Below are 144,179 nucleotides of genomic sequence, written 5' to 3'. Positions count from 1 at the left end.
CTACTACACTGCATGCTGCTTAGAGGAAAGGTGGTGGAGTTGTTTTTTTTTCTGATTTACTTTGGTCAGCTCCACAGGCTTATACTGACATTTCTATGAAACTTCTATGAAATTTCCAGAAATTTCCTCACAGCAGGGACTTGATGCAATGGTCTTGCCATGATTGGGACTGGAGATTCTTACAGCTCCCCAGAAAACATTTGACCCAATTGAAGAGTAAAGCAGAAGCTTTTGTGACCAATGATAACAAACTGATAAGCATACGGATTAACTATTAAAGCCAGAAATGGTAAAGGAAATGAAACAAAAATTAACATCAAGGCAAACGGAACGTGAGCTGAAACTAGAGGGAAAGTCAGATGCTGTCCCCGCTTCCCTTTGCTGGTCTGGAGTTCAGGGCTCTGTCTTTTCTCAGCAGTGACATCCCAGACACCTCCACAGAGCTTTCTCCTCCAGCCTGTGCTGCTCGAGGTGCCTGCCATACACTCCAACCTCGCAGGGAAAAGCTCTCAATTTGACAGGAAACTCGGCAAGTAAATCAGGGTAAACAGATTCCCAGCAGCTGAGCTTCAAAACCAAAACGCATGTTTGTAATTTGCACTTATAAACAATCCTAAAAATTAGCTCTTTTCGAACTTGAGGAAAGGAAGCAATTTCCAAGGTGGATCACGTGCATCATCTGGCCTCACATCCTGCCTCCGACAGCGACCTGCATCAAATGCCTCAGCAGAAGAACTCAAGCAGCTTCACAGCAGGACGTTGAGGAAACAAAAGGAACTCCACAAACACCATCACACAACCCACATGGCCTTCTCCTCCTCACCACTCCGCTCATAAACAAACGCAAGCCCTCAAACACATGTTTTACTACTCTTTCAATACCTGTTTGATTACTGTTTACTATTATACCGCTATGTATTAACATTATTTAGATAAACATACGGTCTCCCTTTGATGCCTGTGCAGAAAAATAAACAAACAAACTTCCTGGCTAAGGGTTGAGGACGGAAATAATTGGTCTCCTCCAAAATCCTTGTCCAGGAGGTGAATTTCATTGACACTGAAGCCGATGCCAATATTTGTGCTAAGGGCTATCAGAAAGAAAGTCTGATTATTTCCAGGTTGGGATTCTGTGTTGGAGCTGATCGCAGGAGGAAATGATGGAGATGGTTTCCCCTCCGTGCAGGAGCCTTTTGCTCCCTCTGTACCAAAAGGTATTTCCCAAGAGTGTTATGATATTCCACGGTCGCTTCCCAAGAAAATCTCCTGGTAACTTTTCCCTACTTGATGTACAATATGAGACTTTCAAACGAGCCAGAACAGGACCTGGTAACACTAACAGCACAATACATTTGAAATTGCCAATATGGTAGAAATTAATGCTTTTCTCTTGCCTCAACTTTGGGTTCTACCTGAGTGTGTAACAGTCTCCAGCCCTCTGTACCAAAAGGTATTTCCCAAGAGTGTTATGATATTCCACGGTCGCTTCCCAAGAAAATCTCCTGGTAACTTTTCCCTACTTGATGTACAATATGAGACTTTCAAACGAGCCAGAACAGGACCTGGTAACACTAACAGCACAATACATTTGAAATTGCCAATATGGTAGAAATTAATGCTTTTCTCTTGCCTCAACTTTGGGTTCTACTTCAGTGTGTAACAGTCTCCAGCAGGATTTCACTGCAGGAGAAGCATCCAGGTTATTTTCCTGATATATAATCACCTCCAAATATTTCAACAGGGAGAGGTGACAGTTCTCTGTCCCCTTCAGCCCTGATCCTTGTTGAAGCTGACAGAGAGCTCCTCAGACCGGGTGTGCTGTACTCACCACGTGGCTTTCCCAACTGCACGTCCTCACGCAGGGAGGAAGCACCACGGCTCCCATTAGCCCTAAATACACACAGAAAGGGGGAACAGCTATTTGCAGCGGGGAAGAGACGGGGAAAGGTGGCAGATGTACTGGGCTGTGCCAGGCTTTTTCAACACGTCTCATTGTCTGCAAGGCAGAGCTCAGGAAGGGGAAACGGCAAGTGAAACCTGTTCGTGCTTAAACACATCGAAGCCTCCTCAGAACCAGGGCTGTGCTCAGAAATGGGGGCCAGCTCCCGCGTCTCTAGTGGAGGTCTGGTAGCCAAAAAACATTCCCTTCTTTATTTTAATTTATAGGCCTGTCAGAGGGTTCCAATTGATTGGGAAGAGGTCTTGTTTTTACCTATGGTGGGAGGAAATCAAGTGATGTTAGCAGCAACGCTGGGCACATTATCATCTGCTGGTTCCATTTAACAACTTCTCACAACATATGCAGTTTACATTACGGTATCCTGCACATGTAGTCTTTGGCTGAAAATATCCTCCAGAGCTCTGAATTTATGGTCATGCAAATACTCAGAGAGGCAAGAAACAGGCATGCCAAAGAATGAAAAAGGAAAGCCTTCTTTGTTTCAGCTTCTAGGTCGTGTTAACTCCAACTCTGCCACGCTGCAGCGCAACAGGGGATGCTGGTGTTTCAGCCACATCTTTTCTACAGCAATTCCTCAAATACCATCATCTTGCACAGACGCACTTGGCTTCCAGGGGCAGCTGGAGCCTCCGAGGAGAGCTCAGCTCCCAGCCAAGCTCTCCTTCCCTCTCCCCACAGGCCTCGCTCTGCCGTTATTCCCACCAGTTCTGCATCCTTGGGGAATCTCCGAGCCCCAGCACAGACTATTTTTTTTTCCTGCTATTTTTTTTTCCTGACATAAAAGTTCAGTGTGACATAAAAAGAGGATTGAACAGCCCCTTTGTCCATCCTTTGAGCATCACTACCTCTGCTCTCCAGCACAGACCCAATAACCTGCCCTGGTGTCATGCAATACCATCAGAGACACCAGGCTCCATCCCAACTACACACATGGTGAGGATCCTGAGCTTATTAGCCCTTCTTGCCCAGTTAATTAGCTTGGGCACAATTACGCTGATTCTGGAGCTGTGGCCTCAATAGTACTTTGGTGTCTTTGCACAGCGCTGGCCAGTGGCTGTAATTTTTGTCATAGTGGATTTGCAGGTTTAATGAAAGAAAAGAAAAACAAAAAGACGTTGTTCAAAGACCTCCATTTCACTTTAGGGCACAAACAATATACACACAACCAGTGCAGCAATCTGTCACCTGTCAGCTGTTGGCAAAAGCTTTGTGGGAAATTAATTTTCAAGTGCAATTTCAGTAGCCCGTTGATCTAACGCCGTGGAACAGTGGGAACGGATCAAACGGGAAGGGGACCTCTACGTTTCCTTACTGGGTGCTTTTCACAGCAAAGACGCAGCCCACTACAAAGTAAAAACATATCTAAGAAGTTTTCCCTTCTTTGGACCTTTCTCCTGTGCCGGGCTGGACTGCCAGCTCGTGTAAATGAATACAGTGCCACGGACACAGGAGTGAGCTCACTTTATACCCAAAGGTAACGTGACCCTCTGTTCCGAGGAGCGGCCACTCGGACCAGCAGGGTCACAGCAGCAAAAAGCCACCAGGATTAAGTTACTGGGATTACCATAAAAATGACAGCATGTGTCACCCATGGCCAGAGAGCATTTTTCTCTCCAAGTCCAGGGAACCATCCCCAGCGAGTGGTGGCAGCGAAGCCCTGAGCTCAGCCGTGCTCCTCGTGGTACTACAGAATAACAGTAAATACAGCTATTTCCAGCCCTGACCTCTGCCGAACCCACACCATAAATTAGACCATCCCTTTTGGCCACACGTACGTTAACTACAGCCCAGTTTGGTCACAACCACTGTACAGTTCTATTTTTTGATAGATTTAATTACTCCTAATTTATATCAGGCAGGGCCGCACTTCCTATGCGCAGTACTTACCACTGGCACTTTAATGTCATGCTTAATACACATTTTTAGAGCTCCGGTCATTAACTACACAATAGATTCAAGCTCTGGATTTACTGTAGGGGTTTGGGAGGATGCTGCAGCCGCCCCCCCAGCGCTGCCACACACACAACGTCAGCTCTGTCCGTGGGACAAACAGCCCATTGCTCAGTTCTGGCATCTCGGGGCACCTCCAGGTGTGACACGGGGTTTATTTTTAAAGAGAGATTCTCAGGCTCAGAGGCCTGCAAGCTTTCAGCCAGTATAAATCAGCGTGCTAACAAACAAAAGCAAGTTTATGCTTCTTGGGACTGTTTATTATTGCGGCAGTTCAGAAATGAAATCTTGGATTTGTGAGAAAAATATGGTTGGAGTTGCTCCTGCATGAATAGAAATGACCCACATTCCTACTTTCCTCTTAATTTTTTAATAAGCTGATTCATTCACTGCATGATATCACTATGTGTTCGTATCCTTATCAAAAACATTAATAAAATATTCACTTGTATTTGTTTACTGAAAATGCCTTTTATGAAGATGAAATATTTCTAAAATCTGCTCATTTATGTTTTTTACTGAGCAATATATTAAAAAAAACCAAAACATAATTTGTGTTGGTGAAGCCTAAAGAATTTTGACAGCAGCAACAACTTGTTTTGCTGAAGCTGTTTTTGAGTGGAGAAAAGCAATTCTTTCAAATTCCACAGTTTATTTTTAAAAAAAACAAACCCAACCTGCTTCTGCGTTTGCTCATAGCTGAGCACTGTGTGTCCTTGATGCCACCCGAGGCATCTGAGCACCACAGAAACCTAAATACAGACCAACACACTAAACGGTGACTGCCGGGTTTCTGGCCCGTCATCCTAAAACGGCCATTTAGGACAAATTCCTTGAAACTCATGAATACAATTCTTTTCCTTTCAAAGGTCTTGTCTACAGGGTACACTGAGGAAAGTGGAGACAAATGAAGCTAAGGCATGACGTTAATGTCCCTACACCACAGCTCTGGGTTTAGATGAAGCTGCAGCAGATGACAGACATCATTTTGAAGCGGAGCAGCCACCCGGGGTTTAACAGCCCCAAACCTCTCTATCTGGTACAATTAGTTACTCCTCGTGCTCCCCGAACAGCCAGCCCCCCCAAGCACACTCAGGAGCTGGGGGGTTCCATGGGTTGTTTCTTTACATCCCACTTCACCCGAGATGCCCCGGATGGTGCCTGTGGGACCCCAATGTCCCATTCCTGCTGGGGCAGGACCTGGGTGGGTTCCTCTGTTCCAGTGACACAGGGACCATGAGGGATGGTGCTACAGGTGGGACTGGAATGAGGTACAACTGCTCCTTTTCTGGGCTTTCTACAAAGCACAGCTGTTCCATCAGGCTCCTCTCTGATAGCAGTAAGTAGGACAGGGAAAGTTTTGCTACAGAAACTACAATTACTCACGGTGTGTGTTATTCATCTTTTGATTATTTATGAGAACATAATAACAACAGAACAACTGAGCAAACAAAGCCCCCCTTCCCCTACTCCTTCTCCTCCAAACAAACCAGCGTAAGCATCGGGCTGTGCTTATGAGCTGGCTTTTACAAACATACAACCACCACCTAAAAACCTGGGGAAAAAATCACACCTTTTCTGATTGGCAGGTGCCACAGAGATCAATAAGGGCAAAGAAAACAATTTGAAATCACTGTTCAAGTTGCTGTTACACAATTTTGGCAAACAAAGGGAAGTCTCCACCATCAGTGGTGAGTGACAGGGCATTGTCCCCCGTTAATCAATACCAGCCACACGTGCCCTGTCCCTCCAGGGAACCTGCGTGAGACCAGAGGGGGCTGCAGCTGGGAAGAGACCAGGGAGGGATCAGGCACAGGGGACTCGAATTCATCTCCAGGCAGGTGTTAAGTGAATTCCTCCAAAAGGACAAGATTCATTCTTTTGCCGGCTTTGGGATGAATTAGCATGAATTCATAATCCATAAATCCTGGTGGCAGCAGAACAGCATCCCTCCTGTTGTTATTTATTTTGAGATTTTCACTGGGGCAATAGCTTTACGTTTGACATTTATATAGGTCACAGTGAGCTAATAGCCATCTGCCATCTGGGGACTTTTATAATGAACATTGCAGAAGACTATGAAACAATCTCTGGCATTTCCGATTTGAACATAAGCTGAAATAGGGTTGATCTTTACAATATGCTCTGCTGTCTCTCCTCAGGTTTGCATTAGTCATTTGCCTGGCCTTGCTACACACACACACACGCTTGCACATATGGGACGTGGTGGGCTTCAGCATTTAATACTAGCAGTTAATCACCACACACATGGAGAAAACCCAATACCTCGCACAGCTATAAAAGGACACCCCTCACCTGAAAATTCTTAACATATTTCAGAAATATTAATGACTCCCCAGCTCTCCCTCCCCGCAGCACGGGCACAGGAGACTCAGCTACAGCGCTGGCTTCGCTGTGGTACAGAGATGTGAAATCACTCCTGCAAGGTCACAGAGTTCCCTACCACAACCCCATTAGCTTCGCCCATCCAAAAATACATACCAGGCTGAACAGTGAAGAGTAGGAACGTGCAGAGTCCCCAGGAAACCCACCACAGGAGCTGAGGTATAGCAGACAACTCCACTCCATCTTGTCCCTGTGTCAGAGGGGCTGCCCCTCCCAACCCTGGCTATTTCCCAGGCACCTGAGGCAATTAGCCAAGGGCTCCCAGGATTGAAATCACCTGAGCCACCTCGGCAGGGGCAGGTGGGTCACGACCTCCCCTCAACAAGCAGCAGAGACCTGCAGTGAAAACCCCCTGCGAGGGACTTTTAGTGCCATGAAATATCCATAGTGTCACCTCTTGACCACCTCTATCTCCAGGATGGCCCATTGCCCACAGCAGGGAGCTGGTCCTACCCCACTCCTGTCCCCAGCTGACCACAGAGTGTCCATGGCATGACCTGAGCTCCCTGAAGGGCAGGAGCCACTGCCACCTCCCTCCTACTCACTGGGACCACATCTATTTCCCAGCACCTGGGCGCACTGTGCTACTATCATTAGCTCTTGCAGATAGGGAATTGGTAGAGGAAAAGATTAAATGACTTGCTGAATTGTAGAAGTCACCTACAAGAGTTGTGAGTGAACCCAGGTGTCCTGAATTTCAGGTCAGCACTTTGACTGCAACAGCCCCTTCTCCCAGTACCTACATGCTGTTTATTTTACGACACAAATGTGTGAAAGGACTGAATGTGCTCAGACGGATGAGAATATCCCATCTCAATTAGTCACTCTCCAAAAAGCCTCCTAGGGGGCCAGGCCTCCTTAATGCTGCATGTTCCTCCTGAGTTCCCCAAGCCTCAGCAGGCCTCGGGGTAATAAATTACATTTGTCTCTGCCTTAGCAGCAGCAGCAGCCTGGCCGAATCCTCCTTTCCATGACTCAACTCATGATGAAATGCCTATTTCCTGGTGCTGAGATCTGTGAAAATTGGTCTTTTCAGCCTTCCTCCTGAGGGACGTGCCTCAGCGAAGCGGCTGGGGGCATCTTTGATCAGATGTGCTTTTCCCCCTTCCCTTTGCCCCCCGATACAGACGCCTGGTCCTGGGGTGTCACTTATTTGTATTATGTCTTTCAAGGACGACACACAGAGCGCGTTTGAAATCCAATCCCCTCTCGTGGGGCCGTGGGGCCGGGAAGCCGGGGAGATGCCTGAATGCTGGCCAGGTTTTGACCTGGTCCTACACAGACTCAGGTTACACAAAACGCTGGGCTGGCTCTGATAAGCATAAATCTTCTGGGCTGTACTTTTGCAAAGTTCAGCAGGTGACAGCTTAAATAACTCAATGCTCAGCTGCTGCCTGCTAATGCTGACACCCGGGAGGGCACAACAGTCTGGAGGGTGGCCTGGGAAGTCCACCTTCCCCAGTCCCACCATCACTGTCCCAGTTGTCCATTCCCAACGGCGAGCTCTGGCTCTCTATCCGGGCACCGTGGGCAGCCTTGGAGTGGCACAACACCCTGTTGTGGGCTGTGAGACCACCGTGACTGCCCAAAGCCCTGCAGCCCCTCCTCATCAGCTTCAGCATCAGCTGAGTCATCATTTGGCTCAGACTGATGAGTTACCTGCACTTCTGCTGCTGCACACAGGAATTCTGATGGGGTTACTTGCACTGCTGCTGCTGCAAACAGGCGTAGCTTTGCCTGTGCCACCAGCTCCCCTGCACAGACAGAGCTTGGGGCAGGCTCTGGTCCACGAGAGCAGTTTCATTACAATGGGAGGCATAAAAAGATTAATTCTGTAACAGCCTTATCTCTACCTCTTCCACCACACGCGTGCTCCCTTCCCCGCGACACGGGATGTGCAGCGATACACGGCTGAGGCCGTGCTGTTAAACAGAGCTCATTCTCCTCAGCCCCACTGGCACCACACAGCCCAGCTCAGCCCAAGGACTGCTCCTGGTATTGTTATTAATGTCCGTGTCATAACCACTTCCATAGGATTTTCATTACAGCCAGGGATCACAGTGCAGAAGGTGCCAGGAGCTCAGCCCAGGCTGGTTCTCCCCCAGTGGGATGTAAGACCCAGCTCTCTCTTTGAAGAATTACAAAGAGCAGGAGAGAGAGAGTGAAGTTTCGCATTATTTCAGTTAAGGGGGGGATCCTCAAAGCGTACAGAAGAGAAATGAAAGCGAAGGAGTCATTCCTATTGCTGGGAACACACCTTTGCACCAGCTACATCAGGTAAATTCACTTTTGCTTTGCTGCTCAGCGTTTTCCCACATTCCTGTCCTGCTCCGTGTCCCTCCATTCAGCGCCTGCGCCCCGTCCCGCGGGCTCTGGGGACCTGCCCTGTCCCCTCTCCGTGCTCTGCTCCAGCACCGACTCCTGCCACCTGATGTCAATCACAGCCAGTTTAATGTGCTAACTTTCTAAATCCACACTGGTGCTTACTTAACAATACGCTGCTTTGATCAGTGTAATACAAGCAAAACTAACAAAACTGAGCCCCTTCCCTCCCCTCTCCCCCAGCAAACCTCACCAGGCCTCAGGCTTGTAAAACCAAAGCAATTGCAAACTTTAATTTTATTTCCTTTATTTTCGGGCTGTTAGCTGCTGGTTCTGATTAGGGACATTCTGAGCAGGAATAAAGCTATTTTAAATAAAAACCATCTTGAGCTTTGGGGGGAAAATAGCACAACCTTATCAATTGAGAAGAAATGTCTTTTCAGCCATTGTAGTGGACAAGGCTGCATTAAACGAGGTATCTTGGGAAGGAACCTTTCTTGTTAGTCACTCTGCTTTCATGGTTTAGAGATCAGAGGACATCATTTGTGGGTAAAGCGAATGGATTCGAGAGGACAAGGGCTCCCAGCATTTTCAGGAAATGTAGTTTCAAGAGCACATTCAGAATAACTTCTTACCTACCTCTGAGCCCCACAACGCCAAAATCAGATTTCACTTGGACTTTATTTGGGTAAATATGAAGTCTCTCGCTTGATTCCAACAGAGTGCAACAGCTCCCCGACCAACGTGAACAGACCTCACTAGAACAGTGTCACTGGCACACAAGGTGCCCAGACGCTGGGCAGAGGAAATGCGTGCGGCAAACACACGGCTTCGTGGCACCACACAGGATTCACTCACACCAACCATTTAATCTTATTCAATTTGGGCATGAAAACTGCCAACCCCAGCATCCTGACTGCACTCTCCCCTTCAAAGCAGGTCCTGCCTACTCTGGTGACTCTGGGTAGCACAACCTTATCTTTATTTTCATCTGCCTGTCATTCCTGATTTTTACCTCTTTGGATATGTGCGCTCTCCTCCTCCCCCCCCAGATCCTATGACCTCGAGGTCCTTCACCATTCAGTGCCAAAATCATGTCAGAGCTGAGCTGCTGCTGCTCCTCAGGAAGGAGTTACTGGGACCTTTCACAGGTCAGGGTTCAGATTAAGTTAGAGGCCGGGAGATAAAAGCAGGAGCAGGCTCTCGCAGAAGAGTTCACGGACGGCTGCCGTACCGCAGTACAAGTGGCTTGACTTAAAGTGTGCTGAAGCCAGCAGAAAGTGGTTTGAATGCACCAAAATGCCTGACGTGGTTTTATTTTTATTCATTATTTTTACCCTGGTTGAAGACAGAGAATGAAATGGCTGTATTAGGGCTAAGACTAAATGCTCAGTGATGAGACTTTATATATACCTTCAGGCGTGATTTTTAAGACCGAAAAGACTGATTGCAGTAAGAAGTTCTTGAAACAGATTTAGGGTGAAGAGTACGCTTACCCCAGAATGGGAATTGATCCCTTTTAACTGACAAGCTCTGTCCTCATAATAGCTATTATTGTATTATTACTCAAGTGGGAAGAAGCTCTTCCCCAGACCAGGGCTCTGCAGCACGAACACCTCATCGTGGCAGAAGAAAAGGCTGTTTCCCCAAAGGGCTGGGAATCCACCCGTGGTTCCGAGACCCGCTGCTCGCCACGGCCTTACCCACCAAAGTCTTTTTCTCATTCGAAGTTTTGCGGTATAACATGGTTTCATTAAGCAGATGAGAGACAGATAATGGGACATCTTCAAGACAGGGGTGTTTCCCAAGTGCTTAGGAGTTTGCTGCACAACCCTGATGTCACCACGAGAACTCTGGCAGACAGCAGAGGACTCTGAACCAAACCCTTCCCTTTCCCTACGCCACGCTCCTCTTGTCATTAATATTTCCACCAGTCACTCTGTGGTAGGTACAGGCGGCCTGGCAACACCTTCAGGGAAGCTTTGTGGGACGGAAAGACACCACCCCACTGAGTGTTAGTCCTCCTGGACCAGACCCTCATTACACCAAGTGCTGACCAAGCGCTGGGACACCCCGGTGCGCTGAGCAGAAGGTGCAGCAGAGCAGTGCACTCGCACGCACTTCAAAATGCTGATTTATTTTCCCAATATGTGAGTTCATTTTATGATATCAGCATTTTGTAGCTGAAAAGCTCTGGGTTTCTTTCCAGTCTAGGGAAGGTCAGCACGCTCTGCAGCGCCTGTGGGTTCCTCCCGTTGGCACGCCACGCCAGGGCCCCAGATCGCCACAGGCAGGGGCCTTCAGCGAAGACCTGGCCCCTTTCCAGCGCTTCCAGGTGGCCAACCCCAAAAGTGAAGGCATCTCGAGACAGATCGTGTTGAAATTCTTTCAGTAGGACTGGCAAATCCCCTCTAAACCTGCCTTTGGGTTGGCCGTGGTGCAGACGTGGGGAGGCTGTGAGAGGGGCCGAGGGCCCCGCGTTGCCACGAGGGCCATTGTACCTCCGCTGGCAGTTGCCGCATTACTATGACAGCTGCAGCCCCCGATGAGTGAATAACCTAATCGAGCCATTAAAAGAAACAGAAGCCCTCTGCCCTGTTTGATTTCTCTCTATAATGATGTAAAGTGCACTTTAATGGAGTCAAAGTGGTCCTGGGCCATTCTTGTTAAGGCCGTTTGATGCAGTGCTATTGAGTCCCGCTGCTGGCGTTCATTACCTCCCCTCAGCTCCCTCCCCTGCCGCATTGTACTTCCCACTTCCCAGCACAGTTTCTCTGCTGCTACAGCCCCTTGCCTGCATTTTGTCTACATAAATTAGACCTTGTGCAGCATATTGGCCTGTCAGGGGACTAGGAAGAAACTGTATATTGTTTCTGGCATTCCCGGGCCCTTCTGCCCCTGACATCTGCTGTGTTTGTGACAGGGAATACATTCCTGACTCATTATCCGGGCAAGCGGAATCCCTCCCTGACAGCACCATTAATCAGAATCAAGCAGTCCGGCAAATAAAAAAAAAAAAAAAAAAAAGGGAGAGAGAAGAAGAAGAAAAAGAAAGCAAGCAAAGAAAAGAGACAGTTTCTAACTTTCACTTTTGTGTCATTCCAGTGTCTGGACAAGTAGCAATCTATCTTTCTGAGCGACAGCTCTGATGGATGGCATTATTTATGCTTTTGTGTATTAAAAGACAGTTCTGGCACTGGCTTGTCACTCTACCAGAGATTTGAAAAAACTTGAAATTTAATTTGAAGGAAAAGAGGGCAAAGATCACAGGATTCTGGCTAGGGAGTGTTGCCTGGGAGGGACAGAGATTGCAGTGGGAGGGAGCAACTGGGAGAGGTGCAGAAATGATGCATAAATAAGTAATTGCCCCTACAGGTATAGAGATTTCTATTTTTCACTGTCTATCTGTATTAGTATCTTCCTGGGCTGGAGAGGTCTGTTTGTTGACACAAATAGGTTTGATGTTCCTTGGAGGGATGCATCATTTTAGGGCGAGACAGGCATATGCTTAATTTTCTGTACATAATTTGTGTGCATTTGTGTACACAAACATTATTATATATGCACATATATATGTGACTAAATGTGTGGATATAACAGGGTGTCTTTACATGCACAGGTGTATTTACACAAATTAATTTCAAATACAGGCTTTTTGTTCTAGCATACACATCTTCAAGATACAAAACACATATCTAAATATCTACACACACATGAAGACAGTCACATGGACACATCCCAAGATGAACAATATATCCATATTTTTAACTTCTTCCTTTTAAAAAATGTTTACTTACTACACCATTTGTAAGCAAATGTAAGTACAAAGGACAATATTCTTCAAAGTATCTTAATTTGTTTAAAGTTTGGGAGGAAAATTGCATTTCACTTCATCTGGACAGTGAGGTTTGACGGTTAGTCTAGTTTTATGTCTCTTTCTATTTATCCACACACACTATTTGAGTGTTGAATGCAGAAGATTTAGATGCCCACACTTCTATTTGTACCACCTCCTGCCTGCAGAGAAGGCTGGAAATTGCCTGTGAAGTGCCAGGCTGAGGAGCTGTCTCATCCTGACCCCTTTATAAAGTCAGAATTGCCAGGAGTGTAAATCCGTACCTTTGTTTAACTGCCCTGATTTATGTGCTGGCAATCGAACCCATCGGTATTTATACAGCATATACCACACCATCTATAAATACACGGACAAAGTACGTTTGTGGGGGGCATTATACCTAGTGGCACAAGAGGAAACAAGCAGCCCACGTTCACTTCAAGAGCAAACAGGTACATCTTTCTGAAAACTGTTGATTATTTGTATTTATGGCAGCAGTGAATGTGGCTCTACACGTGTCTGTTCCTGCAGCCCTGATGACACGACAAACAGTGAAGACTTACCAGATCTGTAGACCATAGTTAAATTATTAAAGGACATTATATGATTAAGGCATCCCAAATTTAGGTGTCAACATAAATAAAATGCAGGAATCTTACCTGGAAAAACTCAGAAAGTCTGGATCCCCGATGGATGCACATCTCCTTGACACGACAAACAGTGAAGACTTACCAGATCCGAAGACCGTAGTTAAATTATTAAAGGACATCATATGATTAAGGCATCTCAAATTTAGGTGTCAACATAAATAAAATGAAGGAATCTTACCTGGAAAAAATCAGAAAGTCTGGATCACTGATGGATGCACATCTCCTATCCCCTTCTGATGTATCCTGGGACTGAAGGGAGGGAACTGTGGTGCTGGTCCCGGTGACGGATGGGGATTCCCAGGGTTTCTAGTGCCACTCACACACAGGCACCTGCGTGGGTATAAAATTGCAGAGTGAGTCTCCTATCCCCTTCTGATGTATCCTGGGACTGAAGGGAGGGAACTGTGGTGCTGGTCCCGGTGACGGATGGGGATTCCCAGGGTTTCTAGTGCCACTCACACACAGGCACCTGCGTGGGTATAAAATTGCAGAGTGAGTTGGTCAGCAGTGGATCCAGGCCACCAACCCCTGCCTGCAGAGATGTTCCCTGCTGTACAGGTCTGGTCCTGTGGCTCTGCCTGCCCCTCCAACACCACGCACAGGTTTCTCACTGCACAGTGCACTGGGTTTATGGGTCAGATACACAGAAGTGATGGCACATAGTTCCCTAGAGCATAACACAAGGAGCTTCGCTCTATGATATTCCCAACACTGAATGACACATGGTTTTGACCTGAGAAAACGTGAAATAACAAGAAACATAGTTCCTATTATTTATAACTTTTGCTTTCAGATGACCCATCTCTTGGCTATTTTGACAAACAGCTGCTTTGGAACCCATTAGCCAAGACACCACATTTGCTTCTAATTAATACAAATCCATTTCATTCCCAAGTCTCAGCAGGTTTCCCTTCCCCTCTCCCACACTATTGGCATCAGGAGCAGCCCCCCCACACCTACCACATCCCCACAGCAGCCCCTCCCCAGACCAGAGATCCAGGGGAATCCCAAGCGCCTCAAAAGCTGCCTGAGCTCTTGGCTGACCCCAGGAGCGGGGCTGACTTGCAGGCCCAGCTGGACTGTCATCCTCTTGGACCCTCTTTTCCTTCCTGAGGATACTCCATCTCCTCTTCCTACCCACAGGGATTCTTCAGCTTGGCCCGTTACAACACTCACAAGTAATGCTGTATTTCCAAAATATTGACTGATCCCTACGGAGGGACACACAGGGAACTGCTGTTACTCAGGAGCCTCTGCAGACCCCCCAGTCCATGGTGCTCCGATGGAGACAGGGGTCACGACCAGACCTAGGACTGTGCACTGTCTAAATCTGAAAAACTTCCCAAAAGGGATGACATCACAGCAATCCCAGGGAATGAGCTGTCCCTTCAGGGTGTGAAGTTGTGGAATAAACCTATTCTTCCAAGATCCAGAGTTTAAATTTCAAAGTGAGGCGTGTGCGTAATTCCTTCGGGCTCTTTTGAAACCCCAGCCGGTGTTTTGAGATGGAACTGGTCATTTTTCTACTCCCAGTCTCAGTATGGCAGAGACTGTGGACTGGCTTTTTTAAAATGTTGATGCCATTAAATTGAAATTGGCTGGGATGTAGGGCAGGCTGCAGTTCCTGGAGAAATATGTGGAGGGGTTTCTTTTTACTGGCTTTCAGAGGCGTGAGTTGGGCTGGTCAGTAACTGCTCCAGAAGGAAACACAATAATAATCACTCATAATAGCCAGGCACAGAAGAAAAGGAGAGTCTGTCTTCTTTGTCAGTCCTACTGTATCTATCTTCTTGGAATTGTGCCGTGAAATAAAGACATCCAAGACCGTACCTCAGCTGGGGTAAATGGTGTAAATTTTCATAGCTCCAGCAAAGACAATTTATACCCACTAAAGATCTGCCCCTTGATCTCCAAAGCCAAAGGAACATAAGCTCTTGCGTTTTAAGTGTGGTAGTTGGAATGCTTAATTCTATTCTGTCGTCTGTCAGAACAGCAGGCAGAGGGAAGGAATGTATTGGTGTCATATGGAAACCACGGTTTGATGACGGACAAAATTAAATCCTTGCATTTGGACATAAACCATGGTAACACAAAATATGCAGCAAGTCAGGCTTGGTTTTCAATACTGAAAACACAAGGCCCCACTTGGCAGGCTGAGGAGGGGATATTAGTCAGATTTAGACATGGTTTTCTTTGTTTTATTGAAGGATAAATAATTATGTGCTGAGATATTCCAGACTCATGTTAGCACAGTTGTGTGTGAACCACAGCAGAGGATGCTGTGAGAATAGGAAGGACTGAAGGTCATTTAACCTACAAAGGATCTGGGAATCCTGGAAAAGTTTTGGGATTTACTTCTGGAAAACAACCCCAGTTTCCTCAAAATATATCTGACATGCTAATCTCCATAAATTAAACCTTCCAAGCATTTGCTTTCTTGACACTCGTAGGTTAACAGATTGATTTAGTACATCCCATGTCTCCCTGTGGCATCTGCTCAGCGCTCCTGCTCCTGCTCCAGCTGGGGATGTGCCCTGTGAAGCCGGATGAGATCCCTCTCCCATCTTGCTTCCATCTCCAGCTGGGGATGTGCCCTGTGAAGCCGGACGAGATCCTGCTCCCATATTGCTTCCATCCCATTCTGCTCCCATCCCACCCTGCTCCCATCCCGCTTCCATCCCATCCCGCTCCTGTCCTGCTTCCATCCCATTCCATCCTGCTCCCATCCCATCCTGCTCCTGTCCCACTCAGTGACGCTGCCACACACAGCACAAAGGCAGCTCTTCTTCCCTTTCAATGCTTTTTACTACCTGAAGTCATGGACACCTAAGAGAAAAATGAGCAAAGCGAGGGTGTACTCCCCTCAGGCAAGTAGCAGTGGCTGGTTCTGGGTCACACAAAGAGATTTTTGGGGAAGTTTCGTTATGACTTGGTGCATTTCTTATTCAATTGAAACAAATGTCTGTGCAGAACAACAGATAAAAATATTTTAACTTACTACAACACTTTTCTAAGTGCAAGAACTCTGCCATGGATTTATTGAATATACCCAAATCTGCTGAATAACTCAAAGTGATATTCAGCCAATGAATGTTCTGCCTCGTGCTCTTTGTTTGTTCCCTGACCTCCCAAGGGGCCCTGCTACGTTTTCTTTTAAAAGAAACCCCAACCCCAAATTGCCAACCCCAACCCTGTCCCATCGCCACGCTCCTGTTTCCATTTACATTGTGATACCCTGAAGGCAGAGACCTTATTTCTGTTGAGGTTTTGCATCGTGCCTCGCTGAGTGAGTCCTGGCCTCACTTGCCACCGGCGCTCCCTAAGCTTCTGCCAAGACTAGTCAGCAGAGCAGCTGAAACCAGGCTCTGTGATTCCTCCCAGAGGCGCTGGGCACTCACAGTAATTTGCTGCCCCAGGAGATAGGAGTTGTCTGACATCCATCCCACAGGCACCACAGTGGGGTAGATGGTCTTCGCTGAGACACCAGGAAACAAACCGGCTTCAAAAAGCTGTGGGGCCACGCCGGTGTGGTGGCACAGGGCTCGTGCTGGTCCCTCTGAACAGCTCTGTCTTCCCCGAGCCGGGTTTTAGTGTATGAACCATCCCTCTCTTCCCTTCCCAGTATCCCCACCCCAGCTTCCATTTCCAAAAGCGATTTATGATCGTTTGCGCAGTGAAATCTGCATTTTTCTTGCCTGAAAACTCTAATGAGGCGTGCAGAGACCTGACAATATTGACTGGTCTTAGATATTCATGTTTCTCTTTCCTGGTCAGCCTCCTCTGCTGCCAAAAACACTTCAAAAGAGAAAGGTGGGAGGTGAAAGCCACAATTCACTGATGAAGTTCTGGAACTGTCTTTTTCTAGGAAAAAAGCTGCTCCAGCGCCGGCCCTCTAGAACTGAGCTCTGATTTGCACCACCCGCAGATTGCTGTGGCTGCTGCTTTACATCTTGCACTGTCCTGTTGCACTCAGGAGTGTAAAATGGAACTTGTAAATCACTGTTTGGAAAAGGCAAGGGCCATAAATGTCAGCACAGAGTGAGTTTACGTAGAGACGAAACCAAGGCGAGTAGCGCAGATACGGCACGGGGCTGGATTTCACATTTCACCGACGCTCTCGGTCCAGAGGTTTGCTCATTAACAAGGCTATGACTCTGTTATTGAAACTCATGGTAAGTGGTTCCTTAGGCAAAGATCCAGCAAAGCACTTAGGCAAATTCATAAATTTATGTCCCATTGACTTCTGTGCAACTATTTATATGCTCAAAGTCATGCATGTCTCAAATGCATTTCCAGATCAGGCCTTGTACTCAACAAATACTCTTTCTGCAGCATCGTAAACCCCCGGCTTTCAAAATTCATGAGTTCAAGCACTCACTTCCCCCAAGCTACCACAACTGCAATGCAGAATGCAAATTTGGAAAATGCATTTTTTTAAAAAAAAACTCTTAGTTTTGAACATCTGATTCTACTAACTCTGGATAGCAGCCTACCTTTAATAAGGTAAAAAGAAACAAGCAGGAATGAAAGCTACAGCTGCCATCTAAGCTCATGGCTTTGGGAGATGAGGCTTTTAGGAAAAATACTCAATACTGTAAAACTTGCAATAAAATCCCTAAAGTTAGAAGATTCTTTTTCACATTTGAAAGGACTGAGATATTTGTAGCAGTCCCAGGCGTGGTATAACCAGGGAGGTGCAACTTGGGCTGTGTTTGGGGGGGAAAGATGTGACTCTCAGTTCTCGTGCCTCAGGGGCTGCTTTGCTTTTAAGTCACTAAGGTTTGTGGGTTACTTGGTAGAGTTGTACTGCTTCTTGTTTTCCTTTGCTTTATAGAATCAGAGAATGGTTTGGGTTGGAAGGGACCTTAAAGACCATCAAGTTCCAACCCCCTGTCCTGGGCAGGGACACCTCCCACCAGAGCAGGTTGCTCAAAGCCCCGTCCAGCCTGGTCTGGTCTTACATACATTCTCTAAGCCACTGGTTAAAGGCCATCTCTTGAATGAGTATTTAAATGTCCCCATCAATAACAAACAGGGAATGAAATTGCCTTTTAGTGAGGAATCCCAACTTGAGTTTTGCAGCATGTATTTTTCTTATCATGCTTTTGGCCAATAAGCCAAAACACACTCCCACATCCAATTAAGGCAGATGAATTGAGTAGTTGGGAGCATCTCTGGATTAATCAACCCTTTTTCAGAAGGGCTAATTTCATTTCCTCTAGGCTCCAGGCACCCGAGAGTTTAAGAACGTCTTGCCTTCACCCATGTGTGATTCATGTTTCACTCTTTTCTTTCCCAAATGCAGCACAACATATTCTTTAACCCATCAAATATTTTAAATCGCAAAGTGACATTCTGCAGAAAATGATTTACAGTCAGCTCAAGCTGCCCTTAATATAAGTGGTAATTTCATCAAACTAAAAGCAATGGTGATTTATTTTTAATTATAATCACTACTTCAGTGGAGGAAACTGAGCTGGAACCAGGGTTTGCATTTCCTGCTGGGTTCGTCCTGGTCACATGCAAGAGCTGCTCACAAGGTGTGAGCTCTGCACAACAGTCATTTATTCTGGCTGTGTTTTGGGGCAATCCCGAGTTAAATACATGCTCCACTCTCTGCATGTCACTGTTAGAAACAAGCTCTGCTCTGTTTTGGTGCTTTTGCTCTTCCCTCTTGACATCCCATCTACGTACCTGTACTCTCAGCTCTCTGTCCTGTCTCTCTGCTCCTGGCTGAGGGAGGACCCCTCGGGGGACGAGCCGGCACCGACGGGGAGGAACCAGCAGCAGAATTGAGAATGCTCCAAACTTTTCTCCTGCTTCTTCCCATGCGGCTTTTCGGAGCTTGAACTGCCAGGGGCTGCAAGAGACAAACATGCAATTAAACTCTTAAGGAAAAGTGTCTTGATTAAAATCTCTGAACAGAAAAATCCTAGGGCTTTTGATATTTTCTGGGATTTGGGCTTCTTGCTACTTTCCTCCAAATAAAGACTTTGAGGAACAGATTAACTTTGTTCTCTGGAGAACTTCATCTGCAGGAAACTCCAGCCTGTTGCAACCGCTCAGTTCCCCTTGACAAGCTCTTCACCCCCCAAGGCCCACAACCCACATTTTGCTCCCCTGCTCTCAGAGGGGTGGCTTTACATTGCGTCATCGTGGAAACGAAACCACCCCGTGTCGAGAGGTGAGGTATGAGCTCACCAGGCCACTGGTTCCTGACTGCACTCCTGGAGAAATGGCTCATTTCTGAATTAGGAGGAAAGGATTGCAAAGCTTAATATCCTGTATTTGCCTTTTGCCTATGGAGTTGCAGGGGCGTGGGTGGATATGCTGGCAGGAGCTGCCAAAAGGTACCAGTCCAGACCCTGCTGTAATTTTCATGTTCTGTCTGTTCCCAGTTCAACTCTTCCCATCTTCCATGCCCACATTTTTCATTTTACTGGCCTGATTGTAAAATATCTGGTGCAAACCTCAGCAAGGAAATTAGGCCCATAAGGTTGAGAGTTAAGCACTGAAATGCTGGATTTCACAAAGCAGACAAAGAGATTAAATGCTCATTGACGTATGAAACTGAACATACCCAAAGGCCATTGAATACGTTCCCCAAATCTGAAAGGATGCACAAGGAAACCTTCTATTCATCCTCCCTGTCTATTAGCACCCAGCCAATACACGCTACAGAGTCCATAGAGACAAGGTATTACAAAGATCATGCAGCCCAGGGAAGTACAAAAGTGATTTAAAATGTTCTAATCTCATTAATCTGTTTCTTCTCCCTAAAGATGTTCAAAGCCCAGGCCAGATCCTTAGCTGGCAAGTGAAGTAGAAAAGCACTTAAATAAGACCTTAAATTTAAGCCTATGCTTGAATTCTATTTACCACAAAGTTTCATTTCAAGATAAATTCATGCTAAAACAATATTTCTAAGCAAAAAAAAACCCTCACTTGAGCCAGAGCCTTTGCAATATAAACAGAGCTAATCTGCAGTAGATGAGGCTTTTCTGCTTCAGGACTTTTTTCCCACTCTTCTGAGCCTCTTTCTTCCAGGAAAGGGAACAGAAATTGGGGCTTTGGTGACAGTCTTAGCAAACCAATTCTGCTTGGATTTTGCACGTCCAACTAAAGAGCTGGAAAAACCACAGTTTGTCACCAAACTGTAATGCAAACAGAAAAAAGATAACATTGCTATAATAATTAATGGAAATCTGGGGCACTTGTTCACAGTCCAGAAAGTCGGAGCCATTTTCCTGATCCCTTTTTTCCCCGCAGTTACTCAGGAATTGCAAGCACTGCCCGGGTTTAGGGGCTGTGAGGATGAATACACTCAGGTTTGCTGACTTCTCTGAAATCACGCAGTGTCAATCTGTACCATGCTATCACATACAAACATTCTAACTGCATTTGTACCATTATCTAAGTTATTATCACAGGCTGCTAAGTCTGAGAGCCAGTATCTACATCTTCCCCACAAGGAGGAGAAGCTGACTGCCAGCTGTCCCTCTCCAATGGAACGGGCAGCTTTCCTCATACTGGGATTCTTTTTCCCAGCTCCACTGCTAGTGATTATTTCCGAAGCCGATAACCTCTGTGTATGAGCCAGGGCACCAGATACCACTTCTGTGGAAGGTGGACAACCTCTTACCGTGCCCTTGGCCACTCCTGACGTAGTCACAGCACCATCCTCCTTAATGTCCCCAAACCTCACACACGTGAAGAAACCAGTACAAATGTTTGTGTCGGTGAGTAACACACTCAGCTGCAGTTGTAACTGGAGGAACTCTGTGCGCCAAACCTCGCAGCGTTATTATTATTGCTATTGACAGTGTAAATGGCAGCACCATAATGGGACAACAGCATCGGGGCTCGGGGAGGCAGAGGGTAAGGAGACATTAATATGTGCAGTCAACTTACATCTTGCACTCGGAGAGTGTGCTGGTATGAGTGGTTCTGACACCTAGAACATAAACCAGATGGCCCCCTTCTTACGCCATATCATGCAAAAAAGAGATTTGAATTAATTCATGTAGAAATCATGACAATTCTGTTACTGTTGGAACTCAGTATAGCGGACAGGGTGGCAGGAGATTATGCTGAATTTTTAACTTATAAAATACGAATGACAGATGTCACTGCCTGTACTCCTTTGTTGCTTCCCATTCTTCCTCCATCCCCTACTGCCCTTGTGTCCCTTCTCCAGAGCAGTAACTCTGGACTACTCTGCTTAAAAAATTATTTAAATAAAATTTTGTGCAGAACTTTCTCCAAGTCTGTGTGTAAAGAGAAATCCATCAAACCCAAAGGTGTGCGCCTGAAACATAAGGACGCTGGGGCAAAGGAGATTTCACTTCTTGGTGAACTCCACCTACATCCAAATTTGAATTCCATCCAAAATTAATAAAGTCTGACTGGTCATGGGGACTGATGAACTAGGGGAGCAGCAGTGCCTTCCACAGGGAGTCTGCACCCCGAGGAGATGAGATGGGTGGGAGATGGGAGACCTGTGGCCTCACTAAGGACTCGCTGTGTCCCCACGTCCTGCTGCCGTGCTCTGCCCACGAGATATTCCTTGCTCCTGCTCCAGGGATGCACCCAGCAAGGTGTCGGGCTGTCCCCAAGGGCAGGAACAGGTCAGGGCATTGCTGGAGCATCCTCTTGGGCTCTGGGCACACTTGTCCTGGGGCCACCTCGGTTGCATGCTGCCGAGAGATGCCGTGCTGCTCCCGGCACTTCACACACGCCTCCTCACTCCCATTTTTCAGCGCCTTCTCCAGGCAGCGTGTCTCCTGCCGACACTCCCCTGTCAGCTCCTCCATTGTGTGGCCAGCAGCGTCTTTCAGCACACCAGCCTCTGCCAATATGGCTTAAACACATCGATCCGGGGCGGGGGGAAGCCTCCACCACCAGTGTGTGTGTGTGTGTGCGTGTGTGTGTGTTTGCGGGGGGGTCCTTTCCACCCTACAAAAGCACAAGTGGTTTTGTTCCCGCTGGCAGAGGCCGGCTGTGTTGAAGCTCCCTTTCATCAGTGGGTATTAGGCCCAAATCGTTGCCTCTTTGGATCCCAGCACAGCTCGTTCCATCTCCTGTCACCGGGATGACAGATCTGCCGGGCTCCTCCGGGGGCTGGCACCTGGGGCGCGCAGCAAAGCCGGCTTTGCAGCTAAGAGCACACACAGCTTTTTTTTTTTCTTCTTTTTTTTTTTCTTTTTTTTCCCATTGGGGAACTTTCTCCTCCGCCTTCCCCTCCATTTCCCCCCCCCCTCCCCTTTCCCCGAACCTGAATGAACACTTCTTTCAGTAATGGGTTTTTTCCACCTGGTTGACTTGATGAAAGGTTTATGAGTTGACATTATGTGTGAGAAGAACAAAGCAAGCGCGGGGATGTGTGCGTGCGCGGGGGCGGGGAGCAGGCTCCACAGAGCTGCTGAAAACTTTATTACAAACTAAGAGATGTTGGGAGCAATAAATCAGTTGGATGCTCTCTACAAACCAGCAGAAAACGGCCATTGCAGAACAGAACGGGGGAGTATATGCGACCCTGCTGGGCACCAGTGGACTCCAGTGAGCTGCACTGGGCTGCTGGGAGGAGGGAGGGCAGAGAGAGGGGGTGACTGCACCCATCTCTGGCAGGTCCCCTTCCCTGGGCCAGACAGAGACCTCTCAAGGCCCTACCTTGGCTCCAAAGGGGGGTTCCAGAGGCACAAAGCGATGCCGTGCTCCCCACCCAGGGGGAGACTCAGGGGGGTTGAGGAAACCAGCTGCCTTTGGGAGAGATGCCCCAAATCTGCTCCCCCACGCTCTGGAATTCTCTGCCTGCTCCACCCTGGCAGTTTTTGCTGTTTGCTCAAATTCTGCCTCTCCCAAGGTGAAAGTCAGCAGCTCCTATTTACCAACATACAGCTGAACAACAACAGCTTGCTGCCAGTGTTTAAAAAATACCATACCTAAAACAAACAAACAAAGGAATTTCAGCTGTTGTTTGTTAGGAAACCAGAGTTAACAGCCTTACAGTTATGAAAAGCACCTTTAGAAACACAAGTTAAATGATTTTTTCACTTTGCATTACAGAGAAGGGTGGAAAGGCCCTGAGCTGAGCCCGTGGAACAACCAGGAGGTGCATTGTCTCAGCAGCTACACACAGCACCCCACTAAACCTGACCCCCACCAACCCCACACGCTGCTCCCCAAAAACAGCAGGTCCCCCACTGCTGGGCAGGGACACGCTCAGGGGGTCACAGCGAGGGACAGGACAGCACCTTCCCCACAAGGGGCTGCTCGGTGACAACCACGCACACTCTCCTGATTTTATGTTCTATTGGAAATACCTTCATTCAGCCAGTTATTTTAAAGCATTAAACTTAGTTCTGCTCAAATTTAGACTGTGCTAATTACCCCTGTCTCTATGGAGGTGAGCAGTTTCTCAGGAGGAGCAGGGAACAGCCTCCCCTGACCGAGCTGAGGAAGTTGCTGGGGGTACGGCCGTGATGTGGGACACAGCCCAGGTCCCAGGGCAGGGACGTTTCGGGGCATCACAACTTCTGGGGGTCCCACACCCCACCGCACGCTCCCTCCACGACTTCTCCTTAGCCATCCCATGCTGTACACAAAGGCAAACACACTGCTATTTTAGACTCTAATCCAAGGCTACTGCGTGCCTTTTGGAGTGCGGATGTCCTGGAAATGTCACTGCAGAGCAGTGTGCTCAAGAGATTAGAGCCGTTCCAGTTTGCAAATGACAGAGTACAGTCACAGATGTTGCTCTAGCCATGGGGTCAGACACAGTTGCTCAGGCTTAACTTGTTGAATTGCATGAATAAAAGGGAGAAGGGGCACATGCTGAAAGATCCTGAGCAGCTGTAGCTTTGCTCAGGTTAGTATTTCTAAGGCTTTTATCTCAGATAAACAAATTTCCTTTCCCCTATAACAACCATTACAAGCTTTAGAGAGATGACTTTAATGACTGAATTCTCAGGAAAAATGTACTCCTAGTATTTCCAATCTTGTCCTGCATGGACCAGCTGAAGAGTTAAGAGCCTCTCTGCAAAAACCTCAACAATGGAAGGGACTGTCACAAGGCTCAGAGAAGACCCAAGAAACTAAAACCAGCTGGAGGATTGACCAGCACCGACCTTCGCTGAGCCATCAAAAAGCTTCTGAGCTGAGCTGGGATAAGGGAACTGGTCAAGACCAGAGAGAGGACAACGCGGGGCTGGTCGGGGGGATGTGAGGGCTTCAGCAGGACTGCCCAGGGGTGGGTGTACGGGGAGGACAGAAGGAACACAGGCACTCACACAGCAGGGCTGAGACCGGGTCAATGTGCAAGAGCAGCCCTGGAAGAGAGGAGCGGGTCCAGTCGGGGCTGGGACCCCACTGCCTCCAAACGGGGACACGGCCCAGGCTGTGACTCGAGTTCCCGGGCAAAGAATAAGGTGAACACAACCCACCCGAATGGAGGGCCTGGCTCTGCCATCAGTGGTCAGTCCCACAGTGAGCACAAACTGCCGGCTAGAAGGAAATCAGGCTGTGGAAACAGTATTTCCAGAAGAGACTAATACTACGGGATGCTTCTATTTTTATGCACCGAATTTGAGAGCTTCTGATTTGCAGATAGCAAGAACAGAGTCGCTTCTACATTTTTAGAAAACCAGGTGCTTTTAAGATGTGCCTTTAAAATCAAAATCCATTTTAAATCACCGCTGAGAATCTTGGCTGGAGTATAATAACGCTCCCAGGCACTTGCTCTGAGAAGCAGCCTGAGCTCTGTCCTAGATCAGCATGCAGTGACACGCATCCCTCACACTAATGGGCTACTCCAAGCTGTGCTGGGGGAGAGAGAAAGGGAAGGGCTGGGGAAAAAGTGCCGAGATGTACTGAAAAAAACCACCCCAAAATAAAAATCAGGTGCGATTGCAGCTCCAACCTGTGTGCCTGCTGTTAATCATTTGCTCCATTTCTGCAGCTCGTATCTGCTCTGCACTCGTGCACTCGGAGCAATTCTGGTGCTCTGTAAAAGGCAAAGTGCAGGCAAGTTGTAGCTACAGGTAGCACCGTGACAGTGGGGTTTCTGGCACTAATTTTTCTGGGTTTTCACCCTCACAGCCCAGGCCCGTAGCTGTTTACTGGGATCACCTTTCCAGGGAGCTGCCAGCAAGAACACGGCAGCTCTTCGCTGGCCCTGGGGGCTGCGGGAGCGTCTGTCATCGGAAAAGCTCCTCGTCTTGTCAAAAGAGGTTTTGGGCTCTGGCTGATTCTCAGAACAGGGAAGAGAGACATGTACAGACCCATAGCTGGACCGGGGTATGCGCTGGTGGCGCTTTCATCCTCCCCTTTCTTTGCTTCCACAGATGACTTTCTTCCATCAGATGTGGCTTTTAATTATGAGACTTCTATGTGCTATTAGTGGTTTCACTGAAGGGAAATTGAACCGTATAAATAGCACCATTTTGCTATTCTCTGTTTATATTAAGCTGGATTTCCCTTTTGATATTTATTGAGGGAGATGAGGACTTGTTTGAAGGTTGGGTTCAACTAGTTAAGGTTTTACTGGAGGAAGGGATTTGGCCACTGAAATCGCCACAGGCGGCATCCCAACTAGTTGGGTAGGAAAGGAGCAAGCAGCAACCACCACTTAGGCAAGACAGATGACATCAAAGAGCCATTCCACCAGGGGTTTTTTAGCAGTCAGTAAATTATGCGTGTACAAAGTCATAAAGGAAGTGTAATAATGCCTTATTGTTATATGGGCACCTTTCATCCTGAAGGATAGGAGTTTACAAGCCGGAGTCTCAACACCGGCATTAGTATTAGGTTTTCTCTTGCAGAGCTGAAATATTATTTACCATTTCAGCCCCAAGCTGATTAAGAAATTACGATTTGGAGAATATTGTCAAAGAAAAAGATTACTGAAAAACTGCATGAAAAATTAACATTTGAAAAAGTCACTTTTTATATCTTTTTAGAAGGAAAGCATTATTTTTGCAGAGACAAAACTATATTTTCATTTGTAACAAAAAGCAACTAGTTATAGTAAAAGGTGAGGGACACCTTTTAATTAAAACTTGAGAAACACTAATTCCTGACATTGAGGGAACAGTTTATGGTCAGATGCAGCAATACTGGGTGTACTGTGAGAACTCAGACAAGTTGAATTTATAAGCAGCAGCTTCAGGGATAAAAAGGGGGAGGCCAGTGGCGTAAGACACGGCACAAAATGCAGAGACAAGGAGAATATTGGTTAAGCCCCCAGCAGAAAACTGCTCAGACTGATTCAACGTGGCATCAATCCTCTGCAGACACACAATGCCAGGTCTTAACGGCTTATTCTAATGGAACCTACAGAGCAAAGTGCTTGATCCCCAACTCACCTCACTGGGAAACACAAAGTGCTGAGTTGGCACTACTGGGAGCTGAAAGTGCAATTGTAGGGAACCTGAATGACTTCACACCAGGGTTTGGATCAAGAAGGTAAGATGCTATAGAACCTGTTGGCTCCCAGAGCTACTCCCAGCCTACGTGTCAAGTCCAAGAAGGCAAGAAGTGCTGAGCAAGGAATTACAAATGCTTCTCAACACTCTTAAGAGCACTTTCACACAGCACTTGTAAGGGTGTGAAAGCAAGAACTGGTGGGAGGCTGTTGTCCTCAGCCTTACCTCTTGTCAAGGCATTGTTTTCTGCCACAGTGATACAGAATTTGGAAATACTTGTGCATCCATGGAATTGCACGTGCTCAGTTGCATCTCAGGTGATGGGGATGCACTGAGAGGTACCTGCCCCTAATGCAGAAGGGGATTTTCAGGCTGTCTCATCCGTCTCCTGGAACAGACCTCCTGACAGGAAAGCAACTGAGTGTTTTAAGTTCATTCCTGTCTCCTGCTGGGCAGAGGCTTATAAGTGCACCCTGAACTGACTAAAATTCCTGGTGTATAAACTACAATTGTGGTTAAATTATAAATTGTGAGACATGGTCTCTCAGTTGTGGACAGGGGAAGGGGCTGGCTGCTTTTATTTCAGTTAAGGTTGGGCAACAACCACTAGAAAATACTTTATCTATAGGGAGTGTTGCTTGTCTGCACGGCAGCACACCCTCCCAGACAACGCTGCGCGCAGGAGCACAAAACAAGTGGGTAAAATTAGTCTCTACCGTTCATTGTCCAGTTTCACTGGTAATTACCTTGGCAATATAGATCAAGACCTGACTATTTCTGCCAGTAAAACTCTCAAACAGACTTAGGTTACAACATGAGATGAGAAAGTCAAAAGCAAAGTTTAATAGAAAGCAAGAGCCACAGATGAGCAGACATCACCATCTAATGATGTTTGAAGAGCTTCTCCCTTGCAGGTGAGTGTCTGTTTGGCCTGTAGGCATTACGAGCTCTATCAGTCAAATGTTCTGTGCCACCCCTTGTTTGTGAAGAAAGCTACAATTACTCATATTTGACAACTCAGTCCCACAAAGCCTTGTGAAGTTCAAAGCGTTACCCACCTGGTATTTCTTTTTTACAAGCATGCAACTAACAAAGTATAACTTTGGGAATTTTTTAACCTTCCTTTCCCGCATGCCCAAGTACTCTTGTTCTTCCCTCCCTCTCTCTCCAGCTTTCATTTCACTGGGTATCACGCTGGGAAGACTGAAATAATTCAGGTAAGTGGGGGATGAGACAGGCTTCTTTTAAAACTCCAAAAAGCACCAATCCTAAACTGATCTTTCCCGTCACGTTGAATAAATTAGATCCCTGGGAGAATTTAAGTGTCAAAAATGGCTGTTACCCACCTGGTATTTCTTTTTTACAAGCATGCAACTAACAAAGTATAACTTTGGGAATTTTTTAACCTTCCTTTCCCGCATGCCCAAGTACTCTTGTTCTTCCCTCCCTCTCTCTCCAGCTTTCATTTCACTGGGTATCACGCTGGGAAGACTGAGATAATTCAGGTGAGTGGGGGATGAGACAGGCTTCTTTTAAAACTCCAAAAAGCACCAATCCTAAACTGATCTTTCCCGTCACGTTGAATAAATTAGATCCCTGGGAGAATTTAAGTGTCAAAAATGGCTTGAGATGACTGAGTGCAATGGAGCCCACAGCAGAGAAGGCTCTGGTTCAGCAGAGTCCTGCTGAAGGCACCCAGGCTGCTGCTTGAGATGACTGAGTGCAATGGAGCCCACACCAGAGAAGGCTCTGGTTCAGCAGAGCCCCCCTGAACGCACCCAGGCTGCTCAGAGCTTTACGGGAGCTCCTTTCCCACCCTGCATTATTATAGAGATGTGTGTCTGAAGATGCCATGGTTATAATGGAGAATGTTTATTTTGTCTGTAACCCAGCTGGCTGGCTTGCTGTATTTCAAATCTCTTCAAGTAAATAAATGAGGGGACTCTACTTTCCCGTCTACACTGCGGTGTGTATACATGAGTGTTATTTCCTGTATCAGATTCCTGTACAAAAACTCCTGTCAGGCTATTAATAATCTGGAAAAACACCTTGAAACTTGACTCAATGAGGGCACATTGCAAATGGGCTCTAATGGCTTGTATTTCTCATCTCTGTCACCTCAGATCTAATCTGCCATTTTCTCATTTTTTATCCTCTCTGGTCCCCTCAAAATCATTCAGCAGCTCCTCCCTCAGTGCCAGGGGGAGCGGAGGGGCCACGGGACGGGGTCCATGGGCATTTATTTATTACCAGGGACAGGTGGGCTGCACCATGTCTTGGGGACACTCCTGGAGGGAGCAGAGGTGGGTACCTGGCAGGTTCCTGCCACTGCAAGGCCCAGGATCAAAACACACAAAGCAAAGTGAGATGTTAAGTCCTGAAGGGAAAATATTCCCACCACCACTAACAAACTTTACCAAAAAAACCCCCACTCCAACTCAATCCCCCCAACCCCATTACTTTTCATTTTATGGCTCATTAAGGAAGTTTCCTGGATTCTAAGACTTGCTTTCAGCCACAAGGAGAGAATGAGCCAAGACTTTGCCAAAAAGCCCATAGGAAACCCCTGGACAGTGACATGCTTGGGTTTTAGGTTGATTTTTTTTTCAAATTAAAAAAAAAAAAAAAAGCAGCCCAGACCTGGAACTAGAGCCTAATTTTTTTCTCTACTTTGAGGCCACAGATGTTTTTTCTGTGGAAACAATCTAGGCACCATCAAAATTTTGTGGCATGGGTGCCCGTGTTCAGACTCACACCCCTCACACTGAGCTTGGGGCAGTACATTTGTTTGAAGAGAAAAAGCAAATCAAAGGCTACTTGGGTCCTGCTCTGAAAACAAGTGAGAGAAAGAATGTGAGAGGACACGGAAAAGCAGGTGGGCTGCACCATGTCTTGGGGACACTCCTGGAGGGAGCAGAGGTGGGTACCTGGCAGGTTCCTGCCACTGCAAGGCCCAGGATCAAAACGCAGAAAGCAAAGTGAAATGTAAGTCCTGAAGGGAAAATATTCCTACTACCACTAACAAACTTTACCAAAAAAACCCCCACTCCAACTCAATCCCCCCAACCCCATTACTTTTCATTTTATGGCTCATTAAGGAAGTTTCCTGGATTCTAAGACTTGCTTTCAGCCACAAGGAGAGAATGAGCCAAGACTTTGCCAAAAAGCCCATAGGAAACCCCTGGACAGTGACATGCTTGGGTTTTAGGTTGATTTTTTTTTCAAATTAAAAAAAAAAAAAAAAGCAGCCCAGACCTAGAACTAGAGCCTAATTTTTTTCTCTACTTTGAGGCCACAGATGTTTTTTCTGTGGAAACAATCTAGGCACCATCAAAATTTTGTGGCATGGGTGCCCGTGTTCAGACTCACACCCCTCACACTGAGCTTGGGGCGGTACATTTGTTTGAAGAGAAAAAGCAAATCAAAGGCTACTTAGGTCTTTCTCTGAAAAAAAGTTAGAGAAAGAATGTGAGAGGACATGGAAAAGTATTATACAGGACTTGTGACCTATTACCAACTTATGGTCAGACTTTTAAAAGTTGTTCAGATGCTCTGAAGTTCTTAATTAGATATCACTACATTTTTTAATTAGATGGCATTCCTAGGTATCTAATTACCTTCAAAAAAAATGGACCTCAGGTACCTGAGGGGAAAAGGCATGAGGCAGTTTCTGACAAAAGTTGTACAGTGTGTGAGTCACACAGAGAAGCCACAGGTCCTCTTCTCCCTCAACCATCTTGACATCACAATCTGTTTAGGAGTTCCTTCTTTTCTGCTTTATTTGGTTATGCAAACATTAATTTAAGGAATATTTCTCAAGTCTCCTGTGGGAATCCAACCCAATTCAGAGACAATGCGTGTGCAAAAATGACTAACATTTCTCTTTGAGGAAGGGAGGAGATTTAAGGCTTTTGACTCAAGGTTGATTTCCCCCCCTCTTTTTTCTTCTCCCTCCTTCTTCTAAGTATCTCTTTATTCATCACTTTAATTACCTAATCGTAAATTTCTTTAGGGGGTTACTTAGAAGGAAAATTAGCATCAAAGCTTGGCAGTAAATTCAGGGGCTTTTGGAGCAGGTCCAAGCTGTTTCACCTGTGATTAATTAGATGATTTTTTTCTTTAAGTGCCAGAGGGCTGTTGAGGTCTTTAAGCAGTTACATGACTGCTGGCAGCTCAGGAATTATGATTGATGCATTAGTCTGGCATTTCGGACTTCTGCTTCTTTTGGTAGTTGCCTGGATAAGCAAGTACATAAGAGCAGCCACAGCAGTGGAAACAAAAGGCTCATTGCTGGTGAGCACCAGTCCTTGCTCTCAGAGGGAAGGAACTGGGAACATTTGTTTCTCCACTGCAGAGTATTTTCAACAGGACCAAGATGAGAGAGAGAAAGGGAGGAAGAACTGCCTACTAACCAGATTACATTTTGCACTCACAATATCAACTCATACCAGTACTGCTTTTCTTTAAGGTTTGGGCTTATTCAAGAATGAAAATGAGAGGAAAACAGAACTAAACCTCTAACCTCAACCCTGGATACCTTCTGAAAAAAAAAGATGAGACTTAAAAAAATGTATTTCTCTTTTGCAAAAACTAATATTCCTTTTTCCTTGCCTCAAAGGGGAAAGAATGAATCTCAGTGGAGTTGCTTTTCTTTTTGTTTTCTGTTTTGATTCTTTTAGCAAAAAACTTCACAAGACAACTCAATTCTAAGTCACAGTGACTGATCTGGCTCCTCCTTCTGGCTGGAAACAGAAATCCTGTTCTGCCACCACCCAAATAAAAAAAAGCCAAACCCAGAAAACCAGAGTTCTCCATTAAAGTTTAAAAGCATCAGCCAACTCCAACAGTTACCCCAATGCAACTCCCACCCGTACACAGGACAGAGGAGTCTGGAAAAGCATCGAAACTTGTGGAGAGACAGAGCCCCGTGGGCTGAGGATGTACTTGCACTGCTCTAGCTGCATCCCTTTTCTGGGAAATGGGGAAACTTCAGTCACTAATGCTTATTAGTTGGCACACGTGTACTACAGAAAAAAGTGTCAGAAGCATTAATGATGCACTTCCAGATTGCTTAATACAGTTAGCTCACCTAATTCACTCTGCACAGCCTCCTGCTGCAAGCAGAGAAGCAATCAGCAGTTAAACGGCTCCAGTCCCTCTGTAACTGGCCACTGAAGAGATGGGGAGAGACTGGAGAGACATAGGGCTGTGGCTTTATGGTGCACTGGTGGCAGGTCAAGAGGGTAAGCTGGAGGAGATGGATGAGGAAGCAGCAAAGAGCCCTTCCTTCAGTAAGAAGAGGCTAGAGAAGCCACTGCCAATTAATGACTAAGAGACACACCTCCTCCTGCTCTGGCCCTAATTTAAACCATTAGGTGGTTGGAGTTTATCTCAGCAGAGTAAAATCATCTTTCAGACAAGATACGTGCTTTGCAGGAAACCGTGTGTATGCTCTCAAAAGCTACTCCTGCTGTCACACATCCTTCCTTCCAAGTGTTCTCAGGACAACAGGATGTCCCTTTACATCAGGAGACGGCTCCTCACCCTGCTGTGAAGTAGTTAATCTCCACGGGAAGTTCCTAGGCCTCTCACCACCCCTGCTCAGAGAATAATGACACTTGGTGTTTGCAGCCACCTCTCGTTTCTGTCAGTGCCCAGCCTGCCTCATCTAACATTTATAGAGTCTGGATTCTCCTCAGATCTCATTGACGATGTGTCAGTCACCACCCGAGCTCGCTGCACTGCAAAACCCAGCCCAGCTCCCAGCAGTGACATCCCTCACCGCTCGTTCTGCTGGATTTATCTGACTAGAGGAGGAGGAGGAGGAGGAGGAGGGAGAAACCAACCCTGCCCTGGATATATACATTCATGTACTCACGGGCAAGCGCTCTTTGCAGAGGCCTGTGTTTGTCTCTGGGTGCGTGCCCTCACCAGTGCTCAGATGCAGGTGGATACTGGTGTGAGGGTAAGTGCTTTAGGGTGTTTGAGTCTCTGCAGAGTCTGTGTATCCCTGTGTGCATCTTCGCAGAGGTTTCTGGCTCCAGTCACCATGTAGCAGCCTGAAAGGACAGCGTGGCCCAGCCGACAGACAGACAAGACACTGCGAGACACCAGACCTACTGGGTAACCCTCAAGTCACTTCCTTTCCTGTTGGAAAGTGTGATGATACTTGTCTGTTCCTAAAGAGGCTGAACATCTCATAACAAATGGAAAAAGTAATTAATCAGGTAGTGCTCCATGAAGACTATTTGAGCCACCTCTGGCAGAGACAGACCGGCACGGAATGCTCATGTCAGCAGGAGCTGAGAGTTTAAATGCAAAATGGCCTGGTGGGAAAGCTGCTAGCCTAGAAACCAGAAGAGGTGGGTTCTGTTTTTATCTTTTCCACCAATTTATATATGCTTTTGAGCAAACTACAACTCCTCTGCTTTCCTTATAACTCTTTTTTGTATATAGCCCCTAAGCCCACCAGAGTCAGGGACTCTCTCTGATTGGATCTGACTCAGAAAGTTTCAGAGCTCAACTGGAGACCCTGGTACCACTGCTAAAACATAAAACCTACTAATACTAATCACCACCCACACACTAAGGTGCCCTTTACAGCTCAGAACGGGTGCAGATTAGCAAACTACAGCACAGAGATCCTGTAACAGCTTTATGTACCACACTGGGGTTTTCACTGCGGGAGCTGAATTTATTTATACAGGAGGTTTATAAACATATGACCCAAACAATACAGGAGAAGATAGTGCTGCTGGAGATTCAAAGGAGGGAGCTTCAGAAAGCATGTTTGCATGCACCCACACACAGATTCTCTCCTACACCTTTGCTTTTCACAGTTTGTGACAACAGAGATTATTCCTCGCTGGAAGAATGTGGCATTGTTGACATTAAAAAAAAAAGCAAAACAGGCCTTTGCTTTGCTTGAACAGCACAGGCGTTCTTGATCAGCTGTCTGAGGTGCCTCATCTGTACAAAGCATTTAAACCTGTCTAACATCAAAAAGTAAGGTAAGACAAGTCACTTTGATGCTCCAGAGCACATGCCTAACATGATTATTGCAGAATCTTCCTGGTGATAATAGAATTATGCAAAGGAGGCCTTGACCCATTAATGCTTTTACCTTTCTTAGGATTTCTCTCCCCCTTCCTTCTTTCATGAGAAGCAGAACTGCTTGCTCAGATATAGCAACGGAACAAAAAGGTGGAATAAGCAACATGAAAGAGGTCCCTTCTCCACCTTGTCACCTCTCCTCCCTCCACCTTACCCCAGTAACAGCAGCTGTGGGTTGAGCAACTGGAAATATATTGTGCTGGAAAAGCTGTGTGCCTGGAGACGTGCCTGTGCCCCACCACAGACACACCTGAGTGCAGGGCAGGAACTCATGGCACGTGCCATCACTGGTTGTCCTGCACCTCAGACACCATGGAGAGGAGTGTTTTAGAAAATGCACTTGCTGCAAGGCTCTCTTTTAATGGGAAGAAGAAAGATCCTCACAGCAGAGGTCCAACAGTTCTACCCCAGGGAGCAGAGCTCTGCAGTAACCCAGTAACAGCCAAAGTTTGCTGCCTTAGTGCTGGAACTGGTATGTTCTGGATCTCAATCACGAAGCAGGGCTTTCAACATTTGCCTCCATTTTCTAGGAAAAGCAGATGATTTCAGATAGAGGACTTTGCTGGCAAGATGGTCTGAGTTTCTCACCCACTCAGGGAAGTTATGAGTGAACAGGTTTTGCTGTTTCCTTAATAAAAATGCCTTAACATCGCACAAAACTCGCGCATTACCAGAACACAGAAGTCCAGGCACATGTAGTTATTTAAAAGCAGTAGGACAATAAGAAAAGGGATGTTACTGCCTCTGTGCCCTGCTTCGACTGGATTACACCGAAAATAAAGGTTCAGATGATGACAACAGAGAAAGCTTGCAGAATCTCAGTACGAGGTACCGCTTGTAGTCAAAGGATGCAAAGACTGCCCAGGCTCTTCCCTCCACCTTTTAACTGCTTTGCCTGTTTAAAACAATGCATGCTAGGGAACGGACTGAGACATTATTATCGAAGCCTTGTTCTGCCAGAGGGTAAACAGAATCCAGTGCACAAATTTTTATCTAAGTTTGTATATACAGTGGGTGATTTTAGGCCAAAAACCTCCTACCAAGAGATCAGCTGACTGTCTTGGCTCAGGCTCTGGTCTGCAAAGGGCTGGCAAAGGGAAAGCATTGCTTCCTATGTATTTTGTTTGCTCTAAGCACGGTTCACCGATTCCTACTTACAATCTGTCCTGAGTTGAAAATGTATGATTAGTTTATTCCAGCAAAGATGAGTCCAACACATTAAGGCTCAGACCTGAATCCAAATTCCAAACTTCCCCAAGTGCAGATATGTTTCCATCTGGAGTTTTGGTCCAAGCTATTCTCTTACTTCTTACTCATGTTGTGTGAGGGGAGTTCCAAAATGTCCCATCCTAAATCAGTACCTATTTATGTTAGGCCAAACAAATCACAAAAGACAGTCCTTTCCACAAAGCTCTCATTATCTAAATGAAAAAGTATGTTGTTACAGTTCCTGTGTGCAGCAAGCAGCATTAGGATACGGTTAAATAACTCGCCCAAGGTTACACTGCCAGCTTGTTGCAGAGCTGGGCACTAAAGCCAGTGGTTTGGCTCTGTGAGCTCAGAGTTTCATCGTACTCCTCAAGAGGAAAAGTGCAAGCCCAGATCTGACCATTCCCCTGGGCGGGAAAGCTTCTGGAGTACCTATTTGAGACAAAGACTTGCTTTCCCCCTTTTCCTGTCTAAAATAGAAAAAGGACCAAGACCTTATTCTTGAGCTTCAGGGATCTGTTAATTGGCTCCCTAGTAATATTACAGAGACTCAGCTGCCTGATAATGATTGTAAATGACAGAGACTATCAGGTTTACCTTGTGATGTCCCTGGGGAGCTTGCAGTTAGTTTAGTCTGAACTCTGCGTCAGCTGTTTGGGTTCCTTTCTTCTCGGCATGTGGTATCTGGACTCAAGCTGCAGTCTTTCAAACCTAATATGTGTTAGGGGAAAGAGAGAGAGAGAGAGAGAAAAAAAACTAAACAACAACATTCTCCTCCTTCCCTCAACTGACTTTGTAACATACAGGCAAGACCTGATTTATGGTACAAATTCGGAGAGGTTTTTTTGCTTGTTTTTTTTGTTTCTTTTCATGCGTATCAATCCAGCATCTTCAGTTCTTGCTGCAAGAAAACTGAATTTTAGTGTGCTGGAGTCTTTGAACTTTGAGAAGCTCGACAGAGAATCTCTAAACTCAACAGACCCATCGTGTTTGTATATAGTTGGGTCTGTCTGTGCAGTGGACAGCAGAAAATCAAGTTTTTGCCCCTTTCCTCGCAGAGAGAGCATTTTACTCTCCAGTATGCTTGTTGTTAAAGCTGAACAATACTGTTTTCAGTGATAACCTCGTGTTAATGTTTAGCCAAATTCAAACTGCCACCCCTAAGAAATAAGAACATAGACAATTTATAGTGGGGGTCTCAATAACTTGTATAATTTTTTATTTGCAGGGTGTTCCACCATCTCTGTAATTCTGGCACGAGGGTGTCTATTACCTGTTTTCTGGCTTGGTGACTGACTTCCATCCCACACCACAGGGCATCAGCTCTTGCAATGGTGAAGGGAAGGACACAGACAGTATCTTCACGTCACTGACAGGCTGAGCAACCACAAACCTGGAAAAGCAGTAGCACGTGAGGTTCTGAATGCTTTGTGAGGCCTTCAAACTGGTGTCTGGTACAGCAAGGAAGCTGTAGGCGTTTTTTGCAATGACTGATTGCATGTGCAGAATTCTTTGGAATGATGAGACAATATACATTTTACCTAGGAATGGGATACATACACTTTAAAGGAAGCTAATTAGCCTGTGAACAGCTGCTGAAAGATGTGATAGTTTTCTGATTGCTCAAAATCTTTAAATCAAGACTAAATGTCTCTCCAGGAAATCTGAAGCTCAAGCAATCACTGAAATCTTGAAATAGAAAGAATCAGCGAGTAGAACAGGTTAGATGAGAAAGTTCTCTCTGGCTGCAAACTCTGAAATCCCTGCCCTCAGCAGCATTGCTAACTTCATGCTCCAGCAGCTCTCTAATGAAGAAGGCTCACTTGTAGAGATAAATCACGTCTTAAGTGAACATAAGGGAATCTCATACAAGTGCCAGTCAGCACCATGTCCAGACCACACACCAGTTTGCCTCAAATGGCATCAGCTGCCCAGAAGAATGTCTAAATCCAAGATAAAAATAAGTAATTCAGGCTGCTGATAACAGATGCCTACCTTCAAAGTCATAACTATTATCTTTTGATTTATGGTATATTTGAGATAAAGTATACTTGCCTATTCTTGCACAGATTGGGCTCTTCCATCAGGCACTAGAGCCCAAAGCAGCGTAGCCCAAACAAGTCTAAAGCTCTGCAGTAAATGTCTCCAAAGGAGTCCTCCTGCTATAAAAGAAACAAACTCACTTTTATCTCAAAGGAACCAAAGCAGACAATTCAGCCCAATACCAACTCCCGTATTTAGCCAACTATTCACTACTTTTAGGATCATAATATTTGGCAAGAAGGAAAGGAAATCTAGAAGCATTTCTGCTGCCTGCAGTACATCAAATAACTTACTCTCCACCTTTTCTCAAAAAGCTTTCCTACACTGAGCCACTTTGTGGAATCTGTCACCTGCATTTGCCTGAGTAAAGAAACTAAACAAGCTGCAGAGAAGGAATGGTGTTACTAAATCCACGCTGAACTCAAATCCGCTTAAGAACATCTGACCATATTGTCGGGCAAAGGGGTATAATGCTGTTAGAGTAATTCTCAGTCTTTTAAAGTAAGGAGCTATAGTCCAGGGTTATCCAGGAGTGATACAGCTTCGGGGGAATCTGCACTTTACATATTTAACAGAAGCGTGCTGAGCTCTTTAACATATCATTGCTGTACTTTTTGACATCAAAAGGATTGCGTTTCCATACTTGGATGAATTAATAGGATTTGCATGTCACCCTCATTCTGTACTTTCTTTGCTGAGTTACACTGCAGGAATTTGAAAGGCGGGGAAACTATAGAGGTGTGCATGTGTGTGTGTGAGTACTCAGGAAACAACACACTGCATTTAGAATGGGTCTTGAAGCTGACTTTAAAGGAGCAACATTTCTATAATGTGCCCACAAGACATTACCTTCTTCCCCAGCTGACGGCTGGTTACAGCTTCAGACAAGGAGATTTCCTGGGAACACCTCTGCACAAAAAGGCAAGGCTGGAAACCTTCTCCCATCACCAACCATTGCCTGGTCCCACTGACCCCCTGTTGCTACTAAGCTTTTCAAGCTGGCCCAGTAGAGCTTAGGAACCCACAGCTGGATAAGGAAGGGAATTCAGGGCTCAGAGTACCTGAGCCATAAAGGTCATGCTCATTGAATTGTTTTCTGCCTACTGAGACCCCAAGAGCCGGTTCTGCTTCAGACTTCCAAGTGGTAACACTTCACTCTACAGACCACCTTCTGCCATTCAGACTCTTCTGCCAGGCTCCTTGCAAGCCAAAAGAGCACTCCTTATCTGAGTGTCTTGAGAAATTTCAACAGATATTCACGATAGCAAAAGGAGGTGACACCGGATTGCTGAAGGCTCCCCTCCCTCTTTCTTCTCCAGGTCCCACTCCAGGTCTCGTGTTTCTCTGCCTTCACTGGATTTAGGGAATGCCTGAATCCAGCCCAAGGTGCCCCTCTCCCTTAACGCATTGCTGAGTGCTGATCATTCCTGGACAGACTTGGAATCTTACGCTTGAGTGAAATTTTATCCTTTAAGACAGGTCATGCTATGTCTTGAGTTACTTTTACACTTGACACTAGCAGTCATTAATTACCATCTGGCTGATTGACATATCAGTGAGTAGCAGCAATATAATACTTTCCCTAACACTGAAGCCTTCTCAGAAAAGCATAACTGGACTTGACACACTTATTTTGGACTGCTTATCCCTCAGAGAGATTTGTTTTGTATTTATTCAGTTTCTGTAAAACTGCCACCCAAGCACTATCCCCTTGGCCGAGAGCTGAGCGCGAGGCATGTGGAACGGGGCTGCAGGATGGGGAAGAGGGGTGAAGAGGAAGAAAGGGGCTCCCAGAAAAAAAGAGAAGGAACATATCATGTTTGCAAAAAGCAAATAAATCAGGCTGGCTTTAAACACCTTTTGTAGCCTGTTAATATTTTGGAGCTGGGAACAGGAGGAACTTAGGAAAATGTTCTAAAAGTTTCTCCAAATAATTCTGTGTGTATTTCAACCCCAGGGAGAGTTGCTGCTGATAGCACACACTGAGAGACCTGCCTTCTAGTGTACAGAACCCACTACCCCAAGAAATCAGAGAGGCTCACTGATTAGCAAATGGCTGAAATAGGAATAGACACGTATAATTCTCAGGGCACCATGTAACTAATCACATCACCGATGTCTGCGACATTTCTTGTGCCCTTCTCTGACACACATGGCCTTGACCATTGTTCAGGTGAGATTAAGTGGGTTTACCCTGGCTGGTCATCACTTTGTTACATACAGATGCCACTAAATGTGACAGGACGTGATACATCTACTTACCAGAGACCAAAGAGAATTCAAGAAGCTCTCTGAGAAGTCAGCTCCTGTGGGGCCACCAGTGGTGGAAACGTGATCTTGCTCTGGAATCTCAGAGTTGCCACTGGGAGCCAGATTAGTGAACTGGGCATTGAAGGCTATATTGGAAAAGCAAGGAAGAAATAGAAAACATCTTAGCAACAGAGATGAGCAATCTAGAATCAGAAACAAAAGTTAATAAATTCAATTTGCCACTCTGTGCCCAGCACTAGCCACAGCGAGCAGCGTTAGTACAGAAAAGAGGAACAAAATATTCAGTGCTGCTGATTGTGCAATGGCAGACAAAAGACACAGAATCCTAGAACTAAGTTTTAAGATATCAGATCATAATTTATTTACCTGCTTTGAAAAGGAAAGGAATAATCTAACTTCTTCCCCTCATTTTCCTGACTTAACAGAAATATAATTACTATTTCTGTTGGCTTAAATTGGGGTTACAAAGTCCCTTTTACAGCTGTCCTACTTTACAGGGGTCTTCACTAGTTTCTCAACTTATTCTCGCTGGCTGAGATAGTCTTGAATTCTAAAGTGATTTCCCCTTAACTTTCTTTTCTGTTTTCAGGGAACTGAGTACACCCAGGCAGGAGGCCCCTGCTGTGCTACTGAACACGCCAGGTATGTCCTGGCACTCCAGCACTCCCAGTAAGAATGCTGATGAATGACAGCAGCACAGCAGGAGACTGAAAGGAATTGAGATCAAGAACCCATATCTTCCCATTAAAAAACAGAGAGCGAGCACAACTAACTCTATGTGAGTAATGACTGATTTCTATTATGTCCCCTTGGGTCAGGAAGCATTTGAGTGCATCATTTTTAAAGATGACTAAAACCAGCCAGAATCACAATACTATTAATGCCTCCTGTTGTCTTGCAGAGTTGGTGTCATCCTTCAGCCATGAATTCTCAAGCACAGATATTTCACCCACCCTGGACTGTGGAGTTGGCCCTGCATCTGGCATTAATCAGTATCCACTGACTGCCTCGTACAGGCTGGGTATGAGAAGCATCGGCTCGCAGCCACAAGAAGGGATCCGCTTTATTTCCTCACCATTCTGTTTCTCCTTTCTATAATTACAGCAGGTTTTAAGCAGCAACAGTCTTAGTGATGTGTACCCTGCTGCTGGATTATACAGATGGCCCTTGGTCAACAATCAGTGTGCTGTGAAATAAGAAATTGCCTGGAATAAGCAAAGCCCTTAAAACTTAAGCCACATTAGTATTACCCCTCTCAGCTCGTTTCTAGAGATAGGCACAAAGGCAAGCATTTGTCTAGAGCAAGGTCTAGCAGGGGGACTTACAGGAAGCTTATTCAATCACAAGAAAGCTCCAGCTGGTTTTGTTTAGCTGTTTTGTGCTTCCAGGTTTTAAATTCTTGGGGTTATTTTGCTTCCTAACCCATCCCTGTAACTCTGAACATATTTCTCTGCTGTTCAGGACTACAGCAGGGGCAGACATCCATGTGCTAAGGGACTGGGCTTGATTCATTATTTTGTCAAAGATCTGACATGACTAAAATCCAAGTCATGTCAACAGATTGCAGATGTTTTCCCCTCCACTGACACACCACATCCTGGAGGGAAATCACAGGGGTGCAATGCCTGTCTGAAGACGTTAGCTTGACTGCACAGTGTCTTCTCTGAGGAGCTGGGTCTCAGTAGCCAGCTCAAAACATTTCTGAGACTTTTGGACACAGCAGAAATAAAAGCCTAAACCACAGCAGTAGATATCCAAGTATCAGTCTGGGAAATTCAAGAGTTCTGGAACAACTCAGGAGGAGGCATCATTATCTTATCATTATTTTGTTTTTGTTTGTTTGGTTGGTTTGGTTTTTTTGCAGTAGCTTCTCAGTGTTTCAGTCTAAGGAGCACACAGGACTGAACAGCCCATTGAGGTGCTTAAGTGTTTCTGGGACACAGCTCATCAGGTGCAAGCTCTGACTAAGCAGCACACCAGAGCTCCATATAAATAGGATACCACCAGTGCCTGCGACAGGCAGAGGCTGCTCACCAGCCCTGTTCCAGCTGCAAGGCTGGTGAGGGGACTGGAAAGCAAGGACCCCACGTGTGCTGAGTCCACACAGCATTTACAAGCCTTGCATCAAGAAGAAAAAAAGGGAAAAAAGAAGCCTGAGTGAGTGAGGGGCCAGTGGTGATGCCTAGCAACATGCTATGTTAATTCCGTGGGTGCATTCTTGTGTCAGCACTTTAAATGCAGCTACACATTCATGTCCCTTGGGACTGGCAGCCCAGCCACACCACTGTTGTGACACCGACTGCTATGTCACTAATAATCAGTTAATTGGTACGCATATTTTAATTAAGAGATCCAGTTTGTAACTATCAGGAAATAAAGACAAAGATAGCCAAGAGTTATATGCAAGAACTCCATGGGTTACTTCAGACATGAATGCAGGCTGGAGAGGCTGAGCCTTCGCAGTGGGATGAGGAGTTGGTGGGCTCTGGAGCAGAATGTCTGTGCTCCATGTGCTCCTGGGCATGTGCAGGGACCCATCCCAACACCAATGCACAGCACCCGGTACCTTGGGAGGGTTGGAACAGGCTCTGTCCTTTCACAGCCACTTGTACAAATGCTTTACCTACCTTGGGGAAGTACCTTAGGAAGGTGGCATGAATGCAGGCCATGTGGCTAGAACTCAGCTCTCCTGAGATCCAGTCCAGGAGGAAAAAACCCAAGGACATTATCTGTCTCCTAAATGGATGCTTTAGAGTTTTGCTACACACAGAGACCTTTGTAACACTTTGTTATATTTATTCTCCTGATAAACCATCCTGACTCCTTCAAAGCCAGTGAATTAACATCTAAGTCAAACCTTTTAATGTTCCTTGGACATGTAGTGCTTGTCGCTTTCTGCCTGTGAATTCTAAAAAGGGCCTGGGGTAAATAAATAATGCAGCATGCATATTGCTTCTGTGGAACTTGTTCCTAAAGAATAACTTACTCAGCTCTGTAGTGATGGGGATCCTTTTATAACATGGCTGTGATTGATTCCCCAGTGCTCTCGCTCTGAAAACAGCATCTGTAGAAACAGTCAATAACAACATGAGGAGAGAGGGAAGTTAGTAGAAACGGAAAGGGGGGAGAAAGAAAAGGAAAGAAACCAATGGTTCAGACAGACAAATGCAGGAAATCTCATACCTATGTCTAAAAATAATGTCATTGTCATGCAAAAATCCCAAAGCGATTCCTATATTTAGAAAGGTTCTTGCCTTGGTTTGCTTTTCCAAGGCTCACTTTATTCACTCAGAGCTTCAAAGGATTAAAAAAGAAAAGCTCTCCTGGGAGCTGCTTATTGACATCATAACTAAAATATAATTACCCTCTGTGGAGCAGCAGTGCTGGTTACAGTGCTGTTTGGCGCAAAGCCCCCGCTAAGCCAATTTGCGCTGAGGGCTTTTGAGGGAGGGGGGGTGTTTTTTCCTTCCCCTTCAAGAAGGCTGTACATAAATAGATGGGACATGTGCTGTAGGAATGAAAGCAAAAGCATATACCATAATTTTTTTCAAAACCTGGCAACCAAAAAGACGTAAAAGAGAAATCCAGAAGTTCCTAGAAGCATGTGTCCTTATTTCCTCCCAGTTCTCACCAGTTAGCTGATTTAGTAGAATCAGTACTCATTTGAAGTCTGCTTTCTGTGTTTTGATCACATCCAATCTTGTCTCCCTTAGCATTGTGTATACTTTTCCTTTGCTACCTGGCACAGCATCTGGGTAACTGAGTATTAATAATACTATATATTGCACAAGGTAGTATCAAAGCCTGAACTCAGCTAAAGATTTTGCTAGAAATGGAACTTTCAGTTCCACTCCATTCCAGTTCAGATACTGTGTAAGGATCCTCTCTGCTCAGAGGAGCAGGGGAACGCTGGAGATCAGAGACCCTAGCAGGGTCCTAAAGAGACCGTGGCTCTAATTAACCACCTCTGAGGTTAGGCGATGGGCTGCCAGAAACCTCATTAGAGATGTCACCAGGCATCATGATCCCTCAAAACAGCAGCAAATGTCCTTCCCAAGTACAGCAAGGCAGCCCTGAACGCAGGCCAGTGGCACCAACTGAACGTCTGAATTGAATCATTGCCTCCATTGTACCCTTCCACATACCGTGCTGGCTGATTTGAATGTACGTTTGATCATTGCCTGGGTAACTTTTTCTTATGTCAATATTTTTGCTGTGAAACAGTACACAGCGCTCTACCTGAAATCTTACAAACTGGCAGGGTGCTATTACAAAAGATTACTTAATTGTAGATTACTACCGTACATTTGAATTTCAGTATCTTATTAAGTTGTCAGATTTAATTACCATTATATGTTTAGATTATGCCACAGATTATTTAGTTCGGTACCTAGGTTTGCCAACCTGTTTGCTTTGTGACATGACAGGGTGATAATTACAGCATTACTGGAAAACCTAAATTTTTCCATGGGAAAGACTAGAAGTCCTTGGCATCTGCATTGACCCTCGTAAATGCTCATTCTTGCAAACTAAGTAATGTTTACCTCTGTGTGGGTCTGGTTCTCAAAGACCTGTTTAAATTCTCTACTCTGTGATGAGAGGTGATGGGCACAACAGCCCTGGTTTGTTGGGTGGGAAACGCCAACAGCAAAATTGAAACCCCTGAGAAATGCCATCGATGTGTGCTTTGTTACAGCCTCCACAAGGAGACCGTGCTCATCAACTCACCCCAACTGCTGAGGGAACTGGGGGCCTTTCAGCCAAATCACTATTTTGGTTAGGATACAAAATGCTGTAGCTTTGTCTTCTAATGCAAAGACCTTAAAAAGTGTAAGATACAGCCTTAATCTTACAGTTGAAGCTGAAGGAACTTCTCGTATGAGAATCCAAACCTAAGATTCTGTGCCTGTCATTCTAAGTAACTACGGAACAAAGAAGAAAATGGTCTGGCTTTTGTAGCAACTCATCTACTGAGCCTGTGAGGAGACAGAGCTTGTTTTCATGCTGGCAGATTTAATGGCTGACTTGAGGAAGAAGTGGAACCTGTGTCTTAGCCTTATTTTGCAAATATATCTTTATTCGTTGATGGTGATACCCCGTAACCGAACGATGCTTTTCATGCTGCAGAAACCACTGTGGTGATGGCTGTGACGAGGCTACACCTGCCAAATCCCCAACCAGCCCTGCCTCAGCCAACCCAACTAATCACAGCTACCTCAGCATTGGGTCACCAAGCTCTTCTGCTGGAAGGAGACAGAGCGAGCCAGAAGCCACCACCTCAGAGAGAAAGAAGTAGGTATGAACTCTGCAGGCAGCTGGGGAAGGTTTTGATGAACAGATGCTCACATCTCTGTTTTCCATACGCACATTGTAGTTCAGAGTTCTGCACTCCATGTACTACAATTTTAAGTGATAAAACAAAGAACACTGGAGGGGAGCAGGACAGTGATTGATAGGATGAAATATCCTTTTTACTCTGAGTCTCTCTCTTTTCCATATATAGGTACAAAAATGCAGTAGGTACAGAATCTGTATGTGTCACTATAGATGGAGATACATAAATTACATATAAAAGTACCTAGTATTTACTTTCTATGTACAATCAATAGAGCTCCATACATCTTTATATTTATGTACCAATAAATACATTAGATAAAAGTAATCTAAAGACACAATTACCTCTTACTCAAATATACCTTATAAATAATTTGTTTTCTGTTCTGATTGTATACACTGTATATTGATATCTTTTTCTCTAGTTATTAGTAAAAAAACCTGTCTCTGCCTCACTCTAATCTTTTCTTTGGCACAGTCATTGTTTTAAAAGCCTAGAATGATAATAAAGTATACAGAAAACACTTAGGAGAGCCATCCATTTCTCAGCCCGTCTTCAGTTAATTAATACTCCCCATTCTCAAGAGGAGGACAAATCTCAGCTCCTTCGCCAAATTAAGGGAGGAAGAGACGCAATAAATATTCTATTCTACCGGGTGAAGTCATTTTTGCTTCCATTGCAGTTCTGAGGCAGAAGCTCCGTGTGTCGGGATCAGAGCATCCACCCCGTGGGGCCTCAAGGGAAAGGAACTGCTCTTCTCTTTTTGAAGGATGGAAAGGGCCTCCACTCACAGGTGGTTTTGCAAATCATACAGCAGGTACCAGCACAAACCCAAAGCACTCACAATCTGTATCTCCAGGAGCAGCACTGGTTTATCAGTTCTTCCTTCCCTTACCTGTAGCTACTGAAACTGGGCCAGGCTGTGCAGCCAGTTATGCTGAAATGGACTTTGGGTCCTTTTACATATTTATATTCGGGGAACACAGGCTATGGCTCAGACTAGTGACAAGTGGTGACACTTTCATTACTCCCTCCTTCAGTTTCCATTTTTGTCACATCAGCACACTCACAGGCAAAAGGAAGCTCAATCTCATGGGGCTGAGCTGGACTTACCCCGGGTGGATCGGACGGTCAGAGTGGCTGGGATGCTCTCCGTGCCCCCGGGGAAGGGCTGCTCAAAGCACTGCTGTTGGAAGACACAACGGCACACGCAGCACAATCCTGAACATCAGCTCCTCCCAGACCAGGGCAGGAGAGAGCACTACCCTGATAAAACCAAAGAAATAGCCATGAAGAGAAATCTGAGAAAGCTGAACATTAAGGGTCTTTAATGGTGGAAGGGGAACATTACATTTGTTTCAATCTCAGCTGGCACAAATGCATTTTGGAAACAGCTCCAAAGTTTGAGCAACTCTGGAAATGTGGAAGTGTCCGATAAACTGCAAGTCTAGACCTCTGAATTTTATTCTCTGACCAACCAGGATTAGTTTCTTGGTGCTTCTGTGGGCACCAAGGGACTCCCAGAAGAAAAATAAATATTTAAGAAGGGAAAGTTTTTCCAACAACAGCTTGGATTCAAGCTCAAGTCTAGAGCCTGAGATAATTTTTGTCCTTTTTGAGTTTGAATTTTGCTATCACCAAGAAGTTTTAAAATGTATTTAGAAATGAGAGCTAGAGAAAGAAAGGAAGAAGGAAAGAGAATACACAAAAAATTCTTACTGAGAATAACCACAGCTTTGGGAAGTTCTGAATAAATTTCCATTCTCTTTGCAGATAATCCAGAGACCCAAGGAAAGCAATGTCTTTCAAGCCACGGTAAATGAAGTTAGTAGCTCTTAAGGGCATCATGAAATCCTGCAGCCCAGTCATCACCAAAGCAGTAGCCCAAACATCACCCTGAAGGTTCAGTGCTGCTTGGTTCTTCCAACTCTAAATTTAGAACAGAATTTTGCTAAACCAGCTACTAGGTTTATTTTAGATTTTTCTGTTCAGTTAGAAAGACTTAAACCATTTCTTAGCTGTGTAACAACTATGGGCAGAATGAGAATATATATAAAACAAATTATCTCCCCTTAAATATTTGTATTTCAAGTTTATCCTACAGCAGCGAAAAATTCATATATGTTGGCATCAGCCATCAAAAAATGTAGAACAAGACAACAATACTAGTTCAATGCCAGGAGCTTAATAACGACTTTGGCATGGTGGTCTTTTCCTGGTTAATTGATCACGTTTCTCAAATGACCTAATTATTCTGGGAAGAGTTCAGGGAGTGTGTGTTGCCTGGTGTGGTGTCTCACGGGTGGTAGGTGGGATGGCCAAGGTGGCCAACCAGGCTTGTCAGGGCCATTCCTTAGTGTCCAACTCACCAACCAGGAGCTGTGGGATCCGTAGATCCTGCAATCTTCACTCCTTGGCAGCTTTTTTCCAAACAGAAACAAGGGACTTTGTCAGCCAGAAGTTTCCTGATGAGAGATTAGAATCATAACCAAATTAAATGATTGTCTCTAACTAATTAGATTAGTTTAAATTGAATAATGAAACCTTTAGCTGTACTTAATGTAACATGCCTGAAGTCCAACGATTAGTCTGCTGAATGAAGCTAAACAATTAAAAACACAATCTATTTTATAGCTTATTTTATAGGAACAATTGGAAAAACTATTACTGCTGAAATCTGCAGAGGAAATGCACAATTACAGGACCAACAGGAGCAGTCAGTTTAGCAAAGGAGCAGCAGGGACAGGTGAGCCGTTCTGAAGACAGTAAGGAAGTGGGGCCAAGACACTGGCCATACCTGACATTTATTATCTGTTATTGAAGTCAAGGGAAAAAAAAATTGCATCAATTCTCAAACATCTGAGGGTCAAAATAAAAATAACGTATCCCTTATGTAAAAGAGAGAGGCCTACATTTTGATATGTGTTTGGATGCCCTGTGTTTTGCAAGGACATCAAGGAGGAACTTCTGTCAGGTACATCCATCTACCTGTCCGTGGTTTCCAACCAGAATGAAATGCTGAAGTGTTACAACAAATCCCACAGGAGTCTACTTGCACCTTTAAGCACCTAAACAACTTTAAAAGTGTAGCTTTTAAAAACATAAAGCTCAGTCTGGGACTTTGTCAAGCACCCAGCTCACACCCAAGACAGCACCTCAGAGTCCTTTGAGGGCTTGCCTGTCCCAGAAACGTGACTGCAAAGGAAGCTGCAGCAGGAACACGAAGTGCAATCGCTGTTACGCACTAATTTCCTTTGTGGACATTCTTAATCCTCACAAAGAGCCCCCTGCCCAGTCTATCTTAGCTACACAAAAACACTCAGTACAAAACCGAAGTGGCACATGGGGAGTGAGGACACACTACCAGTTGTAAGCTTTTTCCTCATGCAAACCCGCCTGGAAGATCTTTTCAAAACACTGCCCTTCAATTCACAGAGCTGAGCTCCCAGTCCTATTGGGATATTTGCCCATTTGTAATGACTAATCCTATTTTGGAGGTTGCTGGGCAATAGGGTCCTTTTATTTGCTTGGAAGGAAGCTGCAGCATTTCAAGCAGCATGAATTCCAGCCTGCTACAAGTCTCCCAGCTGGCAGAACAGCTTGAACATTCTGTATTTTTGATGAAATCTTTGATCACCTCATTGCAAGATTTGGTTGCCTACTCTCAGCTCTCTGGCAGCTCTGAGTACAACCTGCCATTTCTAGATGGGATTTGTTCTTTTACGGATTAGACACGTTAAATAAATAAACCAAACTGTCTTAAAGACATCCAGATCAATAATGTCACAGACACAGGGGTCTGGAAACATAACGCACAACATTTTAAAATAAAATAGATGTCAATCAGACCTTCCTTTGTCCATCTGCTGAGATCCTCTCCTGAGGAGACAGGGTGCCTGCCCGGCTTTAGATGAACACGAAGACACTACTGATGCCCTGTTACCTTGGAGATCTTTCTCTGTTCCCAGGTTACCACCTACATTACAGGGGAAAATGGCTGTGGAATGAGCCCCCAGCTCCCACCACTGCGAGAGTCTTTACCCAACCCTGGTCAAGAAACTTCATCTACAGCTCGCTGCTGAGAAAGGGGGTAATGGAAAACTTCCAGTCTCTCTCCGTCAGGGCAGGGTCTGTCTCTTACCTTTGCATGTGAGATCAAAATTAGAAACTGGCTAAGGTAACATTGCTAAATAAACAGCAGAGAACCAGAAAGTGATCTGTCCTGCACCCAGGTCAGTGCACTGAAGCTGCAGCTTATCCTTAGGAGAATAAGGAAGAAGACACCTGAGGATCCCAAAAGCAAATATCCCACACCCACCAGAAGAGCCTCAGTAGGGGACCAGCATCACACAAGTGACACATTCCTGTGGAATCAAGGATGACTCTGCTCTTCTCCTCTCCTTGGCCATCAAAACCCCTAAAACAGAGAAACTTCTTCACTGCAGAATGACCTCTCAGCAGCAGCAGCTACAGTTTACCCAACCTGAGATCCCATCTCCAGCTGCTGCTGCGATGCCCTCTTTATCTACATCAGAGCTTTCATGGCTCATAGTAGCAAGGAGAAGTTAGGATGTATGAATCACATATTAACCGTGACAATATGGGGGAAAAGGGTTGTGTGGAGGAGAAATTCCTTTGTCAATGTCAGCTGAGTGAGACAAACATAAGGAAAAATATACTGCAAAGTGTTTCCTTGAATTATTGTCCTAGTTGTGATGTCTATAGCTGTTTGGACTTGGTCCCTAGGATTATTTTAAATAATGAGTTCTTCAGTAGAGACATTCATTGAAGCAATATTTATATAAACATGGTCTTGATTAAGAGCAAAAAGAAGTCAGCGGGAATTTTCCCCTTGTCTTCAGGGACTTTAAATTAGGCCCATATTGCAGGATATTCTTAGAGGCAAATTTCAGAAACGAAGCTGTGTTTTTGAGCGTTATGTTAGTTCAGCAGCAGCAACAAGACCATGTGAAACAAAAGCCATTCAATCAGATGCTGCTCTGAAGCTGTTTCAAAGGACTGGGCATCTCCGACAAGGGGCAGGGAGAAGCTTCAACATGGCTCTCCTGAATTCAGCAGGATAAATTAGTGCAAAACTGGAGAGGAAAGGGAGCAGTACCCCTCTAAATCCCTGCAGTGTCTCTACACAGCCTCGTGCTACCCACAAGCAATCGCATCTATCGTCTCCTCCTCAGATAACACATCCTTAGGCCAGTGATTAAATGGTATTTTGGCAAGTTAGAGACTCTCTTCTCACGAGCTCCCTTACTTGACTCAGATTTACCAATCAATCAATGTATACAGCTCTATCACAATAAAGCCATCATCTATATACACAACCTGTCAGAAATGACAACTCCTCATTCTAATATTATGGGAAATATACACGCCTTGGAGAAACACCTGTTGGATCCCTAAAGCGGGAGATAGAGGGAAAAGACAGTAGGAAACCCACTCCTTCATGACGACATCCACCTTGCCAAAGCCAAGCACGTTCTGATTTAACAAGCCATTCTTTAGTTAAGGGTTCCTTCTGCCATACACTCTGCAGACTACATGATTCTAACAGAAATCTGATTTTCCTGAGAGACTCGTAAATCATCCTGCGCTGGACTCTGAAGAGGATGAGGGCACTGGAGCTGACATGCTGTAGTACCCAACAGAGACAGAAATAGTCTCTGGCTGAGCTACAGTCACTCACCACAGCCATTAGCAGGTAATCTGGGTCACAAATTGACTGTGCTGTGGGTGCAGAATTATCCCTGTTGGCTCTACATGAGCCTGGAAAGAAAACGGTTGCATTCACATGAGGCTGTGCATTGTCATGTCCATGTTACCTCTCTCTTTCTACCACATTCTTATTTGAGGTCCTCACCACCCACATTGCACTGAACAGAATATCAAAAGCACAAGGCTACGTTACCAACGACCGTCCAAGTGGAGCTGACTCACAAGAGCACTTTGGACCGTGGGCATTTCTGAAACGTGCTCCTTGTGCTGAACATCTGAAAATACTGTTCTACAGCATCACGTGTATAAACCACTGGTGTGACCAGTCTGTGCCCAACCCACCAACAAACTGTGTCTATTGCAACAATAGCCCACTGTTAAACTCAGAGAAAAACCTGCTTTTGTACTGCAAATAACCCCAGTTCAATACCTTATACATCACCCAACATGGCAGTTCAGCCCAGCGTGTCAGAGCTGAACTGAGAGTGCTACAACATGGTAAAACATTTCTTTTTTGCCTGTTTCCACAGCCACAACCTAATATAAACCAGTCACTCATGTTTCCATGAATCAAAGTAGATAATGTAGCTCTCAGCTACACTAAAAGATGGTCAGACACATCCAAGATGTTTCAAACTTCATTTGAGGACTAACATAAGTGATTAACAGTTGTCTATAGCATTAGAAGGCAGGGAGTGGAAGTCCTTTTATCAAATTGTTAGCTGCCAACAACTTCCCGCTGACAAGCTATCTTTAAATTCTTCATAATGCCTTTGCAAAGCCCTAAAGCTTTGTTGAATCCCTCGCCTGCCGTCTTCCAACATCAGCTCTTCCACTCCCTGTCGTGGGAAAACGGGGCTACAATTGAGTCTTAATGTCCCGAGTGCGCGGTGAGGTCTGTGCTCGTTTGGTTTGTCTTCTGTGCTCTCAGTACAGAACAGCAGCAAATCCTCAGGAATCTGAGCTTATTTCTGTGTCCTCAATTTTGCCCAGAGAGAGAGAGATAAAGGCTTCCTTCCCCAAGCCTGCTCACAAAGCACCTCAGGACAAGCAAGGCCTGGAAGAGCCATAGGGAAACCTGGGCACATGAGAAACCTGTGCAGAGGAGTCCCCAGAGAGAAACTCCCCTGTGAGAACTGTGGGACACGGGCAGGTCATTCCAGGACCTGGAGAGCCCTGCTCGCCCCCAGCACCAACACCCCAACATCCTTCCCTGGCTCCGAACCACAGCCTTGGGATGATTTCACACTTGGCATGTGAGCTGCTCGGTTCACAAACCATTTGGGAATCCTCTCATTGTTGTTCTGAATGGCTCCCAGATCCGCACACATGTGAACCTCTTCCTTCAGGGAGGAGCAGGGTTTCACACACACAATGAAAACTGCCTGTGCCTGCGAAAGCTGCTGCAGAGCCCCTTTCCTCCCTCCCAGCCCCACACTGTGAGAATATGGTGCTTGTCTGGACCTGGCTTGATCATCATCATGGATTATATCTTTCCAATCACGATGCATCAAAGCGCTTTCCCTGCCTCACAAGGAACTAAGAGGCTTAATTAATTGACACAGAGGTATTACATGTCATTGCAAAATATTGTAATGTAGAGTATTCCATCCAATAATTAACAAATACATCAGGCAACAAGTAAAACCAATCTTAAAATGAGTAGTTAAATTTTTCTTAATTACATCCACTGAACCAAATCCGCCCCTAAGCAATGCACATGTAATCCCAGTGAAGTCAGTGTGGTTGTACAGAATACCCTAAAATAAAAATAGTCTGTAGTTATCATCTATATTGCAGCAATACTTACAGTCCCCCACTAAGTTTAGGGACTCCTGAGTTATTTAGAGTTGTAAACGTGTACAATAAAGGTAAACTAAGTTGAACTGAGAAAACACCACGGAAAGAGACACGGAGCATTGGGACTTACACACCACACAAAGAGAAGGGCTCAGTCCTGGTCTAACAGGGCTCCAGTACCACGTCTTGAAGTGGAGCCAAGATTCTCAAATAACAGGACTCCAGGTGCTGAAGCCTGAGGAGGAACCCCCAGTCCCTGTGTGGCAAAGGCCAAAATGTTGCAGCACTGGAGCACTCCAGATGCACAGGGAGAGCTGGACTGAAGGGGCTGAGCTCTGAGCTGGTGCGTGAGGGTCTGTTGCACCACAAAAACCTCAGAGCGACAGCCAAGAAAAGACACCTTCTGCTTTTGTCATCCCCTCTCCACTCCTGCATCCAACCTCCATCCAAACCACCTCCCTCAGCTAACACTTTGCTACATAAGGACGCGTTATTCAACTAGAGAGAGAAAGCAGGTGTAATAACTCAAAAACTTTTGAAAATTAATATAGCAGAGTTATGCCGGGGAAGCTGGATACTCCTTCTGCAGGCAGATCTCCTGCGTCAGCGCTATGAGCCATTGCTTCTGACAGAGAACAACAGCTCATTATTCATAACATCCCTTGTGAAATCTCTGCCAAAGTCTCTCTCCCCTTCTGAGGGCACAGGAGGGCTAGATAAAAATGCAGTTCTTCTCCTTGGCACAGACAAGTGTACGTGCATGTTTCTGTTCTTCCCCAGCTACCTGGGCTGGGCACAGGTCGTATTTTAAAAACGAAAACCTGATCCTGCTGCCCACATGCAGAGCAGAGACTTGCTCTGATTCTGGAAAGGCTGTTCAGAGAGTAAAACAGCAGACAGCTTGAGTAAGGGTAGCAAAATTCAGCTCCTAATTATTAGATTTAAACCTTGAAACAGTTGTCATGTATGAAGGGACAAAGTAGAATTTGGCAAACAGGAAGGGAAGAACCAAATCTTCTCATAATGACAAATAATCTCTGAAGACAACCTTGTCATTTTCTGAGAGCATCTCAACAGTTCTCTGTTTTTATTTTTTTGGTCAATGCTTATCAAAATTTGCATGGCTAGTTAGTGCGTTAATTTAATTATGAGCAGCATTTATGAACAGCCTGATGGGGGATCTGCAGAGGGCAATAGAATCTGTTCTTGAATTATGAAATTGCACACACTCACACATCTGGAAGCCGTCATGGGACAGATCGCTGTCTTGTAAATGCGTGTTGAGTGTTACAATATTTCACTAAGCACTCCCAATCTGTCAAGGTTTACAGGAGAGCAGAGACTGAGAACATTTGGGATCATTTGTGGCTTAGAGCCATTAGCTACTTCCACCCACTTATTGTGACGTTATTAATAGCAAAATAATCTAAAGAGCAGAACTCAAGATCTTAGATAATAGAAGTGATTTTCACCAAGGGCCAAACCCATGAAGCCAAGTCCCAGCGGAGCAATGGGCTCTGCAGGGCAGCACAGCCCCTTTCTGGGGGAATTGGTGGTAAATTTGTATGGATCCTGCTCCTCAGAGGACCCACCTGCAGACCCAGCCCATTCCCATTGTTCCAGGTCTGCGTAAGAGGTGGCACATGGTGACACCTCCCAAGAAACAACCAGGAGAAAATGCTACGTAACCAATGTGATGTTGACCGTCCCTTATGAACTGCACGTTTCAGCAACAGTTAATGGTAAGAAGGGCATTGGGCATCACACACAAGGCAGATAAATTTACACCTCATTAAACCTTGAGCAGTGTAAAAACAGCTATCTGCCAGAACAGGAAAATACGTGAGCTGTACCTGTACACTATCACCACTCAAATGCAAGTTAACTGGCTAAAACCCAATGCCATTATGCTCACATGACATCCAGGGATGCTCATGACTCCTATCGACATTGACTTCTCCAGGACTGAGAGACCAGAACGGCCAGTTAGTTACCAAGACTCAAATCCTGTAGGACTCCAGTTCTAGCCTGGCACACAGGAATAGGCTTCATCCCATGAAAAACAATCCCCTGCTGAGGAAATCGGGACTTGGCCTGTGAAAGAAACTTTGTGCAAAGTTCCCTCAACCTTCTGGAGCCACAGCTCAGTGAAAAGATTTGGAAGACGCTGAAACTCCATGGAGCTTTTGGGTTCTTGTTAAGCCACTGCATATCTGTTCAACTTAAATCCCCATCCAATAGTTAAATATGGGTGTTTTTTTTTAATGGGTCATTATGATGTGATTTATGACATTGGTGTAATTGTCAGAATTACTGTGGGTAATTAAAATATGAAACGCATGCTGCCAGAGGCTTCAGTCACTCTCAGCACGCTCATTAAAAGTCAGGAGCTGACCAAATTATAAATAGACTGGTTTGCACAAGTTCACAGGGAAAGCTAATTATGAAACTTATCCTTATGCACTCAGAACTCACACCATCAGTCATGCAAATTCTTTAAGTGATTATACTATTGTATAACGTGGAATCGGATTAGTATGTACAGGTGGGCACAACTCCAGTTACAATGTGCAGTACAACTGTACTTTGCACGGTGAATGTGAATCCCTAAAACTCTTACGCAAGGCTGATGAGAGATGTGGGACGAGGGCCTGGGGAAGAGAGAGGTGGCAGATTTTCACATGAAGCGTAGAAAAAAAAGAGTGAGGAATACAGGGAGAGGCTGCAAAGGATAAGGCTCTGGTCTATAATGTCTCAGAGAAACAAGAGAGGCTGAGAACACAAGGAGAGAGAGCTTCAGAAAGAAGCTGGAATGAGCTTTGGATTAGTTGACTAAATTCGTAAGGAATGGTGGCTGGCAAAAATCACAGGGAGTTCAGGTGCCAAACACAGTGAGCATGAACACACACTGAAGTTAAGAAAAAAATTGATATATAAGGATGGGCAAGGGCTGAGACTTTTTCTTTGTAGTATTTTGAAATTTTTACTCTCCAGAAGGGAAGGAAAAAAAAAAAATAAATGGAGGCCTATATAAAGAATTTAACCAAAACTGAATCAAGAAGTAAATCACCGATGGAAGAAGAGTCCTGTTAGAGCTACCAGTAAACCCAAACATAGTATGCTTCTGCTTATTCTGGGGTAAAAAAAAAAGGACAAAAAATTGAAACCCCTGTTCCAGTGCCAGTAAACAGTCTTGGCTTTCATGCAAAGAGACAATGCAGTCTGTACAAAACAAGTCTGGGCAGATTTTGCACACCACGGAGGCTAGGTTTTCTGGGTCAGAAATCCACTAAAATACCTACTCATCAGCCTTATTGGTTGGGCAAATTTCAGTGAAGGTAAGACCTCCTTTCAGTGAAGGAAAGTGTTCCATGAGCTCAGGCAGCCTGCACCGACAGAACAATTTATTGGGGTGCTTAAAGAGCCATTTATACCAAGAGGAGTCGCGTTCCCAAAATACAGCTGATTTATATTCTGGGTCCCGGTACAAGATTCTGGGGCTGGAGATTGGAAGAGAAAAACCTTGGGGAGGGGAAAGTATGCATGGATAATCTCCCAGCTGAATTTTTTTAAACTCAAATAAACGTAATTAAGTGCATGTGTATTTATCAGCTTAAACTATCCCTCCACCTAATCTGTCACCCTGACTCTGAGAAACAGTCCTCAAAAATACACAGCAGGAAAGATGGGACTTTCCAACACAACAAAACGTGGAATTGCAAAATATTATCACCTCTTCCTAGAGAAGCTCCTTGTCCAGCATCAGTTCACAAGCTTCCAGTGCCCAAAGTATCTGTTCATCATCTTCTTTATGTGTCCCAAACTCCAGAAATGCCATTGGTGTTGGTCAGGAGGGACTCTTTTTAGAATTCCACCCATGAAGCCTTTGAGAGGTACCCACAGGGATCCACACTTCTCCATGTTTCTACAAACCCTCTGAGGTTTGGCTGTCACTGAGACACCCTTCCCCAGCTCTCCCCCACTCCAGCAATGAAAGTAAAGCTGAAGGCACACAAAACTTGTCTGACTTGCCATGCCAACAGACTGCTAAATTTTCCACAGAGCCCCCACCCCGTAGAGTAAACCCCAGGTAGTGATCAAAAGCACAATGTGCCTGCTGACAAAAGGGATCTTGCTCACTGTAACAACACTTTCTCCACCTCTATCTATCTCCTTTTTCTTGAGAACACAGTTTTACACTTGTCCTTCATACAAATAACCCGAGGGTGGGAATTATTCACAAGGCTCGTGTTTGACACCCCATCTGTTCATTTCTGACAGCGATATATAATGTAAGGCTATAAAAACTTGAAAAATAATGCAACATAAAAAGGGATTGACTCGGCTCCAAGAGGCCATAAACGGTAACAAATACCATTGTATGATTTATTTCATGCTGTAATCTTTACAGTAAGTCATCTTTCAGACATTTCCTTGTGACAGGTTTTAATAATATTAATGCCCAGAGCAATCCAAATCATCGCCAATAGACATATTTATCAAGCTGCCAATCCAAGTAAATGAAATTCTATAAGCAATAATGTAACATGTTTAAAGGAAGCTAATAAAACAAGTCAGGAGAGAAATATTACTGCAAAGTATGCTCCCTCTAATCCAGCCCTGGATTTTATACAGCCAAAATGCAAATCTTTCCCCCCATGATTTATCGCTCCAAAAATACCAATGACCTTTTCAGGAGCTCTTGCACAGCCCTTCTCACACATTTATAAAGATTGTGATGCATTCTGCCAGATGAGCTGAGCTGGGGCGCCACTGCCTCGGTGTGCCCTGCCTTTGGGCTGGGAAGCGATGGGTAGCATCAAAGAGTAGGATCTTAAGTCTTTAAGATTTATTAAAGACTGACAAGCCTTAACACAGGCTTGGCAACTCAGCAGGTATTTACGAGCAATTATCCAGGCACCAGATAAGTTACAATTAACAGGGAGCTAAAACTTGGTTCTTTAACCTGGTTTCCCTTTTAATGTAATTCAGTTTCTACTAATCCATTGCTTGGCTGAAATGACTCCACACCAGGACAAAGGGAAGGAGATGCCGCAGAGCTGTGTACACACAGAGCCTTGCTCACCAACATTCTTTTATGCCTCACTAGAAACTTAGCAGGAATGAAAACCAAGAGTCAACAATTCAGCAAAACATACACCATTAAATTTGTCATGCCTTCGGCAAGAATGCGTGGAAAACCCATGACTAGTAAAGCAAGTGTATCGATGCAGGGGCTCGGAAGTGCTTGAGGAATCCTACCAGGTCTTTATGGATTCACTTCTAGTTTTATAGGTCTTGGGGTACTGCTGCATTGGCTTGTGACAACTTATTTTTTTTAACAACGCTAATTAAGTTATTTCCCTGGATAAAAAGATCTGCTCATTCTCAGTGGGGGAAACAAAAAGAAAAAGGAAGAAGTGTACAAAATGTAATATGTACAATATGACAGAAGGTATCTTTCATTAAAATAGCCCAGGACACCAGCAATATCAGCAAAACCTCAACCAAGTACCTGTTTTGAGTATTATGATAGGCCATGCCTAATTCCTGCCCACTATACCATACTGAACTTCCCTGAATTATGGTTTGATTACATTTTTTATTGATTAGCCCACATGCAAATCTAGTCTCAGATGCAAATTTGTGTTTAAAAAAATAATTGGAATTTAAGTATTTAGCTGGCTAACTGTCCCAATAAACACAGATATTTTCAAAGGACCCTGTAAAGGGGCAAGAGGGTAAGTATCCAAGTAATTTTAAAAGCACTGCCTGCAGGACACAGTGGAAGTAATCCCTCTTGTATATCCGGAGAACCCTGGAAATTAGACTTGCATTAAAATGCCTACCTTCCCTGGATCAGATTGCAGTTTATCACCCTAAATCAAATGGAGCTTTTCTATTAGCAGAACACCCCTGATGGAAAACCTCACCTTAATCTGAAAATGGGCAATTGGATCCAATTCTATTTTTGGTTTAAATAATAATACAAAATTATTTGGGATTAATTTGATAACTCTAGTGCTACAACGAGCCAGCCCCAAAGAGCTGTATTTTGGATTGTGAGGTTTCCTCTATGGCTTTCCACACCTCATTTCACCCTTCCCTACTCCCCTTTGCCTTCCCACACTCTGTCTGCTCTTTCTATTTAGCCTGAGAGCTCTTTAAGGCAGAAACCACCTTCTCCCATGCACACACACAGCATCCAGCCTAACAGGATCCCAGGCCCAGCAGAAGCCTCAAGGCACCGCTATAATACAAATAATAAATACTGCAACTAATAATAACAGTACGGTAAAATGTCTTCCCTGGGGAAGTGGTGGAAGACCAGTCCCTGGTGTCATTTAAAACTAAACACCAGAAAACATACCTGCACTCACTGGATAGAATATAGGCTCCATGATATGGTGATGAGGAAGAATCTTGATGGGGAAGGGAACCATTATTTATCTGCATATTTGCCTATTTCTTTAGGGGATTTGAAATTATCTCTTAGTAACATTTTTGTTCCTCACTGCTAAGCAGCAGTGGAGATCTCAAGGAAAAGAAATAAATAAATAAGAAATATATAATCCCCAAGGTGTAATCCCAGAGTATGGAAACTCACTTCACTTAAATACCTCCCTCTGGCATAATTGACTTTTCATGTGCATGTTAATAATGATATTTCAGCAGGTTGTGAGGGCTTGTTCTTCCCCCCTACCCCCACCCTCTTTGGTAAATCATGTTATTGGGCATGAGGAGGGGGAGGGACACATTATAAATCTAATTATGTTTTCATTTATATTTAACAAGTCAGCACAATCTGGTAGTATGTATTTACTGTGCAGTCCCAATATTTACAGCTGACCTAATCAGTTGTAGGACAGCAGCACTGAGCAACGCTTTATTGTCCCCACACCATGGATGTGCTGGGGATGGTGCTACGATGCAGAGCTCTCCAGAGGACCCAGACTCCTTCCCATACTGACATTTGCTTCTGGTGCTGAAGCACAAGGCAGGGTTTTGGAGGAAGGGGAGACATCATTTATTAAGCCTCTTCCGTTCTACAGCAGCTGCAAATTGCTCACAAGCACAAACAAGGCAAGAAACACGGGTTTGTGCACCTCTTCCCCTACCAGGCTCCTGTGTACTCCCTGCAAATTCTGGTGTGACACTGTTTGCCAGTATGTCCTGTCACCCTCTTGAGTGGATGCTCTGGAAGAGTGTAACAGCTTGCTATTCCTGCCAGCTCCTGATCAGACCACAACACCCCTTCTTACGCTGAATGCAGCATCTCAGGTTAGGAGAAGTCCCAGTGCAAGGCAACCAGCCTGGCAAACCAAGTACACTGTCCATGAGGACACTGCAATTCACACCTCGCCTTAGACAGCAGCTGATTAGGCTCTGCCACCAGTTTGTAAACCCTGCTGGGAAATCAGATTCCTCCAGCTGGGAAGAATTTAGATGGCCTAGAAAGGACTCCTCAACATGCATTACTGATGCTTGAGAGAAAGGCTGCAGGGTGTGATTTCTCTTGGATCTTGCCTTTACAGCAAACTTCTTTTAGAATATACCAGAGTTTGCTACTCCTCTGGGTTGCTGCCAGTGTCACGCTGCAACTGAATATCCCAGCAAAGAGCAAATCCTGGTGTTGGCTCTTCCTGTTCCGACCCCTAACTGCTCCTGCCTCCGCTCTGCTCTCTCAGAAGGAGCCATATTTGGCTCAAACACACTCATGACTCAGCTGATCAGTGACGGTATCTTTGGGCATCCGTCTGGAAGGCTGAGAGCTCTTTCAGGAGCTGTACCAATCCCTTCCTCCTCCTGCCCCTTGGTCCTCCACGGAGGTATCAGGAATTCACAGCACAGGCTTTGAGCTTGCAGGAGAGTATGAGAAGATAAGGATTTGGATGCAGAGGCCTAGGTTGTGTTTTCAACACTGTTCAATTAATCAAGATAGGGAGAAGCCATAAACCATCCTCTTCAACCACAACCAACAGTAGCAGAAGGATCAGTAAAGAGGCTCTCTCTGCTGTTCCCTCTTTCCACCCAAATTCTCAGTAAGTCAGTCCAGGAAAGGCCTGCTCAGCATACACATAGTGTGACATTTCTTACCCAGTAATGAAACTCCGAGGTGGAAGGACATCAAGGACCTTGACTTTACAGGCTCTCCATCTGAAACATGCCATTCTCCATACAATTTCAGTTTCTCTGAAACAAAGGCAATGAAACAGAATTAGGCTCCTTTTGTACAGCCTTCAGATGCATTTAGATTGTGTCTGCAAATGGCTACCATGGCATCTGAGGATTCTGTGGGGGCTTCAGAAACGCCAGACAAAGGAGCTCTGAGTAATTGGTTATTCATACCAACTACAGCACAGCGTTACAAAATAGTAATTCCATCCAGTATGCATAAAACAGCCTTAAATATGGTGAGCACTACATACTTAACACACCATTTCATTCCAAAGGGAGCTCCTTTTCTTTGAGGTTCTTATGTTGCAATCCAGAGGCTAAAACTCACTCCAAACTGCTGAGATTTTTCTCCTGAAAGCAAAGGGAACCTTTGTCACTCCTGCAGGGGGAGGCACGGCTGAAGAAAGCGTGCCCTGAACACACGTGTGTGGGACCCCCACAACCTCTGCTCTCTCGTTTTGCACAGGAAAGAACAAGACATGTTCTCACCTAGAGAGAATCACAGCCTACATTTAGAAAGGGGGGGGTCCCAGGGTTGGTCCTGGAGGGAGGGGGAGTCCAAAGTGCATGGGGGTGCTGGGGCTGGGCCTGTCCTTAAGAGCGTGGAGGGGGATCCTGGTCCTGCATCCCTGATCCTGGGAGAAGACACACTCGGAATGCTCCAAGAAAATATGGTCCTCCATACAAGATAAAAATAATAATCTGAAGGGTAGGAAGAGTTCAGACTCTGGACTTCTACCATCCTCATACTTACGAGTGACTTGCAATTATTTACGGCACTATTCTCTGCAAGTCAAACCATTTTTAACGTCCTCAATTTCCCATCAGGAAACCAAAATTCCGAAAGGCTAAGTGGCCTAAAGTCCCAGATTGAATCTGAGGAAGCAGATCAAGAAAACGAGCTCAAGTTCCCCAAATCCTAAAGTAGCCATTTAACAGCTGGAACATCTTTTCTCTGACATTTGATCTAGTCCTTTCTGGGCCATAATCTGAGGTCACAGGCCATTAAGCCCAGCGTTATAACACCAGGCAGTGATTTGAGGATGTACAGCAGCACCCTCGGAGATTTTTTGAAGAGCACCAGAGCCCACCGACATCTCCTGCTCCACAGCGTGAGGGAGCAGCTCAGGATACACCACGTCACTCCCCTGGTCTGTACCTCTGCAGCTCTGCATTCCTCCCCTCGGCAGCATTTGACAGGAGATGCAGCAAAGCTCCCCGTGTCACATGTGTCCAAACATGTCCAACGCATACAGATGGGACAGGAAAGGTTGGATGGGAGGAACGTTCAGACACATGTATCTTTTTATCTCACAAACTGACAGATGAACCCTCTCACATACCCTTAACCTCCCTGTGATGTCATAACCATTGCCAAACCTCAATAACCCAGATGAAACAGCCAGTGATTCTGAACGCACCCCTGGCAGAAAAAGGGACATCTCTGAACAGGTGATTTGTCAACCTTAAGCTGTAATTGCTCTACACAGATGTGTAAAAGCAGGTGCATTTACCCTTAGTAACAGGATACCTCTTTCTATTGCCCTGTGTTCAGTGAGGTGAGAGGTGGATGGGTAGGGAGATCTCTCTGAGGACACTACATGCCATGATCCCTCCAGGTCAAGCTAAATGGAGGCATCGTAACAGAAATTCAGAACAGCCCATCTTAGGCAGGCAGTGATAAGCAGTGATAGGACAAGGGGTAATGGCTTCAAACTGGAAGTGGGTAGATTTAGATGTGATCTCAGGAAGAGATTTTTTCACTCTGAGGGTGGTGAGAGCCTGGCCCAGGTTGCCCAGAGAAGCTGTGGCTGCCCCATCCCTGGAGGGGTTCAAGGCCAGGTTGGAGGGGCTTGGAGCAACCTGGTTTCCACTGCAGGCACTGGGGGCACTCATCTTCATCTCCATCTAACCTTTCCCTTACCTCCCTCACAACGAGTTTGGAGCAATCCAGAACACCACGTACCACTTTAACTACAGTACACAGAGAGTGGAGGAATGAACCAAAGCGCTTATAATTAAGCTCTGTTTTGCTCTGATACTTCCAAAATCCTGGGGGAAACCAATGGCAAGGTCTTACGCCTGGCAAAGCTCCTGATCCACCTCAGGCAACCGTTCTCTCCACAGTATAACTGGTGCAGAACTGCAGGTTTGTAAACAACTGCTTTTTATTAATACACATTTATACTGAAATGTCATCTTGTCCTTTTAAAATCTAAGATTGCCTAGGAAACAAGAAGAAAACCAACCAGGTGGAGAGCTCCTACAGTGTCAATGTCTTTCTATTCATTTGCCATTGACTTTTATTAAGATGTCTTTGCAGTTTATGGAAGTCTCTTTTCTGGGAGGTAGTTGGCTTTCAGGGACCATGGTTACCTCTGCACTGATAAGTGTGTTGGGCTCGAAATGGGCTCCAGCTTCTCCTTCTACATGACATTACTACATGGAGTCCTCCAGGTGTCAGCATGTTTGTGCTTGTTCACTCAGTCTGGCTGAGCACAGTGTGAAGGAGTTTTGTCTTTATCTCAGCCATCTGCAGTTCAGAGGCATGTTTTATAATGGGGCTTGGCTGCCATCTGCTGTTTAAATGATTTGTAAGTGCTGGAAATACAAGTAGGGATGTCTGAAATACAAGTAGACATGCATCTGTATGTCCACCTTGAACGGAAAGCTTGTTGTTTACTCCCTATTTTATCAGATAAGTAATTTATCAGGTAAGTTCCTATCTACCCTTCTACAGAAATACAAATAACAGATATTCATTGAACCATCTTTTTTTTTTTTTTTTCAAGGAGAAACAGATTTTTAAAAATTACCTGAGGAAGGTTTTGAGTAGAGTCTGTTATTATATCTACATTTTTTAATCCACTCTGGATCCTGTCTGTGACTGTACCAGGCTTCACAACAGAACTGCGCCCTACAAAACAAAAGCGAATTGAGCAGAACTGAATTGTGTTTAACTAATGAGAGAAAAAACGCACTCGCTTTAAGCACATCTATGTTGAATCCCCTGTAACATCATTAAATTTACCATTTTCCTCTATGAAGATCACTCAAGGTACCAGCTCAGTCCAAACTCCTATTGCTTTCAACCCACTTTTAATGAATATAGGTAGTGCGAATGGCAGAGGGAAGATGCCAATGTTAACTGTTCCCTTCCAGACAAGAGAAGGCCTGTACTCAGCTCCTCCACATTCACGGCTCAGAGAACAAAATATGAATGACTATAATTATTACTACAGATATTGTAGCAACATCTAGATGTCCCGCTTTCAGAAGAGGTATCTCTTCTGTGCCAACTGTTGTGTAAAAAAAGCAAAAATAGAGTCTCTGTCTCTCAAAGAGCAGGCAGCTGCCTTTTCTCTCTTGCTTTTTCTTTTCATCATTCTATTTTCAGCCAGACAATGTATGAACTCAAGGAAGAATAGACCGAGTTGTGGCCTGTTTTCCATTAGCTCTAAGCAACTCCATCTACTGCCTTCTTTCAGCACAGAGTTCCTGCAGCACTTCCGGAAGAGCCCCGATGTGTTTCTCACAGCAGTGTTTCCCTACAACCCTCTGTTTTCAGAGTTTCTACTCTACAGTTTCATCAAAACAGCCATTTCCTTTGTAAAAGTGGAGAGAAAAATAATTGCGTTCAATAGGCTGCATTTTCTCAGTGATTTCTCAAGCTTTTTAAAGATCTATGGCACTTATTTATTCCCCTTTCTGAACTAGTTCCAGCTTCCCCATTAGGATGTCTTGTATTTCACCATTAGAACAGACAGAGCGTTATCTGGCCCAGGACCAGATCAGCTTCAGAGAAAAAACCCTCTACTGCCAGCATTGACAAATTATCCCTTTACGACAACACTTTATAGCATCATTTAGGAGCCTCTGTAAACTCATGTGGCTAAAAAAAAATGAGGAGGCGTTTCCTTTACCAACAAAAATAAATATGCTTGAGTCACCCCAAATCAGAGTGAGAGTTGTGCTGTTTGCACGCGGAATAGAAGACTGGTGTCTCATCTCCCAGCTCTCACCTGATTATCCGTGAGAAAAGCGGAGGCAGAAGAGATTGTTGTATGTGGTAAAATTCACCCAGCACTTAAGTAACTAATGCTCAGTATTTAGGCAGGATCAAGCACTGGAAGATACGAGGCATATAAAACCTGTGCAGACCCTGGGGCATGTTTCTTTGGAAATTGTTAGTTTGGAATTAGTTGATTTCTTACTAGAAGAGAAGTCTCCCAGACAATTACCTCTCCCCTTGACTGCCAAATTTGAGCTCAGTTCCCAAGAGGACAAGATTCAGTTTCACAAAGCACAACCTGGGGAAAGAAAGCAAGTCACAGTTAGTGCCAACCTCTCTCTACTGTGGAAAGACACATCTGGAAGGAAATAACAGAAAACCAACCACATCTGTACCACATACCGACAAACCTCTATAAAAGTCATGTCTGCAAAATCGTTGGAGAGCTGAAAAGTCATCACTTTGTAGTCTTTGCCTTCCAGAAGCATTCTGTCCTTCAGATATTTTCTCTCTGTCTGAAAGAATCAACCATAAAGATAATGCATTTATTGAAAGGCAAAGCAAGTAAGATCTGTAATCTAACACTGGGCCGACACTCCAACACCACATGGTATTAGATCAAAGGCCCTTAGTTCCTGGAAGCAGAATGATGTCAGCTATGTGTTGTCAGAGACAATATGGGAGTTAATAAACAACAGACCAGGGAAAGCCTCAACCCTTCTAGACGCTTCTCATTCACGTTACCATCCAGGAAGAGGTGCTATTTCAGCAGACAAATAAAGCCACAGGGAAATCTCATGATGGCAAAGTATTGGGAGCCCAATATTTGAGGAAGTTACACCTTACTTTGCAGTGAAATTAACCTGCCTCCTGAGTTATTCAAATGAGGAGTGGTCTTGTTTTAAGTTTTACCAATCATAAAATGCAGTTATTAGAGGTGTGATTTATTGCTGATCTGTGACCATCTACTCACTCCAGTATAAGCACTGTTTTTTTTTTCCCTTTGGTAGTCATGTGAGCAGGGAAGGGAGCAAAACATTCTACCTCTTACAGCTCCTTCAGGTTTTAGACTGCCACTCACTGTGTCACAGTACACACCATTCTCTTGCTGTATGAGTACCTTCCACATCAAACTGAATAGGCTACTAAAAATGTCTAAAGAAGTGTTGCTTTCCAAATAAAAATTATTTAATGGATTTTGACATAAGATACTTTTTTTCAATTTAAAAAGTTTGCTGAGTTTTCACAGCATGCCTAAAAAAACCCCCTTAAAAATCAGTTTTGCTGGGTTTGCCATTGCCAAATATTTGGACTTGAATGGAACAGCATGTGTCAATGAAAAACCACTGTCTAAGAAGCAGCCCAACTTCTGCATTGATAAACTCTGCATTTACTTCACCCGATATCTATTTAGTTTCTCTAAATTAATTTTGTGAATGAAGAGCCCCTGAAGAGAGAAATAGCAAATACTTTTGTACAGGAGATTAATGTGGAGTATCACACACAGCCACTAGGTGATAGCAAAAGCATGTCCACTGCAGGGCTGGCCAACCTGAGACGTGTTCAGGCAACTTCACACCTAATAGTTCTGCTATTTACGTTTTTATTAAATCTTCTGATATTGATTTGGAAATATCTGAGCAACTTGTGTCTGTAAAGTTAATATGTAGCTTATCAATTTTGTGTTGTAGCAGGCACTGATGAGGAAAGACAGATAAAAGGAGGATAAATTTGGATCACTTTCCTTGCAGAGAAATGACAGAATTCGTAATTTCACTCTTCTTGTGTAAGTTGCACCATAAGACTCAACCAAAGAAATAAATAAGCCTGAAAAGATACTGAAGAAAAGCATCCTATAAACTGGAAAGGGTACAGTGGACCGATTTTTCTGGGTACCAAGCAGGAGTGGTTCTGCTGAAGTGCTGTAAGCAGATTCAAATGATGAACACCAGGGAGAATGGAATGAAGCACAGAGGCAGAGAAGCTGAGAGGATCCATACTGGGCAGTAACCAAAACTGATTTACTGTGTTCTCTCAGAGGCAGTGCAGCACCAGCATCACATTATTGCTTTGGAACATGTAGCACCAGAAGAGGTGTTTCCACACCTGGGCTAACTGCAGCACAGCTTGCTACGGGCCATCCTCTGCCCTGGCCCCTCCTCACACACTATTTGAAATGCAGCCTTAGGTTTGTTCACCTCAGCACACGCTGCAGCCCTCTCTTCATCTCTTGCGCTGAATTCAAGTGTTACATTAGAAATAGTCAGTTAGGTTTTCTTGCCTTCTGTGCCAAGCTCAATCCCAGCATGACCAAGATAAGCTTCAAAAGACCTGGCTGCAGTTTCTACTCAAATCAGGAACACATTTCAGAGAAGATCCCACTGGGCTTCCTTTATCCCACCCGTATCCCACTAGAAGTCTAGAGCTAAGAGAAGCAACAATAATGGATATTTATTTGCTTTGCCAATTCCACTGGTAAATTTCACTCAAACTAATATCTCCACTTTGGTAGCTACCCTACCAATAGAAAAGAAAGATAATCCAATTTGGAACTTGGACTTCTGGACTGTTTTGGGGCTATGCTAACTATGCCAGCTTCACCCAATTCAGCAGTACTAAGAGCTCCCAATTCAAGTCTGCCCAGCACGAAGATGTGCAGAATTATCAGATCTGACAGCAGAGCTGCACCAGACAGTAGTGTGCAACTCTCTCCAGTGTAAAGGAGCCAGACTCCTCGACTGCTAATATTCAGGATATTGAAGAAGGTAATTACACCATATTTAGTAACATTATATTCTGTACGGGGCTGCAAGGCTGCACAGCTGCTACCTGTCTCAATCCTTCAACACATCTGATAAAATCATAGCAGAAAGCAGTCAGTTGGCTTTCAGAGTTCTCCAGGCAGAAAAAAATGTGACAGGGCAAATATGTTCCTCTGCCAGCAGCACTATCTGTGTCACTGTTAATATCAATCAGACAGAGACTGAAAGCACTGGAGTATCTCACCCTACCTTATGATATCGGAAGTATCTTCAGTGTAGGGTTGTGGAGAGTGAACATCTGCTGGAACGAGACGGCTCTTCGCAGATTCCATCTGTATCCCAGGAGAGAAACATTAAATCAGGGTTTAACACCATATGAAGTACAACAGTCTCCATTAGCAACCTCATTTAGTGGCACATGGCTTTACGTAAAAACTTGCGTAAGATCATCATGATCCTATTACCTGGAGTTGTGCACATGCCTGAGCATTTCAACAGTGACACAGCCCCAGTCAAACATACAGCATGTAATGCATATTTCTATTTTCAAAGTGCTGGACACATGAAATTTTTAAGCTTCTAGTGCTAAAATCTTCCTAGAAGAGGTTTCAAGAAAGGCAGCTTTGCTGTATTCTTCCCCAAAGTCCAGCCCGAGCACTTCAAGGGCCAACATCTGGGCAGGTCAGAAGAGCTCTGTCTCAGAGATCTAATCAATACTGGGGCTGTGTAATGAAGTCATTAACAACAACAACAAAGTTTCATTCATGGTGGAGGTTTTATAGTCTGCCGGGAACTGGGTGGAGAGCTACCACTGTTTCAAACAGGACACTAACAAATAGAAACCACACTGAAAATAAATCCAGTGGCAGTTTTTGTTTGTCGTTTTTTCTTTAATTCAATTCCATTCCTTCTGCTTATGTTGGAATATTTTACTGAGCCTTCAGTATTGCAAAACACAAGGTCTCTTCTTTTCTGGACAGTCATGAATGAGACCCAAATCTGATGCACGCTCTGAGGATGAGCTAACTAAGGGCTATTCCAATTATTTAAATACAATTCTGAGAAATGCCGCACTCCGTAATATTCCTCTTTCAAAACCCGATGATCACAGTTTGGCTTTCCCCTTTATTTTCCCTGTTTCTGTGCTTGAAAAATTTATAGCCTGCGAAGTTGGTTATGCCTGACTCTTGCACTCCCAGTGCCCAGGAGCGTACGCTGGTGTGCAAAAGGTTCCACTGAAATAGCGGAGCTGCTTGAAGTGTAAATCTCAACACGACTTGAGTAAACACAGCTCAAGCATCCCCTCGTAAGGGACAAGACTTTCACAAGGTTGGCTTATCTACACGAAAGGGCAAAGGATGAAGCTCTTACCCCAACTCTCTTCAGATCTTCAGAGTTTAGTGCAGAGCCAGAGACGAAAATTGTGTAGGCTGAATAGCATTTGAACACAGCTCCCAGCTCCAGACTAGGAATAGACCTATTCAATACAAACAACAACAGGGGGGGGAAAATCCATCAATCTCTCATAATTACATTCTCTGCAAGTCTCCATTTCTCAGAGAAGCTATTTGCCATAACTACTTGCTGTTTAAAAAAAGCTACAGGGATTTTGGCAGCTCAGTTAAAGTACATAGTTTAGATTTTAATGAAAACAAGCTTTTATAAAACTTAACAGTCATGGAAATGTTTCCTGGATTTTTCCTGTCTTCTGCTATTGTCATTAATTTTTCATGAGTATCATTCCACACCATCCATGCAGCTCTAATTCTACAGCTCACTGTTACCCCACAAGAGTCAGGAAATGACACTTCCTAGGGCTTGATTCGGCATTCTCTTTTCAAATGAAACTGCTGAACTTCAACTTTCTCTCCAACTCAAGCATTATTTTCCTATTCGATTTATGCAACTCTATCTCATCCAGGAACGTCTGTAACATTCTCTTCTACAGAAGCTGTGCAATACATTATGGAGATATTCCTACACTGCTCCCAGTAATGAGGCGTGCCCTGGAGGAAGGTATCCAATTGTGATTAAAAGACAGGAGTTGGAAAATTCACCCATTCTCCGAGCAGTTTATTTCAGTGATTATTAATCACTCCTCACTTTCAAAAATGCATGCCTTGCTTCTAACTTGAGTTTGCTCGACTTTGAACTCTAGTTATTAGCTTTTGTTATGCCTATCTTTCCCAGATTAAAGAAGATTTTTATACTGGTTGTGAAGCTACTCAGGCACTTTTATTAAGCCAAACTCCCTACCCTCTTCTTGCTACACTAAACAGACTGAACTCTACATCTCTTCCTCTAAAGCACTTTTTCCTGTCTTTGAACCATTCCTGTACCTCATTTCCATGCATCCTCAATTCAACAGCCCTCTCAAAATGTCATGATATTTAAAAGGAGATGCCTATAATATTCTGTTCACCTCTTGCCCCACCTCCACTGCATTCCAAGGTAAAATTGTGTTTGTGCTCCTGCAGTCACCTCCCAGAGAAGCTTCTGCTTTCAGAAACATGTCTAATAGCTTCAGCTGGGCATAAGAAGGGGATCTGACAGGACAGTTGAAATGCCCAATATTTTTGGCACTGAAAAGTGGCTTCACTTTCCTCCCTTTGCCATATGCCAGCACGACCAAGTGGAAGTTACAAATTTTCTCCCCAGGATAAAAAAAATGTCTGAGAAATTGAGACAGCTGACAATTATTTGATTAGGCAAGACCTGAAGTCGGGCATATCTGCCAGAGCTAGTTTACTATGCAATTTACAGGGAAACATACTTTTTTTTCAACTGATCACAACAGAAAACATTTTATCACGCACATTCCAGCATGAAAGCTCCATTGCTACAATTTGGTTGGTAACTCCCATTAATTAGTCACACAGCATTGCTTTCCTTCACTTTCAGATCTCCTGCATTTCCCCTAAGCGTTCAGGGACTCAAAGTGAAATCTCAGAGAAATGAGGATACATACTCTCCCAGAAAAAGGATTTCTGTGCAAACATTTCCCTTGTCCTGAAGCAAAAAGTCTCGGAGGAATGCAGTGACACTCTCTGGAGTGGTATCATCACAGAGAAGGAACTAGCTACAGGAAGAGATCAAGCAAGATTTGTCACTTTGAAAATAGAATGGCTGTTGCAAAGCTGACATTGTATGAAACTACACACCTGCTTGTAGCATAGTATTCCCAGTAATGCAGAAAACAGGTTGTCTTTGGGTCAATGAAAATTTCATCCATCATGACCATGTACTTCAGGAGTCATTTTGGAAAGGAAGAGGATCCGTAAGGGTTAGAGGCAGCGCATGGTAGACACTCCGAAAACACAGCCACAGAAGGAACTTTACAAAACCTCGTTAAAGCCGTACCTGCCCAGTCCTGTGAGTGACCAAAAAACCAAACCAACCCCAAAACCAGCAAAACAACAAAACCAAACCAAATCTACACTAAAAAAAACTACACCACCACCACCGAAATAGGTCTCTTCAATCTCTAAGTTAGGCTACCACGTCAGGCAGCTTCTCTTCCTCTGAAAATAAAGCGCATGCTGAATAGTGCTGTTGACAAGGTTTATTCAGACAGTCTTGAGTAAGGACCAAGCAAGAGTAAGTTTCAGGATTTCACTGAATTTACTACAGGAAGCTTTATTTAGCTTCTTATTTATTCTGAGCTGGTTTCCAGCCTAGTCACTGACCTGATTTTTATTTTCTAAAGACAAACAGCAACCATACTTAGTTTTTCCCACTCACCACTTCATAGGAGGATTTGTAATTTTTATGGCTTTCAACAATTTCCACTTCATTTTTTTCCATATACAACATTAGTATTTTCCTTTATTACCCAAGTCAGCCAAAATACACACACCGGAGAATGTCAGGTTTCCAAGTGCACTTGGCAAGGCTTTAACTTACTCGTTCTTTGCGATCCTGTGGCACTGCAGTATCCATAGAAGTTCTAACAACATAAGTGCTCTCAGAAACCTCAAACCTGCTAAAAAGTGAGAAAGTCAGAGAAGAAAAATTCTGCCCAGAAGTGGAGTGTTTTTAGGTATTCAGACACAATTAAATATGCATGCTTTGTTTCCCACATATCTATAGTGGACCCTACTTCAAACCCGGCAAGAGCGGATAACATTGCTCAGTGTTCAAAGCCTTTATGGCACTGGATTTCCACCTGTGTCCTCAGAGGAGGCCTCGAATGGTGAGAAAAATAAAGAATTGCAGTTCCTTTGAGCTGTAACATGAAGGCTTACTTGACATACAGCTCCACTAGGCTATAGACCCCAGAGCATGTAAGAAAGCCACCCACAAAAGTCAGGGTACCATCTTTGCTTCCCTGCTGGGTAACTCCTCACCCAGTCCGTCAGTTACAGTGACTGCTGAGGCAGAAAAACACAATGGAGACAGACCTGGGGAAATTAAAAGCCCCTCAAAATTAAAGGAGTTTTCATACTGATGGTCAAAGCCTCCCTGAATCAAATTAAATTTGAAGGGAGTCCCGATGTAAGACGCAGAACAACTGGATGGAAAGCAGGATGTCCAAGTCTTACTTACCCAGCCAATTCCTTTTTAAGTAACAGGAAAGGTAAACCGGAGGGATCATGAAGAAATCCACACGAGAATTCAGCTCAAGACAGAACCTCAGCATGTCATCTGCTGCCACAAACTGAAGATGAATAACATCAAAAAGCATCAGTGCTGTATGATCAGAGCCCTCCGAGGAGGAAGCAGTCTGCTTCCTTCTCAGTGAACATCTACTCTCACCTCCAGGTGCAACACTATTCATGGAAAGAACTCTGCATAAATAGGATTAACTGCCTCTTTATTCCTTAAAAAACCCAACTCTCTCCATTCTGAAGCTATTCCTAGATGTTTGTCAGATTTATAACGTTCTGGGATTAAACACAATATTGAATTGCTCTTGATGTATAATTCTGCTTCTTAGGTTTACCCCTGCTGATTGAATTCAGTTCAGAGTGCTTCACAGCTTTTATATTTTATTTATTTTATTTTATGATTCCATTTTATTTTTCCAGTGTTGTGCACCAGTTGAAGCAAAGAACTGAGAACAATGCTCTGGCATATTAAATCAAAGGAGTTTACATATTAATATCTTTTTACCCCTGAGCACATTCTACAAAATACATGTCTTCAGGTGAAGACTGGCAGGGGCTGCACTGTGCTTTCCTACTCAGTCTCAGTATTTTATTCCCATCAAAATGTTTCTGAAGGTTGGATTTAATAGAAGAACCCCATTCCCATTTAGGTACCAAAAAACAGATATCCAGACTTTCAGAAGAGCTTTGGGTAGTGCGTGACGAGCTTTATTAGAAGTCCCATGTTCGCTAAATATTGCAATAACAACAGGTGGGATTTGAATGCTTTTGAAAAATGTTGGTACCAAAAAAGGTGCTGGGCCCTTTTCAAAAGCTGTAGGATTTGGACATCTGTCCCTCAGCTCTTCCCAAAATCCAGCCTTGAAGGTACACATGCTCCATGAGAAGACAAAACCTGTGCTAACCAATCTACTTACCAGTACACACGCCACAGGTGTCTGAGCTGACAGCAGCGTTTCTGCCCGTGTAGAGAAGACTCTGATCCTCTAAACCAGTGTTTCCTTTTGCATGGCCACCAGACATCTTTGTCCTGACAGAAGGGCAGAGATCATTAACCTTGGCTTTGCCAGACACTGTTTCCCAAGATGGCTAAAGACAACACATGCAGCCACCACCAAATCTGGATGGGGATGGAATATATTTTCCTCCAGCTAAGCTACCAAAAGCTTCAAGAAAGCCTTATCATCCTGGGATTTGCTGAGGGCGTGCTGTGCAGACACAGACTGTCCCATTGCTTCTCTACTGGCTGCCCCAATGAAGAGTGCTAAGTCAGAGTTCCTAGTGATATGAAAATAACCAAATTGGGACACACGTGCTCTCATGCCCACAGATGGCAGCATTTCCTTGGGTTAGGCTACCTCTGCACACCAGTGTGCAACACCAATTTGCTTCTCAGCATCACTGTAGCCTTGGACACAGAGAAAAAAAACAACAAAGCAGAACAGCACAGAAAAGCACGTCCCAGACACTGCTCAGGAAAAGCAACAGTTCATTGTGTACCACAGGCCTGGCTGTCCCACCCACAGCTGGTGGGGTGGCACCGCCATCAGATGCCACCAGTTCACACAGTATCTCTCCCCCTTTCTGCTGAAACAGAGCATCATCAAAAGCTTTAGGTCTTGTTGAGAGTTTTGAACTCTTATGAGCACTGCAGATGAATAATGCAATCAGGCTCCTTCATGCAATCAGGACAGCTGAGCGTGGAAGCAGTGATTTTGCCTCAATTGGGAAAAACATGTGCCCAGGAAAAAAAAAAAAGAAAAAGAAAAAAAGGACAGTGAAATAATAGCCCAGCAAACAGTTGGTGGGGAGGCAAAGAATATGGTATCATAACCTTTAAATATAGAAATATTTGATGTCTGCCCTCCCTTTTCCTCCCTTGCTGAGCCTCAGAGGGGACTATGAGTGACTGGAACCAGTGGGGTGATTTGAATGGTGAGGGTGGTCCTGGGGACGAGTCATTACCTGTGTTTTCATGGAGCCTAATAAGAAAAAATTGTAATCAGCTCATCTAAGGCTCCAGGATCCTTGAGCCAAGGACAGAAAGAACTTAAATTCCCAAAGGGAGAAAGGGTGGGGAAAAGGTTAATTCCGCCTGGGGACTAAGGACAGTGGTAAAATCTCCCTCACTCTGCAGATCCCCCACTTTAGCAATGAAGCGTTTACCTGGGGACAGGAATTCCCCCAGATGACAAAGGGATGTGTGACACCAGTCAGTGCCAACTTCTACTCCACATGTTTCCTTAACACATTTTTTCCCCCCTGGTCCCCGCTGTGTCTCACATCTCCTGTGGTGCCAGCTCTCCTCTGAAGCTCTCCTGCCGTGGGGAGGTTCTGACTGAAGATGGCAGCCTCTGCCCATCCCTTCTTGCTGAGCCAGGCCGGGAACCAGCTCACTGTACCTCCCAGCTGAGTCCTCATCCAGCTGTCCCCAGAGCAGAAAGAGGTCATTCACAAATCACAGCCACTCAGCGGGAGCACAGACTGCAAAAAGAAAGAGATTTATTTGCATGCAGTAGCGCCCTGCCCTGTCTCTGCTGTGACAGGTACACAAACCAGGGAGGAGACATGCAGCAGAGTGCAGACTGCTGTTTTCTTTAACTTGACTGAATTGTAGTTCAGGCTGCGCTGATGCACGCATTCGGAATTAAATACAGAGCAGAAATCCACCAAGAGGCAGCATGTACTGCTCATTTCTGGTGCAAGAACAGCATTACAGATACTCGGAGTGCTTCATGAGCGTGAGGACACCCACACCTATCTCCTGATGGGACAGAGCTCTGGGCTATCAATATTTACAGGTAGAAAAACTGAATGAGAAAAATTAAGGCTCCAAAGCAGTTCCGTACGATACTGGGAACCTGATTTCATAATTTTCTGGCACAAAAGTCTGTGTTTTAAGCTGCCTCCTTTCTGCAGCCACACTGCTGCAACATGGTAGCATGATGCTCAGCCGCTGTCTCCAAGAAGAATGTTCAGTGCCCACTGTGACACATCATTTAGTTGGTCTCTAGTCAGTGGAATAAAATAAGGCTTTTCATGAGAGAGCATTATGGATCTCCTAAATTACATTCCTATTCTGGATCTTCCTAATTAGTTACTCAGATGGTAAATTCCTCCAATGGCTAATTATCTTCCCCTAAAAACACACATACTTTTTTCCAACTCCTGTGCTAGCTCCAGCTCCCAACGAAAGCTGAATCCTGACCTTCCAGCCCAATTTCACTGTATATTTTTCTGCTGGCTAGTGGAGCCATCTATTACAAGAAGTCATCTTCCCTATATTTGTGCTTGCACATTGTGATGGAGTCTCCTCTTTATTTCCTCTTTGATAGCCTAAATGGATCAAGCTCCTTACATCTTTCACTAGAAAGATGTTTCCCAGGCTCTGAATCATTTATACAGCTCTTTTATGAACCCTTCCAATTTTTCAGCATCCTCTTTGATCTGCAGACACCAGACCCCAAATCACTATCCCAGTGAAGATCTGGTTAATGGGGGTGGATGGAGTGGTAAGCTTATTACATTAGACCCGTGAAAGGAAAGATTTCGTTTTAAAGTGCACCAGTTTGACTGAGAGGAAAGAAGGATAAGAGAGGCATTGAATTGGGGAGACATTTCCCGAAAGGATTAAACTTCTGTCTGGGTAATGAGAACATCCACAGTCACATTAGACCGGATTAAAGAGAAAGATAAATTCTGCTGCTTCAGAGCATAAACCAATAGCTGGTGGGGACTACAAATAAATGTCTCCTTGGGGTAGATTCTTCTGTAATTGATCACTGTGGAGAGCTTACACCTCCCACTGAAGCAGCTGGCTACCAGCAGACCCAGCACACTGGGATAAATGGGTCTAGAGGAAATCACCCATCTTTCTATTACGGGGAGACACACACACCGATTGAAGAGACAAAGGGTTTGCATTTAAAGATTCAATCCTTATGTCATCTCTCTCTGCTTCCAAGCCTATCTGGGCAGGAAGGCTGAGAAATTAAACTGAGAACTATGGATTACAGCCTGTGTTCCCCCAGCCTCCCTGCCACTGCAACCCCCATTTGGGACAGAAGGGAAAATATGTGCCTGAATGCAAGAGTCCTCTTAGCCCTGCCTGGTAAATAGTTCCCACTTTTACTGTGCTCTGAACCTTCCAGGTGCAAAATAAAACAGATTGGTCTGGAATTTGTAAGCAAATGAGCCAGGCTGCTTGCTCCAGGCTTCCAATTTAATAAACATGCATCTATATCTAATGGACAGTCTGTCACTTCCCTTTAATAGAAATCACCTGCTCCTCTAATAATCATTAAACAAATTGACAGCACAATAGCCAAGGCCTCTCATCTTAATGCCACCTGCAGCAAGAGTAAAATAATCCACTAATATCTTTCCAGAAAGGCCATTATTCTGCCTAATATGAATGCACATACAAACACTCCATGTGACATAGAATCAAACATGTCCATGAAGAGAATAAATTGCATAAGAATTCTCTTTATTTATATAATGCATGTATTTTATTAGTAAGATCATTTCTCATTTTCTCATGATGAGGATAATCTCTCACGCCTCCTGCAGTGCTTTCCTCTGGTAGAGCCAGCCCCTGAGCAGCTCTATGGCCCCATCAGGCTGGATGGCCAGACATGCTGCATCTACATCCAAAACACAGCAGCTTTCCTAACTCACATCTTTCAGGCCAGGCTAACACTGCTGAGAACTAGGAAGTTTTTTTTAGTCCCCTTTTGGAAGGGATTAGTGAACTGCAGAGATGTCCTAAAGGCCCAGGATGGCAACTTTGCAAACAAGTGAGAAAAATACTTCAGGCTTAGATGGAACCCATTGGCAGATAATTCAGCGTGCCTGAATAACCCAGGGGCTGTGTGCCGCCTTCCTCGCTCCTCAGTTCAGCATTCTGGGGGCACCACAGTCCTGTGTGGCCTTTGCCATCTGTCAGTCCCTAAAGGATGGTCTCTCTGAGCCCAGCCGGTACACGCAGCACTTTTGAAGCAGCCAGACGTATCTCATGCCATAGAATTCTACATTAGTAAGTGTAAGGTCCCTTGACTTCAAATACTTCAAATAATAAGACCCCACCTTTATTTGTTGAAATCACATTCCATATCCTCCAAGTGGTTATGGCTAGACTTTAGGGCCACAATAAGGGGAGAAAAAAATATCAGAAAATGAACTCCAATATGACAACATTCAGACCCACTGGTGATGGAGCAAGCACAGGGGGACAAGAGCTTACTCTTGAACTTGTTCCTCCCTTTGAACTCTGCGTTTTGTCAGCATTTTCAGACGCCCATCTCAAGCATCTGTTTATCTCTTTGGCCTGGCTCTTGTTCTCCCTCCACACACTCCGATTCTAAATACAGCCCATCAGTCGCAGTTGGGCTTGCTATTGGCCTTCAAAAGCTTTCTTATCCACAGCATTCATTACTGAGGGATACTTGAAGTTAATGAAGAATTCTCTTAACAACCTTATGCAACCAGTTTGATTGTCTCAATCATGCTGATTTGAAAGTCACACTGTACCTTATGGGGCCTCTCATGCCTGATGAGAGTATAGAAAAAAAAAAAAGGCTGAGAGAAAAGACCATGTACCAAAGAGACAGCTACAGCCTAGCACCAGAGAACTCCACGGGCCATGCCCCAAGGGACACCTCTCAGAGCATGGGAAAAGCTCTTCTATAAAGGCAGGTGCACAGAAAAGTCTTACCCACATGCTGGTGGCCAGAATCCCCTAAGGAATCCCAAACCGTCCCTCCAGACATCTCTGTATTTCCACCAGCTGCACACAAAAGCTTTATAGTGAATCACTCTTTGCACAAAACAGGATCAACTGTCCTTCCCAACTCTCCCTCTGCAGAGGAGTATCCACACACACAAGTATTCAAGAGAGATGACGGACATAGCAGGACTGGATCTACTGCAGGGCAATTCCTAGATTTAACAAACCTCATAGGGCTACTGATCATCTGGGAGTTAGGAAGGAGGACACAAGTGAGTCTAAAATGGGTTGTACAGGGATAAATTGGGCCCTTGCTGTTTCTCTGGTCCTTTTCTCCACAGTACAGGAGCCTATCAGTCATTTGCAGAGTTGTCTTCACAGCATGCCTGTGTGGGAGGGAAATTGCATATCCCCATTTTCTATACAGGGAGGTGAAACAAAAGGAGTAGTACATGATTTTTCTGTTCCTCCCCAAAGTCAAGCAGGAGGGCTGCAGGCGTGTGGAACTGTCTCTCCCAAAGTTCCCAGCTCTCAGCTCTCCTCCCTCTACCAGCAGTGACAAACTAGTTTTGTTACTGCCAGGAGTAAAAACCACTATTTACACTGATGAAGAATTCTGACAGTATTTCTCTTTTATAGAACAAACACTGAACTGCAAGAAGCTGGAGAGTCTTCCGTGCCTATTGACTACCGGGAAATCCAGGAATGGAAGCCCGAACTACGACTCCCATTGCCCTGTACAGGGTCATCACCTACTGCTTCACCTTCAAGAACTGCCATTACTGAGGTGGCACAAACACAATTGGACCCAAACTTGTTGTTCCTGACCCCAAACCCTGAAAATAAAGAATACTCCTGAGAGGTACCATGACCAAACATGTTCACTATATATAGGTTCACTATATACATGTTCACATATAAAGGTCCACCTACGTGTGCAGATCCAGGAAGGGTCAGAACATACTCAACTGTCCCCATTCTAAGTCCCATGATTCGTCACAGCCGACCCTATTGCTGTAGACAAACACACCTCAGTAGCACACAAGCCAAGGATGACACCTCCACACAAGACCTGCTGTAACACATCAGTATCACACACTGGTTATGACCCACAGAGAGGTTCCAAAACAGGCACCACACAGTATACACGCTTTTCCTCCATTTGAGCTCTAGCAAAGAAAGCTCCAGTTCAACCAACAACCTGGAAAGAGGCAAACCTTCTTCTGTCTGGGAGAAGCTGGGGGAAGGGGTAGCTGCAAGTGGGAACAAGAAGCACAAGTGATGCACAGCCATCAGTTCCTTCATGTTTAAAAAAATTTCCCGCAGGTTAAAATGGGTCTGTATTTAAGTATCTCCAGTTTTAGAGTAAATTACTCCCATCGAAACCTCTCAGCAATCAAAATTAACAGAATGAGCATCATCATCACCAAGATGGAGTGGAGTGGGAGAGGGCAGGAGGGCAGTCACATTAAGAATCAGATCTCAATCTGAAAAGCAGCGCCAGAAAACATTATGTTGTAACCTCTATTATTTCTCCCAGGTTCCTCTTTGACTCCACCTGGCCCAAAAGCAACTTACTAAGTACCAATACTCTACAGCCCCTGGGACTGCAGAATCTGTCGGTAACTGCAGATTTAGTAGCCAGCCCAGCTGCTTTTCCTGCGCTTTTTCCACCTTTCTATGGCTTGTGCAGAGGAATTGGGAAAAGCACAGTGGCTTTTAGAGACAACGGTGACACATTCTGCTGTGACACATTCACACAGACTTGCTCGAGCAGAGTGACACCTGCCGATTACTGCAGAGGACACCTCCAAGGGACTTTAAAATAACACTGTTTGGGATTTGGGGGTGGGGGGATTCGTTCGCTTTGTGGTTGTTGTTTGTTTTTTTTTTTACCCCCCAAGCCTCTTAAATATTTCAGCCTAGGAACCAAAATCCTTGCTCCAGATCCTCAGCAAGCAGGAAGAGGTATAACTCAGTTAATTTTGAGCCATGGCCATAGAGACAAACTGAGTCAGCAGCTGAGATTGCAGCTATGTAACTTCATTCATAGTTTTTTTTTCATCCAGGATGCTAAAGAACAGGCATTTGACATTAAACTTACTGCTTGGGTCACTCCTTATTTTAAACACTTCTTCTCTCCTCCTGAGATACTGGTACGAATACTCCAAGGGGCCTACCACAGCAAGATGCTCCCAGTAACACCTGGGTGGGAGCAGGCTCTCAGCCTGCTCGGCTGCGTATGAAGGGGTGAACACATGTAATGCTCCTTCCTGCTACACGTGCTGATGCCACCATCAAAGGAGTCTGCACTGGATATAGGTTAGTCTAACCAAAGCACAACAGACAGATTAACACACCTAAATGATACATGTGTTCTAATTAGAGAATGTAATCACCTCAGGCTTGATCATTATTGCTCCCTTTATGTTTATCATTTCAGCCGCATTAAGGTCCCTGGCAGTTCTTTCATCTTTTATATTCAAGGACATCAGGTTTTTAATCATTAAACACCTTAAACACTATTTTTCAGGAATCTTTGAAGAATAATTATTTTCCCAGTATAAACTGTATATCACTGAAGGTTGTTTTAAAAACCTCTCATCTCTGGCGGTTGCACTTATGTCAACAGATCTCTTTGGAAATCAGGCTGTGGGAAAGTAGCTCAGAAAATAAAGAAAAAATGTTTTGTCATGCTCCCTCTTACTTTTTCATCTATTTTGTTCTGTTGGAAGATTTCCAACTCAACTATAGGAACTGTTGGGATTTTCATTTGAGCCTGAGCCCTGAGGGGCAGTCCTGCCCCTGATTTGGGGCTGCCTGACAACTAGATCTCATTTCTTCAGATTCAACTGAATGTTTCCTCTCACACCTTTCTGCATACAGCCAAGTTTTTCTCTTCATGTAGACCAACCATGTGCAAGAAAAAAAAGAATTAAAATTGCCACATTATTTGTCTTCCAAAAGTCTTCTTTTGCAACTAGTGATATGCAGGGAAACATTCAGCAAGAGTTGGCGTAACTTTTTGCACATTCACTGCTACATGCATTTATTATGTGGTTAGCTTCATATGATTCTGCAGAATGCATAAATCTGGCTCAGAATATAAAAATAGCCCACTATCAATCTTTCTGTAGTGGGAAGTGTAGATTCATCAGTGCAGGCAGAGGGAGCACTGGCAAAACTTTATAGCTGCTTCCATAAAGCTGTCAGCAGTGAAAACAGGCTGGTTTTTAAGCTCAGAGAACAAAGACCATATTGGCAGCAAGTCTTACAGCAGGAATGCTGATGAGATCCCCCAGCCAGAGGTGTGTGGCTGGACAAGGAAACACAGACACAGACCTTTGAGCTCTCTACCAGTGTGAGTCCATCAAGTTGTCAAGTGACTGCAACTCTTCTGAATGCATCTACAAAGGACAACACTTCCTTTCCTCTGCAATTGTCTCAAAAGACATTACAAGCCCTTAGCATAACTGCCTACCAGAGGTATATACTGGACATAATTGTTCAGAATTGTATAAAACAATGGCCTGATGTTGCACCTCTTACTTCCCTCCATGATTATTTTGCTGGTGTGCCCCTCAAATTGAAAACTCAAGCCTGTACGTTAGTTCAAGGAGCACTAGTTTAGAGTTCTCTTCAGAAACGTGGCCTTTCAGAATCAGCAAAGCTGGAAAAGAAGCTTAACTGACACATTCTTCTTAATATGGTAGTTATGGAAAACTCTGAACCACAGCTAATATTGATACAAAACCAGCTAACCTCATGAATGTGAGAAGAACTTAGCAGAAAAGGAGGGTTACAGTTCTTTGTGCATCTGCTTCTGTTGGGCTTCTTGCCAACAGTGTTACCAATTAAAATAGAACTTTGGTAATCCCAAACCTTCTGAAATGATCATTGTCTGTCAGTCCTGTCAAGACACTGGCTATTTTCAGTAAGAGTACCAGCAGTCATATCTATTCTTCTGTTTTCAGCCAGGACAGAAAACCAAAACATCAAATGGGGTTCCATGTGGGAGTTGTTTTCGTGATTCACACCCTCAGCCCATGACGAGAAAGAGGGAGAGGGAGGGGAAGTCTCTCACCACTTGAACAAGACACAGGTTGGGGCTGGAGACCTGTACATACCCAACTACCACAGAACCTTGTTTTGAGATCTCCCATCTTACAGACTGATAAACACAGTTATAGCCCACAAAGCTGGCTATTTGCAAGATTAGAAAGTAGAAGTTCCCATTTTGAGCCAAATGACCTTCTCATGAGTGAAAACTGAATCAAATTGTCCAGACTGTACTCTGTAATTAGAGGCTCAATATAACTTCAGGACACTGTTACCATATGCACTTTTCCCCCTTTTGATCACTCAGAATTGGTGTGATAACTGCACAGCAACATGAAAAATACATGGCATTCCCAGGCTCCAGCTCCCATCTCTTAACTGACAATATGACAGTGAGTGTGCAATAATTCAATACAAGCATTATGAAAAAAATGTAAACATTACTGACCCAAACTCCATTTTTGATACAGTTCACAGAAGATCGGATCCAAAGCCCTTTGAAATTCATATGAAACCCTTTCAGAATCTGTTTGAACATCACCGGGCTGCACTGCTGCAGTCTCTCTAACCTGGCAAGTATACTTTTTGTGCATGAATACCAATAATTCAGAACAAAAGCAGTAGCACATCTTTTGAGACTGTGCCCCAGACACAGAAATCAGTCAGTCAGTAAAATGCAGAAGGCGCTCCCTCCCAACTGACAGCTTTTACCAGGACAAGTAATCACTCTGAAGGACATGAATTGTTTATATCTAGAAAGATGAAAACCCCACAATGCACCGCATGACATTCTTTGCATACATTGTGCATCTGGATGTTCCTTCCCCAGTCTGGACAGGCAGCTACCCTATCTGGAACAGTTACTGTATCCACCATTCCTTGGCTTCCCATCTCTTCAGATCTATTATCAGAGCATCTGTTTTTCTGATCTGTTTCTGTCCCAGTACAGACAGGTCAGACGGATCTACTATCGAAACAAACCAGCTCTCCTGTCCCAGAAGGGCTGAAGAGCATTGCTGGGGGTAGCTCTCCACAAAAGGCAGCGGTGTCCTTCACAGGCACAGCACCCTGCAGCCTCGGGCATTCAACAAGTAGGAGCAGAAGAGACCGTCCCACCTGGCCTCCAGGTGCCTGTTCTGTCATTACCGGGGCTCAGTGATACTCAGTGGGACTTACCCTCCATAAAGTTGGCACTTTGTGCTCCCAGGATTGCAGCACCATTGAAAGGGGACAACAACTTTGTAGCTGTGAGGGATAGGAATGCATTTTTCAAGAAGTCTAATGGCTGGAAAGCCCCAGCATTGATATATCATCTGCAAGACTGTTAAGAAGTAATCCTGCAAACCAATCACTGTACAGTGACTCCCTGTATTGGAAATTACACCACCTAAACACGGGCTAAAACACAATACTATGCCTCCAGTCAAGAACTTCCTCTATTACTAGAAAATCAATTACTTCTTCCAGTCTGGACTGCAAATATTGAAGGTGACTAAGTATCCTGTGATCTTTTTCACTCATAAACTCCTCTCTCTACAGTAGGTGTACCACAGAGGTGGTAATAAAATTCGTATCTAGTGGTTCATGCACATTTCAATATTACTCTCCTGCAATTGAGCCTGGTGAACAGAAAACAAATTTAAATCATGATAAAAGCCCAGGCAGATGCTATCCATATTGCTAACGGCTTGTCATAGGTAGAGATGTATTTTGTCTCCTTTGGGAATGGCACTTGTCATTTTTTCTCACTGTAAAGCTGTAACATTTATTGTCTCTGAGCGGGAGCTGCAAGGTATTCCACTTGGATGATACACATGTGAGAATGGAGTCTGCTGGTTTATAGTTTACTTTCTTGTGCTCCTCCCTCCATTTCTCTCCAGTAACACACAAATTCTCTGCCCTTTCTTTTCCTGTCTTGTTATAATTAAGGTGTCTGACTCAAACTCCACTGGCTCCAGAAAGATTTGGAGCAAGCGCCACCAACCATGTTGGGTCTCCTATGAAATCTGCAATGATATCCTCAAGACTTTAAGGCAGCTTTTGGAGGAAAAGGTGGAAATATATGTTTCAGGGATGTAGTCTCCTTCCATTTGAAACTCCTATGGCTGACCAGCCCTAGGAGATGCTCTACTGAGCTTCAACATCTTTTCACAAGCAGTAGGGTGGCTAGAATTGACAACTATTAGTAAAAAAAACCAAACAGACAAGTGGCACAAGAGAGACAAGACAAAAACCCACCCTAAATTAAGTGTTCAACACTCAAGTGTGTCCCACAGAAATTCTAACTAAGTATGTTAATGCTACAGAGGTCTTCAGAGACACAGGAACAAAAGTTACAGTGCTGTCAGTGTAAGCTGAAAGAGACTCACTGTTGTCCCAATACTAGGATATGGAGGGTGTAGGTGGCAGAATTAACCCAGCTGAGTGTCTGTGTATTTATTTGCATTACAACTATATTCCCTTCATTTTCTTCTCCCCTCCATTGCAGTTTTCAAAGCACAGTTTAGCACAAGCCCTACCAGAAACAAAAGTCAGAATAAAGGCATGCTGTCAATGGCGTATTTGTGACTGGATGAATTGGTACCTTCAGGGCAGGAGAAAGAAGAAATATTTCATGTCAAAACAGCTGACCCAAGATAGCTGCTTTAATGCAAAATCCCAGCAAGAAGCATGCCTTTACCTTGGGTTAAATAGTCAAGATAAACTGCAGGGTGAGGGGTACACAGGAATATATTTTGACTGTACAGGCACTGTACTTCATTTCTACTACTATTTATTTCAACCTGGTCACAGACAGCTGGTACTTTACTGAAAAAACATTACTTTTACAGGGAATATACATTCTGCCAAATCAACAATGGCTTAAATTGCCTTTTCTTAATAGGCCAGTGGTTCTAATACAGAGACAGCAGAAATAAGCAGCTTTACTAGATGAGCGTGCTGCAGCCTCAGCGCAGTTTCTCTTTCGCCCTGCTGCCGTTACAGAACGGCCACCACAACAATTAACAGTCCCATTTCTTATCAACAGATTCCTTTTTATTCAACATAAAACTGCTGAGCTGAAGCTACCACAAAAATTCATCAGTTACCACATCTCAGGGTGGTAACTTCACCTGAGAAGAGACCATCCTCTAATCACCATCCCCAGTCAACCCAGTGGGACTTCCCACCCCCACACACCTAAGCCAACCTCCAAAGCAGTTCCCAGTCCTCCTTAAAGGGGGTTAAATTCAGAGCTTTTTGGTTTTAAAATGAAGACAAGTAAGAGTAGATATTTTCCTTGGTTTGTGTTAGCATTTTCTGTTGATAATTTTTATTTTCAGAGCTTCACAAATTAAAACTATTATGCACCAAAGGCCTCATTAAGATTATGTAATTAATTTCACTAATGGAAGAATTTCTAAATGTGTTTTTAAATATATTTTTTAATGTAGTTACCTAATTTCCCAGGTAAATACCAGGCTATTGACATTTTGCAAGGCTCGCATTTATAAATAGCATATTTCTAATGCACTAAACTTAATAGAATCCTTTTAGAAAACCTATTATACCCTTTAATGTAATGTAAAGTTTTATTACTTTTTAGTAATTACAGTGTTTGTTTTGCAGAATTAATTACCAGCTGGCTCAACCTGTACAACTCCTCATCCCATGCTTCTCTCTCCCCTAGCTCTGCACTGAGTCTGGGTCATTGGCATAATTACTGGAGATTAACAGAAACAGGTAGATTGGTTTCTGCGTGCTGCTGTATACTCGACAATAAACATATTCCCTCATAGAATATTCTACTTTGAATTAGACCCTGAACAAGAAAGGTAATGTAATAAAACTGTTAAAACAAAAAAACTCAAAAAGAATTTGGCAGAAACCCATATCTAATTCCATACAATTTTGCAGCAACTCACCCTGCCTGTCCCACAGACACACAGACAGAGCCTCCTTCAGTTCTGTAAATTAAAAACCACACACGAACATCTGCAGAGCCCAACATGTTCACACCAGCTCAGAACCCACAACTGGGTGCCATGGCTTTCTAGCCCTTACGTGACTGTTCAGAAAGGAGCTGGTGTATTTTTGAAATCCGGTACTAAATGAGTCAAGTTATGCATATGCTGACACAATTATATGATCCAGGGCATAATGACTACCAATTATTCTAAATTTCCAAACTGAGCAATTGCTTACATTAATTTTTTTTTTTTAAACCCTGCAGTCTCAAGCACAAGCAATTGCAAGCTATTCTTTGCTTTCCTGGAAGTAGTCTCCAACTTCTTCCTCCTGCTGAGACCCTAGATCATTAACATTGTTAATGTTCTCACTAAAACTGTTTGGAGAATGTGACAAGTCTAATTTGTTACTGACAAACCAGTTGGGAGTATGTTTAAAATGCATCAGTCTTGCTGTTGTACCCTTTGAATGGATGTGTGGTTCCCGTCAGATAGACTTGCTATTTTGTTAAAGACTATCTGTTATTTCATCAATCTTTTTGCCAGCTATAGAAGGGAGAACCCTCCATTTTGCTTACTTCCATTTCTGCTTTTAGATCCTAAGAAAAACTGTCTTTAAAATATGGCAATCACAGCCCAGGAAGGGAAAGAAACAGCTTTGCAAGGGAAAGCTTGGGAGCCCAGCAGAGCTTGATTCCTCAGAGCAACACCTGGAGACCTGTTTTTTTCGCTTCAGCCACAAAGGCTGATGGTGGCTCGATCTCACCTATGCACAAACATGAGCTCATTTAACTGGAGAGTAAGCCTTTTGTAGTGGTTTAGTTAAAATGTTACAGCTTTGTAGCTGGACATTTTTATATTAGTTGTAGCTGAAGTAGTGAAAGCTAGAGCAATATAACTTGTTTAAAGCAATATAAACCCATATTGAGAAGTCAGACTAACTCAGGGTAAACAGATGTGCAACTTCTGTGGGCAGGTTCCTGTGTCCAACATCTATTCAGCAATATCCCAGACGATGGCTTTCCACATAGTCTCATCAACACAACCCCTCCAACGTGGTAGCAAAGAAAAGCCAGAAGGAATATGTTAAGTGAGAGCCAAAAACGAAAGGCAAAGAATCTACCTCCTCCTGTCTCAAGCAGAAGTCAAGTATGTTTTGCTCTCCATGTTGACCCTCTTAAGAGAGATTTTAATAGTAGAACCTGCTAAGATCTGTCTTGCTGAGTTTTTAAATTTGGTCCCTTTTCACAGCACAATGCCTCTGTTAATTTAACAAGCTGAGAGGGATTTATAGCTCTGACTTAGAAGTTTATAAATTGTTATTGCTTTTCTTGAGTTTTTCATTTAAACGAGTTGTAAAGCCTGGGAATATCTCATGGAGAATGATTTAACTCTGGCCATGCTGCACATCTGTAACCAGAGCGGGTGGAATGGAGACTGCTATCTTGCTAAATGTAAGGGGAGAGGCAGCCCCTTGAACAGACCCATGAAGAGAAGAATGGCCATTGCACCCAAATGCATTACTACACGCAGCATATATTATGTTGTGCACACTGCCTATACTTTGCTGTCTATCAGATATTTTGTATTAATAGCAATGGTTAGCACTTTTCCTGGCCTCATCATATGGAGGTGAAATTGTTGTGTTTTTTTTTTCAAAGGAAGACATTATTTCCATCCAACAGAGGAAGAAGTTAAGATGGCAGAATGAGAAGGGAGTAGCTTTCAAAGGTTCAGACACAGATTAAGGTCCTCTCTACCCCTTTTTCCCTTGTTTCTTCTGCAAAATGGCAACGGATCCATTCATGCAAATATAGAAATATTTTTTGTTTTAAGCAATAAAGCTGATGCTGCTAGCTAGAGCAGACATATAAAGTGGATCCTAAATCAATCTACATAGTTAATTTGGGACTTCTTACCTTTTAAATATTCCCAGAATCATAAGGATGCCAAGAGCTGATCAGAGAAGATTCATGTTTCCTTTGGTGTAACAGTATTTATGTTAGTGCACATCCTGATAATTACGCAGTGAGTTTCAGGCTGCCAGAAATACCTTGAGAATTCCCCTACGGGTGATTCTGTGGAGGAAAAGGAGAAAGCGAATATCAAACATACTGTAGTCAATATTTTTTTATCATACCAGCACTGCTACAGAGTCTGAGCCCATTTGCAATTTAGCAATGCTGAGTCTTTCCATCTCAGCTGTAGCAATCCGTGCCTACTGCTGCCTAACTCTTTAAAAAAAATAAATATCAAACCTGTTCTCACATTCAAACATAGAAGATGCACTTTTCATTTCATGCAGTAAGGGAGACTACAGCTCCATCAGAGCTTTAGTTGGCCTCAAAGCTCATTTGGAGCTAAAAGCCCTATGAGAAATCCATAATGAGAAAGATCTGATAGTTTAATGCATTCCTGCAAAGAACTGTAATTTGCTAGGAAATGGATAGGATAATATCATTCCTGAGATCAACTGGAGGTCGGGTGTGTTAGACTTCAGCTGTAAGTGTTGGTATAAAGGGATTCAATTAGGAATGGGTGATGCAGTTCAGAAACAGTCTCAGACAATGACACGGCTCTAGGGAAACTCAGGTCAGTTTTTAATGAAAATTTTAACATTCAGTTAAGATTATTTTTCATTTTTGATTCACGCTTCTGGTCAAGATAACTCAGTTCTATGTTGCGTCTTGGTAACAACTGAACACGTACCCCAAACAAACCCCCAAACATATTTATTACTGCATTTATTACTGGATTTACAGGCAAACTAAATCTGGAAAGACCAGAACTAGTGAATTAAAGGGAAAATGTTGAAATGCATCAAACTGATCACCTTTGAACTAATAAGAAAACAGCATAGAACAAATTCCCTGCATGATAGTGGTGAGAGGGGCAGAAACTTCAGAAAAATCTGTAATGCCAGAAGTGGGGTTAATGCATTTTAGGATTAATGTAGTCATAATATAATACTGCAAAGAGAGAACTGGTCATAAATCGCCACAAGGGAAGGAGATGACAATGGGGAGTCTGCGTGGACTTACTGAATGATAGTATCACAGCATCTGCTACACAATATGGTTTGAACTTTGCAAAGCTCTGCTGTATAACTCACTTGTCATTTGGGCTGAGGAACAGATGACAGATCTGCCGGGAGTGCTCAAAACCAGGCCTATTAATTATTTTTTTTTTCCCCCAAAGAGAAGTTTCTAAACCAGCTGTTCTCACCAAGATGGTGTTTCAGCAAATATATCAGCCTCCATATTTTCAGAAAAAAAATATGTATAGCAGAATCTAGTAAAGGTTCCTGTAAAAGCAAGAAAATGTTCAAAGCAAAAACTGTGGCAGCTTCAGTTCGTTTACAGCATGGAATTCTTTAAAGAGCAATGGAGAAACCTTACACTGGAAGGGACCAACTGCCTTCTAGTCACAGCGTACTAGTGAATTCAGCATCTATTTGAACACACTCTGACCAGGGTCCCAAAGTGCTGGCTAAGCTCATCTGTACACTTGATTATTTTTTTGGAATGCTGACCAGATAGGAATCTCTCAGAAGTCTTTCAGTAAAAGAAAGTTTTCCCACATCTCTTCAGTAATGTAAAATCAATCCAGTGCTGTCAACAGCAGCAGAAGCTTTCAAAGCTGCACCCAGAACCACTTGTGCATGTACACGTATTAAGTCAGGAGGTGCCAGTTGCCTTCTCAAGTACTAAGCAACTGATCATGTTGACAATTGCATCAAGATCCACAGATCTGAAATGCACACTTAGCTCAGAGGGCAGCCAAACTGTCACATGAATACAGCAAATTATCCCCTCTTGCAATTTCCATCTCTGCTCTTTCTTTTCCTCCTTGCCAGATAACATACTTTACTGATTTCATGTTCCTTTTTCATGCTTATTAACTTGTGCTATTTAGTTCTTGTTTGACATGAAAATGAGAAATGTTATCCATGGAACAGATTCCTTCCCTCTAATCAAATTGCTCTCTGAAACTAGAGCATTATTATTGCATTGCAAACAATTATTAGTGCATTGTTTCCAGCCCTGTTCTGCATTAGCCAGCCTCTGCATTCAGGCTCGAAAGCCTCTGGTTCAGTTAATTTCTGATTTAGACTGTGCTCTGTTCCATATATGAAGGCATGCAAACTCAGAAGACTTAAAACAACATACTCAGTGTTGAACTAATACAACTATACACGCTTCCACAATTTTCTGTATGAGCACACAGACAGGTCCTTGCATATTTTCCATTCTACCAGAGGATGTAGTCTATATATCTACAGCAATTAAGAAAGGAATGAAAAGCATTAAACCAATCTGATATTAGCTTGTACACACAAAACAAGGATGAGGGAGAGGCAGAGAAACCATGATGCTCCTTCTATGGTCCCTGCCCTATGAAGGGCATTGCCAAAATGAAGATGATCATTTGCATCATATGAATAAAAAAGAATGTTAATAGGAATAGAATGTGTTTGAAGTCCATTCAAAAACTCATTAAAGCTATGAATTAATGTAAATTAACTGAATTTCACTCTATTGTGCCTACGCATCATCTGATAATATGCCCAAAGTCAGGTCTCTATACATTACTGGGCAAGCTTTGTCTTATTTAACACCTCAAAATAGAATAAAAGTTCCAGTCTTGTGCCGGTTTTCTGCAAAGAGGCAATTTTTTCCCCAGATGTATGCTTGTTGCTCTATATGGCATACATTTATAATTACTTTAAAACACTGAGGTTTTCTCTAGATATTGCTACAATTACCAGCTTCCGCTGTACTTCTCTTTTCACTGTGCTACCGTGCTCTGATCAATACGAAATAGTCAGTGGATGTGCTTACTTAGGTGTTTTGTGTTACCTCTTGTGGCCTCACATATGTATAAAAATGTGATCAGATCGAGTTCTACCTCACTGGCCTGTTTAATAGACTTGGAGCCAATCCCAATGTTATAGATTAGTTTCTCACTAGCAGCAGTGGTTAAATAGCCAAGGCACACGCTGGAGCCTTAAAACATCAGACGCAATTCATAAATCTCTGCTGGAGTAGGTTATTTAGGCAGCTTAAGGCTAGTCATTTAGGCTGTTTATCAGAGGTATTTAGCCATTTCAGCTTTCATTCATTTAGGATTCAGGCATATGAATACGTCTCAGGATCAGGACTTGCTCCCAGTTCAAATGACTTGTTCCTCCTCTGACAGAAGTATTGCGCAGATACAAATACCAAAGCATCACACAATTACCTCAACACCCACACTTGTGTAGGGGCTCGCACCTGAGTCACTGCCTTTCATTTCTTTAAGAAAAGTGATCAACTCCTAATTAGATCTTTTCTGAACTGTCACACCCTGATTCATCAAGAACTTGAGAACAAAGTGTTTTGATCATTTAAAAAAATAAAATACAAGCAAAGCAAAGATACTTGCAATGACATCTTTGATGTTTTATAGATTAAGAGAGCCTCTCAGGAATAACAGTGATTTGTGTCATCTCTTCTCTGGCTTTGAGACTTTTCATTAACTGAGATTAACACTAACTGGAAAATAATTAAACTAGCTTATAGAGTCTGGCCTTTCCATCAGCGCTAGTAATAATTAATCAGCACCATCAACCAAGATTTTATTAGCATTAAAATTCTGATTCACGGCATTATTCCTCAGCCCACACCACCCACTTCTATTCTTAGTTACTGTGTGCAGGAAACAGTATTCCTTAAGACAATAACAAGAGGACAAATATAGAAAATAAAATTAACCCACATTTTCACTGTCCCTGTAACAAAATGTCATTTTTTCCTACATAATTGCCCAGCATCATTCACCACTGATCCGTAAATCTGAACTCATCATTCAGGTTTCCTGTTCAGCTCCACAAGAAGTCTTCTGTGAAGAAGGCAAAACAAGAGAAAAAAATTATACAAAAAGACAGGTTCTCCAGCTGGCACAATCTCATCTCTCCTTTTGGTTGTTGTTACTGTTCTATTCACCGGCAACAAGTTCAGCCTAAACTTTATTAATCACATCAGAAATGGAGCGGGGCTTTTCAAGTCTTTTATTTTCATGTAACTTGAATGAAACCGAACCTTACTTCCTGAAAAGTCAAGGGAAAAAGAAAATCAATAGTCCTGCTGGCACTAATATATATATGACTTTCAGAAATGGAACAAGCATCTAGTCAATTTTTCTTCATTCTTCCTGATTGCAGAAGACAAGTGACACAACACCAGCTTTTTGTTCAGGCCAAATGGGTCATAATTATCTTATACCACTTCATTCCTACTTAAGAGAACAGGCAATTTCTTGTCAGCAGCCAGGACAATGGTACAGTCCTCAATTTACTGAAAAATGAGTGGAAGGTCAAAGTAATCCTAAAGATCTGTTCTGAAACCTTATGCTGAAATACAGGCATCTTTTATAGATATATCAGTGAGAATCTATCATATTTTGAAACAGATTTTCTTGAAGAGAATCTCAGTGCACTGCTACGTTACATTTCTGCCCTTATACCAGAGCTAGATCTCACTAGCAGAGCTACTGGCCATTAAAAAAAAAAAAAAAAAACAAGCAAAAAACCACCCCAAACAAAAAAACCCAAAGAAAAATCAAACCCAAGAGGTTATTCTGATCATATCTTCACTGGATTTATTACATCAAGACTAGTGAGGCAATAGAGATAAACAACCATTTCTGGCAATGATTCTCAGGGTGATTTGTGGTCATACCTGATGCAAACCAATCCGTGAGATAGTAGAAGCGTATGAATTAACTGAATCCCACAAATCTCTCTGGGTCCTCACCAAACCTAAGGTAACCAAAGCAAAGGGCCTTAGGGGACAGGACCCAGTGTATCTACATTCCCCCCTTGATGAAATTGCCACCATTTTGTTCTTTTGAACATTTTTACTTTCATTTTCCCTGTTTGGTTCTACAAAATGCTGATGGAGAGAGAAAGACTCCAGCTGAATCCCCTACTCTGGGATTTCTCTAGATCTAGGTACTCTACATGCAAAGAAAGGAGGCACATCTCCCCCTAGGGCAGAGTTACTGATTTCCCTACTTTATCAGAAGGGACAGCTTTAATTCTGCATTTCTTTATGTCTACAAGGTTCTTTTAATTAACTTTTAGGTTACTCAATAAGCTTAGTATTATATAGCCTTTGTTAAAGATGGATTAACCATTTCCTTATCACCAGGAACCACCTTTCACTAGTGCAACGACTGTTCGAAGGAACACGCACCGGTGACCACGGCAGAGCACCTGGGCACACGCGGAAGCCTGTGAGCCCTCTATAACCCAGTCTCACAACTTGGAGATGTAGGGAAAAAAGAAATTCCAGGTACTTCATAAGCCTCTGAATGCAATGCTTAATCCAAGTAATCCAAAAGCAATCTTGTTGGCAACCTAATTGTATTTTCTAAGGAGGAGACTGCAATAACAGTTTGTTTACATATAATTGGATCCCTTTATATGTTTGTATTGTGCTTATTTCTGAAACCTTTCAAAATTGAAAGGTCTTCTGTAATATTTGACTTGGCTTTTCACTCTAACCTGAGGGATTACATATTACTTTGCACATAATAGCCCAGACAAATATGAATTCTGTATTAGTACTGATCAGAAAGTACAGCTTTCCCTTGAGTACCAACAACCAGGACATACAAGAAAAACTGAGGAAATTGCACTGATTTTTAAATTGCTTTTTATTTTTATTTGTTTTTCTTAGGAAGCTTTTGCTGTCAAGATCAGCTTCTGTTGTAAATGCAATTCAGTGGGGAAAACAAGGGAAGAGTGGCTTTACATTTGAGACAATCTCTGAAGTTATCACAACTTTTTCCACAGGATATTGGTTATTTGCATCTGCACACTAAAGTGTTTGATTAATAGACAGATTTCAGAGCATGCATCCCTCGCTGATACTATTCATAGCTCTTAATTGGAAACACTTCATTTGTCTCTCACACTCCATTAAGGGTTTCCAGAGGATTACAGTGAAACAGACCAGAAGTTTGTGACTGAAGAGTACGCACACCCTCAGCCTGGCACAGAAGTGACAGAGTTCCTTGTGCAGACGACAGCCAATGTCACATTCATTCCAAGACACTATGGTCACTGACTGTTTTCCCCCCAGGTCTCGTGGCAGATTTTCAACTCCAACTTCCATACACTCTGGTAACCAACTTTGACATGCAAGCATTATTGCCTGGGGGTGAACTGGACTACAAATTTAAGGACATAGGATTTTGCCAAGCTACATCAACTCAACAGCACATCAAGACTGTTGACTCCAGCCATGGCTACTACCAGATTCTTGACGAGAAGCTTGACCTCCACCAAGCTAAAAAAATTGTGCAGTAATTTGCAGCAGGGAACTCCTTCTTGACACCATCACCCCTCCCCAAGTGCTCGCTCTGCAGAAGTGTAGGAACTAGAAACAGAAGAAACTTCTAGGTTTGTGTGCTAGATCCCATCACTCAGAGCTTTCCCCCTACCAGGACCTGGTTCTCACCTATTTCTTTATGTACCCAGAGAACATGGTGACAAGTTGTGGAACAGGAACCTGACTGGAATAGAGAAGTCAACATTTACTCTCTCATCACGGCCCCCCTGTAAGTACGCATGTCTGCTTGCCCAGTCAGATATAAAATAGAGAGGAAAACAAAGGCAAGCATTATCAGGAGAGATGCATTTGAGACAGGAAGAACACTATTTGCTCAAAAGCCCGCTGAGACAGTGAATCCCATAATTCCAGACTGCAGTAAAATAGTCTTCCCTAGACTTCACTTTGGAGAAATCCTGATGCATAGGAACAACTTGAAATTTGCAGTACCAGTTCAATCCAGTCATTCTACACAAAAATCTTTTATGCTTCCTCTCTTTGGAAACAAAAGATGCAGCCTTCATCACTCCTTCTGACATCTCCAGCCTGACACTTGTAAAGCTATTTAAACCAAGCACACAAGATTTCTCAGAACAACACTGACATTTTCAATGAAGAATAATGATAAAATGTCTAAAAGCGTGCTGCAGAAGCTGCAGAAATACTCACAGATAGTACTGGCAATTTGAATACAACAGCAAAGTGTTATCATGTAAAAATCAAACCAAAAATTCTTTCATGTAGCTAAACATGGAGTTAAATTACGTGAAAGCTGCAAGTACTTTTATGCAGAAAGGGAATTCACAGCTCCTTGTTTTGAGGCTTAATGTATATGGACATTTTGCATCAAGAATTACACTTGTTTCACTTTCACTCTTGACATAAGTATAGCTATTTCATGAACAAACAGTAGATGGAAAGTAAGGATTCCTCATAGCCAAAGGAAATGAAGTCTCTTCCATTCTCTTGAGCTAAAATTAATATGAATCCTTCTTAAGCACACATAGATGTGTGCAGTGCTATAATAGCACTAATAATGGTAATTTATTTTATATAGCTGCAGATCATGAAAGAGCTATACGTCAGTTGAGCACAATACACTGAGTTTTGTTAACCTCTGCATTTGGTAGGACATTATACTAGAATCCTGCTATCTTTTTACAGTGAAACCTGAATCTTTTAACATCTATATTTGTTAATTTCAGTGATAATTTAAGACATTTTATGCTGTTTCCCTCCTCCTCCTCCCCAGTGGAAGCTAACCATGCCTAACGCTGTAACATGGAGCCATATCAGGAAGTTTAAATACAGTTTTCAACCATCCTGGATGCAAAGAAAACTTGCAAGCACATCTAAAGTAACCAATGCCCAAGTTGAAAACAGACTAAACCATTTCAAAAGTGAAAACTTACTGGAAAGCTCCAAAGATACAACTACTTCTAAGCATAAGTGGAGTGGCAAAAATCTAAGTATGCACACATACTTCATACTCAGCTGAATTCTCAGAGTAGATATGCCCCTTTTAGGACTGCTTAATTGCATAAGGGCAGATCAAACTGAGCACTCTATCCCTCATTTGTTTTATCATCTCACTAATCCATAATTAAAAATTAAATAATTAAGTACAAGAAATCCATTAAGTTCTTTAAACAATCATAGTAAAGAGTCAGTTAAATATGACGGCCCATTAAGTTATTATTGAGAGAGGTTGCTATGTTTGCATAGTACTAACTTGCCTCCTCAAAAGTATGTAGTGCCTGATAACCTGCACCCATCTAAGGTCTGTTAAATGGATAAAAATCTATCCTACAATCCAATAAAAGCGGGATGTCAAAATGCGTGTGTTTCCATAGCTATGGAGCTCTCCCTCTCCTGTGGTTTAAGGGTAATTTAGCATGGAACATTTCCCTACTAATATCAGGGAAGATGAAGCAGGAGAGGAGAGGTGGTGGCAGCCAGCAGATGGTACTGCAGGCTGCAGAGGACAGGCTGGGTGCTGTCACTTTGCTGCACGTCAGGCTGCTGTGGAGTGAGCCCTGGCAGAGGTTGTGCTCTCAGCCTCCCCTCTCCCAGAGCCCTGATGCCAGGAGACAGGCAGCTCATTACACCATGGAGCCAGCTGCAGGAAAATCAACTTTTCAGATAGCCAAAGGCCTCTTGTCTGTGAATAATCTAGATAAGCATCATCTGTAGTCCCACCTTTACCTCCCCAGACTGCTTCCCCACTGCTGTGCATCCCTGGGCGAGCAGAGCGAGGGCACTCACACACTCGCTGGTGGCTAGGAGCTCATTTGCTCTCCCTCATTAGTTCTGTTTTGCTCAAGGACAAGCAGCTGTTTCTCAGACAGCACGGAACCCAGTCCCGTGCACAGCATCACAATAAATCACTGGTATCACTTACACCCCTCTCAATTCTAGTTTAGTTATTGCAGGCTCTTCCTTTCTCAATTGCTTTCTCAGGGAGCCTAGACCCTGCCTGTAGGGCAAATTTCAGCAGCTCTCCAAGCCACCTTCAGCCACCTAGGATGCAATATTCCCTTTATGCTTTTTATCCACACAGAACAAGACACCCAAAGTAGCAAGTTCTCCCTGGCTGAGGTAAGCTGCATCTCTTTGCATTTTCTAGGGGCCAGAGGCAAGTGATGAATCGAGCTCAGGGAAGCAGTATAATCTGCACAAAAGCTTAACTTCACAGCACGTATGATTTACTTGCTTCAGGAGACTGGGGGTTCTTTAAGGATATGCAGATGTCTCTGGAGGTCTACTAAGCTAAGAAAGGCACTTTTTTAGCACCTCAGTCTGTTCCTGGATTCTGATTTCCAACATGCACCCTCCCCCCCTCCCCCCAAGATAAATTGCATTGCTTATGGAACATGACGATTTTTGTTTAACAAGCTAGGTGATGACCCACTTTAGAATTGCATGATTGGCAACTGAAGGGGAAAAATGTGCTTTAATTACTAGTCTCTCCAGGGAAGATTTTAAATAGTTGAGCTGGTTCTAATATGACAGCACTTAGCAGACCTTGTTTTCTTTTCTCATTTTGAAGCTCTAAGTTCACAGGTCCATGAGGCACCATTTGGAACAGCTACTGGCATCTCTACTAGAATAACTGGCCCTTCCAGGGATCCATTCCCTATTCCTTTGGGAATGTAGACACCATACCCTAGCTGAGCAAGAATCCACTCTTACTTAATGACTAACACTGTTCCTCCTATAGTGACTAAGCTAATTGGGGGAGTTGGGATACATTGGGTTCAGCTCCGTCTGCTCCACCTAACAAGTTAAATAAGTCACTTCAGCTAATGTTTTCATAAGGGCCACTCTGAGGTGTGACCTTACAGATTTTGAGGTATCATAACACCTGTTGGAGTCAGACTTGAAGGAGCTCTTTGCAAAACTACAGGGTAGGGTTTGTAAAACTTGAATTCCACTTCCCCATCCTTCAATTTCATCATCCACAGATGACCAATAACTTATTACTTCCTCAGACTCTCAAAGACCAAAGACAATTTCATTGGATGATGACTGAATAAGACTATTTTTTCAAAAAGTTTAACAAAACAATGCCACTTCAACCATATAGGATTAAGGTCTCTTATCTGTTCTGTCACGACACAAAAAAGCTGAGAAACTCAGTCCCAAAGTCCTTCAGCACGTGGTCATCTTTAATGCACTGGAGTCCCACCAGGATTTCTTCCCAAAATGAGTGAAGACAAACATCACGTGTGCACTACAGGCAAAGCAAGTTATTGCCACATAATTGAGATGTAGCCCCAGACACCCAAGGGAAGGTAGGAATTGCAGGCTGGTTTGAAGCCCCAGTTTACCACATTAACCACTGTACCATTCTTGTGCCCTCCTGTCTCACAGAACTCCCATCAAATTCACAGCTGTCCTTAGACTGCTTTGCTAGGTGGCTCACATACATGAAATTTTGCACAGCATTTAACTAGATGTTCTTCCTTTGACTTCCCCTCATGCATTAAAGTTTTAAAGACTGAAAAATGAGCATTGAAAAAATTTCCTCAGTCAGCAACCTGCAATCTATTATGGCAATTAATCAAAGATATACTTTGTCAACCTCTCCTTGTTCTCTTATGCTTTATGATCATGTTGTTATTTCATCAACACAATAAAAAGGGATTAATCTTCATTGCTGGGAAAATTGTTTTCAGGACTAAGGGTAGCAGCCTTAGCTACGCTACTGATCTTGTGGTCCAAATCAATCCCTGAGAGCAGAATTAATTATTTTTAACTGGGATGCATTCATTAAGCCCTAGCGAGTGCATTTTTAAGCTCTGCACATTATCATAATACAAATCTGTCACTCAGGACAGCATATTCACACAGTCAGTGCAGGTTCAGCAAGCAAAATCTGAGGGTTGCATGCAACTGAACAGACTTGTTAGGGTGACTATGAATATGGTGTGTAAACACCTACAAAAACCACATCAGTATGCTATGGCACTGTTGTGTTACTGAGAAGAATAGCTGCAATAATTACACTGTTATAATGAATATTCTACAAAGCTGTAACACATTAAATTATGGTTACTAAGTGTAACATCACAAATTGTTTTTTCTAATCTGGAGACTAATTACACAGCAGATACTTCACAATACAGGCTGACATACTCTGGCATTTTCGTGCCCCTTATCAACGTTGTCATGAAGCTTCCAGAATTTAGGAAAGCCCAGTAGGAGAGGATATGCAGGATGTCTCTGCAGCCACAGAGACCACCTTGACCATACTAACCGTTTCCCCATTCCCCTGCAGATTCCCTTAGAACATCATCTCAGCTCAAGTTTGTTATCTTCAGGGGTCTGGTTGATGGCCCCAGCTGCTGTTAAGTGTACTAAAGAAAGAGCAAAGTGACATCCCAAATCTTGTCTGGGCCACCTCTAATGAAAGCTCCATAAAAACTCAATAGCCAGTGACTCACAGAGCACCATTTTGCAATGCTTAATGTCTGCAACATCCCCAGTCACTTTAAAACTACCTGGTGCCACAGCATCTTATTTCAGTGGTCAAAGACTTTTCTTTTACTGTAATCACCACGTCCTTACAAATGCATTTCAGCAGAACTGTCCTGACATTAATGCTGTAAGTGTCTGAAATATTTGCAGGTCAATTGCAGCACCCTAAATCTTTACTCTGACAGTGGAACTTCAGAGCATCAACTTCATGTATTCGTTGCTTTTCTCATTATTCAGTTTGGCCCCATCCTTGGCTCATCGCCCACCAGCTATTGATCAGGCACAGAATCTCCATAAGCCAGCACTGTAGAACCAGCCAGAGATTTACATTCTGGAAAGAAGTTCTGACAGGGCCAATAACAACCTGAACACCCTGCAGGATCTTCCATTACCAAGTGGATAGACTCATTTCACCAACTCAGTAAATAATGGCTTCAGCTTAACATTCTTGTAGTTAAAAGGATTACTAACAAGATTCACTCAAGAAAAAATAAATACAGCACTAGGTACATGTACTAATACACAAAGATCTTAAGTGTGTAATAACATTAGTGACCCGTTTAGCTTATATAGAAACAGATACATGACACCTCCCTCTGGACACAGCCAGTACTTTTAAAATAACTTTGAATAAGAGTTGATGTAAGATAGCCCAGACACGCATGGCACTTGCTACTGTAGTATTCAGCCATTTCACAGGTCACAGCTAATTTCTGCTGTCTGGTATTTTGGGGGTAATTTCAAAGAAACTTCACTAGCAGCACAAACAATTGTGCTCTGGTCTGAAGCAATGGTTAAGCTTTCACACATCTGGAATCTATGGTCAGTGGATCACTCACCTGCTCAAAAAGCCACGTGGAGCACTGGCCCTCCTGAGCCACAGCTCAGTGCCCCCTGATGTACTGAAGTTTCCTGCAGGGAATGCAGCAATGGGAAAACTCTTCTCTGGCTTCAGTTTCCGGAAGCAAAACCCAGTTTTCCAAAGTACAAAACTCAGAGATACACTTTGTTCTTCACTACTCAAGGGAAAAACCAGATAATTTTTCAGGTCTTTATGTCAGCTGCACTCCATCCTACGCCACAACATAACAGCAGCCTTACAAAGGCACTCCTGTGCCAAAGTCTACTCAGCACTGATTACAGCTCCTAATAAATACCTCCTTCAGTGGCCATTAGAGAAAAATTCCTTTTTCCACCAGCGTGTTTCCTGCTCCTGACACTCCTTTAGAAAGCCTGCTTCCAGAATATTCACTGATCATTTAGCAGCTTAATACCTGCCCCAGCAGCACACAACTGCTGCTTGCTACAACCTGGAGTTCATGCACTGCCAGAGCTTGGGCTGCCACATTTTATTTCCTTGATTAGACTGTAGACCTATCAGACACTTCTCCCACTCTCACTGATTGGGGAAAGTGGGTGCAGGGAAAGGAGTTTCTATTTAATGGCTTTGTTACTATAGAAATTTTAGAGCTTTAGCAAAATCAAGTGAACTGCTAATTTCCCACACCTGCCAATATCCAAGCAGCATGTAAGTTAGAGGCACTTCCTTGCAATTCCCAAGGTAGGAAAAATACAATTTAGGAAGAATAATCAGATTTACTATTGATTTTTTTTATATGGAACTGGTCTGTTGTGTCGTCAAAAATCAGGCTTCTGAGTCTAAGGGCTTTCCAGAAATTCTGCTCCCTCAGGGTGCCTCAAGCAAGTGCATGAACCAGCATAAGAGGCAATACCTGCTGAAGCTCAGTTATGGACAAACGAGGAACTCTAATGGCCAGGCTACTGGCACCTCCCTCATTCATCATTGACTCAAGAACATAGAGGCATTAGAAAGACTCCCCACAGCTCAACAGCTGTAATCACCTCATGATATCCAGTTTCTTCAGCCCTTACAGTTTCTGTAAATTTTTCCAATAGCTCATGAATTAGAAATAACATGCCTTGAGTTATAACTCCTCTGTATTAAAGTGATCATAACAGATTAGTGAAAAATACAAAGTAATTGATTTTTTTCCCCATTTCCTCCCTCCCCCAACAAGCTTAAACTAATAACAATAATTATGTAAAAGTATTTCCATTGGGAAGTTTCTGCCTTTCTGACAGTAAAATCAATTGTTCCGAGGACAAATTTTATCACAAGAATTAATCATTGCTATCTTCAATGATTGTTATTCATGATGTAAAGTATGCAGGAGGGCATCTTAATTACAAAATAAGACTGTACAGTAACTACAAAGTCTTAAAGCAAATGAATGGGAAACCATTCCTGACGACAGAGCACATCAATATGTACACTCTGTCATACCAAGACTTCCTGGGAAGTTGCTGCAAGTTTTTCTTGTCCCAACATAGGAATCACACTCTACAGAATCAGTGTTGTCCTGTGCTGAGTTTGAGGATAACCTGCTCAAAGATGAGAATTGTTTGAGAGATGTTACCAATCCTTCCAGAGTCAGGTTTCAGGCACAACTTCTTAGAAAAGGGCATAGAAAGTCAGATAGTAGCTCCAAATAGTTCAGCAGGCCTCATGGATGTGCTCAGGGCACTGATTCACATACAGAAATAATTGAGAGAGATCAAAGTCTCCTGGAGAAAATACAGTCGACAAAAGCACCCGAGAAGCAGGTTTCCTGGCCTTCCACAGACTTTCTGCACAGCCTCAGACAAGTCACTCAGGCTACATGCACATGCTGCTTTGATGGCATGGTTTAAGGACAACCACAACTCAGTTTCACTAGTGCAAAAGCAGACACAAGGAGAGCTGCAACCAGCATAGAGCTCCCTAAAGATTGCAAAGCCCACTACACAATGCCAGATAAACACAATAGCAGCTGACTACGCTGTCACAGCCAGGCAAACGTTATCTACCCATTAGAGCTAAGCCAGACACTGCCGAGGTAGGGTACGCCGTTATCTTGGCTATTTGGATGGCAAGATCTATAATGCAGGGAGGGATGTCACTTGGCTCTGCACAGGAACACCTTGTTAGAAGCATTCAAGCAGCACTGTAATACAGATAATCTACACCGACAGTATTTTAGGATAACTGCCCCATCCCTTAAGGAGTTCAAAGAGCTATAAGATTTTAACAGCTTGTCTGAAAATACAAACATGACCCATCTGATCTTTTTGCTTTAATACAGCAGTCTTTTGTTACTCTAAAAGTCACATAAGCAGCTAATAGCTGGTAGTCTGAGTGAACTGAGCATGTGAGTGTTAAGGTGAGGCAAGAGCTCAAGTTCAAGAAATGAGTAATCAAGCCAGGGTACCCTCCTGCTAGAGCAGGTACTCTATTTTACTATGCCTTACTAGTCTTTGTTGCTCAATTACCAATGTTGTCAGCACCCTACAGAGAGTTTGCCCAATTATTAGGCTTTTCATATAAAAAAATTATTGGCCTCACCACTGTTCCCTTAGGTGGGAGAAAATTAATAAATCACTCAATGGCATCAAGGTGGTTTTCTTTGAGGGGCACTGTCAGCACAGGTGAGCAGTGCCATTTGGCTGTCTCACTTGTACATCATTTACACTTAAACTTGAACACCTGGGAACTGGTCAAAACAACTGCTAGTACACCCATAAGGCCAGAGCCTCTACTGAGGTTTCCTTCTGTTTGTAAAGGGACATTTGTAAATATCAGCTTCAAATTCCTAGCTACTGTAAGTTGCAATTGCTCAGCTGATTTATATCTGCAAAGGATCTAGTCCTTGATCTTGAATTTCTAATTAATTTTCTTAGTAGTAAGTATAACCTGTGTTTGGTAAGAATAACAGACAATGACTACACTGCTGTTACACTGTGCCACGAGATAAATTATATTTATCATGTGGTTCTAACCATGTCACTTTCACAGTGCCCAGTAATTAATCTCCCATAACCCTTATTTCATTTTGAACCTCTGAGCAGATCCCAAGGGATGCTAATTGTTAGCATATCTGTCAGGCAAGTGCATCCCCCTTCTTTCCAAAGGCTGCTCAGCTACTACAACAGGCAGCATTTTGCCTCCACTTTGAAACCTGTAATGAGACTCTACAGTTGTAGGGTAATGACTGCAGCTGTTGAAGTATACAGAAAAGCTGACCACAAGCTTTCACTCCACTGGAATGGGTGCACATACAGCATTGTTCTGGGTTATTAGGTTTGATTTGTGTCAGTCAAGAACTATGACAAGATAGCTGGTCCTGAAAAAAAATCTTGTTAAACTTACTATACAGTCCATGGAAAAAGTCTAGGCCAAAAAAATCACCATCTGGCCCAGATGAACATACCTGCCTGAAAAGTAGCGCCATTTGTTCTAAAATTAAAATGAACTGCAAGTTGGCAAGTCAAGCAAGATGCCCCAAATTGAGACAGCCTGTTGCAAACCTGCGTTTAAGTGCTAGAAAAGACATCTATGTCTTAGACCTGTCCTCTAAACACAGCCCTAGCCCTGCCCAATCCCTGAACAGAAGAAAAAAAATAATTTGGACTTCCTGCTGCAGAAGCTAATTTCCTACAAGAAGCGTCCCCCAGCACATACACAAGCACTCAAAGAACATCCCAACTCACCACTCATTTTCACTGTGTCCACATGAGCCAAGAGTAGGGTACCAGGAGGCAGCACAGGGCTATGCAGAGCCATTCCCTCTGGAAGGAGAAAAGGCCCTTTCTGTGGCTAGTATAGGGGCTTTCCACTAGTCCTCGCAGCACACAGATGTAATTAAGCTAAATTGCAAATTTCCTCTTTTAAGTGATACTAATTTCCTTTTGTGTACACTGCCTTGGTCAGGTCACCATGCCTCATTAGACACAGCATCTCAGGTGCCCAGCTATCAGGGGCTCAGGGTTCACCAAATCTTTCCCACAGAGTCATTCTTTAATAACTGTTATTTAAATAATGCTTTAGGGACCAAAGAAAATTATGTATTTTAAACATTAAAGTATTATTAGTAGTAAGCAATAGAAATGATTGTTCTGGAATAGAAAAAAAATCCTGAAAGAATCTGTGCCAGCCTTAATTACACTCCCATTGTATTTCATCTTCATGCTCCCCACACGGAGAGGGAGGGGTGGGTGGAAGATAATTGGAACAAGGTGAAAATGAGTGCTCATTAAATTGCAGACTACACAAGTACTCATTCCATGTGAGAGGGCTGTAAATATGACTTTTAATGAAGTTATGACATGCTTGCCAATAAAAGTCATTTACTTCACAGTATTACAGTTAATTATACACAGCTGGAGCCATTTTTTGCCCATCCCTTGTTAACTTTGCCTGGGCTCATTAACCCTTTCACAGCCCTGTGCTTGTAATACCTCCCATGCAAAAAGTATAGGTCAAAGAGGCTGCAGGAATTCTAGGAGTGGGAGTGTAGATACTGCAGAGAACCGCAAAAGTGCAAATGCTTCAGCTGGCAACTGAGTTGTGCATTCTGGAGAGCACAAACCTGTAGAAATCCACAACAGAAGCATTAAGGTATAAATGGAGAATGAATGAATGATAGTGGCATTGCTGTGGAGAGCACATACATCAAAGTCATCAGGACTGCAGTACATCTACAAGCAACTTTGCAGAACATGGACAAAGTTTTATCTATGGTGCAGTAAATTTCAAACAGTTCGTAATAGTCTCTTTTGCCATAAAACTACAATTTAATATCAAGTCACATCAGCACAAATATCTGTTTTCCCATAAGAAACCACCGCACTCTCTATATACTAAAAAATTGAATTTTCCCATACATGGAGGCACAACAGTTCAGTTTAGTTATTCACTGTTTCTTACTTGCTGGTATTCAGTCCTTTTGCAATATGCTAGTTGAGCCAATGTTCTGTCAGAAGCACACAGCACCCACAGGAGAGGGGCAGGCTTTTGCACAGCATTGCAGTGCAGACCTCTAAACATCCCTTTAAATCTCATTTGCTTCTCTGTTATTCAGGAGAGAACTTATTGCCTAAGCCATAAGCTTTACACTGTAGTTCCTGCAAGCAGAATATCTTATTATCCAGGAGGAATCCTCATTTGAATACCAGTATCAATTTCAGTTCCTTTAGTGCTTTGCCATTTGCAAGTAGAATGAGTTATCCATTGCTCTCCCAATTAAAGAATCAAGAAGTCAGCACCTTTTTTATAACAACAGGTCACTGATGACCACCCAGACTGTAATGAAAAAAGCAGATTCAGAATCCCACAGAATCCCAGAATTGTCTAGGTTGGAAAGGACCTTTCAGACCCTTCGAATGTTTACTTAAACACTAATCTGAGTTGAGACACTCTTGACTTGAATCTATAGATGAAATACTGGTGAAGTTAGTTATTTGCTTTTTGCTGCCCCAGAACTCTGAAGCCATCTTATGGAATCTGGGCCTGCTTTAGGTAGAACATAACACTAAAAGGTTGTGTTATTGACTCCAATTACTCTATCAATAGGACAACCCTTTTCATTAAACCCATTAACAGGCAAAAAGTCTAATCTAAGTAGCTGTCTTACAGCTAACCTAATAGTGAACAATAGAAGTTACATTGATGAAAATGAAATTGTCGTAATCAAGTTTAAATGAATCCTGTAAAGAAATTTTTCTTCAGAGCTGCCTTTTACTTCCCTTATCTGCATCATTCGGTTGGAGATGAACATGTTCCTGCTGCTGCCAAGACCCAGCAAATAAAGCAGAATGACAACACAATACCTAGCAGAAAGATTCACTTTTGTCTTGACTTTTATCCTTTGCCACAATAATTCTCAATTTCTTACTACAGCATATCCAGTTGTACAGAAAGCCATGACTAGAACCAATTCTGTAAGTTTTATCTTAAGATCACAGACTTGCTAAATGGAATATGCCAAGTGCTTTTGCTTTGTGCTGCCTAGCAACTTCTTAAAAATAAGCGCTATGAACAGGAGAGCTGCTATAGAAAAGCAGCCACCATTGCAGAGCATGGTTAACTCCCTTTGCAAACAGCACTTTTAGAGAGAGCAACAAGATTTTCTCTGCTTCTCACCACCTCACCTGTGGTAAATGAGTAGTATGAGACCACTGAGATGGCTCTGGCACATCAACTAGAAGAGATGCTAAAAGTCAGGTTTAAATAGCGCTGGTTAAACAGAGGAGTTATTGCATCTTATTGGGTGAGAAAATATTACCTAACTGGGCTTTTTGTCTGTCATGGAACACATAAAAGGTCAGGTTTAACCAGTCACAATCATCATCCTTTGAAGCTCCTCTATTTCTAGACAACCTCAGAAAATGAAGGCTAGCAATACAGGAGATGTTTACTTTAGCTGATAAAACCATACAAAATAGCAGTAGTAGTGTAAATAAATCACCTTTCCTTAACCTGCTGGCAGAAAATTCAAACCCAAGACCACTCTTCTAACCCAGGTAACACCCAGATTAAAAAAAGGACTCAAACTCTCCATGCAATACGTTATACAGCCTTGGCACTATATCATAATTTGCTCCAATTTGCTAATGAAGACTAATTATCCAAATAATTCCACATGACTATCTGTTCCTGACCACTGCAAATCATCCTGCTGTTCCTCAAAATCCTGTTTATTCCCTCTCCCTTGTCTTATTTTAAGCCCCTGACTGTTCCAAGTGCCTTTTATTTAAAGGGAAATTGGGTACCTACTGTGTAAATTTCTGCAGGGAGCCCTTTAATGTAGACTGTTGCAATTTTCTCCAGGAATACACTAATAATTAGAATGACTAGGGACTTGCACTTTGTTATCTAAGAGGAAGCAACAAAAACATGATGAAAACTTAAATAAGTCTACACAGAAAACAAAAATGAACTAGTGTGATGAAGCAACAGGGTCTTATTAAGCAGTAGTGGGCTGGAGAAGAGCTAAGGCCATAAATAAAGATCAGAGAAGAAAGGAGAGCAGAGACAAAAAATTAACTGCACGTATTAACTAGGAAAGCATCTCTTCCTCTGCCTCCATGGAGCTTCCACTACAGTGAGCAGGATTAGACACTGCCCCACAGCATTTGGGATTTATTGGTATTATTTCAACAGCTGGGAGAAGAATGGTGTATGTTGGCAAGTAGGAGATGACAAGGCAGGGCACAAAGAACACATAAGGAGGAAGAAATGGAAGGCCCTGAAAAGCATGACATAAGGATGGCATGTGGCTTATAGGGATTAGAAGCAGCACCTTGTATAATCAGTGAGCTGACCAAGTGATGAAGTATTATACAGCCCCAATTTTAAAACAGAAAATTTGTTATTTTTAATTCAGACTCATAGATTTACAGGTTGCATTTTCAAGGCGATTCCTGGTCAGCAATTTAAGATTTTGAATAGAATTAAAAGATCTCTCCATGCATGAAATTCAACAGCTAGATTCAAATTCATGCTCCATGTAAAGCCAGCATCAACTCCCCACCATCAATGACGAAGTCATTATTGAAGCAGTTGAGTCAAAATGTGGGCAGATGACTGAGCACACCTATGTATTAATATTTTTGTATTGACAGTCCATCCCAAGAGACTACTTGCACCTTAGCACATTGCCCAGATCAGACTGCAGCTATATTCAACTATTAGTTAGACCACTAAAGAAAGAACCTGCATTCCAATTATTATCTTATTCCAGAAGCAAGTGCAAGAATGACCATTCTTAGCATTCCTAATATATATAGCACAGAAGCAGGCAAAATGGCTGTCATGCACGCAAACTGATACATAGCTTGTTTAGGAAGTCAGGAAAGTACTGTCTTGGTCAAAAGGCAACTGTATGAAGGCTAGTACTCCAACACATATCCATTACACTTCACAGCAATCAGTTACAGGCATCATAGCTGCTATTTTCTTCTTTATGGAAGGCTTTTAAATCTACTTTTTCAGCTTCAGGCATCACTACCCAGATAACTAGGCTGTAGATTGCTTTCAGGTGAGGCCTCTTCCAACCTATTAAAGCTCTAGTTGAGTGCAGGAGAGCATAATTAACAAAGAAAGCAAATAAGGCCATGACTCACTATCCAAGTTATTAGAGAAATCATGAGGCAGACACAACTATTTCTGCCCTTTTCTTGACCAACACCAAGAAGCCAACAGTGAAATATTAATTAGAGAAGGAGCTAAAACTTGCAAAGATAAAAACTTTAGGAATCATGTTCTAATAGCCAGACTAGTTAAAAAGCAGAATACAATATCTAGGGAGTAACGCTTAATCTGTTGGATCTCTATCCCTTTGGAGTTTTTTAAGGAGAGATTAGAAAAAACATGTGAAGAGTGTTAAATCTTGCTGATGCTGCCTTTGAACACATGACCTCAGGAGACTCCTTTCAGTTCTGTTTTTCTGTAATTGCATGTTGTGGAAGGCTCTGAAATTCAGGCGTTATTGAAAGACAAATGTAAAGCTTGAGAGAGTGCCTGAATATGAATATACCATTTCACTCCACCCCAGAATCTGGGGAAGCGATTACAAGATCTCATGAGCATAGTCATGCTAGCTTACTACCACAAAACCTCAAGTCTCACTAGCGTTGTAGTGCCTTGTTTTAACTATTTAAGCAATCTTCCTTTCAAATTGTAGCAAGGACTCTGCAGAAAATGTTATTCTATAAGAAAACTCAAAGACCTGATAGTTAATACATCATATGTTACGCAGCACAAGCTTCCCTTCTCTGAAACATCCTTAGCATTCAGAAAGTGGTCAGAGGACAGAGAGAAAATAACTCTCCTGAATTCAAATAACTGATGCCTGAGAAAACCAAAAAGGGAATTAAGAACAATTAAACATAATATACATAAGAACAAGAACTTCAATAACGCACAGACCCACAATACCTGAAGAGAGCTAACGTATAAACAGCCCAGCAAACACTGAGACAGGTAACAAGGCAAGGCCAACAATGCTTCATCCAATAACCCAAGGAGAGGACTGAAGGCCCCCCACACACCTCAGCCCAAGGAAGGGGTGATGCTGCAGGACTGGACTTAAATAGAGCTTCTGGGCCAACAGGAAGCAGGTGTGTGGGCGGTGGGGCAGGAGAAATAGAGCGGGGCAGGCAGGGCTCTGGCTCACTCTGGGGCCTGGGGGGGCAGTGGGGCAGTGCTGGGCTAGGGGCTTGTTTGGTTAGTTTGTTTGTTTGCTTGCTTTTTTTAACTTAGGAGGTTTGTTTGTTATTTTTTTCATTGATTACAAAATACCAGCCTATGCAGCATACATCTTTCTGCAAGTAAGGTATTAAGGTTAAAATTTTCATTCGGTACAAGGGAGAATTAGAACTAAGAGGAATCTCTTTAGTAAGCAGTGATTCTTTCTTGGATGGTAGGTCTTCAAATATGACCCTTTATTTTCTAAGTTAATGAAGTAATTATTTTAGCTAAGCAATATTTGTAGATTTTAATCCTCCTATGCTGAAGTAGGTTTGTCTGATAGAAGTGATTGTTTGCAGTAGCTATATTTATGATTCAGCATCTTACTCTTCTGTGAAAGATTTATGCTGAAAAGACTTTTCACTCACAGAGAATGTATGCTCTCAGTTTCTCTGTTCCTAGCCGCTTGCAAGATTTGGGTTCTGTTTTGGTTTTTTTCTGTATTCTCTAGGTTTGCTGAAGATTGCATGTTAGTGGCAAAGGCCTCTCATTACCTATGGCAGTCTGGAAATTAGGGTAAGTTAAATGTGTCACACTGCAGTTGAGCAGGAAACAAAAGGAGGAAAAAAGGAAAAATCTACTTCAGGAAGCTTTTAGTCAGTTTGTGTGGGTGAATGTGGGCAGATAATGTAATGGAAAAGCAAATATGCTGTTAGAAGATTTAACAAGTTTCTTTTTCAATAAGGGGTGACAGTTTCATACCACTAACTCACTGTGAAGAGCAACTCAACAGATATTCCCAAAAAAGATACCTTTTTTCTTAAAAAAATTGCTTTCTTACCTATTCTTTGAGCTTTCCCCCTTTAAAATTTTTTATTATGGTAATAGTTCTCCTATTATTCTCTCACTTTTTATTCAAAGCTTTTCACTTAACTCCTGTTTAAAGAAAAAAGACCAAGTCTCCATAGTATTATATATATAATATAAGTAAAATAAAACCAGTAAAGCTAAGAGTTGGCTTCCAAGGTTCTTTCTTTTTCAGTTATTACAATTAGGAATTACAGAATGATATTAATGATGTGATGCTTCAGTTAGTGCCAACATGCATGTTAATAAATACGTCATTTGGCTGCTTCTATATATGTAATGGTCTTTTCACAGCACTGCTCCATGTAGGCTCCCTCAAGCTGCTGCATTTTGACCTCCTCAGTTTGGAAGGGCACAAGATGGGCCTCCCTTCTCTTCCTTTCTCATCTAATACCTGTGAAGGTTTGCTGCCCCCATGCAAGTCTGGAATATACATTCACTGTCCCAAGAAATGCAGTTCTTCTACTCTCAATTGGAGCCCTTGAGGTACTTGTCCATCACCTTTGTGCTCCTCCTGTTCAGTTTCACTCATTAAGCCCTCTGAGTTCCTGTTTATTAACACAGCACCAGGGAATGGCACTGGGATGCTTGCGAGGCGCGTATTCTGCAGAGTGGCAAGAAGCAGGGAACTAGCTAGATATTTATTTGAAAGAGTTAAAAAGATAACTTCACATACCAGCATTTAAACGATCTCTGTTCAGATAACTGCTCTTCAAGCAGTTCCTCAGACTCCTCCATATTTTGAATGAGGATTACCCACCAGGAAATAAAAATCTAAGTAGGTGTAGCACTCAAAATAAAATAAGTCTAGTCAAATAAGCCAGGATGGCTCATCTGCCATAGAGAGGTGTGTGCTTCCAAATAGGGGAAAAAAAATTATCAGACTGAGATGAAGGCTTTTTGGAGGGTGCATAGTTAGATCACTGGTTATCCTTTTATCCTTAATAAGTGATGCCCCTTATTTCAGTATTTATGTATCAGTGGGTAACTGTATAACTTCCTGCATCATGCGATCAGGATGATGAAGGGCACACAACACTGTCATGGTTGAGCACACCTCTAAATCCGTTCCCAAGTCCAGATTTGCCTACAGCACTTACAAATTCACTCTGGACAGAATTTGTGTCCTTCTGTAACAGATGAAAAAAAAAAAGAACAATTTTTCTCACTTTAAAACTACTCCTCGATAAAACTCTATTTTTAAATATTCACACTATATATTACTATAAGAAAGAATATTTAAGGAATAAAAATATTAAGATCTGCAATGAGCCATTCTGACTGCTACAGAATTCTTTGGGGCCACAGAAAGAAGGAAACAGAAGTAAGATTTTGAGGTTATTGACAATTTAATTTGTTTGATTCCTAATCCATCTGCAGATTGTGTTATTTTAGATGCTGTGTCTTATCAGGCTTCCTAATCCTTCTTCAGAGGAATTCAGGGAGGCTTTTCAACCAGGTGTTCTGGAACTTAGATGGAAACACAGATTACCAAGAAAGGCCTGATCCAAATCACATCGAAGTGTGGGTATCCAGAGGAGCAAAGACCAAAACAGACCCCTATTCACAGTCATCCAAGTTCAATTTTGAGAATGCTGAGTTTTAATTTGGCACACAGCAGGGCGCTCAGCCACGGAGCTGAAGTCTGTGCGGGGAAGTTAGGGCTGGCTGGCATCTGCTGCGCCTCAGCTCTGGCTGTTAGAAAATGAAATGCAGTAAGGAAGGAGAAAGAGAAGCGCAGTAGAGCTGCATTTCCAAATGTGCCTTACTTGCTAGTTTAGAGCTAATAGTTTTTAAGTCTCTTCCAATTGAGAGGTTTTCTTTTTGGTTTCAGAGATGTGGTCTTCACAATCAAATGTGTAGACATTTTACTTAGGCTATTTGCAAGAACTTCCAAGTTAAGATGAGAGGATGGCTATGGCTGCATTTTAAAAATCTATGGAAATTTTCTTAGAATCTTATTTTATGAAGAAAAATACGTTCAGAACATACTTACACCCTAAGCCAAACCAGGGGACAGTATACTATGATCCACAAGAGACTGTGGGACAGTCACAACCTCAGGCACGTTGTCTACAGGCTCTGGCTGAAAATTTACTTAGGTGTCCCCATAAGTGTTACTGAAATTGGAAGAGCTGATTTCAGAGACATAAACCTGGCTTTGAGATGCTAATGTGCTTTGAAGATAGCAGTATTTGAACACCTTAGAGTCACTTTGTGGTGGGACATCAAGGGAATGATGCTGAGATTGGGGGTGTATACATTTAGTTTATCTTCTTCACAGCAGTAGCACTTATTTTTGGAGTTTAATTGCAGACTATTGCAGAGTAGAGATCACTACTGTAAATGTGTTCTCTGCACTGAATACTTAATAGTAATAATAATAATTAACAGTAGAGACATGCAAACAGTTTTCATTTAATAGTAGAGTTGACTGCAAGTGCTTCCATTGTTGAGAGTTTGTCAGAGCTCTGTACTTTAATTAAAGGGAACATGATGCTAGTAAAAAAGTTTTGGACTGACAACCCCTGAAAATGAATTCCTCTGCTTACCTGCTAACAACCAACAGCTGCAGCTGCCTAAGTGCTACTTCTGGAATAAATCTGGGAGGAGCAAACTCCAAACTTATTTGGGGATATTGCTTGTACGTTCCAGACATTGTTCAAAATGATGTAAGGATGTATGCGTAATTTAATCAAGAGGTACAAGTTTTGCATTACAGACTGAGCTTTGGGAGACCTGGGGTTTAACTCCTATTCTGTGACTTGCATGTTAAATGACTTTGGAAAGTAAAGTCACTGCTGCTTCCTGGAAAGTTCAGGACACTTGGCACTTCCAGGGTGCCCTACTTCAAACCCAAGTAAGTCAATTTCTAAGAAAAACATGAAACAGTCTTAGTTTCATGATTCACTGTTATGAATAACTAACTTCTGTCTTATGGTATATTTCAAGGAACTGCTCAGCCTCATACTACAGACAGCTCTTTGAGCAACACAGCAAGATTTTGGAAACATGGGAACTGAATTTAATGTCAAAATCCTGGGAAAGCCCACTGGAGTTTTGTAACTTGTCTGTTCCAGCCAAATTCAGAGCTTGAGCCTTAAAAAGTGCATTGGTACAGCTCTTTTAGTTGAAGACGTTTGGGTTTGTTTTTAACTAAAACATTGAATCTATACCCTCCTAGTTAGGGAAGACTAAAAGGTAGTTTATACAGGTCTATTTTTATTCGTGCTACAGGGGAATAGCAACGCAGCAAACCCATCTTTATTCTGCTCTATCTTTATCATTTTAGTCATACCAGTAAAGTGGTGTGAACAATCACATGAATTCTGACTCAAAGGGTCCCAGACTGAACCTGGAAAATGTTACAGCTTTGCTAATTTCCCAGCAAATGATCAACTAAAGGTTGTAGCAGCTGTGATAAGAGGATTCTTGTTTACAACAACATCCCAGATAGCCTGCCTTTGTTCTAATAGCACCTTTTTCATCTTCAGTCCAGGAGTCTGTCATAGCAAGGCACTATAAATTACTGCCACAGCATGCTCCTTACCACCTACAGCCTTTCTGTGGCGATATATGACCCATAAATCTTACTGACATTCTTTTCCATGGCTCTTTTAATGCTCTTTCCTTTCTCTCCTCCCTTCATCTCTCCCATTTCTCCCCCTCTTTGCTGTGAAGAAGTCCAAGCGGTTCCACCAGAAAGAAAGAAAAAAAAAAAAAAGGCACAAAACAGAATGTAATCAGATTTTGTGGGGAAACCTGAAGGTGAACACAGTAAGAAATCGAGTGACTTTGGATAGAGTCCTACTTCTTTAAGTACTTTGAACCTAGGAATTGCTAAAGGGTTTGGCAATGACAATAAGCTCTTTAATAGATTTTCCTAGTAATTCAGTTCCTTACAGATTTCTTTCCAGAGATCACTCAGTGTTCTGAGTAGCCACATGTTCTAAGGGAAATGGAATTATATTAACGTTTTGGAATAACTGTATGTCACTGAGGTAAACTTGGTCGGTGGGCAAGTGATGAATCTTGCCTCTAGAGGTCCATTTTCAGTTTCAAACAGGGTAACTCACAAAGAGGGATATATATACACACAAAAGACTACAGGAATTAATTTCAGCGCATTTAGATTTAATAGATTCTCTCCAAACTACTGGCATTCTCTCAGCAAAGAAATTGCTTAAATGATTTATATAATAATTTCCTCTCAAATCTTCTCATTGGACAATTTGACAATATCACAGATATATGTTTCCATTATTTCTTATTTCATTATTTATTTTGCTCTTTGTTCTGTTACATTTATTCTATTTAGACAATAACACCTCTGTCAACTGCAGTTTAATTGGTATCTAAGGCCTAGTCTGCATTTACATTTTACTGGAATAATAATGTTGGTAACGGGTATGATTTTTTTTATAAAAGAGTTATGCTGCTATGAACTTCTTGGTGGATGCCATGAGGTTAGTATAAAAGTGATTTATACTGGTTTAGTTCTTCTCCTACTCTATGGTAATAACTATCTAATTATAAAGTATGTTTATACTGACACAATTGTATCCACAATCCTGGTTTACTTTTTCATTCTTCATTTGTCTTAATGTAAATTCTGCCGGAGGAAAATGACACATGCACACACATACACCCACAAGCAAGATCATCAAAGTCCTGAAAAATCCATTTGGTCGAATTCATCAGAAGATAATTCTGTCCCTGGGGCTTTAATCTCTAAAGAGCAAGATCAGTTTGTGGTGATCGTAACTGCTTGATTTGCATTACGGCAGTACTAAAAGACTCCCACAGTGCTTAAAAAAAACACCATTTATGGAACTTCCTTGAAGAAAATAGGATCAATAGCACAGTAAGGTGCTAACTTGCTGTTACTTAAAATACACACCAGATTTATTTAACCCTTAAAGCTCTACATACAGCAGATGCAATAAAACTCTTAAATCAGACTGTCTTGATAAAGGAATTACAGAGCTGCGACACAATTCTGTGAATAAACAAAGCCCTAAACAGATGGCATACAGGGACCTGATAGTCTTTTCTTTTTTTCCTTTGTAATATGCTCCTCATTAGCTATCACCTGGAACATGGTGCTCTAATTCTGGACCTCCCAGTACTTAAAAGACACCGACTACGTGGAGTTACACCAGGGGCACTGGGATTTTTAAAATTCTGTTAGAGAAAATAGGGCTTAGAAGAGGGGTTGGCCAGTCAGGGGAAGGGTTTGTGCATGTTTCAAGGCCACCACTGTTGATGCCAGATCATAACAAGCCCTAGGGATGGTGGCAAGGCCTGTGTTGCAATTGTGAGCCCCTGTTGCTGGGTGTAAATCGGGGAGAGGGGTCCCTCAGGCTCGTTACCAGCCTCACCTGTGGCAGGGAGGAGGAGCTGGCACACAGCTGGGGCAAAGCTCCGGTGATAGAAACCTGGGCTGCTCCTAAGGCCTTCGTGGAGGTCTGGCCTCGCCGCAGTGGCAGCGTGCAGGGAACAGCAAGGTGAGTCACCCTCTGGGTGAGCAAATACAGAACTTTGCCTTTGCTCTGCTGATGGCAAAAGGTGCTGCTCCCGGGCTCTACCTGAGCCGTGCTGGGGCCGCATGGCGTGGGGGGCTCTTGAGGGAGCCGTGAGTGGTTCATGGGGGGTCGGTCGGTGGCCTGAGTTGTGGGTCCGGCCATCTCGGCCACAAGGCTGGGCCTGAAGGGGGGCTAAACTGCCGTGGGGGGCTCTGGTAAAACCCTACCAGCCCCCGGTGCGGAGGAGCAAGGCCGACGCCGCAGAGATCTGGGGGGGAGGAAAGAGAAATAAAACCTGAACAAGCTGAGTGAGCGTTCTGACCTTAAGGTGTAGCGGGGGGAAGCGTGTAGCTGGGGGAAGCCTTCCCGCTGGGCCGGGGCGCCGGCCGGGCTCCCTGCCGCAGGTGCCGGCGCGGTGATGGCCGTTAGTGACCGTTAGTGACCGTTACCGGCCGGCTGCGAACACCTGCCGCCTGCGCGCGCGCGGAGAGGGGCGCGCGGGGGGGCAGGAAGGTTCTGGAAGAGCGGGGCCCGCGGCGCTGAGGCGGAGCCGCTGCCGGGGGCGGAGCGCGCGGTGAGTGGCGCTTTATTTACTATTATCTCTGTTTGAAACCCAATTTGGCGACTTTTGGAGGGCAGGGGCGTTTTGTGCTGAGAGTTCTTGTCATCTGTAACTCGAGGAGAAGTTTTTGAAGTATTAAATGTGCGCGTTTACTTCTTTTTTTTCTTTAATCGGTGGTCTGCTTTGAAAGCCAAGCCTGTTGTTGTGAAGGAAAAAGGAAACCTTGTCTTAAAAGCACCAGGTATTTTCAATTATGTAATAAAATGCAAACTTGGGGGGAGGGAAAAACCCCCAAACTTGTTCATTGCTCACAGGCTTGGTAAAAGTGTGGTGGATTTTTAGCCTCGTTGTTGGTGATTTGGAAAGTTCAGTGGATTCCAAGCAGATCAGTTAACTGAGGTGATGTGACCGAGATAAATAATAAAATGTAGTTAATTCCTGTAGTTAATTTTTTTCCTTGTGGGAGGAAAAAAATAATAATTGGCTGTTGTTAAAGGATAAATAAAATGGCCCTTAGAGGAGGATCTGTGAAGGACACTAATATTCGTGGGCTGTGGGGGCCTGGGGAGCAGATCCTGAGTTTGGGATGCTGGAGTTTTGTGCAAGGAATGAACACAGCAGGTGTGAATTACAGCTTAAAGAGCACACAAAGTGAACAGCCTTGGGCAGCTCCAGCCATTAGTGGTGTCTACACGTTCAAGTGTACATGTGTTTTATTTGAGATCCTTTCACTTACGCTAAGTGAAAGTCAGCCGAGTCCATCAGCTTGCTGCAATATCCCACAAATGGGCCTTGTCTCTTGCTGGTGTGGGGTCCTTTGGCTGTTGGTCTCGTAGAAGAGGTCAGTTTCCCGTGTGGTTTGTTGTTCCTGGTGTCAGTTTCAGGAGCCTGTGCTGGAGGGGGTCAGTGCCATTCAAACTGCATCCAACCCCCTGCGCTCAGGTCATCCTATTCTTGTTTGTTTATTTGTTTGAATCTGGTTAAGTCTCTCACTCCAGATTATAAACCACAACTGGACGAATGCTTGAATAACAATGCAAGTAGGGTTTTCTGGTACTCTGTCTAAGAGGGTTTATAATTATGTTCTGATATCCTTGCAGTCTGGTATTAAGATTGAAGAAGGTGAGCTACATAGACGAAGCGCTGTGGTAACTTTTCATCTCCCAGAATAAAGACAAAATAAAGGGATTCTAGTAAAAGTTACTTGAATTGCCCTTAAGCCATACAGCATGATCTAATTCTAAGATCATAAAAGGGAAATCCTCCTTGAGGCATGCCCACAGTAGAGAATTGGGAGATGAGGAATCCTCCTGTCGCCTGCTATGGGGATGTCAGTGGAGGATGGGAGTAGAGCTATGGCTGGTCTCCTGGTCCCCCCCTCCTGTGCCAGCAGACAGGCAGGGAGACGCGTGGTCCTGTGTGGTCTCTGTTCAGTTCCTGTATTTGATGGGGAGGAAAATCTGCTGGGATCTGGCTGAAGCTGAATAGCAAGAACACAAGAGAGCTAAAGCCCTTCTGAGGTGCCAATAGGACAGCAAATCAATATCGCTCTTGTTCAAAGAGCAGAATGAGCAGAGAGTTTAGAGTGAAACTAATGGGAGGGCCAGGAAAGAAAAGCCTCAGCTGCCGTTGCCATGACAAATAATGACAAAAAATGACTGAAGCATTTTAAAGGTAATGTTGCAATAAAAAATATCATGTGGGTTGCTTGGTTATAATTGGGCTGGGCCCTGTCAGCACTTGTTAGGGCTGAGAGCAAGTGCTCTGCAAGATGCATGAGCCGTGTGTGCACTGGGTGATACGCAGAGGGGGAGATAAAGCTGTTGTAAAAAGGCCCTGAATTTAATTTATCTGAGAACTTTTTTTTTTTTGGAAGGGGGTGTGTGTTTGGTTTTTTTCCCCCAACTAGAATTTGGGTATCTGTTTCTGTTCCTTCCTTTGTTATTCTTGTAGCATAGTGTTTTGGGAAGTTACATTGCCTTTCTGTCTACCTGGCTTATTCATCTATAAAAATAGAAGTAGTAGGACTTGGCAATGTGAGTGTGAGGGAGTGAAACTTAGTGGGGGAAAGAAAGGAGGTGGCAAACAGCTGCTGGCACTTGGTGTTTCCCCACTGTGTGAAAGAGGATGAGGGGTGAAGGGTTCCTCAAGACTTCAGTTGTGAGGTTTAATTATATGAAGAGTTGCATTTGAGTGTTGCAGGAGTCCTGCAACAAGTATAACCAGTTGCAATAATTTCTGTGCGTATACGTGTGTTTTCTCTTCTTTCCATTCAGCCCCATGAATTTTAGATGTAGTCAATGTGGATCCTTTCTCTCTTAGGTTCTGATCTATTTCCAAGCTCAAGTCTTGGCTTTGTAACATTCTCAGGATGCAAAGACTTTTGTTTTGTTGTCTCTGAGGAGCATTCTGAGATGGATTATTTATGGCTCCTTGAAAAAATACGATATTTAAAAAGAAATAAAAAAGGCAGCTAACTACTGTTGTCTGTCATACAAGTCTTCCCTGGTTTTCTGCTCCATCTGCAAGAATGAATAGCTTTAAAATAGCTCTTGCAAAATATTGGTCAGTTTTTGTGTGCAACTGTGTATGTGTGTAGGTGTGTACATGTGTGAATGTGTACACTGCAACATGAGTATTGGGAAGATGCCGAAGGAGCCCTGTTGTGGGGTTATGTTTTTTTAATAGTCATGCCTATTAGTTCAGTTAGATGCTAGTTAGGCTGGAATTAGGTTGCTTTGGCCACCATAGCTTTATTAAATTCTCTTTGCTAGTCACCTTTGTAAACTGCTTCCCATAGGACAGTGTTTCTAGAATAAAAAATGAGCATCTGTCTGTACTGGGATTGGTTGGACTGCTTAAAATTTTAGACAACATTTTTTTCAGTAGGACAAAGGCATGAATGTTTTGTATTCAAATACTCCTATGCATTTGGGGAATTTTTCCCTTCTTCAGTCATTCTAAATAGATTGTAAAAGACCTGAAGGTGTCTCATATTAACAGGCTTGATTTTAGGCATTGTACAAATACTAATAGCTAGTAGTTTCTTTTACAGTTTCAAAACCCATACTTTTTTCTGTGAGAAACACGCTGAATGAGTTAGTACCAATTTCAATGCGAAAAATAATCCAGTAGTGTAGGAAGTCCATGATTTTAATACTCTACTGCTCCCATTGGCCTGTAATGACCACAGGCTGTCAGAATGTAATAATTCCAATGGGGAGTGACGTTACAGCAATAACAGTATATGTGAAGGCATCAAACATTCATGGCCATATCTGAGGCTTTCTAGTCCATAAACCTTCTCTGAACTCAAGTAATAGAGTTAGCAAAAAGATAGAGCAACTGTTCGTCATAAATGTGTGATATTGATAGGCTTCGTTGAAACGTTATAGTGTATTGGGTACATTGGGATAATTTGGTCTATTGTATAATATATTAACCAATACCCAACAGACCTAAAATTTTGGCTTTTTCCAGTCTCTTTCTTCTGTTTTGAGCATAAGCACATTATTTGGTGCAAAATTTTTTCTGATTTGTATTCCTTTTAGAACATACAGGATTTATTTAACTTTGTAGCATCATCTCTTTGCTATCCTACCTGAAAATGCACATTCTTATATTTACTTTCATTTACAGAATCTTCAGGAGGACTTCCTTGTGTCTATGCTAAGGTTTAGTTAATCTTGTATGTTCAGTGTGTTAGTTGTCTTTCAAATAATGTTTGGACTGTATCTGTTAGCACATTTACTTAATCTATTATATGCTTTAAATGGAACATTACCTGACCTGAAGTTTTCTGCAAAGCCATTTACACAATTCCTCACCCCAGTCAATTACAATTATATTCTCATAATCCACATGCTGCTGAATTTTCAGAATGTGGGGTGGAGCCTGTGTGCTGTAGACCAATAGAGAACATCCTGTACAACATTATGTGCTGGGCTTCCCTCTCCCTTGTAAATGGATGTTATAGGGGTCAGGAAATACATATGGACAGTGCTATTTATTAAAATGGATGTAATGGAATCCTATAAAGTGAGCTTTTCCTTCAAGTTTTGCCAGTGAAAAGCCCAGTGAAGTCAGCGGAACATGTGTTCTTACAGGCTTTAAAAGATTTTTCAGATTGTGCCTGTAGGAGAGATATGACAGACTGTGCTACAAATTGTTCTCATACAACAGGACATTTTGGCAGTGTTCTAGACAACCTTGAACAAGCTTCATCAGAAAAAAAAGGTCGAATTATAACGTAGTGTGGAGTTTTGATGCTGCCGTGTTTTTTATTACCTTTTGAAAGAACTTGGGAACCCCTGCTGAAACTATTGCTTAATTGAGTCTCCTATCTTTGCAGAAAAGGATAAGAGATTGACTTTAAAGGGATTCAAATCTTTTCCTTATGAAAATACATCTGTCTTTTTTTTTTTTAAATTCAAAGAGCTCTTTGCAAAAAGCTTGGATACTTGGTTATTGCTTCTCTGCCATTGTTTTTGTATCCTATGTCACTACTAAAATGTGATTTAAATCTCAAATTGAGGACTTGCTTTTACATTTAATCATGAAAGGTATGTGAGGACATCCTGTCTAAAGATTTACTTTGTCTCAATGTGTGTTTTTCTCCTAGCTCATGATATTTTTTCTGCGGTGTTACAGTGAGCCTAGTCTAGAGTAGAATTGTTTCTTTCTAACCAGATCAGTGTCAAACTTCTGTGAACGTGTTCACTGAGAGTAAATTCATCTTTTCAATGATGCTTTGAGGTGTTTTTAAACAAATCCAACTATTACATTCTAAGCTACAACATCAGTCTTTTAAATTATCAGAGTTGATAGCTAGTACATACAGTTGTAATTTGCTTGCAACTTCACGTTGTTGTGATCTTCCTTTCCATCCTTTCTGTGTCTGATCCACTCTCAGTACTTCCTGTAAATTAATTGGTGACCTCTTTGAGATAAGAACTTGCCTTAGTAAGAAACTAATGTTGATCAAATTACTCTTGTCTCCAACAGTTGCTATTTCTAAGCTCTTAAATGATGTGCAAAAAACCCTAAGATGACAGTTAGGGAATATGGAGCTGTAGGGGAAAAGTTTCCTCCTTCTTGCTTCTTTAACCTAAAATAATACTTAAATAGATACGACCTCTATTTAAAATCTCTCACAGCAATTACAGCCATGTCTCTGGTTGGCTTGCAGTGCTGAACGTGTCCTGCAAATTCAGGACTCTGTGCTATAATTTCATCTCTGGATATCAATAGCCATGCAATTTAACAGCAGTGATTCTGAGCCATTTGCAAGGACAGAACAAGAGGTTCTGTTGGTCAGGGTGGTTGACAAGGTCACTATGACCCAAGTTAACGTTAACCATGCAGGAAAGTAGTCGGCTTGATAGAGCAGTAATTTCAGGTGATCAGGCAGTAATAAGGTCTTAAACCATTCCGGTCATCTAGCATACATTACTCCAAATAAAATAAAATGGAGCCACAAGATTTCATAATGCAGGATGAGTAGGTTCTTCGTGGCCAGGCCTCTGCTTACAAGCAAGGGAAATTCTTGAATTTTACTCGTTAATCTTGTAGGTGTTGAACCTCTTCGATTGCATTTTCTTTTTTCTTCAAAATTAGATCTTTAACATACAGTTTATTATACTTAAAATCAGCGTTTAGGCTTATACAGTTCCTGTGTCTGTCTACTCTCCTGCGTGCTGCTGGGTATCAGCAGAGTCATTCCAGTCCAAATGACATGCCAGCAAAGACAGGCGGAATGGCTGGGATGCTCTTGGGAAGCTGCAGGCAGTTTGGATCCAGCCAACACTCCTACCTGGCGTAACTTGGTTCAGAAGGTGGAGGAAGCAAATGACTTTTTGTTGCTGTCTGAGAAATATATGACAAAATATTTCACTCAAGCTCACCTGATCTTACTGAATTGCTGCATGAACAAACACAAATCAAAGCTGACAAGGTTGACTCTTTCTTTTCTAAGCTTTGAAAATAATGATGCATCATCCCTGTAACAGTACAGCACTCCTTCCAATTGCCCAGTCTTTCATACTTGCATACCTGCGTCCATGCACTGAGGATTTCTTTGAGTCTCCTCAGCGGCATATCTGTCACCCTCCAAACTAAAAAAGACAAAAAAAGGGGGGTGGTGGTGGTGGTGGTGGTTTGAGAATGGTCCATGGCCCCAGACCAAACAAAAAAGCTTTACACTGTGTAAGTTTTCTAGGGGGTAGAAAAAAAAAGTAGGAAGGAAGGATCTTGTGAAAGAGACTTCATAAATATCTGGGGTTTGTTACATACAAAAAAGTAACATTGTTGCCTTTTAAAAAATGTCCTTTGTATTTGGATACTTATTTGTAAAGTGTTTGTAAGCATGGTGTTCCTGCTGGGTTGTTTCAGAGGTGCTCTTTGGGGGCTGGGTGGGAAACTGACCTTCCAGCCTGAGTAAGGGGCACAATGTACTAGTTCAAAGTGAACTCTGTACCCATGGGCTCTCTAGCACCTAAAGTCAGATTGTCAATACAATTAATTTATCTCTTAATAATTTTTTGAAAACTCAGCCACTTCTATTAGCTACCAGAGAGAGTTGAACTGTGCTTCACGTACAGTGCTTCCTCAAATCCCTTGTGGGAATACGACTTAGAGGATAAGGCCTGTTACAACACCTAGAGGAGTGTGTGCCTATCTATTCACTGACTTCAGTGAACAAAGGTTGTGGGTTCTTAATTAGGCCAGCTCAGCGGCTATTAGTATCATACTGGTTCTAGCTGAATGCTTTTTAGAGGTATAAGTTAAAGGGCTTTACCACAAGAATCAGAGTCAAACCTTTACTATTTAGAGTAGGTGTTAAATTTAATGACCCATTCTGTGGCCCTGTTCTATCCTTTAGCCGCATCACACCACTGCTATAATAGTCCTGTGCAAAGGGCAGGCTGCTCAAGGAGTTCAGGCTTTGAAGTTAAGCAGGAACTGTTGACTGCTTTAGATAAGTGTCCTTGACAATCTAGTGCTTTTTGTAAATTGGCATTGCTTTGGGCTCAGAAGGAGTTTTCCTTTTTAGCAGTTTGTCATGTCCTAATGTATCCTGATCAGGAAGCACTGCTGAGCTGTGCTGTAAGCTGCAGAAGGACTCGGAGTTTCTGTTTTATGGCAGTGTCTGTGTTGTGTTAATAGTTGCCTTGGTCTGCCCTAAAAATTGCACTCGACCAAGGTTTGTATTATAGAGCAGAGAGGAGCTCGAGCATGCTGCCCAGGAGGCATCGGGCTATCTGAGATCCTTGCATCCCTAGTGCATGATGTTTCCCACATCTTAGCAGTGCAGTCTGATTTGAAGGCGTTTTGGTGAACAGGTCTTGCTCAAAGCCTTGTTGCCTTGCCGGAGAACTGGAAGCCTTGCTCTTCCTATGTCATTCACAGGGCAGTCTCTTGTGTGTGTACTCTTAAACGTAAATTGTGGTGCTGAATGTGAATTACATTAAATATTGCACCCTATGCCTGTCTAAGCTTCTAAGCATTACAGTGGTAGACCATGTGTGTAAATAATTTATGAAAAAACATTGCATGGATTTTAAGTCTTACCCTTTTGGCATCTGCATTTTCATCTCTGAATGTTATTTGTGTATTACTTGGCTGTGATAAATTAGCTTTTTCGTGAATTGGTTATGGTGGATTTTTAGGAGAAAGCAGAAGTAGCTGTTACTCACGTAAATATGCAAAACTTTGCTGGTAACAAACTAGAAAAAAAGGCTAATTAGTGTAATTACTGTCATTATAATTCTAATTTAACTGCATAGACTTGTACTGCAGCAACATCAGAGCTGTCACATTTGCAAACTGCATAATTATATGTATTAAGTTCTGTTTCTGTTGCATCCAATATATAAAATGGGCTGCTACCTTAAACTGCTCCAAAAAAGAAGTCAAAATGCCATTAAAGGGCTGACTTAATCTCCTTGATTTTTCTGATTGCCAGTGAAAGATGAAACAAAAAGCTTGTCTAAATTATTATCTTTTAAAAATATACTTGATAAAATTCATAAATAGGTGGTGAGCTGAAAATAACAAATCTGAGTGTACATGTATAAAATTATGTCTGCATCTCTAAATCCTGCTGCCTTGTACTTACTGGGAGTACCTGTCTTCCCCTGAGTACCAGAGATCCCGTACCACACAGTTCCATAGTGAGAGTCCTCACCTACCTGTTAGGGAGCAGCTATTGCCAAAGAGGATGATCTGAGAACAGTCTTGTTGATGCCATCTGAAACTTTTTTGGGCAGGTCATAGCATATAGAGTAACGTCAACTATGAAATCCTAAGTGACTGCAAGTGCTGCATGCTAGATTAAACTTTTAGAGCCTTCTCAGTTACTTAGAGCATTTCGAGTTTACGCAAACCTGGAGGGAGAGGTGGGTGTTGTCAGTGCTTTGGAAGATAGGATATAACTTGAAATAATTTTGATTCATTGGGAAGATGTCCCAAGAATCAGTAAGATGGCATTTAATGAGAACAAGAAGAAAGGAAGAAGCAAATACATGGTTTTGTAATGTGGAATAATTAGTGGGATGGTAGAGGATGTGGTATTACACACTAAGCAAGTCAAAATGGGATTCAGCTGCAGGAAGGCGAATGACATTTTTGGATATTTGACCCTTATCACATGTGAAATGCAGGAGGTCATTATTCCGGATCTGAATTAGCAGCTGAAGATCTAACTCTTTTATGCACTGAACTACATAATGGTTTTAATATCTATCATACAGATGATGCAGGTGCCAATTTAATCCAGCGTGGTCCGTGCACAAGAGTTATGTCTTGATCTTCTGGGGCTTCTCTGAAAATGAGCTTGTGTGCTCTGAGGTTGTGGGTGTGGTTTGTGGTTTTGTGGGGTGTTTTCTCTTCTTTAAACCTATACATCACTATAGTTTGCTTCATAAACAAGTGTTGTGTTGTTCATTTAATGTATGTGATAAGAATGGCAGGATACTTCAAGGTGTCAAGCTTTGTTTCTTTCATAAATGTATAAATCTTTGCAAAGTTTCATGTTCCTGGTTCGTGTACTCTGTGTCCATAAAATCCTAAACCTTACTGGTCTTGACGACTCATCTAATGATCTTGGATAACCCAGCATTTGGTATAACCTGAACCGAATAACTTAACCACCTACGCAAGACAGCATTGCAAATGATCAGCATGCAGGAACGATGATTCAGTGCCTCTGATGATCAGGATATTAAGTATAATGATAATTTTAAATAACACATTTTGATGTTGCCAAGTTTTTTTAGTTTTGTAAAGCTTGGAAACTCAAAAATAAAATCTGAAAGTCCCACTAATACTGTGACTTCAGTTAAAAAAAACGAACTGGCTTTTAATTCTAAACTAAATAATTCAAAGCTTGTCAAAGAATTTCAAGAACTAGTACTGCTGTTACTTTTTAGAAGAGCACCTATCAGCGTAATAATATATTTTAGCTGCGTATCTAACGTGCAGTTTTTGGATAAGTGCATATTTAGGTGAAGTGAGAACTTAAAAATAGTCACAAAGTCTTTCTACCTCAGTCAGAACCTGCTGTAAACTGCAAAATTAGTTTGTTTTTCAGGCAGCATTTCCTTCTTTTCATTTCAGTCTTCAGTCTTCAGTGCTGTCTATTTCAAACTTGTATTTATCACCAAAGTGTGTGGGCAGTGATGGTGACACTTTTTTGCTTGTCCAGTGTTCCCTGTGTAATGCACTTGACTAGCAAATAACACGGGCATAACTTGCCCCAGGACTTCGAAACAAAATCCTCCTGCACTTTGAAGCTGTTAGGAGACCTGAACGCAAGGTTACAGCTCTCATCAGGATGAACAGAAAACTTAAATAGGAACAGATACAAATTTTGACGTGACCCAAATCAAATTTTCATTTGCAATACTTTAACTTGGTTTCATTCCCTCAGACCGTGACATGTAGCACACCCTTTTTGAGCCCCCAACCCTCCTTCAAGAGACTGAGAAAGGAAGTCTCATAGGATGCACTTACTTAATATGTATTTATGCTTCTGGAGCACTCTTGACAGTTTGTTTTCTCCCCCTTTCTACATAAAAAATGAGTTTCTTTTGTACTGCTCAGCATTGTGTTATGAATATTAATCCAGAGGGTTTATTTTTGTTATTCTAAATCTGCCCATATCCTTTGTAAGAAGAAAAATGGGACATAATTAATCTCTCTGTTAATCTTGATATTTGCATGGAACAAGTGAAACAAGCTCTTCAAACCACTTGCTCCCCTCTTAAGAAGTATTTACACTGCAGTTCAGAGGGAAACTCGAGGGCCTATTTATTTATTTATTTTCATCATCTAAGATTCAATACACACTGTGGGAGGCAAATTTCCTAATTCCCGGTGAGTTTTATCTGGTTCACTGTAGTGGTTGAAAGATGACTTCAAAAGTATCTGCAGAAGAGGAATGGGAAGTTACCAGATTTGCAAATGCAGCTCATTTAATAAAACACGTAGGTGATGCTGTACAGCCTGGGTCTCAAAACGCAGCAGACCAAGGTGTGTGTTGAAACTGAGTTCGGGGTTACTGAGGATCTGCGTTGGCAGCAGTGGCAAAGGGGACTTGGATACTTTTAATAAGGAGATGTGTGCTGCAGGATAAAGCCCATAATTGCCTGGAGATTCATCTGTTGGGTCCAAAGTTTGTCATAGAAATACTGGTAGCTGGGGACTTCGTTAAGTTCAGCTCTGCCACACACCCTTATAGAGTAGGACCTCAATTCCTCTGTGTTTTGTTTGCCTCTTACTAAGGTAGGGGAACGCTAATGGCACATATTTCACGTCTTAGTATTTGTATACTTTTGTATTCATTGAACCCTGGTTTCCCAAGGCAAAGCCACCTTGTTTTGGGCACTGTATGTTCTAGTTGCTGTAATGGACACAACAGAGTAGCACAAGCCACTTCAGAGATCTTTGTGAAATTTTAATAAGCATCACATGGTGTGAAGGAATTGAAATTTGTTTGATCTTTTGTTGCTTTTAACAAAAGAGCGACGGGGGGAAAAAAAAAAGCCAATTAAAAGAAGGGAAGAATCTATGCTGTATGTAAATCAATGGTTTTGGTACAACCATGAAAACACTCACTGGGTCTTTTTCTCATGTTGGTCAGCAGGTTTTCTTTGCATTCTGGTAGTGCAGTCTGCTCAGTAGAGACAGATTATTTCAGATCATTTTTTCAGAGGTTCCTATGTACAGTGTATAATCAAAAATCCCATTATTACACAAAGCCACAGTTTTGAGAGCACGTAAATTAAAGTATCTGTCTTGGAGGACGTGGTGACAGTGTACTGTGGCTGCTGACACCTATCCTTTAGTTTGCTATAATACTGACTTTGTACTACACATGAACGTGCCAGGTAGAAGTGGGGCAGAATGGCTGCCAAGTGGTAACTTTGGCAGAGCATAGAAAATATTATGAGTCCTGTGATTCAGCCAAGGTTGTTGCCTTCTTACGAACACATGCTATCAGTTGTTCAACTGGGAAATCTCACTTAGTCTTCAGTGAACACTAAGGGTGCTGTTGCCTTCTAGAGACGTGCAGCAAATCCATCTGCAGAGAGCACAGTGAAGGGTTAAGCTTGTCTCTAGGGTGACCCACCACCAGCTGGCAGCAATAGAAGTGTACCTTGTGCCAGACAATGCAATGCCATTAGTAGGTACAATTGGAACAATTGTTTTCGAAGACATACCCTGTATATTTAAAATTTGTGAACCGAAGTCAACTCTGGTGTCTGACTTCAAAAGGCTTGTGATGAGGATGAGCTTGGCCCTCCATCTGAAAAATAAATTGGAGCAATATTGAATCTTTGGAAATGGTAACCCTGCTTTGAAGGCTCCTGTTTTATGAAAGGTGCTTTGAAGGTATTCATTCACTCTGAAATGAATTCATGCTATTCATTCTGCCACTCACAGAATAAGATATAATAGCAGTCAGTCATGATTGCTGTCATCTATCAACAGTTCATTACATGCCAGTTAGACTGAGGATACAGCATTTGTGAAAAGTATTACTGTGTGCATCTTGAAGAGAAAAAGCCAGCAACTTTATATGTAAAGATACTGAGCTTGTTCCTCTGAAAGACCGGTCTGATGTGTTGAATGTTTTTTATGGAGTGAAGCTGCTGATATGCTGAACAGAAAAACTGGTAGAAAATGTTGCTGCTCCAAGGATTCAATTTACCCCAGTTGAAGATCAGGCTGGTTCTGGACCGTTTTACCCCATATGGTGTTTTGCTCTGTGTAATGACTCACACCAGTACAGGGTAGCTGTGAAACATAAAAGGAAACCAGTGTTTTACACCCGTTTTACACTGACCAGATGTGAATGATATTCTTAGCATAATTTTCCTTAGAAGCTCATCTCTTCAGAATGAGTCTGCCAAATTGCTGATACGTCTCCTCTGCTGTTGCCTCAGGAGCTCAGCCAAATATCCGTTAACTAGGTAGGGAGATGGGAGCTGCCAGCTTGATGTCGGGGATTTATTTACAAAGGAAGTTGGACGCCTCTTGTTGATAAAATGACTTTTTAGTAAACTGATAGTGTGTGTGAATAGAGAGGCTCAATGGTAGAACAAATAGTTAAGTATTGCGCTGTAAGCTTTACCTATTTGGACAGTTGCACTAAGTTTAAAAGGGACCTGTATATCTGCCTAGCCCAATTTTCCATTTGTACTTGCAGTATTAAAATCTGAGTAGGAGTGAAGTTGACAAGAGGAACTCCCAGATAGCAGTCACTTCATGCACACATTTCCCATTTACAAATAATTTTGCTATTATTTAGGAATGATGTGAGTGTAGATCCTTAATGCGTATGATAGGACTGGTAACTGCATGGAAAAAGACTATAAAAAGCAATATCTAACACTTAGGTAATCATTTTAATCGGTCTGTCTCAAAGAACAAGATCACTATTGCTATTACTGTTTCACAGGTAGGGAAACTAAGAAGAGAATTACTAGGTCTGACTGCAGACACTTGCTTTTGCAATTGGTCAAGGAGCATCCTTTGACTTAAAAACAAACAAAAAAGCAACTTGTAATGTGACCCTTTTTAAAGTACAGCGATGCTAGAGCACCCTAAGGCTGACAGCTGATCTCTCCTGGGCCCCTTCTGCTCCATCCTCATCAACTCTCAGCTCATTCAGCTTTGTACTTTTTTACGTTCAAGGCATGTGCTGTTTTTACTCATCTTCTTGCAGTTGTTGTATACGCTGGCTCTATTTACTCAAAAGAGTTTCCTGTTTTGGTAATGTATAGCCAGAATTATAACAAACAGTGGGGAGTGTTGGCTGTGTGTAACCTCTATTTCCTCTAAATGGTTACAGGAATATTGCTCTGTGTAACTTAAAGTATTGAGCAGTGTTTTTAATATGGTTTTAATCCTTTCAACAACTTCTCTGTAGATTAAAGAACATGGGAAATAATAATATACAAACTAGAATGGACACCTTAGCTTGGAGCATAATTTCTCCCAAATCTCTGAAGAGTAATTGAGTTAATAACTAGTTAACTACTTGCTAATGCGTAATTTTCTCACTTAGACAAGTAAATTGTAATTAACACATATGGCCTAAAGATACATGCAGGGGGAAAAATATCTAATTTTCCTTCCTTTTTTCCCAAGTATGGATAGATTAAAATGTCCTGTTTTGTGGGAATTACATTTTAATGAACTCTAATATGCACAGATCCCTTTAACAAAGGCTTTTTTATCAGTTCTTTTAATTGTGAGGATCAGCTTGAAGCAAAAGGGCTTGAAAAGCTTTGCATTTAGGAAAAAAGAAAAGGGGGGGGAAGGATCGCCACGACTATATTTGGAAATAAAAGCCTTAGGAAGATATTTAGACTTTTTTCATCCGCCTGTTAAATGTATGTAGCCCTTGTGTTTCCCTTGTGTTTAGGTCAAAACTTCACAAACATCAGCTAATCAACATCATTATGAGGTTGGAGGAATATTTAAAGCAGAAATTGATGTGGGGTGCAGAGGTAGTGACAAGGGTGGTCCTTAAATCTACTTTTCTCTCTGTTGTTTTTATGGAAGAGGCTTGATACCCACTAATGTACTAGAACAAGCACGCATCCTGCTGAAGAAAGCTCAAGAGCAGAGCTGTGTAGAGGACACGCTGTCTGGGTATTTTTCCATCATTTTAGTTGCGTGTTTTGCATGCTTTTGCTAGTAATAGCAAGTGCTAGAGAGCATGAAATTGAAGCGGTGTGTACCTCTGAAATACTTGTCCATTTACCCGTCCCAGATATCTTAGTGGTGTTGCTTAGTGCTACTGTCTGGTTTTTTGGTTTTTCAGTGGAAGAGAGGTCTGTTGGGATTCTTGTTTTCAAAGCAGAAAACCACATCTAGAGGACTTCCGCAGCCTGGCTAATAGATTATTATAAAAAGGAGTCTGGAAGATAAGGCGGGTGAAGGAGCAGCTTTGAGGCAGGTTGACCTTGTATGGCAAATGTGAGCATTCAAAAAGTTGAAGTTCCTCCTTTTATATGGATAAAAAGGAGAAATGGTCATAGTGTTTTTTTTAACTACAGTGTCATGTCTGCTCTCCAGTGCATCTAATGGAGAAGGCGCTTCTTCCCCAGTATGAAATGTTATAAGACAAACATAATAAGCTGAATTAGGGGAGAGATGTATCCTTCCACGAGTGTTGCATCAATTTAACAAGGCAAAGCATAGCATCATGTTGTAGAAAAGTTCTGATACCTTTAGAGACAGAGGGCTGTTGTAGTCAGTGGTGAGGACAGGCTAGGGTTTTCTGGACCCTTTGACTTGTATGACTGCAGTGTGGGGAGGTGTCCAAATACCTTACTGGTACTCTTAACACACTCTCTTCTTACAGATCCTGTTCTTTCCTTTTTTGTCCACATCTTCAAAGGTGCTAACTCTGGTTGAAATCCTTTATTCATGTCTTTGGGGTGTGTTCCTCTTCTCCCGCAGTCACCTCTGGCAATTTCCTATTGAGGCAGAATCTTGCATTCCCCTGGTGTGGGTACCTTTGCTTCAGCTTCTTCGCACGGCTGGCAGGGCCCTTAGGAGAAGTGGGGCAGTGCACGCGGGTTCCTGCTAAATAACATCTTCCTGCTTTGTAGGTGCAATATTTGGTTTATCCATGTCTTAAGAAGGGCCACGTAATCCAACTGGGTAGAGTCACCCTAATGCAATTGCAACTGACTCCTGAATTAAGAAAAATTAGTATTTTATTCCTTTCATTACAGTTGCTGTCTCCTCCATAGATCCTTGTACAATCACAGGCTGTGGGTATCATTCGAGGTTCTCTTCCTGTGCCAATGCTCAGTGCTCTAGGGCTGCTGCTCTATGTACTTGTAATGTCACCTTTCGCCAGCAGGTGTCCCTTCAAGCTCACCGATATTCTGTGTTGGTGAAGCTGTTACATGTGGGCTGGTAACGGCAAGAAGTTGGGTTTTTGTTTGTTTTGTTGGTTTTTTTGTAACATTGGGTAACAATTCAATGAGCCCACCTTGGTGCTCTGAGCTTCTAGTGTACAGAATGGCACTGTGTAAGCCGGGGAGGTACATCTCAGAGATAATCATGAACCAAACGCTTCATGGGAATGCCCCAAATTTTAGGAAGATTGTCCCATCTGGAGGGAAGAGGTGATGATGCAATTAAATTGTATTGTGAGGCCCTGATTTATTTCTCCTCTCAGCCTTTAACTCTCTGTATAATCCTGAGGTGATTGTGTGGTGTTTGTTTGCATTCTGACTGTAAAGGGATGATAATGTTTTTCTCACAGGATATCCTTGTTTATTAGTGACTGAGATGGGCTCAGATACCTTGAAGACACAACCTTCAAAATATATAGGCAGATGTGTTTTTAAAATCAAACCCAAACACTCCTGAAATAGGTTCCCTGAGTTTGTTTGTTAATCTTGATGGCTATTTTGAAGATACCTTTTTTTTTTAATAGGTGTAGTATGAGGAGTTTATTAGGCTTTTTGTTAAGAATATTCTTTAAAAAAGAATAAAGCTGTTGATGACCCATGTTCTACAAGTCTAAAATAATGGTAAAAAGCCAAACTTGTGTTTGCGGGAGGGGGGATTTCTTTTTGACCAGCTCTAACTGTAACTGTATAACTGTTACATACAGCATGTGAGATATGAACAATCCTGGTTTTGAAGGGGAGGGTAAAAACCTGGAAAAACTGCTTTGTGAGTTGCCAATTTTAAAACTAGATGCTTCTGTAGCTTATACTCGCTAGTGTCTGTGAATCAAATTACTAGTCTTTAACATTTTTGGTGTGTGGGAGGTTACTTAGCTGGTTTGGGTGTTTTTGCACGTTATCATTTAGCAAGTACTGTTACTCTGCTGGTCTCGTACAACTCGAGATTCAGTGATGTGGTGGAGGGACCCCTGGACCTGCCTCTGCTGTATGAGATTGTGGAAGAGGAATTGGAGGTTGCGTCCCTATTCCTCCTTACATTTGTCATAATGCATCAGCTTATCTGTAGAGCTGAAGAACCCCAAGGGCGGTAGATGCCTAGGACAACGTTTTGATTCATGCTGACTAATAAATGACAGAAGACAAGTTTGAAAGTACTTTGTCAGACTAGATGACTGACAGACCTGTGAGGAGCAGCCTCTTCATTTTCTGGAAGGATGTGTGCGATAACACACTGAACAGCTTCTGGTTCTGATGTGTAGGGGATTGACAGCTGGACTTGTAGATTTAGTGGATTTGATTTCTTGTTTGTACTGGAGGTAAGACTGGAGCAGAGTCAGGTTGTGATTGCTTCATTACATCAGATAAAAAATTTCTTCCTGTACGTGTGAATGTACACTGTCTTCACACACAAAAAAGATTTTAAGATCTTCAGGGCTTAGATGTCATTTGGATCTTGCTCTCATTAGCATAATTAGTCTCATTTTAGAAAAATAAAAATGTCATTGGAAAAAGAATCTGCATTTTTTGGTTTGAAATGTAGGTTGTTGATTTTTAGTGCCTTGTCTTTATTGAGAAGTTGATTCCTAATTAACTGCAGGAGAGATGGGGAGGGACTCTTTGTCAGGGAGTGTAGTTATAAGACAAGGGGTGATAGCTTTAAATTGAAAGAAGGGAGATTTAGATTAGATACTAGAAAGAAATTCTTTGCTGTGAGGGTGGTGAGAGCCTGGCCCAGGTTGCCCCGAGAAGCTGTGGCTGCCCCATCCCTGGAGGGGTTCAAGGGCAGGTTGGATGGGGCTTGGAGCAACCTGGGCTGGTGGGAGGTGTCCCTGCCCAGGGCAGGGGGTGGCACTGGATGGGCTTTAAGGTCCCTTCCAACTCTAACCATTCTGTGATTCTAACCACAGATGGTTACCAACACTCAGAAATATCCACAAACAATTGCCTACTACGATAAGAAGCAACAAACTGCAACAGAATCCCTCTCCTGATGTTCTGTCCTCCTGTGCCTCCCCCTCACACTACTCTTTTGGAGTTACTTTTCAAAAAGCAGTGACAGCCATTTCCCACAAGTTGCATTCTGTATAGGTGTCTTTATGCCATTCTGCGCTCCCAGATTTGTAAATAAATGCCTTGTTGTCAAGGTGACGGGCATTTTACGATATTCAGTTGAATAAATAAATATACTGGGAAATTAAACCTCTTGAGTTTGCCAGTCATGGTTAGTATTCCTACTCAGTGTGTTGCTGCTGACATGGAGAACATCTGAAAACTGTTCTTATTTTTCTTCTAGTTCCAACAGAAACCTATGTATAAATCTTACCTTGAGCAAAATGCACCACTGGCATCGGATGCAGAGCTATGGCAGAGGCTCTGAGATTGACACTGTAGAGGTCTCTGCAGACTGCCAGCACAGGTCTCTGCTAGCACCAAGTATTTCAGGGAGAGAACTAAAGAATTAAGAAATCTATATGGAAATAGGATCAGATTATTCAGCATATACAAATGGATTGTTCTTCACTTTGTTAAACGTGAGGAGTTTGAATGTACTTAAACATCTGGTTTATGGGTCATCACTTATTTCCGGATTAAACTCATTGAATCTTATCGGTTAAATTATACTTGTGGCAGTTTATCAGTTTCCAATTATATTCTTTCCTGGAGTGAAATTATCTAGATGTTCATTTATTATTGTAATTGGGGATAAAAAGCAGCAGTATTTGAGGACAGACTCAGTTGAAGAAACCCCTCACAAACAATTCCTCAAGGATTCTTTCACTGTATTTCCTTCCTTTTGACTTTGTACACACCGAGGAAATGAGAACGAGCCTCATGTTACTATTCTGCTTTTGTTAATTTGCCTAGTTAGGGGTGTTCCATTTCTTCTCAGATGTGTGTTTATGGTTCCTAGTGTTTTCAGACTGCCCTCCATTACACACAGTGAACTCATCCATATGATGCTGTCATTATCGGGCTTATAATGAATTCCTCCCCAGATGGACTCCATTTCCTCTCTTCAATCCAGAAGCTGGTGGAAACTTCTCTCACTGTTAGTAGCATAATGCAAAGAAAGAAAAAACTAAAAACATATGATCAGTTGTTACCCTTGTAGACAACTTGTGACCGCTTCTGTCACAAGAGCAATCTGGTCATCTATTCGTGTTACATTAACAGTTGGTGTTTTGATATCTAATTTGGGATTTTTGGTTTTGTTTAAATCATGACTGCTCTTGACTGCAGAAAATATAGTAAAGGGTTATCTTAAATAACGTGTTAAAAGTTTTAAAAAGTTAAAATTAACTATAAAGTTAATTTCTTAAACCAAAAACAAACCACAAAACCAAGCACTCACAAAACCTAAAAACCACATTAACACACTAGTACGCAGGCTCAGTGGATGTTGGAGACACACAGAAACCCCATATTTTCTATAGCATTTGTAATGTGGAAAAAATGCCTGGAACTTTGAGATTTTGGTTTTTTTTTTTTTTTTTGATAAATTAACTTACATAAATTCTTCTTTCTTTTCACATTGTGTCAGCTGCTGCTGAACTACGCTCTGAGAAATTATTCCTACCCTGAAGAGACTACAGTCTAAATAGACAAGACAGTACAAAATGAAGCATAGAGTGTCTCGCTCAGGGCCCCATTACGGATCACTGACAGAGACAAAAATAGAATATTTTTCAATTTTTTTTTTAAGTTGGACCCCATTCCTCAAGCAACTGAAACCTGTTCTTTCTCTTTCATCTCTGCTATTTCAATGCTGCCCTAAAGCATCACCATGATGCATATTGTATTTCACCTCTGTTTCTTGTCTTCTGTTTAAATTGTACGCGCTTTGGAACAGCGGTTTATCCTGTGCTATATATATTTTTTTTTTTTCTTTTGTTGAGTCTAATAGAGAGGTCTCTGCACAGGGAAATTTTTTGTATGTGAGAGAAACGAACATAAGTTTGGGATGCTGAAAAAAATTTTGGTCTATTCATGATCATCACTTAGTAACACACAAATTTACATCTGTTCACAATCTAAGAGAGAAAATCGCATGGTTTTCCACTTAATCTCCCACTCAAATCAACAATCTCAATTATTCAGACTGCCACGTGTTGCACAGTTTAGCAGAGTACTTTAAAGGTCAGTGCTCTGTAGGTTTTGGTGACATTTGTGAATCCATTGGGATAAAGTCAGGCAGCTTCTGTGGAGCAACTGGGGCTGGGAGCGGAGGGAGCGTGATTTTTAGAACAGCTCTTGTATAGGTTTGAACTGATCTGGCTCAGCAAAGATAAACAATTTTGTTTGCTTGAGAAGATTAAAAAGAAATAGCACATCAGTGCACAGGTCTCCAGCTTGACAGGAAAAGCAGAAGCATAATAAGATAGTGTGTAAATGAGTTTTCCTTAATTTGAAATAATTACAGTCTCTTCTATTTCATGTTAGGGCTGTCAGCTCTCAGGCCTTGTTTTCCAGGAACATTGAACCATATAACTTACCTTTCTCTTTACGTGTTTTTAAAGTGGTATAGAATGCTAATCCCTAATAAAACAGAAGTTAGGCAGTAAGGACCTGTCCTAAAGTAAGGATGTCCTCCTAATATTTTATACCAAATTAATTGGTGTGGTTTGATATTACAGTTAAATTTGATACAAGACTTGTATGTACACTACGCTGTAGGAAGAGCGATCATACTTGCTGTCTTTTCCTCTTACACAAGTCAGAACGCAATCTGTTTCACTTTCAATATGAAAACATACTAAGATCATGGATGAGCTGTAAAGGATCAGTATTTTAATAGGGGGAAGGAGAGGAATGCTGGTAACAAACACGGGCTTCTCAGTTTTGGAGTTAGGTGTGTTCTGAGCATGAAAGCTGCATGCCCAGAATGGGAACTTAAAATCAATGTGAACCTCAAAGAATACTGTGGCAGTTACTGTGCTTCCATTTATTTTGGAGTGCTTGGGGGGTGTGTGTATGTGCATTTTGATATTTATATATATACAGTCTATGTGTGCGTATGTATAGGTTTGTGTATACAGAATAACAGAACGGTTGAGGTTGGAAGGGACCCCTGGAAGTCACCTTGTCCAACCGCCTGCTCAGGCAGGGCCACCTCAAGCCAGCTGCTGCTTTTGCATATGACTAAGGATGGAGACTCCACATCCTCTCTGGGCAACCCGTGCCAGTGCTTGTTCAACCCCACAAAGAAAAATCGTGTCCTTGTGTGTGCGTACACTCCTACACTCAATTTCCCTGTTGCTCCTTCAGTAAAGAGTGATGTAGTTGCTGCAAAATAATCTGTTGAGCAATGAAGAATAAACTAAGGTTTGGTGAAATATGTTGGGCTTGATATTTATCTCACTTACATTGCACAGGTCAGTAGTAATGTTACATTTTTTTGAACCATAATATTTATTGCTGCTTTGGTTGTAACGGAGTGGGGAAAGCTCTTGCTTCTGCCAAAAAAAATATCTTGATGATTCATGGTAAAGTACTGCTGCTTAACATGCCCGAGCATTTTCCTTTTCCTCTACTTGTTCAGTGTCTCAAACCCAGAACTTTGTATTTGCATTCATAGATATAAAATTGCACACTAATCTCATATCCCCACTTGAATGGAGAGGAACATCTTTCCTGCTGCCAAGATGAAGTTGCTTCGTGATCTACTTTGTCATGCCGTACTTGGTTAAAGTTTTTTCTTTCAAGCTACTGATTAAAGACATTAGAAAGCTTTTATATTGGGTGTGTGGGACTGGGAACCCTCGTCGTGGTAATATTAGGGGTTCCTTGAACAAGCCCTAAATGTCCGTTGGTTCAGTCCAGCTGGAGTAGCACAGGCTGATGTATCTGGTAAACTGCTTTTGGGAGCTCGGGCAATTGATTTAGAAGGAATTCTGGGACCTGGTATTATAGGTTGGACACAGCACTGCACTAAAGGATCGATGTATCAACATTCTGCAAAACCAGCAGAGGGGCTCAAGCTTTTTTCTATCTGTGCATGCTGACGCTGTTTGTGTTGCCTCTGATTCTACCCAAAATCAATGCAAGTATTCATTTTTTGGTAGTTAATCAGACACTTCCTATTCACAGGTTAATCTTTCTCAGTTTAACCTTTAAAATAATAGATAAGCAGCTCTGATCTGAGAGGACAGGGAATTGAAAAAACCAGTAATATTTTGTTGGCTTTTCCCCCGTTAGTCACCAGAAAGCAAATACCAACAGCCTGTTACAAATTTGAGGGTGGTTCAGGCCTGATCTCTGTCGTTCTATCAAGACACACGCAGTGTGCCAAGGGCAGAGACTGAGTGTAACACTTCACTGCAGATTGCTGTCATGCAGGGCTCCAAAGAGATTTGCAGCTACAGCGCTAATAAAAGAAGTTCCGCAAGCCTATGGTTTCATGTGAGGTGGGGAGGAAAAGAAATGGCAATTGAGCACATTTTTCTGTCCATTAGTTGAGGCAATGTACTGCATAAATAACCACTTTTGGCCCTTTCTTTGCCCTTTGTTATTAGCAATGGTCTTCTATGACAGATGGAGAGGAAGAGACAAGGACAGTCTTAAACAAATAGGAGATGGATCATTTTCATTGCTAGGTGGTCATTTGCTGTGGGATGTGCAGAGTGAGTGCTGTTAAGTGTGATTATTTTTTTTTCCCTAACTCACTGTAAATGCACCTGTGTTGCAGACTGTAGGGTAGTCCTGAGAAATCCAAGTGAGATGGGAACTGGTCCCATTTGGTCTGGAAGGAATCCTCCTGTTTGCAGAGCTCGGTGCTGTTTCTGTTTTCCTGAGCTGGGCAACCAACTGAAAGCTCTGTATGGCAGGAGGTAACAGCAGTAACAGCAATTGAACTGCACTTCCCCCCCCCCCCCCCCCCCCCCGCCTCCTCTTCTTGCCCCTGTCTTATTTCTGCGGTTGGAGTCTTACTTGGATTCCAGTGCTGAATCTGACTATGTAAGGGTATATGTCTCTCGCAAGAAGTTACTGCTTTATACATTTAATTCCTCTCCCACCTCTAGGTGTTTTTCAGTTTACTGCTTCCTTATGGGAGTAGAGTTTCAGTTTAAATAGAATTTTCTTCTTGCTTGTATAAAAGCAAACTCTTTTATGTTTTCTGTAAAGATGCAACAAGAAAACGGAATATACCTAGGACAGGAAAGAGTACATGAGCTTAAAAAAAAGTAATAAAAAAAAATATTTCCTGTTGTGTTTGAACTCGAGCATAGGGTTGTGGTTTAAATCAGTTGAACTTCCACTGGTGGTTGTACATGGAAGTGGAGGTAGAATATTTTAGCAGAATTCTTTCTAAAATAAATGGGCAAATAGAGTTCCTGCAGCTTTGCTGAGCATATGTCAGCTGGAGCCATGGCGAGGATCAGGCCTTTAGTGAAGGTAATTCAGGAGCTTGTTCTAGAGCATGTAATGTGTGTGATGAGACTGGGTTCAAGGTTTGTATAACCAATAGTTCATACAGTTCTAGAATTAGTTGTTGAAAGGGGAAAAAGGAGGAAAAGGCAAGAAACAAAAGTAGAATTTACAAGAGCAGTTTACGTAAAGAATTAAATTCAGTGCTAATGTCAATATAAATACAAAACAAAAACCCCAGCTGGAGTAGAATACCTGAGACCACCCATTACTTCTCTTGAAGTCTTCAGGATCACATTAATCCAGTTGCCAGTAACAGGCAGGCTTTTTCCAGCCGTTGTTCATTTTAAATGGTTTTAACAGCTCTGGAAGTATTCATGAATTCAGGTTTCCTCACTCCCCTAATCATGTTGTCGGCTTAAAATTCACATTTAATTAACCTCTTCACCTAAGGCATAAATCAATACTAAAACTCCAAATGCTAACCATACTGATAGTGATTTTCATTTGGGCTAGCCTGCTGAAAATCAGGAATTAAGATGCCTGCAGGAAAGGAGCAAACTAGTTGTGTGGAGCGAGGCACGACTAACTCATAAACTGTAATAATGAATGTCCTTGGATGGAATGGGAAATCCATTCATTAAGGTTCCAGGGAAGAAAGTGAGAACCAGATGAAGCAGAGCATGATGCTGCATTCAGGACAAAATTCACCTGAGTAGCTGCAGTTGTATTTAATTACAGATTGTGTGTGTGTTCTAGGAGTCCTGAGAGTCCCAGGAAGGTACTTGAGGTAGCAATGGCAGAGCAAAATAAGTTAGAATTACACAAATTCGCACATGTGCAAATTTTTTCTATGAACATACTGTATAGTGTTATTGCCTCCTTTTTATTACTGTCACCTACTAATGCTGTAATGTATTTTTAGTATAGCAGTTCCTGGGAGCCTGGGTGTGCAGGTCTCTGTGTAGTCATATAGAAAGAGACGTGGGAGACACTTGATGTTAACGAGTAACATGCGCAATATTTTTCCTAGGTTTGGGGAGAAGTAGTACTCATTGACCGTCATACAAATATCATAGCACCCAGCATAAAAGTGCTTGTAATACACTGTTACAGAGACTAAACAAACTATTTGTTTTTCAAGTCAAAGAATTCGAATCTTGTGTACTAGACATGCAAGAGCTGTTTTCTGTGGTAGTGAATCAACCGTATTTTGCAAATGAGCTGTCGGCTAAGTAGTCTCCGGGCACTTAGGCCGTGTTTCGGGAGGATGTTCAGTTATATCCCCACCTGTAAATGGGTGAGGTGGGTATTGTCTTTACTTACAGCGTGTACTTAGGAGTCTTGGCCAGTCGGGGTCTTGAACAGCAGCGATGGACAATGTATCAGAAGCAGTTGTGCTTCCACAAGAGGTTTGTTTGCTTTCTGGCTCTAGAGGTTTCTCCCACTTTGGCACAGCGGAAGATGGTTTCCAATTTAGTAACTTGTGAAATGGAGTCTTTGTAGAATTTGGCATTTTCTTAGAGCAAGGGGTCTAGTTTTCCTCTGTCAGATGCTTATAGTAGTAAGGACAATGTGCTACTGTGTTTTGAGAGCGTACGATATCTTTGTTCCAGCATGCTAACACAGCGTGCACAGATGTAAGCAAAAGTTGCTGAACGTTAGAACCAACACTGCAGTTGCAATCTCTATAAATGAGATTTGAATCTCATTTATACCGGGAAGACATAGGATATTCTCACAACAAAACTATATTACTGTAAAGCCCTGTTGTTTTTAAATGGTGGTCGTATATATTTGAGGGATATTTCTACAAAGACCTTGAGGACTCTGTGGTCAGCTTTGCATATTTTGTTTACAGAACTTATCTCAGGTGCACCTTTATGTTTTGCAGTAAATGCAAGTCCACATACTTGAACCTTTAAACTACTTGAATTATACAGCTCATTTCACTGGAGTCTAGTGGTTGCTATATCTTCAACAGAACCATTAAATAAAGTCTTAGCTCAGCAAAGGATTTAACCATGTGTTTAAAGCTCAGAACACTCTTAAGTCTCTTGATACTTGAGGACCTTCAGGCGAAATTATGTCTTCAATTATATGGATGTTACTTCCGCAGTTAAAATGGAATTGCTCAGGTGTAACAAAAACCAGAACAGAGCAAAAAGAAGGGGCAAAAATGGGGCATCTTATGTAGTTTTGTCCAGTTGGCTTTTCCTTGAAATTGAATGTTTTGGTACAAAAGCTTGGGCAGGATACAGGCTCAGACCTGTTATGTTATCTCTGTTTATTTCTAATGCTCAGATTGGACAGGATGTTGTTAGGGTTTGTAATACAAAGTTGCATTTATATAACTGAGTAAATAAGGAGTAGAGAGGGAAACCTAGCCCCCTTTTTCACGTGTGAGCTAGGCACATTTTATCAGGAATCTGTGACAAAGATGAAGCCCTGCAGTGCTCTTTATTCAGAGACACTGTTCAGAGGGCAGCAACGCTGTAGGCCAATAACCGTCTCGTTCTGCCCCAGCTGGCCAATGGCAGTAATTAGTCCCGTGTCCTTTATTACCACTCTTCACATGCAGGTAGGTTCCTGACCGATTTCCCTTCCGTTTTGTTTAGACTGAAAAAAAGGCAGATAGTGTTGAACAGCTTTCTGGCTGGAAGTTCTGAGTATTTCTTAAGAGTCTGGGGAGTGGGATTTTCTTCTTTAAATCAAGTGGCTGGTGCTGTTATGCCTAGGCCAAAATCAAGGTAATTTTCACTTTAAACTGCTACAGTTTTGCTCTTGAATTCATCCTGCAAAAACAAATGCAGGTTTGAGGAACAGTGTCCTGACTTTATGCTTCAACAAGCATCCCCTTTCCAGTACCCTCAGGGTTATTTGCAGGCTAAAGTCTCTATGCTGCTGTTCCAGTACATAGCGAAAAGGTGCTTCAGAGCTCAAGGAGCAGCAGTTAGAATCTAGTTTCCCTGACCTGAGAAGTTATCATATTCTGTAATAGTCTATTTTGAAAGCATTTCTGGCTGAAACAAGCTGGCTGTGTGTGCTGCTCGGGCATTGACTCGTTATTGCTTATATAAGCAGTTCCTTTGCTGTGTGTGTTGAGCTGCTTCTTGTTCTTCTGTTTTGAGTATGAAAAAGCCTCCTGTTGTTTCCAGAGTTACCCTAAAATTCTATTGCTTCTTGATCTGTGTAAGGAGAGCTATTTTGGTTATTTTTGAGAACAGAAAATGCTGAAAGGATGGTAGATTAAAAAAAACCCCAAACACTGATCAGTTGACTAGTACATTTCGATATTCCATACATATACTATTCGCCTCCCTCCACATAAAAAATAAATTTAAAAAAAAAAAAAAAAGAAATAGTTTAAGATCCATTTAGGAAAAAAAACCTCAGAATGGTATTTATTAGGAGGAAGCCTATATGTACTCGTAATTGAAGCTTTATTTTTCAGGGCTTAAGAGTCTAAAATAGACTCGTTTGCACAAGTTTGGGGTCAGTAAGGTAGCAGTAAAGAAATCTCCATTATTCCTCTATTCTGCATGCAAAATACATTTTAGGGTTTTATCAGAGCTTCCCTTATGTGCTTGCAGCTGCGGAGCATTCACATATGCATTCACATATGATAGCCATCACTTCAGGCTCTATTTCACCTTGTCACATCCCATTTATAAACTGTTTTTTTTAATAGGATGACAGTGAGTCACTGAAGAGGGAAGGCCTTAGAAAATAAATAGAGATTGAGGAAGTCAGAGATCATTAAAGCTGACACCACCTCACATGTTCATTAATTATGAATCTACTTGGAAGAGCTTTGTTAGACTGCTGGCAAGTGCATGTGATATAATTTTCGAAAGAGCCTGACTCAACTCCTGGAAGACCTGAAATAGGGGAACCCAGAAGTGAAATTCAACCCAAGGGTGTTTAAATTCAGGCCTGACTCAGCCCGGGATTTAAGTTTGCTTAAGGCTGAGATTCTTGCCAAGTGGGCTTTCTCTACAAACTGAACTCCAAGGTCCTTTCCTCTTGTAAACAGAATCTCTTCTGTACAGAAGAAGAGTTCTCTTTTTTCTGTGGGACTTTCCAAATAAAATCCCAGCCAGCCCCAAGTATGTTTTATGCAGACAACTGTACATAAATGAATGTTTTGATTGCTGCATGCGGCAAAAGCCTGGAGGAGATTGCTGTATTCATTCTGTTCCACGTCACATCTTTCCTGAGAGACTCTGCTTGTTGACAGGTGACTGCACATCACAGCAGGTATCTGGGATAAATGGGGCCGTGGTTACTCTTCACCTCCTCTCCTTACTTTTTAACTCCGTGAACTAATCTTGGTTACCTTTTCCCTCTCAAGTCCTGTGTACCTTTTAGACTTCAACTTTTAGTAGTTTGTGAAAGCTCCAGCAAACCTCAGGCTTCTATTGACAATTTTTTCTGTAGCGGTGCATGTCCAGAGGAACATTAGCAGCAACAACACTGAAGTTTCCTACATACACAGATTAAAACCTCTTTTAAAAAGCAATAAGCAAGTAAAACCAGGCAGAGGTTTGTGAAACCAGACCAAGCTGGCCTCGAGCTGAGCTCTTGTTTTTAACCATATAAGAGCACTTCTGCTCCTGCAGACCATTCAAGCTGTAGTGAAAACTTTGACGTTCTATGTTTTAGCCTCTTGGTTACCAATGAGTGAATGTTGCTGTTGTGCCGGGGGGCACAGATATTCTTCTCATGAAAACGAGCCTGAAACACCTCCATGCTACGAGAAAATTGCTAATTTGTTAACAGCTGCTCTTCAGTGAATAGAGGGATAAAGCAAGGATACTGGTGTATATCCATACTTATTCCCACATGTTGCCCTAACACATTGTGCTGCTTTTGCTTCTGAAGGAATTGCACTCATAGCCTTGCATTTCTCTGCCTTTTCTTCATAGGTTTCTACAGGATCTTTGAAGAACCATTTCAAGCTGAAATGAACCATCTTCAACCTCTGTTGCTCCTGAAGAAGGACACCAGGCTTCCCACAGACTGCACACCAGAAAATGTAAGTGAACTGAACAAAACCACATACATGATCTGGGCTCCATTCATTCTGATCAGTGTCAGGCCACCAGATGCACTGTGTGACAAAAAATTATTCCTTTCAGACCCTCAGTGCAATGATAATTTCAAATAATAGCCTTGTAACTACCTTCTTTAAAGAAAAGCAGAAGTTGAGAAGTAACCAGGTGAAAACTGCAGGTAAGATGTGTGACAGATATTTCCATAAAATGAGGTATAGTGTTCCTGTGCTGTGTGGCTTGCGTGCATGCAGCAAGGCAAGGGAAAGCAGGCCACATGAGCACCCTGCCAGAAGTCTTCTGGGTCTCCTAATAAACAAATGATTCTAGCATCTATATAGCCAGCTGATGGAGAACAAATGAAGTGGGACTTCAACTGTGGAATTTTTCAGTGTGCTAGTAATCAAAGATCCAAATACAACAACTTGAATTTTCAACAGGGGGTTCCTAGAACTAAATGCTTAAAGAAATAATTGCAACTTATTTTTACTTCCAAGATAAATACCTAGCTTTGAGGAAATGTTTTAAATTCACTCTTTTAATAATGGAGAGAAGCAACTTGGAGGAGTATTGAGATGATCCCTACTTGTGTTTCTACAGACTGCTAAGTGTGGAACTTCTCTGAAAATGAGATAATTGGAGCTGA

The 144,179-nt window shown here is 42.7% G+C and overlaps 1 protein-coding gene across 1 annotated transcript; it reads right to left on the bottom strand.

The window, feature by feature from the left end:
* Positions 1-35,512: 35,512 nt before the first annotated feature.
* Positions 35,513-115,274, bottom strand: KCNU1 (potassium channel, subfamily U, member 1). Its single transcript, XM_014958400.1, is given in 27 exon segments — positions 35,513-35,577; positions 36,177-36,259; positions 36,922-37,028; positions 39,172-39,305; positions 39,688-39,693; positions 42,167-42,252; positions 45,613-45,679; positions 45,682-45,781; positions 46,235-46,444; positions 48,834-48,847; positions 48,850-48,932; positions 49,800-49,855; positions 50,217-50,296; positions 60,143-60,238; positions 63,040-63,140; positions 64,465-64,533; positions 64,638-64,750; positions 67,065-67,086; positions 67,247-67,329; positions 68,369-68,474; positions 69,966-70,072; positions 70,721-70,820; positions 70,854-70,899; positions 70,902-70,976; positions 71,543-71,654; positions 72,522-72,590; positions 115,176-115,274. Coding segments are annotated over 27 exon segments (2,289 nt in total).
* Positions 115,275-144,179: the final 28,905 nt, after the last annotated feature.

This window comes from Calidris pugnax, unplaced genomic scaffold (assembly GCF_001431845.1).
Source record: "Calidris pugnax isolate Ruff unplaced genomic scaffold, ASM143184v1 scaffold280, whole genome shotgun sequence".
NCBI lineage: Eukaryota > Metazoa > Chordata > Aves > Charadriiformes > Scolopacidae > Calidris > Calidris pugnax.
This window is presented reverse-complemented; position numbering and strand designations above follow the sequence as displayed.